General features: G+C 33.8%; 12 protein-coding genes, 1 long non-coding RNA gene and 1 pseudogene across 21 annotated transcripts; 8 read left to right on the forward strand and 6 right to left on the reverse strand.

Annotated features, from left to right (window-relative positions):
• Positions 1–13,022: 13,022 nt before the first annotated feature.
• Positions 13,023–18,267, forward strand: LOC129887886 (microtubule-associated protein 70-2-like). Its single transcript, XM_055963119.1, has 11 exons — positions 13,023–13,531; positions 13,657–13,742; positions 15,014–15,079; positions 15,160–15,330; positions 15,417–15,587; positions 15,710–15,865; positions 15,965–16,111; positions 16,223–16,294; positions 16,377–16,907; positions 16,991–17,178; positions 17,769–18,267. The coding sequence occupies exons 1-11, from the start codon at positions 13,285–13,287 to the stop codon at positions 17,806–17,808; spliced, it is 1,875 nt and encodes a 624-aa protein (XP_055819094.1). The 5' UTR covers positions 13,023–13,284; the 3' UTR covers positions 17,809–18,267.
• A 5,889-nt stretch (positions 18,268–24,156) lies between these two features.
• Positions 24,157–27,117, forward strand: LOC129885208 (uncharacterized protein C594.04c-like). Its single transcript, XM_055959405.1, has 3 exons — positions 24,157–24,410; positions 25,353–25,616; positions 26,505–27,117. Exons 1-3 carry the CDS (start codon positions 24,189–24,191, stop codon positions 26,982–26,984), a joined length of 966 nt encoding a protein of 321 aa, XP_055815380.1. The 5' UTR covers positions 24,157–24,188; the 3' UTR covers positions 26,985–27,117.
• Positions 27,118–28,120: 1,003 nt separating this feature from the next.
• Positions 28,121–38,142, forward strand: LOC129887889 (phragmoplastin DRP1C). Its single transcript, XM_055963122.1, has 16 exons — positions 28,121–28,252; positions 29,242–29,305; positions 30,046–30,150; positions 30,752–30,853; positions 31,285–31,335; positions 31,457–31,518; positions 31,805–31,895; positions 31,984–32,048; positions 32,477–32,671; positions 33,576–33,695; positions 33,847–33,917; positions 34,275–34,500; positions 35,182–35,232; positions 36,206–36,461; positions 37,001–37,140; positions 37,768–38,142. The coding sequence occupies exons 1-16, from the start codon at positions 28,121–28,123 to the stop codon at positions 37,891–37,893; spliced, it is 1,857 nt and encodes a 618-aa protein (XP_055819097.1). The 3' UTR covers positions 37,894–38,142.
• Positions 38,143–38,774: 632 nt separating this feature from the next.
• Positions 38,775–42,652, reverse strand: LOC129887888 (adagio protein 3). The gene is made up of 2 exons (XM_055963121.1): positions 42,330–42,652; positions 38,775–40,613 (listed from the first exon to the last, which is right to left on the reverse strand). The coding sequence occupies exons 1-2, from the start codon at positions 42,584–42,586 to the stop codon at positions 39,008–39,010; spliced, it is 1,863 nt and encodes a 620-aa protein (XP_055819096.1). The 5' UTR covers positions 42,587–42,652; the 3' UTR covers positions 38,775–39,007.
• A 4,593-nt stretch (positions 42,653–47,245) lies between these two features.
• LOC129885209 (uncharacterized) lies at positions 47,246–50,066 on the forward strand. 2 transcript variants are annotated; one of them, XR_008766071.1, is made up of 3 exons: positions 47,246–47,356; positions 49,794–49,826; positions 49,914–50,066. It is a non-coding gene; the product is annotated as an uncharacterized LOC129885209 (long non-coding RNA). The 2 variants fall into 2 exon arrangements; XR_008766070.1 differs by lacking the exon at positions 47,246–47,356 and adding an exon at positions 47,396–49,069.
• A 7,025-nt stretch (positions 50,067–57,091) lies between these two features.
• LOC129887890 (sec14 cytosolic factor-like) lies at positions 57,092–64,083 on the forward strand. 3 transcript variants are annotated; one of them, XM_055963124.1, is made up of 6 exons: positions 57,092–57,177; positions 58,037–58,292; positions 60,239–60,275; positions 62,571–62,688; positions 63,390–63,500; positions 63,587–64,083. In XM_055963124.1, exons 2-6 carry the CDS (start codon positions 58,058–58,060, stop codon positions 63,731–63,733), a joined length of 648 nt encoding a protein of 215 aa, XP_055819099.1. In that variant the 5' UTR covers positions 57,092–57,177; positions 58,037–58,057; the 3' UTR covers positions 63,734–64,083. The 3 variants fall into 3 exon arrangements, with proteins under 3 accessions (XP_055819099.1, XP_055819098.1, XP_055819100.1); XM_055963123.1 differs by lacking the exon at positions 57,092–57,177 and adding an exon at positions 57,193–57,390 and having other exon boundaries at positions 63,587–64,081; XM_055963125.1 differs by lacking the exon at positions 57,092–57,177 and adding an exon at positions 57,780–57,914.
• A 236-nt stretch (positions 64,084–64,319) lies between these two features.
• LOC129887892 (SEC14 cytosolic factor) lies at positions 64,320–68,275 on the forward strand. 2 transcript variants are annotated; one of them, XM_055963126.1, is made up of 6 exons: positions 64,320–64,496; positions 64,936–65,191; positions 66,605–66,641; positions 67,216–67,333; positions 67,684–67,794; positions 67,947–68,275. In XM_055963126.1, the coding sequence occupies exons 1-6, from the start codon at positions 64,335–64,337 to the stop codon at positions 68,073–68,075; spliced, it is 813 nt and encodes a 270-aa protein (XP_055819101.1). In that variant the 5' UTR covers positions 64,320–64,334; the 3' UTR covers positions 68,076–68,275. The 2 variants fall into 2 exon arrangements, with proteins under 2 accessions (XP_055819101.1, XP_055819102.1); XM_055963127.1 differs by having other exon boundaries at positions 64,361–64,693.
• A 2,936-nt stretch (positions 68,276–71,211) lies between these two features.
• Positions 71,212–75,729, reverse strand: LOC129887893 (sec14 cytosolic factor-like). 3 transcript variants are annotated; one of them, XM_055963128.1, is made up of 6 exons: positions 75,573–75,729; positions 74,935–75,190; positions 73,555–73,591; positions 72,294–72,411; positions 71,483–71,593; positions 71,212–71,382 (listed from the first exon to the last, which is right to left on the reverse strand). In XM_055963128.1, exons 1-6 carry the CDS (start codon positions 75,642–75,644, stop codon positions 71,254–71,256), a joined length of 723 nt encoding a protein of 240 aa, XP_055819103.1. In that variant the 5' UTR covers positions 75,645–75,729; the 3' UTR covers positions 71,212–71,253. The 3 variants fall into 3 exon arrangements, 1 of the variants encoding a protein (XP_055819103.1); XR_008766508.1 differs by lacking the exon at positions 71,212–71,382 and adding an exon at positions 73,745–73,880 and having other exon boundaries at positions 71,501–71,606; positions 72,101–72,302; positions 73,555–73,622; XR_008766509.1 differs by lacking the exon at positions 71,212–71,382 and having other exon boundaries at positions 71,501–71,606; positions 72,101–72,302; positions 73,555–73,622.
• Positions 75,730–78,276: 2,547 nt separating this feature from the next.
• Positions 78,277–83,151, forward strand: LOC129887894 (uncharacterized). Its single transcript, XM_055963129.1, has 7 exons — positions 78,277–78,988; positions 81,002–81,088; positions 81,193–81,237; positions 81,336–81,431; positions 81,558–81,659; positions 82,608–82,762; positions 82,848–83,151. Exons 1-7 carry the CDS (start codon positions 78,395–78,397, stop codon positions 82,927–82,929), a joined length of 1,161 nt encoding a protein of 386 aa, XP_055819104.1. The 5' UTR covers positions 78,277–78,394; the 3' UTR covers positions 82,930–83,151.
• Positions 83,152–83,537: 386 nt separating this feature from the next.
• Positions 83,538–89,730, reverse strand: LOC129887895 (aspartokinase 2, chloroplastic-like). 2 transcript variants are annotated; one of them, XM_055963131.1, is made up of 14 exons: positions 89,501–89,730; positions 88,302–88,845; positions 88,144–88,226; positions 88,004–88,044; positions 87,244–87,398; positions 86,596–86,745; positions 86,404–86,499; positions 85,920–86,036; positions 85,505–85,624; positions 85,327–85,419; positions 84,900–85,016; positions 84,574–84,690; positions 84,114–84,176; positions 83,538–84,002 (listed from the first exon to the last, which is right to left on the reverse strand). In XM_055963131.1, exons 2-14 carry the CDS (start codon positions 88,686–88,688, stop codon positions 83,847–83,849), a joined length of 1,695 nt encoding a protein of 564 aa, XP_055819106.1. In that variant the 5' UTR covers positions 88,689–88,845; positions 89,501–89,730; the 3' UTR covers positions 83,538–83,846. The 2 variants fall into 2 exon arrangements, with proteins under 2 accessions (XP_055819106.1, XP_055819105.1); XM_055963130.1 differs by having other exon boundaries at positions 84,894–85,016.
• A 13,307-nt stretch (positions 89,731–103,037) lies between these two features.
• On the reverse strand, positions 103,038–105,216 carry LOC129885210 (loganic acid O-methyltransferase-like). Its single transcript, XM_055959407.1, has 3 exons — positions 105,103–105,216; positions 103,750–104,424; positions 103,038–103,600 (listed from the first exon to the last, which is right to left on the reverse strand). Exons 1-3 carry the CDS (start codon positions 105,169–105,171, stop codon positions 103,262–103,264), a joined length of 1,083 nt encoding a protein of 360 aa, XP_055815382.1. The 5' UTR covers positions 105,172–105,216; the 3' UTR covers positions 103,038–103,261.
• A 4,818-nt stretch (positions 105,217–110,034) lies between these two features.
• LOC129885211 (loganic acid O-methyltransferase-like) lies at positions 110,035–112,366 on the forward strand. The gene is made up of 3 exons (XM_055959408.1): positions 110,035–110,141; positions 110,869–111,492; positions 111,934–112,366. The coding sequence occupies exons 1-3, from the start codon at positions 110,073–110,075 to the stop codon at positions 112,270–112,272; spliced, it is 1,032 nt and encodes a 343-aa protein (XP_055815383.1). The 5' UTR covers positions 110,035–110,072; the 3' UTR covers positions 112,273–112,366.
• Positions 112,367–121,262: 8,896 nt separating this feature from the next.
• Positions 121,263–123,182, reverse strand: LOC129884426 (loganic acid O-methyltransferase-like; annotated as a pseudogene).
• Positions 123,183–129,620: 6,438 nt separating this feature from the next.
• LOC129887896 (MACPF domain-containing protein At1g14780) lies at positions 129,621–137,822 on the reverse strand. 2 transcript variants are annotated; one of them, XM_055963132.1, is made up of 8 exons: positions 137,376–137,822; positions 136,158–136,399; positions 134,443–134,644; positions 133,936–134,010; positions 132,672–132,855; positions 131,607–131,776; positions 130,783–130,847; positions 129,621–130,677 (listed from the first exon to the last, which is right to left on the reverse strand). In XM_055963132.1, the coding sequence occupies exons 1-8, from the start codon at positions 137,646–137,648 to the stop codon at positions 130,056–130,058; spliced, it is 1,833 nt and encodes a 610-aa protein (XP_055819107.1). In that variant the 5' UTR covers positions 137,649–137,822; the 3' UTR covers positions 129,621–130,055. The 2 variants fall into 2 exon arrangements, with proteins under 2 accessions (XP_055819107.1, XP_055819108.1); XM_055963133.1 differs by having other exon boundaries at positions 136,158–136,379; positions 137,376–137,453.
• Positions 137,823–143,384: the final 5,562 nt, after the last annotated feature.

Consider the following 143,384-nt stretch of genomic DNA (forward strand, 5'->3'; position numbering starts at 1 on the left):
AGGTAATAAACTGACTTTTAGCTGCAGGTTTAGTATTTTTCGGAATCAAATTTTGTTAAATTTTGGAAAAGTGTATCTTGGTCAATATAACTCCGTTTTGAGTGATTCTTGAGGCTTAATAGTAGGGTTTTTCGCAAGGAACGTCATGGTATAATTTGTTTTGATTGGGAGAGTTTCTTCTTTGAGAAATCGACGCATAAAGAGACTGCTTTGTTTGTTTTCTTAGTTTGAAAATGTGGGAATTGATTGTTTGATCATCTTGCGTTATTTTTCCACCCCAAATTGTGTTATAAATCTGAATTTTGAACTTGGGGTGATGTTTGGAACCTGTTTTGGGAGTCAAATCCAGAATTTCGTATGCGGATCCCATAATTCTCGTTTTAGACCCCAAAATTGGTCTGTCTCCAAAAATTATGAAATTAGTGTCTAAACGATCGTATCGACGTTGTGATTCTATTTTTAACAGCATGGCAGCGTTCTAAGACCGTTCGGAAGGGAAAAGCTCTGGCACAGTGATTTGGAGCCCGCGTGTTTAGCCTACAGATAGGCTATGGTTTACCTTTCTTTAGATTGAGTTGGAATGTGTGAAAGCATGTTGAAATAGTTGGAATTTGGGTTTGATAGTTTGATTGTATACTTTAGCTGTTAGAAATTATATTTTAGGCTTGTTATTGGGTTTTTCGGGTATTTAGAATTATGTGTATCTTGTCGTTATTTATTAGTATTATAAGGAGAGTTGAATGAGAATGTTGTTGATATTATGGAGTATGTTGGCCTTAGTATAGGTTGTAAAGTTTAATTGTATATCTCAGATGTTAGAAATCATGTTTTAGGTTTGTTATCGGATTATTCGGGTATTTAGAAGCATGTGTATCTTGTCGGTATTTGTTAGTATTCTAAGAAAAGTTGAATGAACATGTTGTTGATATTGTGGAATATGTTGGCCTTAGTATAGGATGTAAACTTGCTTTAGATGCCCCGACGTCGCTCCGATAGACTTAGATCCTTGTAGAATGGTGTAGCGGGCTAGTGCCTGGTAGTTTGGCCTTAGCTAGGCGTTACTCTTGCTCTTAAACATACCATCATCCATAACTCGATATAACCGTGACTTTCGTGATGCGTCGGCAACACTAGATTTTATGATCGTTGACTTTGGCTCCGATTTCAGTTTTGGCGGCATATTAGTTGACTCATTGGGGAGGAGATACTCAGTACTATTATTATTTAGTTGGAAAGGAGAATATTCGGCACCATAGGATAAAATATCTGTGAGCATCCGGGTACCTAGTCCCGGCCTCTATTCTGAATTATCTATGAGCATCCGGGTACCCAGTCCCGGCCTCCATTCTGAATTATCGGGGAGCATACGGGTACCCAGCCCCGGCCTCCACCAACTTGCTAGTATGATGAGCATCCGGATATCCAATCCTGTCCTCGATCATATCAATGTGTTACGGCGAGCATCCTGGTACCAGTCCAGGCCTCGACCGCACCGATGTAATACGGCGAGCATTCGGGTACCCAATCCCGGCCTCAACCGCACTTATGTATTATGGCAAGCATTCGGGTACCAAGTCCCGTCCTTGGCCACTATGAACATTCGGGCGAGCATCTGGGTCCCAGTCCCGGCCTCGACCCCTATGGTACTCCTAGATCGATTAGCTCTTGGAGATTCTGGGTTTGAAAATGATATAGTACTTTGGCTCCTAACATCGCAGATTCTTGATTCCTAGCCTTGATAGTTTTAGCTATTCTGTGTACTCGGCGAGCTTATGGGGATTCGTCTGGGTTTTTATTTAAATTGCGCATGAGTGTCCTGGTTGGGCTTATGGGGGCCCAGTTGGGTATAATTAGTTGTAGCTATCATAGATAGTACACTTTTCACTTTAAATGCTTATGTTGGTCCCTATTTAGGCTTATTCCTCTTTTTCATATTGTTTTCACCTTTTTTGCTCAGTCAGCCTATGATGCCTACTGAGTACCTGTTGTCTTGGTACTTATACTATACTCTGCATCTACTTTCGTGATGCAGGACCGAGCACCAGCTACCGTCATGAATAGATCGAGCCTGTTGTAGTCAGATTCAGAGACTAGGGCGAGCACTTGGCGTTTCTAGATCACTTCTGTCTCCTTCAGGATGGATAGCCCGTCTTTTGCCTTTTGAGACTAGCCAGTTGTTGTATATATATGTCCGGTCCACTTTCGGGACTTGTACTCGTCTTTTATTTTGTAGCAGCTCTGTACTTGTGACTTCCAGGTTCTGGGAGGGATCTTTAGTTGTTAATATCATGTTTTGGTCTACTTCCGCTTATTCCTTCTGCTTATCTTTATAATTCGCCACTCTAGTTTAGTTTTCGCCCTCAAACATATTACTTGATGTTCCGGGTTTACGGGTTGGCTTACCTACTGGTGGGTTATAGTAGGTGCCATCATGTCCTGAGGAATCGGGTCGTGACAAGTCGGTATTAGAGCCCCAGGTTCGTTGGTCTCACTTGTATAGAGCTAACGTCTAGTAGAGTCTCGCAAATGGGTGCGGAGACGTCCGTAACTTATCTTCGGGAGGCTACAAGATGTCATTAGGAACATTCTCTATGTTGCTTCATTTCGTGCATTCTTGTGTCTTATTTGTTTCCTGAAATCTCATTTGTTTTGCTCTTTCATCGGGATGGTTCGTACGCGCGGTACTATTAGAGATGATGACCCGCCAGTTTCGGGTAGGCCTAGAGGCTGGCCTCATAGAGTAGGCAGAGGAGCAGCACTAGCTCCCTACCCGAAGATAGAGCCGGAGCTGGTAGAAGAGTATCAGGACGCTCCTATTCCTACTCAGCTAGAGGGACCACCACCACCAGCACAGCCCCCAGCTGCACCAGTTATGACCCTAGCACTGCAAGCAGCTATTGTGCAACTCCTCACGGCTATTGGGGTTGTACCACAGGCCCCGACCCCAGTAGCGTGCATACCAGCACCGCAGGATCCGCCCGCCCATCCAACACCTGAGGTTCAGCCGCCTCCACCAGTTATTGCACTCCCGCTAGAAGTCCTAGAGGGTGTGATGTCATTACAAGAGCAGAAGATGTTAGGGGTCTTTCAAAAGCTGTCACCCCCGACATTTTCTGGAGCCATTGGCGAGGATGCCATGGAGTTCTTGACTACCTATCAGGAGCAACTCTATTTCTTGGGTCTTGTGGAGTCTAGAGGCCCCGATTTCACTGCTCACCAGTTCAGAGGGGCAGCCAGACAGTGGTGGCGCTCTTATTCATAGTCCAAGCTAGCTGGGTCCCCACTAATCACATGGTCCCAGTTCTTAGAGGCTTTTCTGGCTCGATACATCCCTAGGAGTGTTAGGGACCGACTCTAAGATCATTTTACTTAGTTGGAACAGGGCCACATGACAATTATGGAGTACGAGGCCATATTTCATCAGTTATCCCGATATGCCACTAAGATTCTACCTATTAAGGAAGAGCGGGTATGATATTTTTTGCGTGGATTGAGACCTTACCTGAGGTTGGGGACCGAGCTCTTCATTTCTGCGGGCCACTCTTTTCTGGATGTGGTGGATCATGCCCATTGAGATTATTTATCGTCAGGCCCAAGGGGGAAGCGATAAGAGACCCAGGCATCAGGGTAGCTACAGTGTGTCCCATTCTTGAGGCCATGATAGTTATGACAGGCCCAGCGGTTCTAGCAGGATAGGTACCAGCAGGGTCAGTCCAGTCGTCTGGTTCAGGCCGCTATGCCAGCAGTTGAGGATAGTCAGCCCCGTTTGGGGAGGTTCCACCACAGGGCAGAGCTCGAGGGGATCAGGTTCGCTTCCTTCCTACCACGGATGAGTTATCATGGGTCACTCAGCTTCAGGATGCTTTGATTGTGGCTCACTGGAGCACTAATCTAGGGAGTGTACCGGTCGGGCTAGACCGTTGGTAGTAGCACCACCTCTACCAGGAGATATGGATCGGGGTCACAACTGCGGCGATGGTCAGCAGAGTGTTCGGGGAGGTTCCCGGGGAGGCAGGTCAGGTGGTAGGGAGAATGTTCGTGGGGGAGACCGACAGGGCCATTTCTATACTGCTCCGGCGAAGGCAGAGGCTGAGGCATCAAATGATGTTATCACAGGTACTATTCTTGTTTGTCAGCAGACTATTTCAGCTCTATTTGATCCAGGTTCCACATATTCCCATGTGTCTATAATATATTTTTCTCCACGTCTGGGTATTGCATATGAGTCACTTGAGGTGTCGTTGCATGTTTCGACCCCGATAGGGGATTCTTTAGTAGTGGATCCGGTTTGTATATTCTGTGTGATAACTATTCAGGGGCATGAGACTCGGGCAGATCTTATTTTACTTGATATGCTGCACTTCGATGTTATTTTGGGCATGGATTGGCTATCCCTTCATCATGCGGTTTTGGACTATTATGCCAAGACCGTTATATTAGCCATGCATAACATTCCCCCTATCTTGTGGCAGTGCGTTTATAGTCGCTCACCGATTGGATGATATTCTTTATGCGGGCCCGGTGGCTAGTTGCGTTCGGGTGCTTGACGTACTTAACATATATCCGTGATATGTCCAGCGAGACCCCTACTGTTGATTCAGTCCCTGTGGTTAGGGAGTATACTAATGTCTTCCCTACTGACTTATCTGGCCTACCCCCAAAGAGAGATATTGACTTTGCCATAGATTTGGGAGCCGGGCACAAAGCCTATTTCTATACCATCTTACCGTATGGCCCCCGCAGAGCTCAAGGAGCTCAGTGTGCAGCTTGAGGATCTTTTAGGTAAGAGATTTATTCGCTCGAGTGTGTCGCCGTGGGGTGCACCCATCCTATTTGTTAAGAAGAAGGATGGGACTATGCAGATGAGTGTTGATTACAGGCAGCTGAACAAGGTGACGGTGAAAAACCGTTACCCCATGCCTCGTATCTATGATCTATTCGACTAGTTTCAGGGTGCGACCGTGTTTTCTAATATCTACTTGAGGTCTGGCTACCACCAGTTATGGATTAGAGAAGCCGATATTCCTAAGACTACGTTTCGGACTCGCTATGGCCACTACGATTTCCTTGTAATGTCTTTTGGGCTTACTAATGCCCCCACAACTTTTATGGACCTTATGACTCGAGTATTCAGTCCTTATCTTGACTCTTTTGTGATTGTATTCATCGATGATATACTAGTATACTCATGGAGTAGAGAGGAACACGTGCAACATTTGAGGGTTGTGCTCCAGACCTTGAGAGAATAGCAGCTTTATGCTAAATTCTCAAAGTGTGAGTTTTGGTTGGAGTCTGTGTCATTTTTAGGACACGTGGTATCTAGAGAGGGTATTAGGGTGGATCCGACGAAGATTGAGGTTATTCGTGGTTGGGCTAGACCCACATCTGTTATGGAGATTTAGAGCTTTATTGGATTGGCTGGGTATTATCGACGATTCATCGAGGGTTACTCCACCATTGCAGCACCATTGATCTATTTGACTCGCCATGATGTCCCCTTTGTATGGTCCGAGGAGTGTGAGTCAAGCCTTCGGAAGCTTGAGGAGTGTTCAGTTCCAGAATATTAGTTTCATTTTGAGTTCTTGGTTTTTCAAGTTGAGATTGGGATTTGGGGCTTTGTGTGGGGTGTCCTTGTTTCGGTTGTTTTCATCCTTCAATATTCAGATAGAGTATGTAACTCCTTCGAGGTTGGTGTTGTATGGTTCGGTAGGCAATTTTCAAACTGCGTTGAAGGTTTTCAGGATAACTAAGGACTGGTAGAACGCCTTTAGTGGCTTGGAGAAAAAGGATTTGAAAACATAAGACAAGTATTTGGAATTTTGAGTGAGTTGTATCTGCCATGGTCGTGTATTACTCAATTCAGTGGTTTTGGTTTATTTTGGTCGTCCTCAGTTGAAATCCAGTGTTTTGGGTTAAGTTCGGGCTAAACGAGCGAGAGTTGGAGCCCAATAAAGGATTGGAGGAGTTTTTGGAGTTGGAAGTGAAATTGAGGATTTTCCTCTTAGCCTAAGTTCTGTGATGGCGTTGTTCGACCCGAGAGAGTGTCCGAGGTTTAGGCAAAGCATGCAGACCCAAAACCCTTATCCTTTTGTGCCTCTAGACAGTGACTATAATTTTACTTTCGCGGACGAAAGTTCTTTTAGTAGTGGATATTATAATGACCCTCAAGGTCATTTTTGGAATTTTTGTAAAATGAACATTTTACCTCTCCCTTTAGATGTCCCGAGTCATTTCTGATTAGTATCGGGTGTTGATTTTTGGAAAATTCTATGAAAAGTTAAGTTTTTGGAAATTTTGAGTTTTCATAAGCTTTAAGTATTAAAAAGTGGTATTTGGGGTCAATCGGAGTTACAGGTCTTGGAACGAAATTCTGTCGATTTCAGCAGCTCCAAAATGTTGAAATTGGCTTAGGAGACTTTACGAAATAAGTTTTGGAGTTGTAACGAAGTTTTGAGGCCTTGAGTTGAGAATTTGAGGAATTTTAAGCCAAGGTTTGACTTTGGTCAACTTTTGAAGTTTCGATACTCGGAATAGAATTCCGACGACTCCGTTGGATTTTGGAGATGGTTTTTGGTCTAGAAGAAGTGTTGGTTGAATTTTTAGAGGTCCCGAGTCTGTTTTGGTATTTTGAAGGCCTAAGTTGGTTTAGTTGCGAATTTTTGAATTTTGGGTCAACGAGATCTCGGATTCAAATTCTGATGGTTCCATCAGCTCTGGAATGATCAAATTAGGTTAGTAGCACTATCGGAATGACAATCGAGGCAATCGATACGAATTTGGGCCATTTGACGCTTTTGACTTTGAAAGTTAGCCTATGGTTGACTTTGGTCAACATTCTTGAAAATCGCGCTTGAATGAAAATTCTGACAGCGCGCTTAGTTTTGGAATATCGATTTTGGTCTAGAACGACCCTTCGTTCGCTTTTCAAGGCTTCCGGACTAGTATCGAGGACCGTTGTGGAATATGGCTTAAAATGGTTCTTGGATGTGAAACCCACTTTTTATTAAAATGATCTCGTATGGGAATTCTGAATGCGCCATTGAGTCCAGAATGTTAAATTTAGTGGGGTAGCTTATTTGGTTTATTTTTATCGGATTCCGAACGAATTTCGAGCAGCCCCATCGGAGATTTTGGATTTTCCAAAATCTGAAAATGCAGCAGCAGCCCCTTTCCTTTTTTTTGGTTTTTCTCTAACTTTAAAACCCCATAACTTGAGCATTAGGGCTCCAAATTGGGTGATTCAAAAGGCAAACTTGTGGGATTTTTTGTGGAGAACGCATTGGAGAGATTGAAAAATGATTTGGAGCATTCGATTCAGGTAAATATCATGACATTATTTGCACCGGTGTCCAATTTCAGAATGATTTTTTGAAGAACTTTGACAAGTTATTTCTTGACCTATATAAATCCGATTTGGGTGATTCCAGAGGCTATCTTGCGTGGAATTTTGAGGATAACATCGTGGAAGTTTCAGAATCTGCTTTTGGCACGTCGTTTGAGGTAATAAACTGACTTTTAGCTGCAGGTTTAGTATTTTTCGGAATCAAATTTTGTTGAATTTTGGAAAAGTGTATCTTGGTCAATATAACTCCGTTTTGAGTGATTCTTGAGGCTTAATTGTGGGGTTTTTCGCAAGGAACGTCATGGTATAATTTGTTTTGATTGGGAGAGTTTCGTCTTTGAGAAATCGACGCATAAAGAGGCTACCTTGTTTGTTTTCTTAGTTTGAAAATGTGGGAATTGATTGTTTGATCATCTTGCGTTATTTTTTCACCCCAAATTGTGTTATAAATCTGAAGTTTGAGCTTGGAGTGATGTTTGGAACCTGTTTTGGGAGTCAAATCCAGAATTTCGTATGCGGGTCCCACAATTCTCGTTGTAGACCCCAAAATTGGCCTGTCTCCAAAAATTATGAAATTAGTGTCTAAACGATCGTATCGACGTTGTGATTCTATTTTTGACAGCGTGGCAGCGTTCTGAGACCGTTCGGAAGGGAAAAGCTCTGGCACAGTGATTTGGAGCCCGCGTGTTTAGCCTATAGATAGGCTATGGTTTACCTTTCTTTAGATTGAGCTGGAATGTGTGAAAGCATGTTGAAATAGTTGGAATTTGGGTTGGGTAGTTTGATTGTATACTTTAGCTGTTAGAAATCATGTTTTAGGCTTGTTATCGGGTTTTTCGGGTATTTAGAAGCATGTGTATATTGTCGTTATTTATTAGTATTATAAGGAGAGTTGAATGAGAATGTTGTTGATATCGTGGAGTATGTTGGCCTTAGTATAGGTTGTAAAGTTTAATTGTATATCTCAGGTGTTATAAAACTCAAATTCGAAATTTTTAGGTAAAAATAAAGAAATCTTATTCATTCCACGCGCATCTATTCAAAAATCAAATAGTTAACCATCCCCATTCTTAACCCTAAACAACAATAATTAGATCCAAATCTTCATTACTAATGCTAATTCTTCTTTTAAAGTACTCAAACTCATAATTATTAATTTTCCCGTGCCTTTTGGCTTTTAACTTGAAGGAAATTGACACATCATCTGGTCCATCTTTTTAATATAATAACATACATATCAATCAAAATTATTCAGTTAATTATTTAATCTTAATCTAGCTTAAGTAACTATCATGATAGGGAAAAGATTTAAAAAGGGAATTTGATTAGGTAGTTCCTAAGATTCTACTTTAACTTCTGCTTAATTTCTACTTTCTCCGTCTCAAAATATTTATCGTATTTTTTATTTACACATTTCATAAAAATGATTAGAAAAAAGGTGTTTGACTATTTTACGTTTGTTTATGTTTTAAGATGTATTCTCTCTTTATTAAATATTTGTTTTGTTTTTATGTCTTAATTGAGATGTTTGTAGTTTTCAAAAATAATTACTACTAAAGATATAACAATAACATACTCAATATAATTTTATAAGAAAGATCCAAAGAGACATGAGGGATAGAGTCTATACAGATCTTATTCTACCTTGGGAGATGGAGAGACTGCTCTTGATAGACTCCCGATTCAAGAAAATATATTTCAAAGGATAAAATAGAGAAAATATAATTATTTTATCTTAAATTTATGAAACGATAAATATTTTGAGGTATTATTTATGATTTTTGGCATAATTAGTGGGATTAGTTGAGTTTGGGGTTTTAAGGACATTTTGCCCTTTCATTTCATGTATGGGGAAGCTAATAATTAGGAAAGTGACAACACAACAAATTGGCAAATAATTATATTTTGGTCTTGAAAAATGAGACTGAAAGCATGCTGGACAAAAATAATTATATCTTTATTGGTATATGTTTTTTGTTAATAGAATTGAGACAAATAAGAAAAAAAGATGTCCCCTTTTATTTAACACGGTCCTTATAATCTGTTAAAGAGTGTTTGCCAGGGGCTTTTATGGAAAATCAAAATTTGAATTAAATTAAACTGATATTTTTTTAATTTGGTTTGATTTTGTTTTTAATCGAAAAAATAACTTAAAAGTTCTACCATACTAAACGCGTCTATTTTTAATTAATCAAACATGAGAAAATTTGAAAACATTATTTTCTTCCGAAATGAACACACCCTATAATCTAATTTGATTTCTTAGCTAAACAGAAAATTAGATCTTAAATTGAAGTGGAATTGTCATCGTTCGATAATGGTATACTCATTTAATATTCAAAATTTATTTATCGGACTAATTTAAATAAGATAAAATTATATCGATAGTAAATTTTTGCACCTATAATTTAAGTTCTATTTATTTTTTGAAATTATTTTTAGGAGGAAATTTGGGACTTTTGATGTTGACTACATACAAAATGAGACAAACTTTATCGTTATTGCAAAATTTGGAAACTAAAAGCTAAGTTCAAATTTAATGAAGTCAAATAGAAGGGGCACTATAGTCAAATCAAATCCAAAAGCATTTAAACATATTTGCCAAATATTAATATTATTATTATGTGTGGTGGTACCAAATTAAATGGATTTGGATGAATAGTAAGTATTTTTTTTATTCTTAATAAAAAATTTAAATTTAATTTTTGAATATGAAATAATTTTTATTAAAAAATATTTTATTAATTTATATAAAATTTTGATGCAAATTTTAAATTAAATTAAATTTTAATATAAAGAGACAATCTTATTGTTGTTGCAAAATGCAAAAAGCAAAAAGGAAAGGCCAAGTTCAAAAAGTATTTCAAAAGATTTGTCAAATATTAGTGAGTATTATGTAGGGAGAGTCGATTTATTAGGTCATTTATAATTATATTTTAATTTTATCCCCTTTTAATAAAGAAAAAATATTTTTTATATGTAAGAGATCTAAAGAATCAACTTTTTCCTATTCAACTTTTAAATGGTACTAAAAGAATTGCGGTGAAATTATAAGTACTCATTTATCTTTAATTTAAATTTTTGAGTTATAGTACTCATATATCTGTCTTTATTAGAAAACGATTTAATTTAAACATAGACATTTTGGTATGGGTTTGAATTTAATCAACTCTTAATAGGTTCAGGCATCAAGGTAGTTTGGTATGGAAGAAAATATTTTAATTTATTCATGTTTAGTTGGTTGGTCGGTTAAAATAATTTTTTATATAAAAATAACTTTTCTAATGGGAATATAAAAAATAAGTTTCATGAATGACATTTTAAGTTTATTATCTCCTATCTACCCTGATGTTCCTAACCTCCATCCCTTAGCTACACCTAACACTACCTCCATCCCCACAAAATAGTTTACTGAAGATATAAGTTCTTGATTTTATTAATAATGAATGTGGTATTAATACAAAAGGGTGGATCAATAAGGATCAAAAAGAAAATTAATATAATAAACCAAAATGAATGAAGATTTTTATAGTTATAAATAAACTATGAATATGAAAACTAAATTTGTAAATAAAGAATGAAAATAATATGCAATCAATGTAAAATATATCTCTAATAATCCCCGCAAGATGGTAGGTCAATCAAAGATGCCAATCTTGAAACATAACAGCTCAAAAGATTCACTTGGAAGACACTTTTTGAGCATATCAGCTAGTTGGTCCTTTGATAAAACATGAAAAACACAAAGAACTCCATGTCTGGACTAATTTACAGACAAAATGATAATCAAGTTGAATGTGCTTCATGAGAGAGTGGAATACAGGATTAGCACAAACATATGTAGCACCAAGATTATCGCAGTAGATGACTGGTGTTTTAGCAGGAGTAATAGACAACTCCTTGAGAAGATTACGCAACCAACAAAGTTCAGAAGTGGTAGAGGCAATGACCTTGTATTCTGACTTCATTGAAGAACGAGCCACAACTTGTTATTTCTTAGAACTCCATGAGACTGGATGACAACCAAGAAAAACAACACAAGCTGTTGTAGACGAGCGCTCATCGCGATCACCAGTCCAATCAGAGTCGAAAAAGGCATGAAGCGAGAGAGGAGATTCTTTCCGAAGAAATAGAGCACGGTCTAATGTCCCAGCTATATAGCACAAGACATATTTTGCCATGGTCCAATGAGCTATCGTGGGATAATCTGTTGACTATAAAAGCAACATATGGACAAATAAACATAAAATACTGTAAGCTTCCAACTACATTCATGCATCATGTTGGATCTTCAAGAGGAGAAACATCTTTAAAACCTGGGCATGAAACAAAAACGGTAGGTGTCCTCACTGATTTTGCATCTGCCATGTTGATTTTTTCAAGTATCTCATACACATATTTCTGTTAGTTAAGAAATAGACCAACAGGTGATTTAATGGAGAACCGAGTACCAAGTTGTTTGATAAATTCTTCAACATCATAAGACTGATTGCCAGTAATTCTGAGATCGTCCACATAAACAACTGGATAGTTGATAATTCCAAATATTGCATTGATGAAAAGACAATGATCACATTGAGAAATATCATACCAGGCGCGTGGAGCCTGCTTCTAGCCATAAATAGCCTCGTGTAATTGACAAATATGATTGAGAAACTTCTCATTGACAAATTCAGGTGGCTGAGACATATAAACTTCTTGTGAAAAATGCCCATGTAGAAATATATTATTGACATTCAATTGCCTAAGCGGCCAATCTTTAGAGATCGTGAGAGAAAGAACAACTCTCACTGTAGTATGTTTAGCAACTGGTGAGTAGGTCTTAAAATAATCTATAACAGGTCGTTGAAGATGACCTTTAGCATCCAACCGGGCTTTATAACGTCCAATATTGCCATCAAAATTATATTTAACACGAAATATCCACTTAGAGCCCACCGATTTGGCGTGAGGGACTGACACAAGAGACCAAATGCCTTGACTTTGCAATGCTGAAATCTCTACATTCTTAGCAGCATACTAATTTGGATCTTTAAAAGCTTGACGAACAGTGCGCAGTTCTATTGGCTTGGGTAGGGAAGAAAATCATTTTGACTTGATAGAGGTTTTGGTTGTTGGAGATAATTGAGATGGTTTGGTTAATGGTGAGACATGGGATACATTGAGATTGGCATAATCATGAACAGTAACACTTAGACACAACTTCTGAACGAATTTATAAATGTTATTCTTTGACCAAGCGGTCATTGGATGAGAGGGTTGAATGGTCGGATTTTGATCTGATTCATTTGTGTTATCATGTAAAAAGCAGTCAGAAGAGATAGAACTAACAGAGGACGATGAAGGAGAAAGAGATACCTGAGTGGTGACTGGTTACTAAATGGGTCGTTAATGAAAAGAAGAAACAAAATCTTTTGCCTTCTTATAATTTATTTATTTTTAAAAAAAAAATAACATTTTCAACTATCTTATGTATAGAAATAAAAACCTCTTATAAAAAATGAAAGATATAATTTTTTTTAAAAAAATATACTAGAAAATCATTTTTCTATAAACAAGTCAAATAGAAGGGGTAATATAGTCAAATTAAGTTAAAAAAAATAGCATTTCAAAGTCAAGAGAGTCCAAATCTCAGATCATCAACACAGCTAAAACACAACTCACTCACTCACTCACTCACTCTCTTAATCAGAGTTTCTAGAGAGAGAAAAACAAGCACAATAAATCACTGCATTTCTAGAGAGAGAAACTCACTATCATTTTGAACTTAAACATTCCAGACACTTTCTCTCTCTAAAATTATACAATTATATATATATATATATATATATATAGATAGATAGATAGATATATACACACTTTTCTATAGATATAAATCTCTTTGGATTTTTTTTTGGTGTATTTGATGTGAGAGAAGAGAGGAAGAAAAAAGTTGAACGGAGATGTCGGAGGTTTCCGGCGAGTTATCGGAGTTCAGTGCCGGAGAAAACGGAGGCGGAAGTGGCAGTGGAGGCAATGTGCGTGAGACGACGCCGTTGACAGTGTCGGCGTCGTTTAAGGAAGGGAAAAGTTCACGGAGGAAGACGGCGGTGATGAGGCCAAGCCTTGATGCGGATGAGTTCTTTAATCTTCTTCACGGTTCGGATCCGGTGAAATTGGAGCTCAATCGACTGGAGAATGAAGTCAGAGGTTAGTCATAGTAGCTGGATCCAATGCTGATTTAGTGTTAAAACGGTGTCGTTTTTTTATGTGAATAGTTTTTTTTTCTGCTTTCTGGAGTTTTTGTGATTGATGCAGTATCGATTTTTTTGCAGATAAGGACCGGGAATTGACTGAAGCTCAAGCGGAGATCAAGGCACTGAAGTTGTCCGAGAGATTACGAGAAAAAGCTGTTGAAGAGGTTCTGCTGTTTACACTATTTACGTTTTTGCTCTTGTTACTGTTGAATGTTGTTTTTATAGCACAATGCGAGCACAGTTCGTGTAGAGATTACAGAATATGTATGAGATATATTTTAGATAATCATAGTGTCCGGGACAACTTCCTCGACTAATAGATAGGAAGAAATCACCTAGTGCTTTTTTTGTCTTTGCCGGAATTGAGATTTGAATCTGAGACTTCGTGTCTACTATGCCACACCCTTGGGTGTTATGAGGGATATTAAAAAGGAGTAGGAAATTAAATTGTTTTTACACTTTAGAGTATCTTTCGTAATGAATGTAGTTGAAATTGTCCCAAGACAAGATAAGAGTGACTTGAATAGTAGTTAAACATATGATACAATATGTATCTATCGAGCATTTAAGCGTCAACATATTGTTGTAATTGCTACATGAATTATCTATTCTTGTTGTACTATCTATTCAGTGGAACTCTTTTTTCTTGAGCATAGGGTGTCTATAGGAAAGAGCCTTTCTACCTCTTAGATAGGGGTAATGTTTGTGTACACTCTACCTTCCCCAAACTCCACTTTGTGGGATTACACTGGGTATGTTGTTGTAAAAAGTGGGAAATTGAAGTATTTTGATTGTTTTATTACTAGGAAATAGATAGTTGTTTGTTGGTGTTCTTATATCGTAAGGTAAAAAGAAATCGTAGGATTTGAATAATCACTCTTGAATCTGGACTCGGCTGTGGTTCTTATTAAGTATCTCCATTGGTGTACTACTTGTCTTATTCCAAATTGATTTGAAAAAAAATCTTTTACAATGTAATTTGCAGTTATTTGATTGACTGCATGTTAAATTCTTCTGGTTTGAGAGTTAATTTGGACTCATTATTTTGAAGATTTTCTGTTTTCCATATACGTTAATTGGAAGTACATGTGCAGTATATAGTGATCTGGATATGTTTCACAATCCATTTTTATATGGGGAGGGCAGCATATTCCCAAAAGAGAATGTTGCGACTTCCCTTTCCAAATCATAAGAGTTGAATAAGGCTTGATGTTCATAGTTGGAAACTGTGGTCTACCCTTATTAGGTGATAGGCAGGTCTAGATTATTACTGCATTTATGCTGTGCTTTGGGCAACAAAGTTCTTGTTTTAGTCTTGCCTTGTGAACCAAATCATGCATTTTGATTGATGAATGCTAATCTGATGATTGTAAAGATATTCATCAGTTTTTAAGAGGAAAAACTGATGTAGATATCTATTTTGTCCTAATTTTAGCTCACGGATGAGTTGTCAAGGGTCGACGAGAAGCTTAAGTTGACAGAATCTCTTTTAGAAAGCAAGGTACTAATGCGAACTCTTCTCGTCAATTTTTTTTCTTTTTTAAGCTTTCTATAACTGTATATAATTTTCTTGCTTGGCAGAATCTTGAAATTAAGAAAATTAATGATGAGAAGAAAGCATCCATGGCAGCTCAATTTGCAGCAGAAGCCACTCTTAGAAGGGTCCATGCTGCCCAAAAAGATGATGATATGCCGCCTATTGAAGCCATCCTTGCACCTTTGGAGGCTGAACTCAAGCTTGCACGTCAGGAGGTACACATGTATTTAAAAACTGGCTTTGGTAAGGTAAAAGCTCACCTTCATAGATTTTCTTATTCTTTCACCTTCCTTCTGCGCAGATTGCAAAGCTGCAAGATGATAATAAAGCACTGGACCGTCTTACAAAGTCGAAAGAGGCAGCTTTACTTGATGCTGAGAGAACTGTGCAGTCAGCATTAGCAAAAGCTTCTATGGTGGATGACCTTCAGAACAAGAACCAAGAGCTGATGAAACAGATAGAAATATGCCAGGTATGTTGATCACAGGACTGGCGTTTCTGTTGATCTAAACATTGCGGCACTCTCTCCTTTTAGCTTTTAAATAATCAATTCTCCTTTTTACTAATCTTGTTTCTGTTACAAACACACATCAGGAAGAAAATAAAATATTGGACAGAATGCATCGGCAAAAGGTTGCAGAGGTTGAAAAGCTTACCCAAACAGTACGTGAGCTTGAGGAAGCTGTTCTTGCTGGTGGTGCAGCTGCTAATGCTGTCCGGGATTATCAACGGAAAGTTCAAGAGATGAATGTAATCTATCCTAGCTAGACTTTTTCTGAATTTCACTCTAAAACAGTTGTACATAGACAAAATTAAGTGCATGAACGTTTATATTTATCTACTTTCCAGGAAGAAAGAAAAACTCTTGATCGAGAGCTGGCACGTGCCAAGGTAACAGCTAATAGGGTAGCAACTGTGGTTGCTAATGAGTGGAAAGATGCCAATGATAAAGTAATGCCTGTGAAACAATGGCTTGAAGAAAGGAGGTTTTTGCAGGTACAATGACATCACTTGATCACTATGAGATAGTATGCTCTGTTGTCTTGATAGAATACTGCATTCTTTTTATGTAGTTTAATGAGCGTGTTCCAAAATCTTATGCTACAGGGTGAGATGCAAACATTGCGTGACAAGCTCGCAGTCACTGAACGAGCTGCAAAATCAGAAGCCATGTTAAAAGTAATAATTCAGTCCAATAAATGTGTGTTTTAATGCGACTATCCCAATTTGGGTATAACTTGAAGTTGTTCATTTTCATCAGGAGAGATATCAACTGAGGCTTAAGGTCCTTGAAGAGACATTAAGATCATCCAGCTCAGCTACTCGCAGTACAGCAGATGGTAGAAGTTCAAGCAACGGTCCTTCACGTCGGCAATCACTGGGAGGCGCTGAAAACATCTCCAAATTAACGTACAATGGCTTTTTACCAAAGAGATCACCATCATTTCAGCTTAGATCTTCTGGGTCCAGCACAGTGCTGAAGAATGCTAAAGGGACATCAAAGTCGTTTGATGGTGGCTCAAGGTCATTGGACAGGGGAAAAAACCTTCTGAATGGTACAGGTCCAAATTTCAACAGCAGCAAGTCGTGTGATGGAACCAAAGACAATGAGACTGAGAATAGTTCCTGGAAAGCAAGTCAAGTTGAAAAAAACAATGACACACAAGTAACAGAAAGAGAAGATACTATACCTGGAATATTATATGATTTGCTGCAAAAGGAAGTAATTGCTTTGAGGAAAGCAGGTCATGAGAAGGATCAAAGTCTTAAAGACAAGGATGACGCCATTGAGGTTAGATTGATTGCTCAGCTATGCTATGACTTTGTTCACTAATGACATTTCTGCTATGATTGACTGTTGTCTTTGTAATTCAGATGTTAGCTAAGAAAGTAGAGACTTTAACGAAAGCCATGGAGGTTGAGGCTAAAAAAATGAGAAGGGAGGTTGCTGCCATGGAGAAGGAGGTGTCTGCCATGCGTGTCGAGAAAGACCAAGAGAATAGAGCCAAAAGATTTGGAAATTCAAAGGGTCCAGTGAGCAGTTCTCAGCTGCCTCCAGGAAGGTATGCCTTTAGTTTTCATTTTAACGCAATTCTATGTTACAACCCATTATCTATAAAGCTGCAAGTTATTCGTTATTCACAAATTAACTCTTGATATGCATGTGCACTTGCAACCCCTTAACTGCTACTAACATTCAGGCAAAAGTTTGGTAACCCATTTTAACTGGATAGAAAGAAGAGAGTAAACAGCCCCTTTTCTACTTGCCATCGCCCAAATGAATCGGTTAGAGAGGTTTCGATTGTGGACATAATTTTACTTTATTTCGTAATTGATCATCTTTAACAATTCAATTGTATAGCTACTACTTAGGAAAACAAACAAATGGAAATATAATTTTGGGGTTGCTTGCGTATGGCCGCTACTGAACCTATCTAGATCCATTATCTCTTTGTTTTTTGGTCCAATCAAATTGGGGTAAGTTGGTTAATAATCTGTTCATTGACTTTCTATTTAACTCGTCCATACTTGACCCAACATTCCAATTTGACACCATTACCAAAAATTTGCTTCTGTTTAATTGTGTGGTTCTTGATTCCTTTGTTCCATCAACTCCTTTTTCTTACTTCAAATATCATTGTATTATCTGCAGAAATGTAGCTCGAAGTGGGTTAACACGCAACATTCAATAACAATACAAGGAAACCCCAAGTACTACAGCTCTGAGAAGATATTCTGCATAGACTTCCTGTTTTTCTAGTCTACTTGATAACTCTACTATTTTCCACTAATGGTTTATTGTAAAATTGTAACAAGCATGCCAATGACTATGAGCGAAGTCTATCCAAACACTGGAAAAGGCCGGTAGATGAAATGTGGTGTGCTTCTGACTTTGACTATGATCCCCTTCTGCTTACATATCAGCTGGAAAGGTACTCAAGTTATCAAAGTTGAGCTAACTTTTTCGCCGAACAGCTTGAGTGGCAGTGGTGGTGTGGTTGTATAGGTAGCTCTTGGCATTTACTTTGTTCTATACTCTTTTTCTCAACTTGTTTGCAGTCTATATTTGTAATCTGCAGCTTAATTGTGATGATATGTTATTCGTTCGTGTTTGTGTATTTGTGTTTATATAAATAACTTTTTTTCCTGAACCATTTGAGTCTTTAAAAATTGATTTAGTATTTATCTACCTCCTCATTCCTTGTAGTGCCTGAGAGGTTTGAGTCTTTGATATCCTTCAAGTTATCAAATGACTCCAATTCTTGGCACTTCCACAAAGTGAGCAATACTAGAAAGCTTAAAAGTATGGTGGTGGAGGCTTTAAGGTTCATAGGCTTTAAGGCTAATGTAAGTGGATCAATTGACTGTTCTTTCTTGTTAATCGTGGTTTTCGTGTCTGTTTGTGTGCATCTTGATTATTTTGACAACGAACTATTTCAAAATATTGAAATGCCGAAAATGAAGAAGGTCGATTTGCTCTGTACTTCTCACATCCCATCTTTACGGGTGAGTAATTCTATTCACCTTTTTGCCTTATTTTGATTTGAACACGTCGTGATTCTTTGAAAGTAAAGTTGGGGGACCTAGGTTTTTGTTTGTTTTCTTAAACGTCACTCTTAAAGGATTATGGAGTTGGTTGTGTAGAGCATAATCTTTGTCAGAGGAAGCACATGGTTATGGTTTACTTGGTCAGAGACAAAGGCAAATAAACCCATGTAGTAATGATGCTGAAATCACTTTGTGTCAGTTTTCTTCACGCTATTTCATGTGCTTCCAATTCCTTGAGTCCAATTTAAGATATGCTTAAAAAATACTATTTCATAAAATTGCAGGAATTGGTCTTTTTAACTTTTACTTTTTATAAACTAAAGTATGCCTAGTGTGACATATCTTTTTTTTTTTATAAAGAAACTGAAGTCATATGGAGACGTAATTTACTGGATATTTGATACTTTTTTCCGTCTTAGTATATTTGACTTGACATAGTATTTTAAAAAAAGACTTTTGAAATTTATGGTCTAAAATAATTCTTAGATATTTGTGTGAACAAAATTATTTTATTAAGTTTATAAAGAGAATTTTAAAATTAAATTATTTCTAATTATAGTGTGGTGATATTTTTTTTAGGACAGACTAAAAGAAAAATGGTGCAACATAAAATGGAATGGAGAGAGTATAAAAATAGAAATTTATGCCTTGTAATTTTTTTTTTATAGAATAAGGGTAAAAAAGTAAAATAGAAATACCCTTATTTTATTTTACAGAATAAGGATAAAAGTGCAAACTTTATATGTGGTATTGGAATTTCCACTTTAATTTGAATAAAGTTGATTTCCCTTGGAGAATTATTTGCCATAGCCAAAACAATGATTGATCGTTTTAAACTTCTTTTGTTTCAATTTGTTTGATCTATTTTGATTGACATCGAATTTCAAAAAGTAAGTAAGATTTCTGAATTTTATAGTCTAAAATTAAAGATATGTTAAAATATATCAAAATGTCTTTTAATTTTATAATTTTAAATATATTATTAAAAAATTAAAATTTAAGAGTTGTTAAAGAAAAAATCTTTTTTAAACAAATCAAAAAAGAGAATATGGACTAGCAACTGTATATATCATAACACCCTGATAGTAAATAGTAACATGTCATTAAAAGAATGTTGTTTGCATTGTAATTTGGATTTTCTTAAACTTACAAGCCGCCTTCCTTCTCAGTAAAATATTTCCCTGGCCTAATATATACATATCTTATCACTATTTCTATGAGGCACTCTCGGATCAAGTAAAAAAGGAGATAGTAAAAAAAATATAGTAAGTAACAAGAAATAGTACAAAGTCTAATAGAAGGGAGCAAAGATAACTACAAAATAATGTGATAATCAATAAACAGCATATTATGATATATTATTGAACACAAGAATAAGCAATGCTAAATATCACAAACCTAGAACTATAATAAAACAACTAACACAATGGCAAACACCAACCACTCTATGCAAGACAATACTATACTACTTTCTAACCTGCTATCCTAATACTTGTCCTCCACGCCTTTCTATCTAAAGTTATGTCCTCAATAACCAGAAGTTGCGTCAGATCCTGCCTTATCACCTCTCTCCAATACTTTTCTGACCTCTGCTTCTCCTCGTACCCTCTATAAGCAACTTCTCACACCTCCTCACTAGTGCGTCTATGCATCGATTTCTTCTTTAGATGTCTAAATCATCTCAGTCATGTTTCTCTCATCTTATCCACCACGGAAGCCACGATCCCACCTTATCTCGAATATCCTTATTTCAATTATAAAGTCGGAAAAATCCACTGGGCCTGTTATTTTTTAATGAACGGAGGGACCAGGCTCAGCCCAAATCCCTTATAGAGTAGAATTGATACAAGTAGCCACTTTACAGCTTCCTTGTTTAAAATATAGCTCACATTTGCAAAGCATTTAACATTTAGAGCCTGTTTGGATTGATTTATTTTAAAGTATTTTTAAGCTAAAATAGCTTTTAAGCAATTTTATAGTGCTTGAATAAGTTTAAAAAAGCTTATAAACACATAGTTTTAAATTAAAATGACAAAAATAAATTAAAATTAAAAAGTCAATCCAAACAAGCTCTTAACTTATTTCGCTTGTTCTTTTCCTCTTCACTTCGTCTTGCAAATATTGGACAAATCTCAATATAAGAAGTTCAAATATTTTGAGACGATGATAATACCAAGAAGACAATTCAACAACTTTCGTATAGAGGCGGAGTTATGCTGAGTGCAAAACACAATAACAAAATAAAGCTCGTGACGCATCAAAAATAATATAAAAAGATATCGATAGTCTGGGATAATTATTAATAAGTTTATTTGATATGTTGCTTAAAGATCTAAAACAAGAAGTAATAATGATCTTAGAGTTAAAATAATAATTATATAGTTTTTAGGAAAAAAGTCTTTTTCTAACTTTGAAATTGGAATGGTTATAAATGCTATAATAAAATTTCGTAAGAAAATATTTGAAAATTGAATTAGGTCTCAAAGAAAATTAAAATTTTAAAAAATAAATTAAAAACCTTTGGATTCCCACTTGTGTACCTTTCTAGAAAGCCTATCAAATAGTAATCATCTAAGCCGTCAAAACAGCATCAATAGCCATAGCCTCATAATTTCAACCCTATGCTTTATCATAGGATTATGGAATCAATCTTTAAAGTTAAAATAAATTAACAAGAAACCATATATTATTAGGATATATTTTCGAAGATTTTTTGGTGTGTGTCGGGTCGGGTATATTCATTGGGTTCACTAATTCAGATTCGCATCACATAAAATTTATTAAAGGTAAAAAAAATTACCAATTTTTTTAATACCTAGAGTCTGAAAAGATTTTGAAGCTTGAGTCTTTGGAAAATTGTGATGGGGGTGGAGGGATTCTTACGGTGGGATGAAAACAAGAGAGGTTAACTGGAGTGGAAGTCACAATATGGGGTCGAAATTTGTGATTGATCCGAAGAATCACTCCCAGATACCATTCTGTTACCCCTGGGAGTTACTCTATCAAGTTAATTTTATGTTACAAATTCAAAAAATTTAAATTGTTATGTCATAATGTTAGTTTTGTCCTTCTAATCTCTTCTTAACTTGAATGTGCATATAACTTAAACCTTGTAATAAAATGAATAAATATTTGAAGATTCTTACTCTCTTAAGACTTTTTAAAAACCTAAGTATGAAGTACACATGCTATTTTATAATGATTCACTAATAAATATTTATTTAAAATAAAATACTTTGTGTACTTATCGATTAAATTCATAATTTCATGAAAGTTATATGTAAAGTTTTCTCTAGCTTAAAACAACCTCAGGATGACAGTACATTTACATTCTTAACTAAGTCGAATGAAATCGTTTTTGATAACAGAATCGAATATACCTTGCCTCAAGCGGTATAATGACATTCCGCTTCATTGATGTTTTTTTACTATATATGTATGTATATATAATGGGATAGTTAGCAACATGAAATTATTGAATACAACAACAATCCAGTGAAATTCCATAACATGGGGTCTGGGGAGGGTAAAGTGTACGCAGACCTTACTCCTACCAAGGTAGGACAGCTGTTTCTGAAAGACCCTCGATTCAATAAAAGCATAAAAAGAGGTTAAATAAGGCTAAGAAGTTAAGAAGTTCAAGGCGATATGGTAAAGCAGATAACGAGAGCGATACAGATAAAATAGAATAATCAAAGTACAGAAGTACATAAAGTAATAGATAATAGCAGAAATCAGAGCACATGAAATTATAGTACGCTAATCCGCCTACTAATAAGGTAGAATAATGTGACTATGTACTAGCCTTCTACCCTAATGTGGGTCCTCCACACCCTCTTATCTAAGGTCATGTCCCTCGGTAAGCTGTAGTTGTGCCATATCCTGTCTAATCACCTCTCCTCAATATTTCTTCGGCCTATCCCTACCTCTTCTGAAACCATCCATGGCCAACATCTCACACCTCCACACTGGGGCATCTGTGTCTCTCCTCTTCACATGCCCAAACCATCTCAGTCGCATTTCCCGCATCTTGTCTTCCACCGAGGCCACTCCTACCTTGTCCCGAATAGCCTCGTTTTTAATCTTGTCGCTCCTGGTATGCCCACACATCCATCTCAACATTCTCATTTCGGCAACTTTCATCTTTTGAACGTGAAATTATTGAATATAAAATAAAAATAACATTATCATTTATAGTAATTTATTCGTAATTAATTAATTGACTTTTTCAAATGTTTATACATCAAAGAAAAATTATGTGCATGCCAATGAATTCGGTAGGGGACCCTTTACGATTCAAAGTGATATTTTTCGATAAATATAATGAATTGGAATTAATTAAAACCTAAAGCAAATAGAAAACGTAAGATGAAAAATAATTAAACAACAAAAAAGGTTTTCTTTTAAAGAGGACCATGGACAGCCGTTTAGAGGGGACCTATATACATACTTTTGGCTATGAGTGCAAGGTAAGGTGTGATTCTTGCAAATGATTAACAACACTAATGTGGGCTACAATATTAATCATTAATTCCACCATTAGAATAGTAATCATAATTATTAAGTTTGATTTGCATGGGCACTTTTAATAATGACTTATGGTTTTCTATTAGTAACTATTTGTGTTTGTAGTGAAGACAGCTATGATTTATACTTTTTCTTTTACTATTAAGAGTTTTAAAAAGTTAAATAATTTTATACATTGTCAGATTAATTAAATAAGTTTTTACGTATAGTATTACTATCAGATCATCTAAAAAATATCTATAGATAATTTAAGACTCCTTAAAAATATAAAATTTGAAATCTTAAAAATAATAATATATATATTACCTGTAGATACAACAAGTAAGAACGATCTAATGGAGTAAAAATTTACAACATGAACATTCAAATGCAAAAAATCAATTGGAAGCGTTACTTTCAAAAATTGGCATTGTAATATAGTAATTCAGATTTAATCGAATTTCAATATAAATATCAAACATCGAGGAAAGAAAATCAGAAAGATAGTGCAATGGACAATGTAAAGTAGTCCCTTTTTGCTATAAAATCATCATAATAGTATAAGTTTAAAATTAAATTATTTTAAAATAATTTTTGTTTTGTTTTAATTCATGTAACACACCTTTTTATATTCAAATGAATATCATATTTTATACCTACAAAAAAATTAATTGTTTTAGACATACAACTCTCTCAGGCTTGTTTTAGCCCATAAATTAAAGAATAATTAATTATTTATTTCTCAAATTTTGTGCTCATTTAAGCAATGCCACATTAATTGAGACGAAAAAAATGTATTCTCATTTTCGTTCATTTTTATTTATTGTGATAAAATATTCATATTAATCATTATTATATGTTAAAAGACATATAAAATTCAAAGTGGATAAATAAAGATGAAGTATTAATCATTTTTAGAAGAAAAAAAGAATATAAAATGGAGGTGTGATGTGTAGAGTCCTTTATAAATTAGACCCTCACAATATAATTCACAAGCAACATAGTGAAATATAACAATATGGCTACTCATAGCAATTTCAAGAATGGCCTGATTGCATTTTTAGCCACTTTTCCTTCTATTCTTTTCTACCTTTCTTTCCTATATAATCACAATGAAGATCACTATTCATTATGGAATTGGTGCAATAACCATCCAATTTTACTGGCAAATATCCTGTTTTTCCTCAATGTCAATGTCCTCTTTTGGTTTATTGCTCTTCTTCAATCAAGCCTTCATTGGGTAACTAGTACTCTTCCATCTTTTACTTTGATGAATTAAGCTAAAAACAAAATTTCTTTTATGAAAACTTTTAAATTGAAAGTTACAAAAGGCATGCATGACAATGTAGAATTTGTTGCAAGAAGTCTCAAAATTTCTCAGAATCAATACATAATTAGCTCTTGTTTAATCATAAATTTTGAAGTTGAAACTTATTTTTTGTCTACATGGGCTGAAAAGTGGTTATCGTTTTAATTTTATCTGAAATACAATAAACTTATATATTATAGCTTGTCTGGTCAACTTCCAAAATTTCTATATTTTGCTAAGTGGTATTTTTTGTTAGAAGTGTTTTTGGAAAAAAAAAAAGTACTTTTAAAAAGTAGCCGTTTGTTTCGCTAATCAATTTTTTATGGGGATAACCTATTTTTTCAATTTCTGAAAAATAGCTTTTGCTATTACTCAAGAGTATCCCCACTCCCCCATGAAGTTCAGTCAAACACTTCAACTCTCTAAAATAAATATCATTTTCTTTAAAAAAAAACACTTTTAACTTTCTAAAAATTGGCTTAATAGGCTACTAATATACCAACTGCTTGCGGGCCAAATCGATACAGTTTTCCCTAAAAAGTCTCACACTCATTAAGTGTATAGTTTCCTATCTTTTTAATTATGTATTTGAGACTTTGTTGCCATGCCTAACAGTAGAAATGCACATAGTTTTCTTTATGTACTCTTCCAACTTAATAATCAGTAACGAAGTCGGAAAATTGGTGAAAGATGTGCAAATTTTCTTCTTCAATTGTGTTAAGGGTGTGTAAAATTAAATATACACTCATAATAGCTAACATTTTACCTCTGTACATCACATAATTTTTTTTGCGGCTATAGTAGCTCTGCTCACGCAACTTATTTGGTATTGGTATTGAGACGAAGTTGATTAACAACATTTGAATTTGGCAGATGATAGGTTTGTACTGGATGGTGATTCCAGTAATGTTGTTACATTTCTATGCCAATCATCCCATGGCACAATACAATCAATTGAGGTCATGGATTGTGACAATTTTGACATGGATTTGGAGTATTAGGATGATTCATAGCTACTTCAGAAGGGAAAATTGGCAGTTGGGAGGTAAGCAAGATTGGAGATATACAGATATGAGCAACCAGTATGGAAAGAATTGGTGGTGGATCTCCTTCTTTGTTATTTATCTCTCTCAGCAGGTAATTTATGTCTGCAGACTACGTACATCCTATCCTCTTCAGACATTACTTGTGCGATTACATTCATGTGTACATTCTTTTTTATGTGGTTTGTGAAAAACCTATAGTACTCCCTCTGTCCCAATTTATGTGTCACTTTTCGTTTTTCAAGAGTCAAACAGTTTAAGTTTGACTGAGAATTTGCGCATAGAATCTTTAATTTTTTTGAAATGAAATTTATATATTTGTAAACTACGTAAAAAGTACTATAAGTCACAATAATTGACAATTAAAAATATTTAAAAGAAATATAAAAAATTTGTGGTCAAAAGATAGACTTGTTTGAATCTCAATTAGAAAGGTGCCATATAAATTGCGAAGGGAGTAATTAAATTGAAATAGTTATAAGTTATGTCTAAGTTAAGAAGAAAAAAAGGCGGAATGGCATATGAGAACTTGTACTTGTTTCGAATTGTCATGCTGGTCGACGGTCGTTGTACTCCACGAGGTTTCATCTAACGTAGCATCAGAGTCAGACCACTTCATATTCTCGGCAATCTTATGTTGTCCATGTTCAGATGTCCAGGTCTCGATGTGCACGGGTTTTAGAGTCCCACACTAGCTGAATGTATAGATAGTAATTTCCCTATATGATTTTAGGCAATGCCTTCACCTTTTCAATCCTTTTGAACAAGGAAAAAGAAGAATATTGACTCTTCAAGTTCTTTGTCATTGCTTTATGATGTTGAGGTTTTTGCATACATTTTCCCTTGTAGGCCGGGGTGAAACTAGCTGGGGTGTGTGTGTGTAAGGAGCTCATCTGAATCCTCTTCGTCAGAAATTTACATTGAATCCACTTTATATTGTGAATCTACTTAGTGAAAATTTTGGCTTTGCCGCTGCTTGCAGGTTTTACAGATGGGGATATGCTTGCCTCTATATATTGTCCATTCAATAGATAAGCCATTGAATTTTTTGGATTTCGTTGCCATCGCCATCTGTTTCTCTGGCGTTACAATCGCCTTTTATGCGGATACAGAGCTCCACAATTTCATCAACAAAAATCAGAAACTGAAACAACTTGGCCAGCCAATGGTTCCAATTCTTGACAAAGGCCTTTGGTGTTACTCAAGACATCCAAATTATTTAGGTGAACAATTGTGGTGGTGGGGATTGGCCTTATTTGGATGGAATTTGGGCAAAAATTGGATCTTTATTGGTGCACTTATAAATAGCATTTGTTTGGGATATGTCACTATGCTTGTGGAGAAGAAAATGGTTAGAGAAAACTATAGAGCAGATGCATATAAGCTCTACCAAAGGAATACATTTGTGTGGATTCCATGGTTCAACTTTTCCTCAAATGCAAAAGATAAGAAGAAAAATTGAGTCCATGGATTGTTGTAATATGCTTGTATTTATTTCTCTTTGTATGTTTCATTTGCTTTTTTTGCAAAGATTGTGATATAGGTTCATAACTCATCAATTACATTTCAATTTGTTTGTCTGATTTTGACTTGGTACGGTAGGTAAGAACTCTTAATTCTTTGGTAGTGGACCTTTTGATAGTTTGATCATTATCCCTCGTCTAACTGAACTATTCGACTATACGACTATTGTGATTGCTAGTGGAAAATAATGGAAACTAGGAATGAAGTGGGGATCACGAACGGTCTTAAGTGAGTAGACTTCTCCCACCTTCCTTTTCTCTCGGACATCTCACTTGTAATTTGCTCTTCAAATTCAGGGGTGGCTCAATACCAGTAAAGTCAAATTCAAACGGAAGCTTTAAATTTTAATTTTCTTAATAAAGTTTATTATAGTCGGTTCATTTAATATTTTTTGAGACATATAGTATCATAGATTTGTCGGACTTTTAATAATTCTTTCTCACTTATATGAAAAATTTATATTTTTTTCATAAATAATACTCAATATTTTTTTTAAAATATATATTTTATAACCAATTATTGCTTAAAACATGAGGCCCCTCAAATTAGGGGGCCTAAGGCTAATGCCTTTTTTTTAGGCTTGTCCACAACCCATTATGCCTTAAGAAGTTCATACACTGAATTTATGTTTACATAACTTGTGCCTTGGGATTTTTTTTTATTTTTTGCTTTGTAAGTTTAATAGTATGAACTTCTTGAGACATAAAATTCTCCTTCGGAAGAAAACTTTTTTTAAAAAAAAGAACTTCAAAATAAGTAGATTTTAAAAGTTTTGACCAGACAAGTTATAAAAAAAAATAGAACACTTAAATCGAAATGGAATGAATAGATATAACAAGTACTACATTTATATAATTATTTGAATTTTTTAAATTGTATAAATTTAATTTATAAAACCGTTATTCTCGTTATCTTTCATCCCTTTGCACTTTTTTTTCCTTTCAGATCAAAATTCATTGATTCAAACTCCATTTTCAAATCTCAATTTCAATAAAAATAAAATAAAATTAATTGATTCAAACTCCATTTTCAAATCTCAATTTCAAGAAAAAATTATAATAAAGGGGTGCATCAATGGCGACCCTGGAAAGCTTGATTGGATTGGTGAATAGAATTCAACGTGCTTGTACTATTTTAGGAGATCATGGTGGTGAAGGGATGTCCCTATGGGAAGCTCTTCCTACCGTCGCTGTCGTCGGTGGCCAGGCTAGTATTCATTTCTATCTTCATTTTTCCCCCATCCTGCCCTGTTTTTTTTTGGAATACGCAACTAAATCTGGATTCGTGCTGAAAAACTCGTTAGAATTTGAAGCTATGTGGTTAAAGATGAAAAAATACTTATCGTTTAATTTCTATTTTAGTCATATCAATCTATGAACAAGCAAGAAACGTAGATTCAAGATTTGAAATTATCACAGAACACACATTAGGCTTTTGAAATCAGCATTTACTCCATCTCTCTCAATTTATGTGATGTAATTTGATCTGGCACGGAGTTTAAGGGGAAAAAAAGACTTTCATAGATGTTTGTACCGATATAAATCATTTCATTAAAGGTAAAATAAATATTTTCTAAAGTTAAATAATTATTACTAAATATATAAATGTGTCATTCTTCTTGAAATTATCTAAAAAGAAAAGTAAATCATATAAATTGAGATAGAGAAAGCAGTAATTTTTCAGGTACATTTGAGCTCTGGGTCAAAAATGATGGGTTCAGCTGGATTTGTTTGTTTATACTCTCCATCCGCTACTGTGAATAACAACATCTCAATCCCAAGTATATTATGCTCTATTCACATGATTCTTTTTCCCAATAAAGATAAATTTATCAATCGATGGTTCAGTATAACCGTGTAGCTTTAGCTTAGACCATGTATACATTTTGAAAATCCACTAAATATACATAATTTATGGTGCGGATTCAGTAGAACCATTAGTCTTAGCCTAGACCCTATATATATGTTGAAAAATAGATGTACATAAAATATAACTTGTGAATTCAGTAGCATAAATGGGTTAGTGGTTCAATGGAAAGCGAGGTGTCTACAGAACGCATAAACTTCAAATCCTAGATTGAAATATACGATATGAATCTCTACATTATAACATTATAACATTGTTACATTTTTTTTTTTGTGTGTGGGGGGGGGGGATGTTTTATTTTTCTGATTATTGGGTGTGATATCAATCAGAGCTCTGGAAAATCATCGGTGTTGGAAAGTGTCGTAGGTAGAGATTTCCTACCTCGTGGATCAGGTGATTTTACTATTTTTAATTATTTTTTTTGGAATTGCAGCTTTATATGTGTCGAAAGTTTTTGAAAGGCATAATACATAAATATGCCCTTTAACTTTGCCTCATTTTACATTTATGCCCTTCAATCTTGAATGTGCACAAGTAGGCACTTAAACTTGTATAAAATTGAACAAGTAGACACACGTGTCCTACGTGGCACAATACACGTAGGATGCTACGTAGGACACAAATTTGCCATGTAGGATGAATGTGTCTATTTGTTCAAGTTTTGGATCGTTAAAGTGTTTATTTGTGCACTAATAAAGTTAGAGGTCATAATTGCCGGCTGAAGCCAAGTTAAGAGTCATATTTATGTATTATGCCTTTCTGAAAAATGACTTAAGTATCTTGTAGTAATACTTCTAGCTAGTGATCCAAAACATCCCATAGCTCTTAATGGAATAATATATAGATAGACTCCTTAACTTGATCTCAACTGTCAATTAAATACTTCAACTTTGAGAATACACCTCTAAACACCTCAACTCGTGCCTAATATGTCTCGTGTACACCCAGCGGTGACGTGATACATAGTATAGACGAGTTGAGGTGTCTAGTTGTACATTCTCAAAGTTTGAGTGTTAAGGCCAAGTTAAGGTGTCTCTCTATGTATTATGCCGCTCTCTTTCTCAAACTAGTTGGTGTCGACTATATCCCTTTATACTTGTCCTAATTTAGTTTTTTTTTTTGAAATTTGAAAGGCATTGTCACGAGGAGACCGTTGGTTCTTCAACTCCATAAGACTGATGGAGGGGCGGAATATGCAGAGTTTCTGCACGCACCAAAAAAGAAGTTTCCGGAGTTTGGTTAGTTTGATATTATAAGAAACTTACTTTCTTTTATTGCAATTTTTAGAAATATATTTATGCTCCGTGTCAAAAGTTATGGTTTCGATTGAACCCGAAACTACAATGCAATGCTACAAACGTCTCTGGTTAGGGGTAAGTCTGCTTATAATTTACCCTTCTCAGACTCCACCAGTGAGATTACACAGAAAATGTTGTTGTATCGTGAAAGACATAACTGGCACCTTTTTATGAAAATGTGAGCCATTTGGAGTGAAATTTAGAGGGATGTTTGATTAGGCTTGCAGCCTGGCACTCCTGCAATTCATCAAGACAGGCATTGTTAGATCATTTCCTGTGATTTCCATTAAGCAAGGGTGGAGCCAGGGTACCAGAGAAACCCCTTCGTCGAAAAATTTTACTATATAGTAGATGTTGAGTTCCTTTGGTTTCTTCGTGTGTTTACCTCTTTATATTTTGAACCTCCTTAGTAAAAATCCTGGCTCCGCCACTGTTGTTAACATCGGAAGAACTTGAGGTGATATTTACGTGCCAGAATAACACAATCATTCATTAAAATGCAAACTTTTCATTCTTTGATATTTGATGTTTGTTAATGCAGCTGCGGTACGTCAAGAGATTGCGGATGAGACAGACCGTATAACAGGGAAGAGCAAGCAAATTTCAAATGTTCCAATTCACCTGAGCATTTTTTCTCCTAATGGTATGTGTTCTTCATCCTTTCCAGGCATCTGGCTTATGTCACATTTCCCAAAAAAGTATTCTAGTCGGTCTATTTTTGCCTGTGTTTTTAATTACTATTGTTTTTTGGTAATCACCGTTAGTTTTTAAGTCCATTCTGTTAATTGGATCACTTTAGCAAACTTAAGCGACTAAAGATGCTCAGAATTATATTTAACGGACAAAAATAGACCTACTCCCTGATAAGGGACAATTTTGGCTAAAAGCTCGTGAACGTTAACTGCATTAGTGGACAACCTGATAGAAGGAGCTGGTTATCTCCGTTTTTCTTGTTGAAAGATTCTTTTGAATTAGTGTTTTTGTAATTATGGCACGCGATTATGAGTCATATCATTCTATCTTTCCCTGTTCGATAATCTATAATGACTATCAAGTGCATGTTTTGTCTTACAGTGGTAGATTTAACACTCATTGATCTTCCTGGATTGACGAAGGTTGCTGTAGGTGAGCACGAAATCACTATTTTCCTATAGGTATAGAAAAAGGAGCTAGCCAATCTTCCTGTGCTGCTGTATTATTTTAACTTGTTAATGAATTTGAAAACGATAAATCTTGAACTATGCAGAGGGACAACCAGAGAGCATTGTTGAAGATATTGAAATGATGGTCCGCTCTTATGTGGAAAAAGTAAGTCTCTACGTTCAAGATGGAATAACTTACTATTTCGAAATTACAGAATTATTATTTGTTGAACTAGTATTTGGCTTTCTGTCGTTAAAAGTTGGCTGAGGTGGAGCCAGGTAGGCCGAGGGGGTTCATAAAAATTCTTTCGCGGAAAATTACATTGTTTATACATGATGAAAATTACTTTTTACGTATATATAGTTGATGTTGAACCTCTTTTAGCATCTCTTAGTGAAAATTTTGACTCTGCCACTGTCAATAACTAGTTTTAACGTATTGCTTGTGCTAGCCCAATTGCATTATATTGGCTATTTCTCCTGCCAATCAAGATATTGCAACTTCTGATGCAATAAAGCTTGCAAGAGAAGTCGATCCTTCAGGTACTATAGTAAGATATGCTAATTTTGCAAAATCGGTATCTAACATCGAATTATCTGATTGTATATATATGTCCATTTCATATTTCAGGCGAAAGAACGTTTGGAGTTATAACAAAACTTGATTTGATGGATCAGGGAACCAATGCCTTGGATGTATGATCGATTTCTTTTTCAGAAGTTGCTCAAACTATACTCCCTCATGGTCCAAAATAATTGATGTTTTAGACTTGGATACATGGATTAAGGATTCACTTACTCCTAAATTTAAACGAGCTTTTTAATCTGTACATTCAATAATAACATATTCAATGTAAACCCTCAAGTAGAGTCTGGAGAGAGTAGAATGTACACAGACCTTACCCCTACCGAGAGACTATTTCTGATAAGAATATATCAAAGGCAAAATTGGCAAAAAGAATTGAATACCTTCGTGGTTTTGTGAAACGTCAATTATGTTGGACCAACTTTGAGAGGCTAAAACATCAATTATTTTGGACGGGAGGGAGAACAAGAATTCTGATCCTTGCAAAAATTACTTATAATATATTATTTACTTATTTTTTGTTTTATTGATGTTTAAGGTACTTGAGGGTCGATCATACAAGCTCCAACATCCATGGGTCGGAGTTGTCAACCGTTCACAGGCTGATATCAACAAGAGTGTCGATATGATGGCTGCTCGTCGGAAGGAGCTGGAATACTTCGAGTCAAGTCCTGAATATGGGCATCTTGCTCATAAAATGGGAGCTGAATATCTTGCAAAACTTTTATCCAAGGTTGGTTTCCCCTTTTTGGCTTTCAAATATTTCCATTTGAGTTAAAGAATTGGAAAGGTATAATACATAATAGACACTCAAATTTGGCCTTAGCTGAAAAATACTCCAACTTTGAGTATGCACCTCTAGACACCTCAACTCGTCTCTAATGTATCAGTTAAACACTCTAACTTACAAAATGATTATCTAGACACCTCCAAAATTTATGTGTGAAGTCAGCGTTGGGTGTCCATAAGACACATCGGGGATGAGTTGGAGTATTTAGTTACCAGTTGAGACCTATTAGGAACGAAAATAATTAGGTGTCATGCGGAAGCTAGCAAAGCAAACTTCGAATGACCTTGAGTAAGAAGACAAACGAGAAATATACCAAAAGAGACACAAGCATTTAATGTGGTTCGGTCAACCGACCTACATCCACAAGAGGAGATGATCAATCCACTATAAATATGAGAGTACAAATAATCGAGAGAAATAACCTCACACAATTCACTCGGAATAAAAAGAGGTTCACACAAGTGCTAACGTAACACTTGTGTCTCATCGTTTCTCCCTCTACACAAAACTCTCAAAGCCCCTAGGACTACATTGTGAATGCTACTAAGTTAGAAGGAATAAGCCTCTATTTATAGAGTCATAAACATTTTCCTATAAGAAAAAGGACTAGCCAAATATAGAGACATTGTGTTTTCCTTTTAGGAAAAGGAAAACCTAATTATACTAGGAAAGTCAGGGCAAACACCCAACAAGACCAAGTTGAGGTATTTAGATATGCACTCTCAAAGTTGAAGTGCTTACTTGTCAGTTGAGGTCATGTTTAAGTGTTTATTTATGTATTATGCCAATTTAAAATTCCCCGAATTACGGTTATTAACTTTTTGCCTTCTCCTTTTTGTAATTTTAGCACTTGGAGACTGTGATCAGACAGAGAATACCAAGCATTATTGCTCTAATAAACAAGACAATTGATGAGCTTAATGCTGAGTTGGACCGAATTGGCCGACCTGTTGGTGTAGATGGAGGGGTAATGAACAATACTCCCTCCGTTTCAATTTGTTTATCTTATTTTCCTTTTTAGTCCATTTCAAAAAAAGAATGTCGCTTTCCTGTTTCGGAAACTCCTTTATTCTAACTTGTCTTCTTTATTAACTTGAAGTAATTGTTTCTTTCTACAGGCACAACTATACACAATCTTGGAAATGTGTCGTGCATTCGATCGAATATTTAGGGAACATCTGGAAGGAGGGTAATGCCTAACTTCATTCATTCGTTCTGTCCATTGCTCTTTGTTAGAAAATGGTCAGTTTTGAGGGTGTAACCAGATTCTAACTGGTAGTTTTCTTACACTAGATCTCAATTGGTAGTTTGTTTACCTTATCTCTTCACTTTAGAAGTTAAAAGGGTTTTTAACTCAGTTTCTAATGTTGACATAATAGCCGTAAGAAGTAAAATAAAGGCATAATACATAAACGTGCCTTTTAGCTTGGCTTCATCTGACATCTACTCCCTCCAAATATCGGGAGTGCACAAGTAGACACTTAAACTTGTATAGAGTTGAACAAGTAGACATGCCCTTTACTGGCTACTATTTCTTTTTTCTCAGGAGGCCAGGTGGCGATAGAATCTACGGTGTCTTTGATCATCAACTACCAGCTGCTCTAAAGAAGCTTCCATTTGATCGTCATCTTTCAACGAGTAACGTCAAAAAGGTTATTTCTGAGGCAGATGGATACCAGCCTCACTTAATTGCTCCTGAACAAGGTTACAGAAGGCTAATCGATGGATGTCTTGGCTTCTTCAAAGGCCCTGCTGAAGCCTCAGTTGATGCAGTAAAGTTCTTAAATTTTAATTTCTGTTTCAAATGCTTGTCTCGTTAAGTATTAATATATGCTCTCTCGACTACAACAAAATAGTAAGATAATCGATATATACAAGAAACAACAGATAGTAACAGAAATCGAAGGACAAGCATATAGATGTCTAGTTAAGTGTTAATAAATGTGCTCTTTGGGGTTGGCATTATGCAAAGCTTCATCAAGTTCCCCTACTTTGTGGAAGTGAGAAAGCTTTAGGTAGTTCAAACATAACTTAATACAACAACAACACCAGCATATCTCGTGTAGTCCCACAAAGTTAGGTCTTGGGAGGGTAGAGTACACGTAAATAAATTGTTTTCGATAAACCCTCGACTCAAAGAAAAACAGCCCAAAAAGGAGTAATGGAAGTGAAAGCACATAACACGCATTTTGAGCTATAGCAAAATAATCTGATAATCAAGTACAAGAAACAACGTATAGTAACAGAAATTGAAGAACAAGCATATGGATGTAACAGAATCAAACATTATGATGTAATATGGATTAAAATGGAGTAAAAAATAGAGGGTGATATGAAATGTCCCATATAATTTTCATTTTACAGAAGATGATAGATACTTGGTTCAACATGCTTAATTTATGTTTCTATTGCAGCCTGTATATACCTATGAATGGTAAATTATTTTTTTACAGGTGCATGCCATTCTGAAAGAACTTGTGAGGAAGTCACTTGCAGAAACACAGGTAAAGGAGAGGGTCTTCTTGTAAACCGTGCTCCGATGAGTGGAATTATGTTGTTCTTCCCACAAGATTGCCTGTTTGTCAATACGAAACGGAAGTATGATCATTTTGACAACTTCTTCAAATTTTAACCCAAAAATATACTCCCTCCGTTACTTTTCTTTTTACTACTGTTTAAAAAAGAATGCAGAATACTTAAAAGGCATAATACATAAATATGACCCTTAACTTGGCTTTAACTGGCAACTATGACCTCTAACTTTACTAGTGCACAAGTAGACACTTCAACCATCCAAAACTAGAACAAATAGACACATTTGTCCTACATGACATCCTAAATGGCAATTTTGTGACTTGCGTGGCATCCTATGTGTATTGTGTCACTTAGGACATGTGTGTCTACCTGTTCAATTTTATACAAGTTTAAGTGTCTACTTGTACACACCCAAAGTTAGAGGGCTTAAATGTGAAATGAGTCCAAGTTAAAGGGCATATTTATGTATTATGCATACTTAAAAACCATGACAATTTCCTACGTTTCAATTCGTATGTCTTATTTTACTTTTTAGTTTGTTTAAAAAAGAATGTCTCTTTGACAACTCTTTAAGACCACAAGATTAAAAGATATTATAGTACATTCTACATATCTTTAGTTTAAGACCAGAAAGTTTAAAAGTTTTCTTTACTTTCTTAAACTTCGTGTCAAGTCAAAACCAGACAAACAAACCGAAACAGAGGGAGTACTTATTAATTATTCGAATTTTGTTTATGTTAAATAAGAATCCAAAGGGTAGTTACTACAATTGCGTCTTTTCTTGGTAAATGTGCCTCAAACTAAAGATTATGATTCATGAACAGAGAAAAAAAAAAGCAACTCTTTTGCCAATCCATCCTTTATGAACATTATGTCAATTGAAGCACGAAGGTAACATTAAAGATAGAACGATAATAATTCTAACGTAGAATCCATATGCAGGAATTGAAACGTTTTCCGTCACTTCAATCTGATATTGCAGCAGCAGCAAATGACGCTCTTGACAGATTTCGTGATGAAAGTAGAAAGACAGTTTCACGGCTGGTAGAGATGGAGTCTTCTTACCTGACAGTTGAATTCTTTAGGAAGCTTCATACTGAACCAGAAAAACTGCCAGCAAACCAAGCACAGGGACAAGCGCAGGCACAGGCAGCTTCAAATGTAGACCGGTATTCAGATAATCATCTAAGAAGAATTGGCAAGTATCAGATTGCTTGCATTATTCATTCAACCGTTAACTTTTTTTTGTGCAATGAATGATCAAAACACACACTTCTCATGTGACGTCCACATGAGAAGTTAGCATATTGCATTGCACATTCTATTCCAAGATAAAAAAAAAATCCTGATCTGGAAAAAGAGATCTTACACTACGTCCACCCCGCAGAATACGTTTAGCGAAACATTTTTTATTGGCATAATACATAAACAACCACTCAAACTTGGCCTCAACTGACAAATAAGTACTCCAACTTTGAGTTTGCACATCTAGACGCCTCAACTCATCTCCACTGTGTCAGTTGAACATTCCAACTTACAAAATGATCATCTAGACACCACCAAAAATTATTTGTCACGCCAGCGTTGGATGTCCACGAGATATGAATTGAGTGTTGAGACCAAGTAGAGTGTCTAGATGTGTAGCGGAGGTCAAGTTTGAGTGTCTATGTATTATGAAATAGATAAAAGTGACTTAAGAGAAATTGTATCTAAATTTTGTTGCTTCATATGCAACAGGATCAAATGTTTCTGCTTATATAAATATGGTCTGTGAAACCTTGAGGAATACTATTCCTAAGGCAGTTGTCTTTTGTCAAGTCAGAGAAGCAAGGAGGTCATTGTTAAATCAGTTCTATTCGCAAATCGGAAGGAGAGAGGTAAAGTATTCCAGACTATTCGCTTGTTTCCTCTTTCTCCTCGTGGAGTAAGAGTCTGTTTGAATTGACTTATTTTAGGTGCTTTTAAGTTTTAATAGTTTTTAAATACTTTTGTACTGTTTGGGTAAAACACACAAAAAAATATTTTTAAGCACTTATTTTTAAGCCATAAGTTATACACAGGCTCTAAATAAAGTGTTACACAATGTAAATTATTCTATCTGATCATCATGACAAACACTCTTTTATTCAATGTTTTCGCTTTCTCCTCCTGGATTTCTGTCTAATCCTATTCCCATTACGAACACCATTTGATGCTTCGCTTACCAACAAATGCGATAGAATGTTTGGATATAGAGATGCTAATCTAAATATCTAGCAGGCAGAGCTAGGGGGCACGAGGGGGTTCATCTGAGTCTCTTTTGCCAGAAAATTACACTGTATATATAAGATCGAAATTATTTTAATGTATATATATATAGTAGATGTTGAATTCCATTTGGCTTCTTTGTGTGTTTTAACTTTTAAAAATTTTGAACCCCTTAGTAAAAATCCTGACTCCGCACTGTTTGATACATAATTGACAATTTTACGTAACGAAGTGTCATATTCTCTATGAATGTTTAGAAGGAGGAGCTGGGGAAAATGCTGGATGAGGATCCTGCTCTCATGGGAAAGAGAGAGACCATAGCCAAAAGGCTTGAGCTATATAAATCTGCCAGAGATGAGATTGATGCAGTTGCATGGAAATGATTGAATCCCATTTTTTACGCGGAAAAAATATGAAAAAAAAATTCTCATATTCTGGATAGAGTATAAAATAAATAGAAGGAAATGAAAGCATTGTTATCAAGTGGAGGGATTGGTGGCTTATTTTTGCAAGCATGTTCTTTTCTCGATGCCTACACCTTCTTGCAAGGATTTCAGTTCCAAATGAAGTTCCAGACGAAATGTCTTACTAGGTAAATAAAATTATTCTGTTGGTGAACAAAATTATCAGGAGAATTGAACTCTGCTGCCAGGATTTATTTCTTTAGTTGTTATATTCTTTTCATTCTTTGTAATTTTAAGTCATTAATTAGTCCAATTTTGCACTGTTGATGAGCAGTATCACATGCCAGGAAATAAAAATGCACTATTATGTTATATGTGCAGTATATGTTACTTGCTTACAAAAAGCTTTTAGTTGTTGTCGTTTTGAAACACTCTCTATCTCCACGAGGTACGGGTGAGGTCAGCGTACAGTTTAACCTCTCCAGATTCCACATGTGGATTACACTGAGTATGTTGTTGTTCTACTATTAACCAACATAACAGTCTAACTTCAATGAGTTACGATGGAATTGTTTCTGTTTAAGGTGTGCTTTTTGGAATAGGTTCAAAGTAGTCATTTAAATGTTTTTCATGGATCGATCAGGGAGTTAATAACCCACCCAGACCTAAACAGGTTGAACGAGTCATTATTTTATGGGCTAATTTTGACACCCCTAGATGGAAAAAATTTCAAGAAAATCCTTTTCTCCGACTAGGTTTACAGCCTAAACTAATTATTTGTGAAAGACAAAGTTATACAGTTTATGAGCATGAACTCTCTTGGCAAAAGTATAATGTACAAAGAATTTAAGACTCAGAAATCAGTGAATAGAATATATAGATACAAAGCAAAAGGCATAAACATATTTCAAGGCTACTACAAACAAGGGACTACAAACAGCAAGATCAAAAGCTTATTTACACAAGCTGCATAAGGTTTACTCAAATCTATGGCAAGGTGTATTCCAGTGTCTACAAAGTGGAATCGTTCTTGAATAAAATGCAAAGTCACTCCAAAATATATATCAATTCTGTGCGAATTCAACTAACCAGATCATGCATCAGAATCTTGCTTGCTTGCTAAACACAATTCATATAATTCATTGAGAACCCATTCTTCCCCAGTATGGCCTCCTAGGACCAAGACCCTTGTTCCTCCAACCAGGCATGTGCTATGACCCCAAGCAAACTTTGGAGGTTGCCCGGGTACATTGAGAGTCCTCCATAACGGTTTTTCCTCTGAAGGATCTAGTAGAAATAGTTGTGAAGGAGAGTGCAGTCCGGCAATTGAACCTCCAAAAATGATAATACGGCCACAAGGCATGGTTACAGCAACGTGATCAAGTCTAGGAGGAGGAACCAAAGCATTTTGACTTCCTACTCCTGTGAACGCCCCACACTCAAGTTGTCTCCATTGTGGCCTTTCGTCCTCCAAATCAATAGTGTATGATTCACCTGATCTTAAGCGCAAGTGACCACTTTTGGCAAGGCCACCAAACATTAGAATTTTTGTCTTCCCATAAGCTGAGAGTGAGTGTCCCAATCTAGATGGAGGAGCCCACGTAGTTGGAATTTCTCTCCAGGTAGGTTTGTCGTTGGTGAGATCCAACAAATATGTGTCACTGAGAAGTACACCCGCATCTGTGCATCCACCTGAAACAACTAACTTTGAACCTTCCATCGTGCAAGAGCTGTGCCAAGACCTAGGAAGGGGAGGAGTTCCACCAGATACTTCTTTCCATGTAGGCTGTTTAGCATCTAAATCTAGAACAAATACGTCATTAAGCAATCCCTGCCTCCCACATCCACCAAACACCACCAACCAGGAACCATTAAGACATGAGAGAGTATGTCCCCAGCGTCCTGGTGGAGATGATTTGACACTCACTCGTCGCCACTCTGGATTAGCAGCATCAAGATTGAGAACAAACGTGTCATCCATTGGTTGCATATTAACACCTTCCCCTCCAAATAACACTAGCCTGTTCCCTGCAGCACAGGCACTGAAGTTGCAACGTGAAGGCTCTACAGCCCCTCTAACTGTCAGTTTCTTCCAACAAACTGCTTCAAGAGTGGTTAGCTCCCTAGCCAGACGCCCCCAAGCTAACTTCTTTGTCATGTGTTCCAGTACACCTGTGACATCAGCTCCCCATGCATTTTGACAGACCATTTTTCTAACATGCTCATTTTTCGTCAATTGGCGTATCCTTCTACAAACAGAACCAATGGATGCAACATCCCTTGGGGTCAATCGAGATAAAATGTTGTGAGCTAGAACTTCATCAGAGAGCTGAAGAATACCGCATATTTCATGGTGCTGACAATGCAATAAATTACCGCTTTTAATGGAGTATTCGCTGGACTCGTCACAGTGAGGCTGGCAAGTTGCTTTGAAAACGGGATATGACACAGTATTCAGGTCAATTTTTGTTTCAGAAAACATTTGAATCCCTATAATATGGGTCACTGTGCCATCATCACTATGTATTGGTGCTAGCCTTAGTCTGTTTACCACAGGTGTACCGTCTTTTCTAAAGTTGAGAAGCTCCCCTTGGAAATCAACACCTTCTTCAAGACATCTTCTGATCTCAGAAACAACAACAGGATCCACCAAAGGATGCCTCCTTTGAGCGCGTGGATCTCTAAATTGTAAAAACCGACTGAAAATAATTCAGTGAACATGTCAAGATTCCTCAAATAGTAAATAATGTCAACATATAGTAGATCATTATATGGATGCTTCAATATTAGTAATGTTGAAGTTAATGGCAAATGCAAGAGAAAGCTCGTCTCTGGATATTGAACAATTTTAATAAAGAATTGATAATGTAAAGGGACAGAAAAAGATACAATTAATTTTCTAATATACTAACATTGGGTTGCCATTTAATGAGTAATCAAAACATATATTTTGACTATACTTTAATCCTTGTGAAAAAAAAACTATACCAACAATGAAAACGATGATAGTCTACAGGAGTTGTACTTTGCTTGCATATCTGAACACGTTTTGATGGAGTGGTAACTATATTTTGAAATCAGATCCTCACCATTATTTTTTATTTGAATAAATAAATCTTAATTAAATCAAAAGGATATACAAATCACCAGAAAATCCATTGAAACAGCTTCAACTCAAGTTCCATTCTGACACACGACATTTTTTATGTCACGTAGTTTTGAAGACGCTTTAGTCCCTCAGTTTCTCATCCTTCTAAATACATAAAAAGGCGTAGACTTGTAATCTTTCTTTACCCTAAATCACAGTTTTTAAGCCATTATGAGCTTTACTTACAACTTTAGCTTATCCCTTGTGAAGCATGATCTTAAAAGCACAAGAGATTTAAATAAAGCACCTGATCCAACCCACTAACTCTTCTATCATTGTTGTAGTCTGAACTCTCATTCAATAGCAAAATTCAATTTTAGGATTTGTCTAAGATATAAATGGCAATAACATGAACAGATGGTTGACTATACAAATACAGACAGGGTAATAGACGTTCTCATTGGATCTTGTGTTTTTGGTTGAACGTGATTTTGTACTGTTAAAGAGCAAGAAACAAAATATGGTTGCTACATCTAATGTAGAAGCAAAATTTTCACCATTTGCATTTCCAACCCCTATATTTTTTTTAAAGTACAATCTAAATCACCAAAATTAGATCCAATATATAGTTAAAGTAAGCTCGGATCAAGCTAATTTTTTTGATAATTGGGTTGTCTGGACCAGCTTATGCATCTCAACTAACTCTACCGGATACCTATCAACTCCCGCCAACAAAAAATATCTTGTAACTTTGTCCACCAAAACAACTAGGACAAATGAAAAAAAAGAAGCAAAATTTCACCATTTGCATTTCCAACCCCTACATTTTGTTCAAGTACAATCTAAATCGCCAAAATTAGTTCCAATATACAGATCAACTAATTTTTTTGATAGACAAGGTGCCTTGACCAGCTTGCGCACATCCCAACTAATTCTACAAGATATCTATCAGCTCCCACTAGCAAAAAATATCAGGTAAACTATGTCCACGAACGCTAGGTCAAATGGAAAAAAGAAGCACAAATCAGCTAAATTTTTTTTGATAACTGTGGTATCCGGTCCAGTTCACTTTGTGTGCATCTGACTAATTCTACCAGCAAAAACAACTAATGATACCACCATGTAACTCGCAGCCGAAAAGAAATCTCCTAGTATTTTTTATTTATATTGAGACTTGAATTTGAGAAATCGTTGACTACTATACCACACCCGTAGTGCAACTCAAATCAGTTAATTTCACTGCACAAAATCCCTAACAATTGAAAACTAAACTCACACAACACATAAAAATTTGCAAAAAAATTACAAAAACATTTTAAAAGATTACCAGTTACGACCGAGGACTTCGTCAGCACGATAACCAGTAGAGATTTCAAACACAGAATTCACATATATAACCGGAAGATCAGGATCTAATGCATCGGAGACAACTATTGAAGACGGCGTCGTTAAAGGATAGAAAAATCCAACTGGTTGTGAAGGAACTTCAATATTTCCGCTTTCTTCTTCATCCATATTTGTGTATTTCAATCTCTTTCCTCTTCCTCTGTTATCTTCTTCTTCTTCCATTTTCTTCACACCCATTTTTATTTTTTTTTGGCTCTTTTTTAATTTTTTGGACAAACAAAAATATCTGGTGCAAATATATGTTCTAGATATGTTTACAGAGCCGTATTGGAAAAATGGACATGATGTTGAACTTATTTAAAGAAATGCCATTAGAGAATAAAATGGTATTATTATTATTTACGAGATTAAATATCTTATAGAATTGTAATATTTTGAAATATAATTCATACTTCATCTGTTTATTTTTACTTGTCCAGTTTGAGCTTGATTTTATGTGTGTCTTAATCATGGCCACTAATTGACCGGTTCACACTAGTTAGCGATGTTCATTCGAGTTGTCATTTTCAGATGGATGAGATAGTTCTCACTTGAAACTCGATTATTATTTACAAGATTAAATATCTTATAGAATTGTAATATTTTGAAATTTAATTCATACTTCATCTATTCACTTTTACTTATCCAGTTTGAGCTTGATTTTATGTACGTCTTAATCATGGCCATTAATTGACCGGTTCACACTAGTTAGCGATGTTCATTCGAGTTGTCATGTCCATATGGATAAGACAGTTCTCAGTTAAAGCATGCTTCAGGTCTAACTATTTTGCATGTTACTTAAAAAACAACGACTAAAATGAGTATTTTATTATAGTATTTATATTAGTTAGTATTTAATATTCTTAAAAATGATTTAGAAAATGAGTAGTTAATCCTAATGACAAAAATGCAAAAATAATAATAGTCTTTTCTTGATTTATTTCATGTAAAAATTTATTTTTAAAATAATAGATAAATAAAAATAAACAGAGAAAGTAATTCACTCAAAAAGTTAGATATTTTCGACCGGAGATGGAAAATGTATGTACTAGATAAATATGAACCTAGCATTTTTGATAGTGTGCATAGAAATATAGCTGCCCTAATATTAGAATATTTTGAACTCATAATATTAAAAGTGTAATGAATAATGGAAACATAAAAATTACCATCGGTCATTATAGTATGCATCGATATAGTTGATACCCGCCTGATATGGTTGATACTAGTTGTTTGAATACAATTCATTTATCGGTACATTGATATCCGCATGATACAACTCCTTTATCCAATACAACAAATATAATTATGTTTCATAAATACGCAAATTGTAACTACGTTTCGTAACTACATTCTAAACTATAGATATAAAAATTTATACAAACCTTTTTGAGAGAATATTCTTGTATTGAGAACTCATAGGCCATAGTTATGCTTCGATTTTAATTTATTGTTTTCGGGTAAACGTTATTATTAAACTGGAGTGTGATAACCGATAATTATGGATGTCATTATCACACTTGCCCTACTGATTATATTTACAGTTGAATTATATACTAGAATTAAGGAATATAGGATTAAATTAGTGGTTAATTAGCTGTTCTATCTACTTAAAAATATATTTAAGTGGCCCTACAAATAAGTATTCTAGTTCTAGTTCTATGTATAATAATTGATTCCTCATTTTTGGTATATACTTTGAATTTTATGTCATGTATTGCACTAGTACTTATAAAAAAAACTAAGGGAAAGAGTGCACAAAAATGCTTATTGAAGGCCATTCAGTTGACAGCGATATGATGCGTGATGCTCAAATAGACATATTGTCGATTTAATAGTTTTAAATATAGCATATATGTATTTAAAGACTCGATGATTCATAGAATTCTACAATTCACATCAAATATTGTATTTAGTCTGTGTGATGTCCAGGCAGACATGTCGTCGACCTAATAGCTTCGGACACAATATGTATTTAAAGACTCGATGATACACAAAATTCTACAATTCACATCAAATATTATATTTAGTCTGTGTGATGCTCAGACAGATATGTCGTCGACCTAATAGCGTCAAACGCAATATGTATTTAAAGACTCGATAATTCACAAAATTCTACAATTTACATCAGATATTGCATTTAGTTGATAGTTGTGATATTATTTTGTTGGGATTTTTCTGTGACATGGGGTTAAATCTAGAATCATTTCTCTTGTTTATATAATGTGTGGTCTACTGATTAATAAAGCTTGTTAATTGTCCCGGAAAAAAAAAAGAGCAAGGGTAAATCTCATCTTTCTTAAAAAAAATTGTAAATAAATGAATGACAAACATACTAAAAAGGAAAAGAAAAAAAAGTCTTTGAATGCAAAACCGAGCAATTACTTACTACTTCTTGTGAATAATACTTCATCTTGTCGCACGCTTTTTTTTAGTCCGTCTTTAAAAATATATCATTTTATTATAATTAGAAATAATTTAATTTTTAATTTTTTTTTGTCCTTAGTAAAATGATTTACAACCACATAAATATCTAAAAATTCTTTTAAACCACAAGTTATAAAAAAAAAAAAATCGTAAACATCCTGCTAAGTCAAACAATGCCATATAAAATGAAACGAAGGGAGTACTTTCTTTATTTCGATTTATAATTAAAATGACACTTTTCATTTTTTAGTTAATTCTTTTAAAAAAATAACTCATTTATTATTTAATAATATTATCAATATTAAAAAAATATATGGGGGTCTTAAATGTTTAACAAAAAAATACAACTAGTATTAATAGCTAGTGGCATTTTCGGTAGTTTATAGGGGTTTGTAGGGGTATAAATGAAAGTTTGGGAGACACGTGTTTGAAGGATATTTTGAGATGAAAATATCTAGAGGCCTAAACCTGCCACTACAGAAAGTCCACGTCATCAACCAGCTAACGAAGATATTTTTATGGCTGACCCGATAGTCTTATGTGGAGGGAATAAACCACCCTTTGACATCAATGAAAACTCATATATATCTTTAACAGTTTTTTTTTTTTTGGCATTCGTTGTCTGATGTTTGATATTCGTATTGAAATCTAAATTTGACTCTAAATTTGATTATTAGTGTAGATACATAATTTTTGAAGCACTCCAGACTTTGCATAGATTTCCTCTCCTCGTCTTCTCTTTTGTTAGTAGTTAATAGTATTTCATTCTTCAATTTTCACTACTGAATATTGCTGCATTTGCTTTATATATCTTGATGTTTTGTTATTGTTAAATTTTTTTCCTTCAACTCTACTTTAATTACTCTTCTTTTGAGTTAAGTGTTTATCTTTCAAATTAGGTTCATTAAATAAGTCACTATTTTCTAAGTAATATTTTGATTTTCTTAATCTAGAATTGATTAGTATGTTTATTTTGATATTTCTTTTTTTGGCATTTAACTTTCTATTTTGGTATTTTTGTTTTACTCTTTAGAAAAGAAAAGACCAAAATATAGACAAGAACCAGTAGTAATTGGGCAAATAAAGGATTCCCACTTATCTTTCTAACTCACACTTTTCACTCAATATCCATGAGGGACCATTCTATATTCCATTTGGCCCAAGGCATTTCATACACATTGATTTCACTCTCCTTTTCTTGAGCACATGCACATGGGATGTTCCAACTTACATCCATATCACTTTACACACACAACAGACATATCACCATTCCTAAAATTAATTTTTTTTTAAAATTATAGTAAGCTGATATTTGTTTGGGGACGAATTAAAAAGAAAAGAGTATTACATAAAATGAAATGGAAGAGTACAATATATTCAATGTAATTACATATATCAGGTCTGAAAAGATAAAGTAAATGCAAATCTTATGTTGTTTTCGGAAGATTTTTAACTCAGGTAACGCATATCAAAGAAATAACAAATACTAGAGAAAACATTACATAAGATTCATAAAAAAAAAAAAGAGTAACTATTACGAAATAATGCAAAAACTAAAGCGCACACAAAAAAAATCGATAATAACAGAAATGGAGGAACAAGAAATTATGCAAATACTACTAATATTATTGGTATTAAAGTAAAAACACATATACGTAGCATCAAACTATCACCAAGCTTATTTGTAGTAAGATGAAACAAACATTCAACTATCTATTAGATAACAACTTCTATATTATTCTATCTAACGTTCATGTCCTTGATGAATTGATGATGCGAATCACAATAAAAGGGGAATATTATAATTGAAGTCCAAGATACAATAAATAGTAATTAAAAAAATGAAGATTAAGAAACAACTGCAACTACGAGTGTAAAAAGATAAGGCAATACTTGACTACTTACTAGTCCTCTATCCTAATGCATATCTTTCATAGCCTCCAATCTAAGATCATATTCTCGATAAATTAAAATTATTCTATGTCATGTGTCTCTTACCAATACTTTTTTAACCTACTTTTACTTCTTCCGCCTGAATACACCTCTTCCGTCTAATATTATAAATATAGCTACGTTTCATAAATACGCAAACTATAGTTGTGTTTCATAATTACGCTCTGAACTATAGTTATTTATGATTTTTTTTTTCAAAAAAACATCCTTGTTAGTTCATTTTGTCTATTGTCTCGCTAGGAACATGCAAGACCAGAGAATAATCATATTCATAGGCAAATTTAAGGCTTCAATAAATTTACCTATTCTTCGTAGAAGTACTATGTATTCATTGCCAAGGAAATAATGAGTATCATGTAATAGGTCGTCACAAATGGATCCACAAAGATACGGAGTTTATGTGTTACGAAACAGGTATTCAGGTTATAGAATGGATATGTCTTAGATGAGGCATCTTCACAATTTCCCATGGTATGAACAGGGTTGATCTCTTTGATACATAAATGGATTGTAGTAATCGTGAAGAAACAAGACATGTATATTCCTATGTTTGTATATTGATTCGACATGGTGGTGCGAGCAACTAAGGTACCTTAAATGAACAAGTTTAGAAAAGACCTCAGCAGCACACTAAGGGTGTGTTTGGTATGGACGAAAATGTTCAACTTTTTAATGAATGTTTACTCACGTATATAGTTATAACACGAATAATAAGGTCATCATTTCCCAAGTTTTGTTGCTCCTCTTGTATTTGCTCTGCTGAAACAAGAACAGAAAGCATACATTTGTATAGTTCAATCAGCTGTGGTGTCTGAATTCTCCGCGAAGTCCAAAGGAATTTGCTCCAACGAATTGCAATCTGTTAGGACTAATAAGTGCTCAAGGCTCGGGAAATGATAAGCAAATACTTTAGTCGCGAGAATCCATCTTCCTCTTCATCGCTTAGTTTCCAAATTTGTCCGTGAAAGGCGTGATGTTTGAGTACCTCAAGATTAGGTAATTTACTGAGAATGTTCATGTCTTCCCATTGTAGGTGTGTTCTGCACAATTTTAACATTTTAAGGTTTGGTGGGAAATTGTCACAATGTGGAATGTGTAGCCGAGGAGAGATAGGGTACTCCCTATATTTTGAGCTTCTCAAGCTGAGTTAAATGTACGAGGTTATCTGGGAAAGCCTTGTGGTCAACACGATGGCTCCATGCCATGGACCTGCAGTTGACGATTTTCACACATTATTTAGTCTATAAATAAACTCGTTTGTGTAGATGATCATAATGGAAGTCGAATCGTGTTGACCATAAGGCTTGTAGATGTTGCCTCTTGTGCTTGCTCTGGCAATTCCCTTCACCAGATGCTCTTTCTGAGCCTGGAGGAAAGCTGGACTCTTTTACGCGATAAGGTCTTTGGGAGTGGTGATTATCCTGCGGAATTGGAGCTTACAGTTGTTGCAATGGGTGGACTACTTTCCAAGATGAGCAAGGAAACAAGTTCTTGGGAGAATGTTGCAGAAAAGATAGGATCACTTATGACCAGTGACACTATGGATTGCTTGAACATACTTTCTTTGAGCTACAACCACTTGCCTCAGTACTTGTAAGATGCATGATCTCGTTCGAGATATGTGTTTAAGAGAAGCCCAAAATGAGAACTTTATACACTTCAAAACGAGGTATGATCACGATGGTGTTCTAGAAAACGTTAGTTGTCTACGTCGTGTAGTTGTATTCAATAAATCACAAACACTGAAAGTATAGATATCCCAGTGGACTTTCTATACTCATGCCATTCACACGTTCTGTTTTCTTCAAATATCCATCCTATTGTAATTTACCCTCACAATCAGGCTTTAGATTACTTAGGATATTAGATGTTTGATTTGCTCTTGATATCAGAACTTGTTCATTTGAGGTATCACAACACACCTACAATGGGAAGACATGAACATTCTCAGTAAATTACCTAATCTTGAGGTACTCAAACATCATGCCTTTCACGGACAAATTTAGAAACTACACAATGAAGAGGAAGATGGATTCTCGCGACTAAAGTTTTTACTTCTTGAGGACATGAATCTGAAGCAATGGGAAGCAGCAAGTTATCATTTCCCGAGCCTTGAACACTGAATACTAACAGCTTGCATTTACTTGGAACAAATTCCTTTCGACTTTGCGGATAATCAGACACTACAGCTGATTGAACCACACAAATGTAAGCTTTCTGTTATTGCTTCAGCAGAGCAAATACAAGAAGAGCAACAAAGCTTGGGAAATGATGACCTTATTGTTCATGTGCACTATATAGGTGAGTAAACATTCATCAAAAAGTTAAATATTTTCATCTAGAAAAAGAGTTAATTTTCAAAAACATACCCAAACTATCAGTTGTTCCCATTTACTATCTGAACAATCACATTCTATGTAGTAAAACACACCACAAAGCTGACTAGGCCAACCATCACCATCTCTCAACTAGGTGTATTTATTAACATAAATAGTGATAGTTCAGGTAAGAAAATAGAACATTTGATAGGTAAGATGGGAAACTCGCGACAAAGTCATAGTTGCTATCTTAGGTGGAGCTGAATTAGATTTTTTCGATGTTTGAAACACGCGGGTATACTCCTTGCTTCTGGGACATTGATCCAAAGCTCGAGTGCGGTCCGTGCGCCGTTTTTCTTCCTACTATGACAAATCAATTGATATAATGTAGGCATCGCTCTTTCCTTTGTCCTTTCTCTCTATTTTTGCCCTATTACCAGTGGTTACTCACTCCCAATCCAAAGTACCCCTTTTCCATTCAAAAGTGTTTTTTTACCCTTGGAAATTGTATAGAGTCAAATAACTTTTCTTTTGAATGTATTTTTCATACATCTTACTCTTTCCTATGATAACTTTTTATTTCTTTGGTTAGTGTGTAATACAAACAAATATTTATAACATTAGATGATTCATCCATATTCTTTTGGTCATTTTTGCATATATTTATATAGCAAAGATGCTAATTACAATTGATTTATGCATTGCAGACAAAATGCTGAGTTGAAGGAAATCACAATAAGGTAAACTCAATGTCAAATTCTGTGAAAATTCCATATTATTTCAACAACACTATCAATAATTACCGTAAAATCCTTTATTTGTTGTAGGAAGATCACCGTGATGCTGTTGTTTTCTTCTTTCACCAGCTGTGGTGTATATAGATTCTAATAAAACATGTTCTATTTCTTTGTAAATCGCCCGGCCTTCTTTTTTTGAAATATTTTGTTCTCTTTCTGAATTTAGACCTCTCGTAAATCGCTGTAATATTTTATTTCCTTTTGGATATGTAGATTTTTCAACTTTTTAAAGATAATATTTATATATTTGAAAACTGTACGAAAAGTATAAGTCGATCTCTTTCTGAATTTGGACCTCTCGTAAATCTCTCTAATGTTTTGTTTTCTTTTGGATATATATATTTTTTAACTTTTTAAAGATAATATTTGCATATTTGAAAACTATACGAAAAGTATAAGTCAAACATAATTTATAGCTGAAAAAAGAGAATTTTAGTGAAAATAAGAATAGGTCTCGTAGGTAAATGAAAAAATAAATGTTTTAAAAGTCAGGTCCTATAAGAGGGACTGGGAGACAAACAAAAAAGGAGAAAGAAATTCAGAATTTGTATTTGGAAATGCATTAATTGATAAATTTGATACGTCATTTGGTAAGTGGGGTAAAAATAGTAATTTTGAGATTAATCTTATGCAATATTTGATTTGAGGTATTAACTAATCTCGAGATTATTTTATCTTATCAATAAAATTACCATTTCATATAAAAATTAAAATAAAATAATTTTATGAGACATCATTGCATATCCCATTTCGTGTATCAAAGGATTTAAGGAAAAATTAGGCTAATGCATTCAAACTCCTAGTAATAGCGCCAATGGAGACGTAATTGAATTCACACTTAAAGAGGACCAAAAACTCGTGGCTGGAGAATAAATAAAAATTGTCGTGTTAAATATTTTAAATAAATAAATTGACTTTTTAGGTAAGTAATTAATGAGGTTTGATTTATTTAAAGTTAAAGGTCCCACAAGTTATATTATTGATGTAATGATCACCTTATCAAAATCAAATCAATTATATTTGATTGGCCGATTCGATCTTATCGGTTATTTATTGTTGTTTTCAGTTTTAAAAATTACCAATAATACTAATTAATAATAATAGTAATTAGTTATTTTTTAAAAAAAATAGAAATCTAAAATCACATTTTTTACATAATTTAAAATTTCAAATCATAATCCAACAATTAATTTGAAATCATCAGATGTCCCAAGCACCTACCAAGTATAATATTGTTGACTCTTAAAAATTGGACAAAATATTCGATAATTTCTTTGCTGCATATAAAAGAAGGAGACTTCTCATATTTTCATTAACTAAAGGGAAATCATACCATATCAATAATAAAAACTACATCTTAATCTCAAATAAATTAGATTATTTTCATATCTCCATTAGCCGAGATCGATATTGATTTTCAATTTAAATGTTAACTCCAGATTTGAGGTGGCCCGTCTGATTAATTCAGCTATCATTACTGAAAATCTTAGTGATTGGTCGATTGCATACTCCCCATCTGCTTATCTCATACTCCCAAAACAAATTTGAATTTCTTCTTTCATTTAAGCTTATTTCAAAAAATTATCATACTAAATAAAATAAAAATGAAAAATAAAATTTATAATAATAACAATAAAAAATAATAAAGGGAAATTCATAAAACAAACAAATCAAAATGTCATATCCACATTCCACACCACACCACTTCTTCTCTTCTATTCCATAAAACTTGGTCCCCTGATTCAGCGAACAAGATTATTTATTTTTTAATTAGAAGTCTCGTGTTTAAGTTTTGGATATGAAGTTTTTTTTATAGGAAGTGCTTCCCTCCAAATAAGACTATATAAGGTGTAAATCTAAATATAGTCGAGCTTCAATGCGAATAAGAATATCGAACGAAAAAATAAAAAAGTAAAAAAAATTAACTTGGTCCCTCTTCTATATGTTTTGATCATTAATTGTCATTTATTTGATTTTGTTATAAAATAAACTAAACTTAGCAAAATAAGGAGGAGAGAGTGAGATAAAGAGAGAATTGAGAGATATTGCAGTATCTATGTTATATTTTCAATTGTCAAACTTTGGCAATTTATAGCCAAAAGGAAAAGAAAATTAGTGGGCAACTTGTCCATTTTCAGTGGCCCCCACATAAAGAAAAGGGAACAACAAGTGGACAACCACTTCCTCTTCCCACTTACTTTCTAACACTCTCCCTTGGATGTCCACGTGTAATGTGTCTCAATAAAAACTTTACAAGAAATAATATACATAGTTATTCTGAACATCCATAGATGTTGTGCCTCGTTAAAACCTTACTAAGAAAAAATCCAGTGGAAAAAAGCCTAATGAAGAAAAAAGAGTACACACATCTGGTAATACGCCTTAAGTGCTACCTCATTAAAAACCTTACCAGGAAAATCCAGTGGAATAAAACCTTGGCTAAGGGAAAAAGAATACAGCGCGTATTTTACTCCCCCTGATGAAAACATCACTTAATATCTTGAAGATGATGCATTCCAATTTTGTATCTCATTTTCTCAAAGGTTGAAGTCGACAATGCTTTGGTAAACATATCTGCTAAATTGTCACTTGAACGAACTTGTTGGACATCTATTTCACCCTTCTTTTGAAGATCATGAGTAAAAAAAAAATTGGTGAAATATGTTTTGTTCTGTCTCCTTTAATGTATCTCCCTTCAGTTGAGCTATACATGCATCATTGTCTTCTTACAATATTGTTGGAACGTCTCTTTTCAAAAAAAAGTTATATGTTTTTTGAATGTGTTGAGTTATTGATCTTGACCAAATGCATTCTCGACTTGCTTCATGGATGGCTATTATATTTGCACGATTTGAGGAAGTGGCAACCATAGTTTGCTTTATTGAACGTCATGATATGGTTGTACCACCACATATAAATAAATAGCCTGTTTGCGATTGATCTTTATGGGGATCAAACAAATATCCCGCATCTGCGTAACAATCAATTGTGATGTGGATTCATTTGAGTAAAATAATTCCATATTAATGGTCCCTTGGAGGTATCTGAATATATGTTTAATTCCATTTTAGTGTCTTCGTGTTGGAGAAGAACTAAATCTTGATAATAAACTTACAGAGAAAGCTATATCTGATCTAGAATTATTGGCAAGATACATTAATGCACCATTTGCACTAAGATATAGTATTTCAACATCAATAAGCTCTTCATCATTTTCATGAGGTCGAAACGGATCTATATTAATATCAAGAGATCTCACAACCATTAGGGTATTCAATAGATGTGCTTTATCCATATAAAACCTCTTTAAAATATTTTCAGTATATGTTGACTGATGGACAAATATCCCATTTGTAAAATGTTTAATTTGTAGACCAAGATAAAATTTTATCTTTTCAAGGTCTTTCATTTCAAACTCCTTTTTCAGACATTTTACTGTCTTTGAAAGTTCTTTTGGAGTTCCAATAATATTCAAATCATCAACACATACTGCTATTATGATAAATTCAGATCCAGACCTTTTCATACAGACATAAGAGCAAATTTGATCATTTTTATATTCTTCTTTTAGCAAATATTTGTTAAGATAATTGTACCACATACGCCCTAATTGTTTTAACCCGTATAAGGATTTCTGAAGCTTTATTGAGCAAGTTTCTCGAGAATCCTAATATGCTTCAAGCACTTTGAACCCTTTGGGAATTTTCATAAAAATGTCGTGGTCCAATGAGTCATATAAATAGGCAGTGACCACGTCCATTAGGTGCATTTTCAAGCTTTTCATGAACTTCCAAATTCATTAGATACCTGAAGGTAATTGCATTTGGAATATGTTTCCATATAGTCAATGCGGGCCTTTGCGAAAAACCTTGAGCTACAAGTCATGTTTTATATTTTACGACTTCTCCTTTTTCATTTTGTTTACGCATAAAAACCAATTTATACCTTACTGGCTTGAGACCTTCAGGTGTTCGGATTATTGATCCAAAAACTTCACATTTTTCAAGTGAAGTTAACTCTGCTTGAATTGCATCTTTTCATTTTGGCCAATCATTTCTCTGTCTACAATCATCTACAGATTTTGGTTCAAGATCCTTATCTTATTGCATTATTTCAATGGCAAGATTATAAGAAAAAATATTGTCGACCACAATATCATTTCGGTTTCACTGTTTTCCTATCGAGATATAACTTATTGAGATTTCTTCATTCTCATTATTTTCAGGTATTTGGACCTCTTCGATGGTATCACCATTTGTTGTGTCTCTAGGCTCTTCTTGAGCAATTGCCTCCAAATTATGATTATCTTGATCATTTATTTCTTTTCTTTTTTGAGGATTTTTATCTTTGGAACCAGTTGGTCTTTCCTAGACTCATTTGCCTGAACAAGTTGTCCTACTGAGACATCAACTCGAACTTGAGCATTAGCAGCTGGAATATGCGATTTAGTAACCCGTGGAAGGTTAGTAAATGCATCCGGCAGTTGATTTGCAATATTCTGCAAAATAAATCATCTTTTGAACTTCTTGCTCACATTGATTTGTTTGAAGATCTAAATGAGATAGTGATAATGAATTCCAATCTATCTCATTTTCCAATTGCTTATGTTCTCCCCCTAATGTTGGGTATACTGATTCATCAAAATGACAATCAGCGAATCTTGTCGTAAATAAATCTCCAGTCATAAGTTTTAAATATTTTATAATAGAAGGAGATTTATACTCAACATATATTTCCAACCTTCTTTGGGGACCCATCTTTGTGCGGTGCAGTGGAGCAATTGAGACATATACCGCACACCCAAATATTCTAAGATGGGATATATTTGGCTCCCTTCCAAAAGCCAACTGTAATGGAGAAAATTCATGAAAATTTGTTGGCCTTATGCGCACAAGTGTTGCTGCATGCAAAATAGCATGCCCCCATACCAAAAAAGGAAGTATTGTCCTCATTAGTAATGGTCTAGCTATCAATTGTCTGCTAGACCATTTTGAGTATGAACATGAGCGATCAGATACTCAATTTTTATTTCAATCGACATACAATAATCATTAAAAGATTGAGATGTAAATTCACCAGTATTATCAAGACGAATTATCTTTATTGCATAATCTGTAAATTATGCTCTTAACCTTATAATTTGAGCTAACAATCTCGCAAAAGCCATGTTGCGAGTTGATAATAAGCATACATGTGACCATCTTGTAGATCCATCTATCAAGACTATATGATATTTAAATGGTCCACATGAAGGGTGAATTGACCTACATATATCACCCTGTATATGTTCCAGAAATGCAGGGGATTCAATCCCAACCTTAGTTGCTGATGGTTTAATAATTAATTTTCCTTAGAAACAAGCAACACAGAGAATTCCTTAGATTGAAGAATTTTCTGATTCTTCAAAGTATGTCTATGTGAATTCTCAATAATTTTGCGAATCATATTATAACCGGGATGACCCAATCGATCATGCCAAATGATAAAATCATTAGTGTGGCATGTGATTCAATAGTACCAATATTTGTATGGTATAATCCAGGAAAAAGTGCAGGTAATTTTTCGTGCACAATTTTCTTCTCCGCATTTATTGTAGTAATATAAAGGTATTCAACCTTTCCTTCATTCGTAGTCTCAATATGATAGCCATTTTGACGAATAACCTTGAAACTTAACAAGTTTCTTTGAGACTTACTACAGTACAATGTATTATTAATTACCAATATTGTTCCTCCAGGTAGTAATAAATCCGCTCTTTCAAAGCCTTCAATTAATTTTGTACTACCGAATATTGTATTGACATAGGCCTTTTTCATAATCAAATGACAAAAATATTTCTTTTCTTTTAATATCGTATAAGTTGTGGCATTATTCAAAAGGCACATATCTCCATTACTCATCTTGGATTCAATTGAAGGCTGAAAAATTTATTTATCTTCATAAAATAAAAATACATTATAAGAGATAAAATAAGCAACAATATTGCTAGAAAAACATAAGTCCTTTTTTCTTCTTTTCTTTTAAATAGATAAACGTAAAAACATGATAATCAAAAGTACATAAAAACAACAACATATTGTAAATCATATAATGAAATTAAACATCAATTATAATCCTTAAAGAAGTCTTCAACCTCCAAATGAGTAATATCATTGAGGTTATTAAAATCGTCATCCTTCAAAACCAGATTTGCTTCAATATTATCATTAAGCGAAGGTTTTGCCTCAACATTATTTTCAAACGCCAAGTGTGACTCTATCCGAACATTAGAAGAAGAGGCACCACCTCAATTTGCCTTTCTTTTGAAGAAATTTTGATAAAGCCTTACAAAATGTTCAGGCGTCCGACATTCATTTTTTCAGTGGTCTTTCATGTCACAATGATGACAGTTACTTCTTGAAGGGTCACTTTGAGAACTCATATTGTTCTCCCTTTTATGTTGACCACCACCACGACGATTATTATATATCGTCTTCTGCCATTGCCACGTCCACGCACATTATTGTGGCCTTGATTTTTTATTTTGTCTTCTTTCAGACTGGCCATGTGCTTCTACTATATTTGCTTCCGGTAACGAAGCAGTTCCAATGGGACGGGCTTCATGATTTTTCATTAAAAGAGAAGTATGTTGCTCAGCTACCAGAAGACATGAAATTAATTCAGAGTATTTTTGAAAAAAAAATTCCCACTGTTGCCCTGAGGTGGTCATACCTCCCTTTTAAATCTTTCCACAATTCAAGTGGATCTTTCACTGTCAAGTATTCAGCCTTCAGGCTTTCATCTAGATAATGACGAAGGAAAATCATAGCCTTCGTTTTATCCTGGCTTGATGATTTATTTTCTTCAATTATAACATCACCAAGACCCTTAGCGGTAAGGTGGATTTCAGCATCAAGTACCCATGACAAATAATTTTTGTCAGAAATATCAAGTGCCACAAACTCCAAGTTTGACATGATGAAAATTAATTTAAAAATAACAAAGACAACCAAAATTAAATTTCTTCAGTAGATATACCTGATATAGAAGTTAATTTTCTGAAAAGAAAATAAAACTTTATGCTAATAACGTATTATAAAATAAATTAAATTTAGCATAATAAAAACAAGAGAGTGAGATAAAGAGAAAATTAAAAAATATTGCGGTATCTATATTATATTTTAAATTACCAAACTTTGACAATTTATAGCGAAAAGAAAGGAAAAACTAATGGACAACCCCGTAAAGAAAAGGCAGCAACAAGTGAACAGCGACGTGTTCTTCCCACTTACTTTCTAACAGATTTGACACTCTTGTAAGTTCGTAACTTTTTTTTTCTGTGTATTTCTTTCCCCAAAAACTTTGAACTTACAGGAAAAAAAACACTGTTAAATTTGTCTTCTCCTTCCTCCAAAACCATTCTTTTCAAGTTTGGGAATAAAAAAGAAAACTGAAAATGGAAAGAAATCAAGAAATTGCATTGACCCAAATGAGGAAATCAGTTGAAAAGCTTGGATCTTCCACTGATGTAAGGAAAAAATGACCCCCCCCCCCCCTTTCCGTCTTTTACTGTAAAGTTCAAATCTTTGTACTGATAATCATTTCTTTTTTACAAAAAAATGCCCCCCTTTTTCCTCTTGTAGTGTAAAGTTCAAATCTTTGTACTGATAATCAGTTCATTTTTAGAAAAGAAAAGGCATAATACATATACATAAACTTAACTTCTCAAACTATAGCTACGCCATATAAACATATTTGTTATGCATGACATGCAATTTTGTGTTCCGTGTGATGTACTACATATATTATGCCACACTAGACATCGTGCGTCTACTTCTTAAATGTTAACTGTGCTTCCCCAAAGTTGAAAGACACATATGAAGTAGGAACACCAAGTTGAAAGGCATATATGTAGCCAAATAAAGAACATATTTATATATTATGCCAAAAACAAATGCCCTCTTTTTCCTATTTTAGTGTTAAGTTCAAATCTTTGTAGTAATAATCAGTTCTTTTTCTGGGAAAAAAAATGACCCCCCTTTTCCTATTAGTGTAAAGTTCAAATCTTTGTAGTGATAATCTGTTCTTTTAGACACCCTTTTCCTCTTTTAGTGTAAAGTTCAAATCTTTGTACTGATAATCAGTTTTTTTGTGTGTGTTTTTTGTTGTTGTAGAGTTATGGAGAGAAGACATTGATGAGGTTCTTGATTGCAAGATCAATGAACCCAGAGAAAGCTGCAAAGATGTTTTGTCAGTGGAAAAAATGGAGGGCTGAAATGGTTCCACTTGGGTACATCACTGATTCTGAAGTTGCAGATGAATCAGCAGCTGAAAAAGTTTATTTGCAGGGATTGTCCAAGAATGGGTATCCTGTTTTGATAATCAAAGTTAACAAGCATTTTCCTTCCAAGGATCAAGTTCAATTCAAGAGTAATTTCTTTTCCCTTGATTCTTTTGTGTTTATTCACTATATTGCATTCTGATGTTCTTCTTCTTGGTTAGTCCGTGACTGTTTATCTTGTTTGTGTTTTTTCTTTTATAAGTAATATTCTGGTTGGTTGCCTCAATGATGCCCTATTATCTTTTATTGTCCTGCTAATGGACCATTGGACAAGTCCTTAATTTAGACAATGTTGTAGTCCGTCTGCATCAGTTTGTTTGTCTGGTTTTGATTTGACACAAAGTTTAAGAAAGTAAAGAAGTCGTGCTGTCGATGTATCAAAATACCCTTTAATCTTGTGGTTTTAAAAGATGTCACATGAAAAGTTAAAATTTAAAAGTTGTCAAAAGAAAGGAAAGAGGCATTATTTTTGAAAGAACTAAAATGGACAGTAAACAAACAAATTGAAATATAGGGAGTAGTTAGTTACTTTCTTTGACTTGTTGTCGTTGGGCGATCACTTGATACAGGAATTTTTCATAAATAGCCACTTTTTAACTCTCCGTATTTGGGAAATAGCTACTGTCATGGAGTTCTTGTGAAGTTTGAAACTCGATGAAAATAGTTAATTTTCAAAGTTATGACCCAAAAGTGGCCAGTAGCCGCTATTTCTAACTTGATACCTGATACCTTTCAAGGGAATTTCCAGCAGGAAAATAATTTTCTTTCAAGCAATAAAAATCACTAATCCTTGCGACCAATAATATATTATTAAAAGGGATATGTGTAAGGGCGATTGATTATGTTTATTTAATTATAAGGTGCTTTTGTGGAGCAACTGTGAGGACACACTGCTAAGTGCTAACCAATACCTAACCAGCTGTAATTTAAAAAGAAAAAAAACTGATCCATAATATGGATATCTTCAAGTAGAGGTGTCAAATGGTCGGAATGAGTCAAACTTGAGTAGATGAATGTGAGTCAAATTAATAAACGGGTCATGATCCAATCAGGATAAGTTTGCTTGGATCAAATGGATTGGGTCAAGATGGCCAAATAACAGGTCATAACCTAACTCATCCAACATGATCCGACCTCCCTTCATTTCTTAGTTTTTTTTGAATAAAGAAAATGTGAAGTTATTGTATTTTTCTTAAACTATTAGCTTAAGTTTTTCAATCTGCATAATTCCTGATGTCTGCATTTCTTGTATTTTTGAGTTTCTGTTGCATTTTGACCTGTTGGATTCAATCCATTTGGTCAAGTCAATAAACGAGTCATAACCCAACTCGTTTAACATTACACAAGTTGGACAGATTGGCGGGCCTAATCATATGTTCACTCATAAAAAACAGCTCAAGGTCCAAAACTTAACATGTGCTGCTTGTCCCCTTCTCTACTTTCTTGCATTGATCTTTTGGGTTACTTATTGTCCCAGCATTTTCCTTAATTTGTGTCCTAATTTTTCCAATTCAATAGGTTAGTTAAACACTACCTTGTCAAGACTGATAATGAAGTTTGAATGGTCCGAATGCTCGATATAGTTGTCTAGGTGTGTGGTTCTGTTGGCTTATTCCGGCATGCAATAAAATAATATTCTTGCTATATACATAAAATTTTCTATTGCTGATTCTTATTTTATGTCAGTCCTTTAAACACCATACTCTAGGTAAATTTCCTACTTGATGAAATGACAGTAAAAAAGGGATATGTGAACCTCTTGAATTCCGAGAAATACTGTTTTGAATTATTTAGGAACATTGGTTAAGGCATTTAAACGAAAAAACAGCAATGATCTATATTGTTTATCAAGTTGCAGTCTAGTAAATGCACCCTATCTCTGGTAATATAGATGAATGAACTTTTTTTGTGTGTGGTGACTAGTAAGGGGATTTATTGGCTAAATCCTTCTCAATTCTTCCTTTTTCTTTCTGTAGGATGCTAGTGATTACTCTTAACGATTAAGTTAGTATTGACACATTCACCTCTTATGCAGAATTCGTGGTTCATGCACTAGACAAAACAATTGCAAGGTATCATTTTCATTCAACCATGTTGCTCTTTGACCATCTGGAAAGTTGCTCTTGAGTGATAACTTGTAATTTTTTTTAACATTTACTTTGTTTTATGTAAATCGAAGTGTCTGTTTTGAGTAAGGGGTCGTATGGTAGGATGCATTAGAAAAAATAATGCATGCATTAGCTTTGTGTATTACTAATACCTCGTCACTCTATTTGGTATTATGCTATGTATAACTAAGACATGGAAAACCATGGTATCGGCAATGCAAGAGTCTAATGCATAAGCATAATTAAAGACACAATTGTCCCTCAAAACCTTTTTCACATTCTTTCCACCATATATGTGGAGGGTGTTTTGTAAACAAATGATATCTTTTAGAAATTATATCATACTTGTTATTTTTAATATACCAAACCAAATAGTACATGAGAAACAATCTTTTTTTGAGGATAGTAACAGTAATCTCTATATTCACAGGTATACCACATCCAAAATACGTAGTTCCCCTTCAAAAAGTATTACAAACTAATCATTTAGCTCCTTATCACCTCTATTTCTTACTAATAATCTAAAGCATCCAAGATATCTTCTGCTTGGACTAAAATATTCTGTTTACACCAAAAATAAAACAATGCTAGACAATTCATCTTTGAAGCTCTGAAATCCATTCTGCTTGTCTTCAAAGCACCTCTGGTTTCTCTCTTTCCATACTGTCCACCATATGCATGCTGGGACAATCTTCCATCTCTCCTCCTTTGTTGCTGCATTACCATCCCTATTCCAGCTGTTTAGGACTCCTCTGATGTTCCCTGGCTTTACCCAATTTATCTTCCTCAAGCTGATGAACATCCTCCAAAGCTGTTCTGTCCATTTGCAGTGCAAGAGGAGATGGCTAATTGTCTCCACTTGTTCCCCACATAAGAAGCATCTTGAACAAAGTTGTAAATTCCTATTACTGATTCCTTACCAAGTAGCCATATGAAACAGTTCACTTTGGATAGAATCTTGGTCTTCCATATCATCTTCCATGGACAATTTTCCTCCATATGATTTGATCTATTCAGTTCTCGGTAAGCTGAGTTGATAATGAAAGTACCTTTCCTTTCTTTATTACATACCATGGTATCCCTTTCTTCAGATAGATTGTTGAAGCTGGCCATTATGGTGAAAAAAGTTGCTACTCTACCCACTTCCCAATCATTCAGATTTCTCCTGAAGTTTAGGTTCCATCCTTGTCCAATCCACATCCCTGCAACTGTGGCCTGTTGAGAGATACACAGATTGGGGAGATCTGAAAATTGATGCTGCAATGGTGCATCCCCTATCCAGTTATCATTCCAAAAGGAAATCTGCCATTGCCTACTTTGTAGCTGATACTTTTCTTCAATAGAGGCCATAAATTTCTGATAGCTCTCCAAACTGTGCAACTGTATGGTATGGAGACCATGTTTGTTGTCCAGTTATCCTCCATCCCATATTTTTCTTAGCATAACTAATACACCCTATTCAACATTGTTCTTGCACATCCTACCCAACGACCCCTAAGTGATTGAGAGAAAGAAGGAAATGAGAGGTTTGTGCTGATATTTCTACAGAGGCGGGGGGAGACATTCTGGATGGGAGGGGTTGAAGGGAACTTGCACTAGAAAGTTTAAGTACCATGTGTTCAGGGGGTTCATCCTATCCCCCTTCGGCGGAAAATTATACATGTTTAAAATTATTTGTTATGTATATATAGTAGATGTCGACCCCCCTTCGGCTAGTTCGTGTGTTCACTTCTTTAGACTTTGAACCCCCTTAGTGAAGATCCTGACTCTGCCACTATTTACAACTGCTTGTGACTTGTGATTTGAGAGAAATGAATGCATATGTTTTGATTAGAATATTCTATGAACAGTCTTGTTATGAGTGTTTTTTTTGGGATTGTAGATCCTTTTGCGTGCTACTTTTCTATTTTGTTGTTTTAGTCGCTCTGATATGTCTTTTCAATGAGGTGCGAAGTAATGAAGGAAACTTTCGTCTCGTTTTTGTCCGAGAGATGATGATAACAATAAACTGCTTAGTGAGGTAAATGCTATCTAAAGAAGAAGATTGCTTTAACAAGAAAGTGCAGAGGAACTATGTCTCTCCTGTTATCTGATGCAATAGATTTGACACTATAGTATAATGTAACCAGGAAAATTTAGCTTTTGGAGGTTTTGTGACTTTACTCTCGGGTTCCTCAGCTATTCCTCTCCGAAATATGTTTTTTGTACTGAGAATCATGGTTCTATTTCTAACTTGGACCTCTTTTGTGCTTGTTTCAGTTTGTTCAAAGGTAGAGAAATAGGAAATGAGAAATTTATTGGAATTCTTGATCTCCAGAATATAACCTATAGCAATGTTGATGTTCGTGGAATGATCACTGGTTTTCAGTTTTTACAGGTAACCCTTTGTCTTTCTATAGTGCCCAAACCTTTATTATAGAGACACACATAACTAGTGTTATGAAAAGATACATAATTCTTGTACCATGGACAATGCTAGACATCTCTTGTCAGCTATAAGACAGTTCAAAGAGTCAAGATTAACGGCTTAGTAGAAGAACTCACTAGACTATGTATGTATAGCTGCAGCTGGTATTGAACTCTCACGACTGAGCTATAGTTAAGCTTTGGTTTGCTTACACTCTGACACAATATTGCTCGGACTCTTCAAATATATTGTTAGGTGTGTATCTGATTCTTCTAGAGCTATGCTTTTTTTGAGGATTCGACATGGTTGCCGCAACATTTTTGGAGGGTCTGAGCAACATAGCTACAAGGTGCCATTGATGTAACAAATAGTTTGGATATGCTCCACAAACTTAAATTTTAGTCAAAATTGTTGCCCTTGTTATGTTCTTGAATCTTGATTTAGACAAATGAGGAGCAATCTATATCACTCGGACTTTCTAAAATGATGTGGCACCCGTGGAAGACCCTCCAAAAATGCACTACTTTTAGAGGATCTGACACTGAACCACATAGGGAACTGAACAAATTGATGAAGGCCACATTGGAATGCTGATTTAATGTTCAGTTCTTTATATTCCGTGGGTAATATTGATGCTGCTAAGCTACATTTCACACAGTTTCTTTCTACAGGCATACTACCCTGAGCGCTTAGCTACTTGTTACCTTTTACACATGCCACAATTCTTTGTCACCATATGGCGATTTATTTGTCGCTTCCTTGATAAAGCAACTCAACAGAAGGTAATTTCCCATCCGATGATGTTACGTTTAAGAAAATGCATGTGTAAATGTATAGTCTTCGTCTCTAATATCAAATCACTACACAGATGAGGATTGTCATAAGTGAAGAACAAAAGGAAGAGTTCATCAGAGAGGTCGGTGAAGACATCTTACCAGAGGAATATGGAGGGCGTGCTAAACTTGTACTTCTGCAGGATGTTGCTGTGAACCACTATCACAAAGTAGAGGAATAATAGAAATGTGAAATAAGATGAAAAAGAATAGCTTCATAGACATACTACTATAGAGTACTATTTATGTTTCTAAAAGTTTTACATCTTGTTTACTTCTAGTCATACTAGATGGAGGTTGACCAGAGACGGCCACAAGGTTTGCCTAGAAGCAGTCACTCTTGAAAGAATGCGTAATAGTGGCCCGTGACGGACCCATTCTAGTCATACTATGTCTCCGAGCACGGGCCCGACATGTGTAATTCTTATGAAAATTTTTTCTTAGTTCTTTTGAGGTAATACTGATAATAAAAAAAGATAGTTGTACCTCTACAAAGTGTCATTGTATTTTCTTTTCAATAATACTGGAAAAATGACCAACTAAGAAGATGGAATTCACTGACTGTTGCCATCTAGTGGTGTATTTGGGAGGAAAGAAATTCGATAATTTTTTAAAGCAAAAAGAAATCCATACTACAACAATAATAAACAAAAAAAATTGTCTTAGTGTCAAATAAGTTGAATTATTTTTGCATCTATAGTTAAGTTAATTTCACAAAATCAACATACTAAATAAAATGAAATAAATAAATTTAATAACAATAATATAAAAAGAAATAGTAAAATGGAAATTCATAAAAGAAACAAATCCAACTGTCAGAGTCCACACCACTTCTTCTCTTCTTCTCCGTTACTTCATTTGGTCATCTCCCTCATGTTTCAGCCATTAATTGCTACTTCTTTGATTTCACACAATCTTTTGAGTTTTCCAGCTTTTTTTCTTTGTGTACGTACTTCTTTCCCCCTAAACTTTGAACTTTATGCTTTACAGAAAAAAAAAATCAGTGTTAAATTTTTCTTCCTCCTTCCACAAAAACCATTCTTTTTAAGTTGGAAAAAAGAAAACTGAAAATGGACAGAAATCAAGAAATTGCATTGGCCCAAATGAGGAAATCAGTTGAAAAGCTTGGATCTTCCACTGATGTAAGGAAAAAATGACCCCCTTTTCCCTCTTTTACTGTAAAGTTCAAATCTTTGTACTGATAATCACTTTTTTTTATAAAAAAAAATGAACCTATTTATCCTCTTTTAGTGTAAAGTTCAAATCTTTGTACTGATAATATGTTCTTTTTTTGGAAAAAAATCCCGCCCCCCCCCCCCCTTTTCCCATTTAGTGTGAAGTTCAAATCTTTGTACTGATATTCATTTTTTTTTTGTTGTTGTAGAGTTATGGAGAGAAGACATTAATGAGGTTCTTGATTGCAAGATCAATGGACCCAGAGAAAGCTGCAAAGATGTTTTGTCAGTGGAAAAAATGGAGGGCTGAAATGGTTCCACTTGGGTACATCTCTGATTCTGAAGTTGCAGATGAATTAGCAGCTGAAAAAATTTATTTACAGGGATTGTCCAAGAATGGGCACCCTGTTATGATAGTCAAAGTTAACAAGCATTTTCCTTCCAAGGATCAAGTTCAATTCAAGAGTAATTTCTTTTCTCTTAAGAGTAAAGGTTCTTTATGTTTATATAGCTTGTTTGGCCAAGCTTTTGATAGGCCAAAAATGCTTATTTTTTTTGAAATTGAGGTGTTTGGCCAAGTTTCTTGGAGAAAATAAGTGCTCGTGGTGAGTAGCAGAATCTGTTTTTCAAAACTTCTCCCAAAAGTACTTGTTAGAAGCACTTTTAAAAAGCTCGACCAAATAGTAATTGTTGTTCAAAAGTTTTCACCAAAAGTACTTTTACAAAAGCATATTTTCAGAATAAGTTATTTTATAAGCTTGATCAAACAGGTTGTACTCACTATATTGCATTATGATGTTCTTGTTCTTGGTTAGTCCATGACTGTTTATCTTGTTTTTGTTTTTTTGATAAGAAATATTCTGGTTGGTTGCCTCAATGATGCCTTTTTATCTTTTATTGTCTTGCTAATGCGCCATTGGACAACAAGTCTTTTATTTAAACAATCTTGTAGTTAGTTGTTACTTTCTTGGACTTGACTTCTTGCCGTTGGGCGATCACTTGATACATGGATTTTTTTAAAAAAAATAGCTACTGTCATGGAGTTGCCACGAAATTTGAAACTCCATTACAATAGTTGTTTTTCAAATATATGACCAAAAAGTGGCCAATGGACGTTATTTCTAACCTGATACCTTCCAAAGGGAATCTCCAGCAGGAAAATAGTTTTCTTTCAGCACTTAAAAATCACTAATCCTTTTGACCAATAATATATTATTGAAAGGGATATTATGTGTAATGTGTAAAGGGGATTGATTATGTTTATTTAATTATAAGTTGCTTTTGTAGAACAGGCGTGAGGATACACACTGCTAACTAATATCTATCCAGACGTAATATTTAAAATAAAATAAAAAACTGATCCATAATATTGGATATCTGCAAGTAGAGGTGGCAATGGCTGGAATGAGTCAAACTTGAGTAGATGAATGCAAGTCAAATCATGATCCAATCAGGATAAGTTTGCTTGGATCATTTAGGTTGGGTCAAGACGGTCAAATAATGGGTCATAGACTAATCATGCTCTAGGTGAACTTCCTACTTGATGAAATGAAAGTAAAAAAGGGATATGTGAACCTCTTAAATTCTGAGAAATACTGTTTGGAATTATTAAGGAACGTTGGTTAATGCATTTAAATGAAAAAACAGCAACGATCTGTAGTGTTAATCAAGTTGCAGTCTGGTAAATTATTCATTTACCGTATCTTGTTCTATCATATGCACCCTCTCTTTGGTAATATAAATGATTTGTTTTGGGTGGTGACTAGTAAGGGGATTTCTTGGATAAATTCTTCTCAATTCTTCCTTCTTCTTTCTGTAGGATGTTAATGATTACTCTTAGTGATAAAGTTAGTATTGACACATTCACCTCTGATGCAGAATTCGTGGTTCATCTACTAGACAAAACAATTGCAAGGTATCATTTTCATTCAACCATGTTGTTCTTTGACCATTTGGAAAGTTGCACATGAGAGATAACTCCTAACCTTTTTAACATTTACTTTACTTTACGTGAATCGAAGTGTCTGTTTTGAGTAAGTGATTGATAGAAAGTAGGAAATGAGAGGTTTATGTTGATATTTCTGCACAGCCAGAGAGAGGGGTGTGTGTGTGTTTGGAGGGGAGGGGGGGGGGGGGCAACACTCTGGATGGGAGGGGGTGAAGGGAACTTGCACTAGGAAGTGTATGAACTTAACATCATTTACAATTGTTTCCTCTCTGTGTAGTCTTCTTTTCCTTCTTCCTCTTTGAAGGAACTTCTTTAAGGTACAGACCTTCTCTTTTATATGGGGAGTGCAGAGGAATTATATCATTAAGATTTGATGCAATATGATTTGACACTATTGTATAACCTGGAAAATATATCTTTTGGAGGTTTTGTGACTTCGACTCGTGGGTTCCTTGGCTATTCCTCTGCCGAAATATGTTTTTTTTTTTACTGAGAATCATGGTTCTGTTTCTAACTTAGACCTCTTTTGTGCTCTTTTCAGTTCGTTCAAAGGTAGAGAAATAGGAAATGAGAAACTTGTTGGAATTCTTGATCTCAAGAATATTACTTATAGCAATGTTGATACTCGTGGATTGATCACTGGTTTTCAGTTTTTACAGGTAACCCCTTTTCCTTTCTATAGTGTGCAAACCGTTAGTATTGAGACACACGTGACCAGTGTTATGAAAAGATACATAATTCTTGTATCATGGACAACGTTATACGTCTCTTGTCAGCTATAAGACAGTTCAAAGAGTCTAGATTTAATGGCTTAGTAGAACAACTCACTTGACTATGTATGTAGCTGGTATTGAACTCTCACATTTGAGCTATAGTTAAGGCTTTGGTTTGCTTGCACTATGAGACATTGTTGTTCAAACTCTTCAAACATATTGTCGTGTCGTGTGTGTCTGATCCTCGACCTCCAAGAGCTATGCTGCTAGCTTCATCTCACAGTTTTTTTCCACAGGCATACTACCCCGAGCGCTTAGCTACTTGTTACCTTTTACACATGCCACAATTCTTTGTCACCATATGGCGATTTATTTGTCGCTTCCTTGAAAAAGCAACTCAAGAGAAGGTACGTCCGTTTGCATAATGGATCATCTAATGATGTTACATTCTACAAAATGCACGTTTAAATGAACAGTCGTCATCACTAGATCAGCTTATGCAAACTTGATCATTTCTCTAAAACTCTCCAACTGTTTTTAATATCTAATCACTGTACAGATCAGGATTGTTACAAGTGAAGAACAAAAGGAAGAGTTCATCCGAGAGGTCGGTGAAGATGCCTTACCGGAGGAGTATGGAGGGCGTGCTAGACTTGTACTTATGCAGGATGTTGTTGTGAACTACTAACACAGAGTAGAGGAATAATAGAAATGTGAGATAAGATCAAAAAAGAATAGCTTCATAGACATGAATCATAATATTAATGTTGCTAAAAGTTTTACATCTTTACTTCAAGACATATACTGGATGGGCTATAGCCCGTACTGAGCACGGCCCAACATGTTTAATTTTCATGTGAAAGAAAGGAGAAACTATTTTATGAGACATACATTCATATCATATATATTAATTTTACCTATATTTTCAAATAATTATATATTGTATTACTAATTAAGAGTTTACTACCACATATGAAGAAAAATACATCTGGATATATGTATTTTTGTTATCAGATGCACTAAAAATGGAGAGGGAGATGAGCGAAATAGTCATGTATCTTAGATACATGTGAATCACACCAGATGTATCTGGTGTGATTCGCATGTATTTAGGATGCCAGATACATACGAAAGTGGTGAACAAGATTTGTATATACATTTCAGATATATGTGAATCTACTTGTATACAATGTATCTAGAATAAATTGCATTTAATTTTGATCACATATTTCTGAACATATCTCGAAGTATCTGGAAGCATCAAAATCTAATAAGATTTGTAATATTGCAAATTAGAGTGTATCTAAGTAATTACTTCTTAAACTATTGAATTTTTGTAAGTTTCCCCCAAAAAAATCTATTTTTTTAAAGATAATACTGATTATAATACATCTAAAAGAGTTGAATCTCTACAAAGTGTCTTTATATTTCGCATTATGATTTCAAATTTTCTAAAAAGTATGTTTGAGATTCTAAATTATGATTTCAATTTTTTTTTTAATGTAAAATTTGATTCATAAGTTTAAATTTGGTGAAAAAAGTATTCATCATTTTAAATTTTATTAAAAAAATTCATGTTCGGCGTGACAAGATTATATGTTCCGTTTGAAAGAGATTATATTAAAGAATAAATAATTATTGTTGTTGTTGACCACTGAATTTTTATTAAATTATGTGTACTTGAAAATTTATAATTGCAAATATTTTTTATAAAAGAAATATGGGGATATTTGATTTATCAATGTGACGCTTTAAGATATTCTGATATCTCGTTTATAAATTATAATTTATTTATTTAATAAAATTATATAACAATTGAATTTTTTTTAATAATTTTCATAACTCATGGGTTTCATGTTCATCAGAAAAAATACAACTTTAAGATGAAATTGGCATAGGATAAAGCAATATAAATGTTGTTTTAAAACATTTCAGTCAAACATGGGGAAATGGATAATTAATTTGCATTGAATTATAACTCTAAAATTACTTTTGTACTATTTTAGAGCTAAATTTATGGAGAAGACAACTGTGGATGCCTAGGGAAGAGGACCAAATTATTTGGAGAAAAAATAATTAAAAATTAAAAATAAGAAATATAAATATTTTTTAAAATGTTGGATATGTACCAAAATAATGACAGTCACTCATTTTCTTTTACATGTAAAATACGCGCTTCATCCGACAAAGTAGTATTCTTATTTTAATTTATATGTCCTATTTTTTTAATTATTTAAAATTTTTATTTTTTTAAATAATTTTTTAATTTTAATTTTTCATAAAACATGATTAAGGCCATATAATTTAAATCTTTTTATTTTTAAATTATGTGTCAAGTCAAAACCATGTAAATCAATCGAAACAAATGAAATATGTATTTTGATTGTACATGTAAAAGATTGCCCATGATGCACATATATTTTGATCTCAAGTTTCGAAACTAAACTATGTATTTTGCCTATTATTTTTAGTATAATAATTTATATATTAGTATTATTATTGAGTCCCACATTTTAAGAATTGGTCAAAATTGGTGATGATTCTTTTCTTCATACAAAACTAAGGGGGAGGCTTTTAATATTATTATGATCACTTCATAATAATTAACAAGTTATCTATTATTATTACACTTAAGTATAAGATTGTTGAAAAATGATTTTCTTGAGTGGATAATCGGTCATAAACATCTTGTTTACTTAATTTGAATAGAGAGCGTTTACTTTATTCTTTTCAAATCTCACTTTTGAAATTATATTGAGTGTATTATTGTTGTTGTAAGTATAATTGACATTCCAAAAAAGTATCTTTAAATTTGAACTACTAGCTCGGAGTTAGAAAAAAGCAAAGAAAACAAATAAGCACAAGTTTGCCGCTTGAGTTGTGGGTCTTATTGTCCAACAATTCAAAAATTATGGCTACTTATTTACGTGTTTGATTAACACAAAAGTTGATCACCCCTAACTTATTATTTTATAGCTTATAAGCATTTTTGATTTGATCAAAAAAACATTATGATTTTTTCCTTAACATCTTCTGTAATCTCCAAAATGCTCTTCCTAAAACATAAATTTTGTTCCCTATTTTTTTTGTTTTTCGAATTTACACCACTAGACATGTGTCTAGCAGTCTATTATTAATAATAAATTAAAAATTCTCCATTGTTCTCTGTATTTTATTTTCGTTATTTGTCATTTTTTTTATGTAAAAATACTTTTAAACTTTACATTTTTCGTAAATAACTTCAAGGACATTTTAGTCATTTAACAAAACAAAAGTGCCTATCAACACATTCTAAATTACTAAACATACTAACTACTTATTATCAAATTCAACATGTAACTGCTCATTCATAAATTTAGTTTCAAACAACTAAGTGTCTTTCAATATTTGACGTTTATCAACTATTTTTAGTCAGCATAATCTAACAAGTTTATCAACTACTTTTAATCAGCTTAATCTAAACAGGTCCTACATTGACCATGTTTCTCTATATTTTCTGCTCGAATAAAAATGTCTAATAGGACTAAAAAAAAACTCATGCAAATTCAGTGAAATTTGTTGGCATTAGAGTGCACATCTAGACGTCTCAACTCGTCTCTACTGTGTCAGCTGAACGCTCCAACTTACAAAATGATCATCTAGACACCAAAATTTATGTCACGTCAACATCAAGTGGACTAGTTGGAGTGTTTAGTTGTTAGTTAAGACCAAGTTGAGGTGTCTAGAAGTGTACTCTCGAAGTTGTGCATGTTCACCGGCTGAGATCAAGTTTGAGTGTTTTTATTTATGTATTATGCCTAATTAGTATGTCTATGAAGCTACTCTTTTAATCAAATTTCCCATTTCTATAATTCCTTTACTTTGTATTAGTAGTTCACAGCAACATCCTGCAAAAGTACAAGTTTAGGGCGCCCTCCATACTCCTCCGGTAAGACGTCTTCACCAACCTCTCGGATGAACTCTTCCTTTTGTTCTTCACTTGTAACAATCCTCACCTGTGTAGTGATTTGATATTAGAAACGAAGGCTATACATTTACACATGCATTTTGTTAAATGTAACATCATCCAATGGGCAATTATGCACACTGACGTACCTTCTGTTGAGTTGCTTTATCAAGGAAGCGACAAATAAATCGCCATATGGTGACAAAGAATTGTGGCATGTGTAAAAGGTAACAAGTAGCTAAGCGCTCAGGGTAGTATGCCTGTAGAAAGAAACTGTGTGAAATGTAGCTTAGCAGCATCAATATTACCCACGGAATATAAAGAACTGAACATTAAATCAGCATTCCAATGCGGCCTTCATCAATTTGTTCAGTTCCCTATGTGGTTCAGCGTCAGATCCTCCAAAAGTAGTGCATTTTTGGAGGGTCTTCCACGGATGCCACATCATTTTAGAAAGTCCGAATGATATAGATTGCTCCTCATTTTTCTAAATCAAGATTCAAGAACATAACAAGAGCAACAATTTTGACTAAAATTTAAGTTTGTGGAGCATATCCAAACTATTTGTTACATCAATGGCACCTCATAGCTATGTTGCCGTGACCCTTCAAAAATGTTGCCGTGACCATGTCAGATCCTCCAAAAAAGCATAGCTCTAGGAGGATCAGACACAATCCGACAATATGTTTGAAGAGTCCGAGCAATATTGTGTCATAGTGAAAGCAAACCAAAGCCTTAACTACAGCTCAGATGTGAGAGTTCAATACCAGCTGCAGCTACATACATAGTCTAGTGAGTTCCTCTACTAAGCCGGTAATTTTGACTCTTTGGACTGTGTCATAGCTGATAAGAGATGTATAATGTCGTCCATGCTACAAGAATTATATATCTTTTCATAACACTGGTTATGTGCGTCTCTGTAGTAATGGTTTCCGCACTATACGAAGGCAAATGGGTTACCTGTAAAAACTGAAAACCAGTGATCATTCCACGAAGATCAGCATTGCTATATGTAATTTTCTGGAGATCAACAATTCCAATAAGTTTCTCATTTCCTATTTCTCTACCATTGAACGAACTCAAACAAGCACAAAGAGGTCCAAGTTAGAAACTAAACCATGATTCTCAGAACAAAAAACATATTTGGAGAGAAAAAATATGACAATAGTGACCGACCACAAACATACGAGGCCTCTATTGATTCACCAGATGAAAACTACAAGCTAAATTTCCTATCCTTAGATCCAAGGTGATAATCTAATGTTCTTAACCAAATGAAATTCTTCTCCGATGAAGATATGGTCCTTAGGCCTAATTCAACCCAAAAGTTAGCTAATGAGAGAGGATTGTTCAAACTCATATAAGGAGACTACTAGACCATTTCTCAACTAATGTGGGACTCTAAATCCCCACCCCGCACACATGCACAGACCGCTTGGAGCGTGAACAAGATTAGCATGGGGGCCAAACAAGGACGAACCTGGATCTGATATCGTGTGGAAAATATGGCCATTGACCCTAAGTCATAGCCAAAGCTAGCTCATGACGGGAAAATTGGTCAAGTTCATATGACGACACCACCAGCCCATTCTCCAACTAATGTAGGAGTCTTAACACCAAAAGATAAATTTGACAGGTTGCATTATACAATAGTGCCTATAATATTAGGACGTAACTAGTGTCTGTTTTCTTCTATGCTTGTACCGGTTCATCCTAAATTTTCTTGTTTAGATATCAGTACGTCATAATCAGTTTATCATTTCTTGGACAAGAGAAGAAAGTTTGTATCGTTACTTTGTACCCCATTGAATAAGACAGATATCAGAGTGACTAAAACAACAAAATATAAAAGTAGCATGTGCCCCCAGGGCCTAGCTCGAGTGGCAAAGGGTGGAGGATTTGTGGCTTAGGTCACAGGTTCAAGCCACACACCATGCAAAGCGAAGCCTGGTATTTAAGTGGAGAAGGGTAGAGGGGCGGGCCCATTATCCACCGAGTTCAGAAGGCTATGGTTGGTCCAAAGGTCGGGCCACAGACGGATTTCTCGGTTATCAAAAAATATATATAAAAGTAGCATGTAAAAGGATCTATAATCCCAAATAAGCACACACAGAGTCTCCTGAGCAGTATATCTAGTTTTGAGAAATGAGAATAGTAGGAAAATAATGCCCAACAATTTTCCAAATGGTGAAAGAGCAACATAGTTGAATGGAAATGGTACCTTGCAATTGTTTTGTCTAATATATGAACCACGAATTCTGCACATCGTTAAGAATAATCATTAGCATCCTACAGAAAGGCAAAGGAAGAACTGAGAAGGATTAGTTCAAGAAACACCCTTACCAGTCACCACAAAAATAAAAATCATTTACATTAGCAGAGATAAGGGTGCATATGAGAGAAAAGGATACCGTGAAATGAATCATTTAACAAGACTGCAACTTGGGTAAAACACTATAGATTGTTGCTCTTTTTGATGCTTTAGCAATATTCCTTCATAACTCATAACAGTATTTTTTGGAATTTAAGCGTTCCATATCCTTTTTACTGTCATTTCACCAAGAACATTAAGTTACTGAATGTAAGAATAAGCCATTGAGGCAACCAACCAGAACTTTAAATATTTAACTACTCGAAAAGGCATCATTGAGGCAGCCAAACAGAACATTTCTTATCCAAAAACAAAAATTCAAACTAGATAAACAGTCATTGACTCGATATGTAAAATATACCAAAATTTCCTTTAATCTCGTGGTCTTAAACATGCCACGTGAAAAGTTAGGATTAAGGAGTTGCCAAAAAAGGAAAGAGACATTCTTTTTTTAAAGGAAAGTAACCCAAACAAATTGAAACAGAGGGAGTATTTGTTTATAAACTTATGATATGAATCTCAGAATATGATCTACCGACTTTGCGTTATTGTATATTTTCAATGTCTTTCTCTTATTCCTACCAAATTGTCACGCTAGCATACACATGGCACTCATAAGAAATCTCTATCACAACACTTTAATCATTTAACTACACAAAAAGAAAGAACAATGTTAATTAAGGTACCAAAAAGAGAAACAAGCTATAGTGTTTTATAGCTAGATACTCAGAAGGCATCATTGAGGCAACCAACCAGAATATTTCTTATCAAGAAAACTGTTATGAACCAAACTAACTACATAAGAAGGGATGAATGGGACTGATCCATTTAAGATTATTGGGCTGATTAAAATATTGGAGAGTTTTATTTGGGATCCCAGCCTAATTATCAATTGGTTAAAAAGGTCTTGGAGTTAACACAAAGGAGGTTATGCTTATTGAAGAAAATGTATGTCCTCTCTTCTTCTTCTAGAGTCTAACCTTCTCATCTCCATTCGTATCTCTATCCTTAGTTACTTGTTATTTCAATATTTCCATTGTAATTCAGTTTTTTGAGTATTGCAATTACGATTCTAAAGTTGTAATTGGATCCCAGTTCTCTTATTAATATAGTGAGGAATTCGGGTTTGTTACAAAAACACAAACGAGACTAACCAAGAACAGTAACAACAAAAATGCAATGTAGTCAATAAAAAATGAACCTTTACTCTAAAAGGGAAAAGAAATTTACTCTTGAATTGAACTGGATCCTTGGATTGAAAATGTTTGTTACTTTTAACCATCACAACAGGGTGCCCATTCTTGGATAATCCCTGCAAATAAATTTTTTCAGCTGCTAATTCATCTGCAACTTCAGAATCAGTGATGTACCCTAGTGGAACCATTTCAGCCCTCCATTTTTTCCACTGACAAAACATCCTTGCAGCTTTTTCTGGGTTCATTGATCTTGCAATCAAGAACCTCATTAGTGTCTTCTTTCCATAACTCTGAAACCAAAAAAAAAATGATCATCAGTACAAAGATTTGAACTTTACACTAAAAGAGGAAAAGGGGGGCATTTTTAAAAAAAAACTGATTATCAGTACAAAGATTTGAACTTTACACTAAAAGAGGAAAAGGGGGCCATTTTTTTTATAAAAAAAAAACTGATTATCAGTACAAAGATTTGAACTTTACACTAAAATAGGAAAAAGGGGGTCATTTTTTTGAAGAAAAACAACTGATGATCAATACAGAGATTTGAACTTTACTCTAAAAGGGGGAAAGAGGTTCATTTTTTATTTTTTATTTTTAAAAAAGAAGTGATTATCAGTACAAAAATTTGAACTTTACAGTAAAAGAGGGAAAAGGCGGTCATATTTTTCTTACTTCAATGGAAGATCCAAGCTTTTCAACTGATTTCCTCATTTGGGTCAATGGATTTTCTAGATTTCTCTCCATTTTTAGCTACTTCTTCTTCTTCCCAAACTTAAAAAGAATGGTTTTGGGGGAAGGAGATGACAAAAGGGATCAAAAGCTGATGATAAAGGAGTTGACCAAAGGAATAGTAACAATGTTAAACTTTTGATCAACTTAAACCATCAAAATTGTCAACTACTCCATCCGTCCATATTTACTTCTCAAATAGTTTCTAATTTTATTTTCTTTTTTATTTATCAATTTTAACAAATCAAAAAATAATAATTTTTTTTTGTTATTATACTCTTAATTAAAAATATGATAAGTAAATATATTTAAAATTTTATTAATTTATAAAAATAAAATAATAAACTTATTATATCAATTATTATTTTCTTAATAGATCAAACCAAAATTTTACAAATCAAAAGAAACAGAGGGAGGGAGTACATGTTAAGGAGACTATCTTGTTAGAAGACTCCAAAGGTTGTGTAAAATCAATTATAATCATATAAATAATCATAAATTTTAATTTTTTATATTTTTTTTTATATTATTAATTGAGATAGAAAGAATAACAATTAATGGCTGAAACATGGGAAAGAGTACCAAAGAAGTAATGGGAGTATCTGAGAAGAAGTGGTGTGACTATGACAGTTGGATTTTGTTTGTTTATGAATATCCCTTTACTATTTCTTTTATTAATATTAAAATTTATTTTTTACTATTATATTATTTAATATGATAATTTTGTGAAATGAGCTTAAGAGACTATTTAAATTACTTTTGATTTTTTTTTATAAACCAAAAGTTATAAAATAGAAATTCTAATTTATAGTTTTTATCTTACTCTATCAATTTAACTTAAAATCAAGTTTTATAAGCATTTTTAAAAAAAATTATTCAAACACTTAGAAATTGCTTAAAAACTATTTCAATTTTAAAATATTTAAAATAAGTCAATCCAAATAGTAGAGTAGGGTTGTGAAAAAAAATTAACTAATAAATTGAACCCAAAAAAATACTATTGATTTATCGGTATTGGGTTATTGAGTTAATGATTTTTAAATGGTTTTGTTAATTGTTTTATTGGTTTATCAATTCGATTTTTTGGTTTTATGGTTTTGATTAAGGTTAAATTGATAATCCAATAAGATTATATTATTCACTCTTATTAGTAGGCGTATTAGCGCATTATAATTTCCTATGGTCTGATATCTATTATCATTTACTACTTTCATTGTTTTCTGTACTTTGATTGTCCTATCTTGCTTTTTTATATCGCTTTGAATTCCTTATTCTTATTTGACTTCTTTCTTATTTGATTTTACTGAGCCGAGGGTCTCTCGGAAACAGCCATCCTACCTTGGTAGAAGTCAGGTCTGCGTACACTCTATCCTCCCCAGACCCCACGTTGTGGGATTTCACTGGGTCGTTGTTGTTGTTGTTGTACTCGTAATTATATAACATTGACTTTAACATTTTATCAACCCTATTTCCTAAATTTTAGTATTACTTTCGGTCATAGGCAACACAAAGTAACCTCTCTGCCTCCATATTGTGACACCTTATTTCTTCTCGACACAAACTAATATTACCTTGTTTCTTCTAAATTTTAGATTTGATGTGAGAAAAATATACAATTAATGTTGTTTTCTCAATTTATTGCACGAGTCCTTAGAAGGAATTCAAATATTTTTTTTCTGAAATAAAAGTGATCAATGTAGAAATTTGTGTTGCAATTCTATTCTTGTTATTATTTTTATTTTATGAATATCATGTATATATGATCATATAAATATTTTCTTATTGGTTAAACCAAAAATCAAACCATTTAGGATCGAAAATTGATTCATCGAAAATCGATAATAAGTATCTTATCGATTTAGTTATCAAACTAGCGTGTTAACTAATCAAAAATCGATAAATCGAACCATACCAACCAATGCGCATCCCTACTACTAAGTAATGTTAAAATAATTTAAAAATTTTCAAAATTCGGAGGTAGGCTTGGTTTTCAATAAGCTATTTGTCTTAATGAGCAAAAATAAGAGCAAAAGTCCAAATTACCCTTTGCTTACCTGACTTATTTAATTGGCCCAATTTTAAGGAAAACTTACCCAAAATGAATTTAATTGTGAAATTATTTATCAAATATGAATCCAATCCAATTTATTTAGGCTTAATGGACTAACGGTCCAAACAATTTATCCGCTTACTTTAGTTTCTCTTTTTTAATTTTGCGCATGACATCAACATCACTACTATGAATTAATTCTATGTGAATACTTCGTCGATATATTGATCCATAGCGATATCATATTTAGGATTGAGACTAATCTTTTGTGATACTCCATTGGTATATTAATACTCTATAGATATTATATAGGATTGAACTCTTTATAAAGAAATAATTAAAAGAAAATTAATAAATTCAAGATTTTTTTTATTAAATTCTAAATTAGTAGAATTTTTTTTTCTCTTTTTGTAAATTTTTAAAAAATTATATTTAAATTATGACTTTTTTAAAAAAATTAAAATATTGAAGAATTGAAATAAATGATACTGTAATATAATGTGATGGGATTTGAGAAAAAAACACGTAGCCGCTGACGAATAAAAATAGATGTATGCTATAAATATTTCACTTTTTTTTTTAGTTACAAGTGTTGTTTCCCCAACTCTAAACCATTCTTTTATCTCTAATAAAACCCTACCTAACTAATTACATTACTTGCTTCTTCTTTAACTGACCTTTCTTCAATTCTTCTCCGCCGTCTCTCACCGGGAAAATGCACTCTCCGGCGCTTTCTCTCCGTCACAACCATTTCCTCAATGGCGTCTCCGCCGCGGCATCCGGCATTCGTCTACCACGCTCAATCTCATCTTCCACCTCCTCCTCCTCCTTCCGCGTCCGTATGTCTCTCAAGGAAAACGGCCCATCCGTCGCCGTTGTCGGCGTTACGGGCGCCGTAGGTCAAGAGTTTCTCTCCGTTCTCTCCGACCGTAACTTCCCTTACCGTTCACTTAAACTCCTCGCAAGCAAAAGATCAGCTGGTAAATCGATGAAATTTGAGGACCGAGATTATACTGTTGAAGAACTCACGGAGGACAGTTTTGATGGGATAGATATTGCATTGTTTAGTGCTGGTGGTTCGATTAGTAAGAAATTTGGACCGTTGGCTGCTCAAAAGGGAACTATTGTGGTGGATAATAGCTCAGCTTTTCGAATGGATGAGAATGTGCCTCTTGTGATTCCGGAAGTGAATCCTGAAGCAATGGCGCATGTCAAGATTGGTTCTGGGAAGGGAGCGCTTATTGCGAATCCGAATTGCTCTACTATTATTTGCTTGATGGCTGTTACTCCTCTCCATCGGCATGCTAAGGTGAGAGGTAGATTTTTCGTGTTTTTTAAATACATATAAGAGATTAAAAGTTTATCTATATGATTCAATTTATGTGATGTAGTTTGAATAACAATGAATTTTTTTCAGAACAGCTTTGAACTGTTTGTTTTTTCTTGAGCTGAGGGTCTATCGGAATTGGGATCACATTGGGCTTGTCGTTGTTGTTGTTGTAGTTTGAATAACAATGAGCTTGTCGGTCTAAAATATTATACAACATTTGTGTGTTTAAAGATTTGATTTTTATTATAAAATTTGAAGAAGTTTTGGTTGAGAGAACAATTAATTTGAGAATTAGATCATTTATGTGCTTTTAGTTTGTTTAGAGATTTGTTTGGCGTAATGTGCGCGTAAAGAATGTCTATTTGGAGTACAGTTTTTGAATTAGATCTTTTGATATCCTTTTAGTTTGCTTAGAGATTTGTTTGGCGGAGTGGCGTAGAGAGTGTCTATTTGGAGTACAGTTTGAAAATTTGATCTTTGATATCCTTTTAGTTTGCTTAGAGATTTGTTTGGCGGAGTGGCGTAGAGAGTGTCTATTTGGAGTACAGTTTGAAAATTTGATCTTTGATATCCTTTTAGTTTGCTTAGAGATTTGTGTGTCAGTAGATAATATAAGGATCTTTAGGGTAATTTGAGAATTAGATCTTTCATGTCCTTTGGAGTATGATACAACATGCAATGTGAGTGATCAATAAAGTGGGAAGAGAATGTTAACATGTTAGGTTCAAATCCCAACGGAGGTGAAAAGCAAAACAAAAAAACACTAAGTGATTTCTTCCATCTACGTGAACCTTGGTGGGTATAATTACGTGGTGCATGTATTGGTGGGAGGTAGTAGGTACTTGGGAGAATAGTCGAGATGCGCACAAGCTGGTCCATCATAAAAGAAAATGTGAACAATGTACAACTTGTGGTAATTGTTACCCCAAATTAATTGGAGTTGGTAAATGAAGTTCTATATATTCATCCTGCTCTATCTACAACTATATTTACAGGATTCATCATAATTATATTATAATCTGGGATTTGTGGCTATATTTTGCAAACTGAGATATACAATTTTCTTTCCTTTAGTATCAAAAAAGTAAAAACCTTTAGAAAGAAATCGAATAGTAGCACCAGTGTGCATACAGATGATCACAAGGTTTAGGCTCTGGCTATTTTTGAAAATAGAATATTGAATTTGTTTCCTCTATGGAGTGCATATTGGAAGTGGATGATTGTTAGGAACTTAGGATTGCAATAATAACTTATTTTACCTATATCTTGATTCTGTTATGTTTTTGTATTGATTTTCCTGAACGAAAACTTGGCCTCACCTTTGCAAAGCCCCAAAGGATCTCTGTTTTGTTAAAAGGTTACAGTGCAACCTCTATATGGATGTCTGATGTCATTAATTTTATCCAAACTTGTCAACTCATGTTTCATTTGTTGAAAAGAGTCAAGTATGGAAATCTGAAAAGAAAAAGTTTAACACGTGACAAACAGTGCAAATGAGTGATTTGGATAAGAAAGAAATCACAAAATAAAGCATTAGAATTCTTACATGAAAAAACAGTTAACTGTGAAGATAATCAAAATAATAACTAAGTTGATTAGTCATTATAATGCCTGAAATGCAGACTTAATATGGTTATATTCTGCTCGCCCATGAAAGAATTATCTAGCGAGTAATAGTTTTCAAAATAACTAAACTGTTAGATAGAACTGGATGAGAATACTTTGAAGGAGTTTTACCACACAACAATACACTTTTCTTTTTGTTCTTTTCTGCTGTAACATGAGACTTGAGAGAGAAAATCTTTTGCTAAGTGTGCACTTATTCAACATTGAAATTTTTCCCCTTTTATTTGACATATATTTCTCTTACACAGCCGGCTCCGTGATAGTTGTGACTTGTGAAGACCTTCAGAGTTTAGATCAACCAATTATTAGTTTAAGAACCAAGTCAGTTCACTTTTACTCATCCTGTGTAGATATGCATATTTCCAGGTCAAACGCATGGTTGTTAGTACATATCAGGCAGCTAGTGGTGCTGGTGCTGCTGCAATGGAAGAGCTAGTGCAGCAGACTCGTGAGGTCTTTACTATGTTTCCTCTATTTTCCATGGTTTAATATATGTAGTGATATCAGGTCTACTAATTAATTCTCTCGATGTTTGTTTCTTGTATGTTGTCTACTAGGTCCTGGAGGGAAAAGAACCAACCTGCAATATCTTTAACCAGCAGGTCCCGTCTTGTGATTTACCTTCTTAATACTCAGTTTGTTTCTTCAATAACAAATGGATGCAGTGTCATCTGATTGCTTCTTTTACAAAATTATGCAGTATGCTTTTAATCTTTTCTCACATAATGCACCTATTCAACCCAACGGATATAATGAAGAGGAAATGAAACTGGTCAAAGAAACAAGAAAAATATGGGTAAGTATACTTGTTAAAACCTTGGTACTCAATGCTCGTGAGTAGTGCCTGATCCTACAGACAACAATAAAATAATTGGCCATCCATTGTGCTAACTACTAACTCACCCATCCTGCTTGTTATCAGAGTGACAAGGATGTCAAGGTTACTGCAACATGTATACGTGTTCCTGTTATGCGTGCACATGCTGAGAGCGTGAATCTTCAATTTGAGAATCCCCTCGATGAGGTAGCCTATGCTAAACTTACAGCAAATCCTTTGTTATTTATCTTCCTGTCCTGACAAATGATTCCTTTGTTTTTTTATACAAACTGTCTTTCTAACGTCAGTATCTGTTAGATATTGAACTTGTGTTCATTTTGTTCTGGAATGCGTTAAAGTTGTTTTAACATAGGTCCAATTAGCCAAAAGGTCCAAGTTCGTGAAGTGCAGTGCAAAGAAAAAGATGTACTATCAATTAGTAATGGCATAAAGAGTAAAATTGTTGCTTTCATAATCATATCGAACAGTTCTTCCTTGAAAAAAGAAACAAAAGATTCTTTCTCAAAAATAATCATATCCAACAGTTCCATTCAGCACATCTTATTTTTGTTTGTGCATTGCCACAGTGATATATGAAGTCCTTGTATTGTAGTTACCACAAATAGCAAAGTTTGGCACGTGGTGATATTGTGAAATGTATTGAAAGTTAGCTTATTTGCTAGAAGTATCCATTTGATGAGCTCAATCCTCATGATTGAATGATGCAATGGGATCGCTAAAGCTGCTTTACATAACCATAAATTTTAGCTTTACTATATTCTTGTGTTAACATTTCATAATCACGAGAAATCGTTCAGTCATTTAATTCTGCCAATTTTCTAGTTAGTAGTCAGCCATGAGAAAGAAGGATGAAATTAAGAGAGATTATTCCTCCTTTTTGATTAGTTTTGGTGGATCAATTGGAGATGTTTGTGTGCTACAGTATTACATAGTTTAACCCCGACATTGTTAAGTTTCCACAATCCATTAACACATTTAGCTTCTAGCAAAAGCTTCTTAAAGTTTCAATTAAATATGCTGTCTTTCTCAAAAAAATAAAAAAAAATATCAAGAGATGTGCTGTATGTAAGCATTCTCTTACTTTCCCTTAATCTCCAATGTAAACTGTTTTAAGCTTTTTTTCTAACTGTGCAGAATACTGCAAGAGATATTCTTAAAAAAGCACCAGGTATAGTTGTAGTCGATGACCGTGCAAGTAATAGATTCCCAACCCCACTTGAAGTTTCCAATAAAGACGATGTTGCAGTTGGGAGAGTACGACGTGATGTTTCCCAAGATGGAGATTATGGGTAAGAATTTGATTTATAGGCAAATATTATCTCTAAATGCTTTACTTCCTTTCTGCGACCCCAGAGCTAATGACTTCTTATATAGGCTGGACATCTTTGTCTGTGGTGATCAAATACGCAAGGGAGCCGCTCTTAATGCTGTCCAGATTGCAGAAATGCTGTTGTAGATTTGCGATATAGCATCCCTAAGGTTCTAATTTTGGCTCAAATATGAGAGACATAGAACCTGAAAGGTAGTCGCATATTCCTCCAGCATTTTCATTTTGCTCGGGTGGGACTTGGGAATACTCATTTACGTTAGTTGAGTTCCTTCTAGTTTGAAGAGAGATTTTGCTTAAAACTCTTGTTTCTGTGAAACTTTTGTTATTTATAATAATTTTGTTGGTTAAGCTGGTGAGTCTTTACATATTAATTTTACCGTTCTCTTCTTGGTTTTCCAGTATTCTCCCATTTCACAATGCTTTCATGTCTTTTCAATAACAGTATATCCAGTGTAATTTCACATGTGGGTTTGAACTTTGAAAAGGATAGTGTGTACACCATCTTACCCCTACCTTCATACTCATTTGTGGGAGTACACTGAATGCAGATATTGTAACAAATAATAAATGAAAAGATGTCAAAGCCTAAAATAGTTTATCAAAAGAAGAAACAAAAATATGTAAAATACCGAGTTAGTAAGAAATGATTGACCTTAAATATGAATTAGTCACTATTATAACTTATAGGAGATCAAAATACTTTACATATATGACTGTACAAATTCTTAAAAGTATAATAGCAATGGGGTTAATTATTGGATTACCTTATAAAGATAATAACATTATTAAAGTTGGATCAACAAAATGAGTAGCACATTTTGCAGAACTAGTGTACATTCTCCTTGCATAGTAAAGTAAATTTGTTCCATTAAATATATAATAAAGCTAACTTAGATCATAAAATGTAACTACTTGCTACAAGCGATAAATGTTACAACGACGAAACTGCACCCACACCCCAAAAATACTACTAAAATTTCGTTAATTTCCTCGAAAAAAATTGTTGGAAAGAACAATCATACGGAGGAGAAACTGGAGGAAAATCAATTGGACAATGTGGACAAGGGAGTGGTAGCATAGCCATTTCCGGATCGACCTTCCCAGACTAGTTCAGAAAGATTGCTCTCAAAGAAGGATTTGTGGAGAGCCCTTACACATTGTTCCGCTTCACTGTCATTCACTATCAATGAGATATTGACCTGTGGATCGGACAGAAAAGTTACGAGTGTCATTGGTAAAGCACTAATAAACTTCCTCCGGTGGGCATGATTGACGTATAGTAGCTATGAATGGAATAAACGGTAGATTACCTTGGATGCACCTTGAGAGATCATTTGGACGTTGACCCCATTGGTATGCATAACGTGGAAAGCCTGTTGTATGGACAAAACAAAAATTAGAGTCAGTAAAGCGGACACAGTAAGAAGATGATACTGATGTCAATGCAAAATAAACTTGCATGCTAGTGTCATGTAACAGCATTCCGAACACTGAACACGTAGAAGAATGTACAACTGATAGAATGAGACACTGAGCATGTGGGGCGTAGGGTGGCTAGGAACTCCGGTTAATAAATCACACAGAGACACAACTCAGGAGTCGGAATGAACTACAGTATAACTAGGTCGAGTGAGCTTGAGATAGCATATTAGGTCATGCAGTAAATTGAACTGAAGTTTCTAGAATAATAAACAAATGGAAATTCTGTTGGTCACTAAATGAATGTCTGCGAGGATAGTAAAAGGTCAGTAATAAGCACTCTCAAAGCACCTTTTCCAAAATCAACGAGGACCTCTGGACGTTCCCAATCAGAGAGATGATTGATCTGTTTTGAAGTAGCTTCACAACTGCAATTTTCTCAAGTTCTTCTACAACATTATCAAGCTCCTGCACGATTCAGTGATTAAAAATGTTACAATACACCACTGAAAAGCACCTTAAAATGGACAAATGAAATTAGGAGTACGGAACATATAAGCATATATGAGAGTTGAGCCGATTCAAGAACTGGTAGGGAACAGTTGTAAATAGATTGAATGGGAAAGTTGAAATTTATTGAAGTCGTGAAGAAATTAAGAAGATAATCGTACGCTTGCCTGTTGAATTAGTTCTCTGCTCCAAAGTTTTGATGGGTCCAATGTCAAGGAAATACTAACTTCACTTGTCGCAACGACATCAACAGATATCCCTAAATCTTCAAAGATGGAGAAGACCTGAAAAGGAACTACATCAGATCTTCACTTCAGGGCAAAGTACTACTCCGTCCATTTCAACTTGTTTGCCCGGTTTTGACTTGGCCCGGAGTTTAAGAAAGTAAAAGAACTCTTGTGATCTTAAACTAAAGATATGTAGAATGTACTAAAATGTCCTTTAATCTTGTGATCTTAAACATGTCACGTGTAAAGTTGAAATTAAAGAGAACTCAAAAAAGGAAAGAGGCATTCTTTTTTAATTAGACAAAAAAGGAAAGTAAGACAAACAAATTGAAACGGAGGAAGTAAAAGGTTATTTGGCAACTACTACCTTTGCAAGAAAGCCAAATTGACCAAGCATACGGGTACTCGCGATATCCAACATGGTTACGTTTCGTTTAAGAACAATACTTGTAAGTACCGCCTGCAAAGCACGGAAGGACAATATCGAGTTATTTTTTCATTATTTCTGCAGATAAATGATTTAGTGAAAAAGAAGAAGCTCTAACCTTACTCATATCTCTTGTTTTAACGATGAGAGTACCAGGAGCTTTAGGATTATATGAGTTCTTAACCCTAACAGGAATATCACCCTCTCTAGCAGGCCTCATGGACTGTGGATGAAGGACCTGTAGAAACATTTCAGAAGGCAAAAGTATAAGGGTAGCAGCATAACATTCCTAAATAAACACTTAACACTGCCAATTCCGTGTCATCAAATCTCCATTTTCGGTTGTCCAAAATGTATCGACTTTCCATAGATTCACCTCCAAAAAAGAGTCTCTAAAAAACTTCTTGACTAACTTATCCGAAGTAGTAAATAGTACTATTCTGTTGGTCTGGGCAATTAAGAAACTAAATCACTAACATAAGCTACAAGTGGCATATCCAGGATCAACTAATTTCTGAAAAAGCTAACGATACCTGTGCGCCAAAGTATGCAAGTTCAGCTGCCTCGTCAAAAGTTAGATATGGCACAGTCTCAGCACGTGGATATATGTTGGGATCACATGTCAAAACACCATCAACATCCTTCCAGACCTATCAGTAATATGACACAGATTCAGATTCTAGGCAGCAATATCACACTTGCTTGATTGCACGTTGCACCTCTTGTGCTTATACAAGGATGAGTGCAAATTAAAGACGAATACTATCACACAGACAGCAGCCCGGTGCACTAAGCTCCCGCTATGTGCGGGGTCAGGGAGAAGGCCAGACCACAAGGGTCTATTGTATGCCGCCTTAACTTGCATTTCTGCAAGAGACTGATTCCAAAGCTCGAACCCGTGACCTCCTGGCCACATGGAGACAACTTTACCAGTTACGCCAAGGCTCCTCTTATTCTATCACATTGACAGCAATTAATAAAAATAGTATATGAAAGATTCAATGACCAAGTAGTAACCTGAATTTCACGTAATCCCAATGCTTTACCAATTGTTGTAGCAGTCAAGTCACTACCACCCCTACCTAGTGTAGTCACAGCACAAGTCCTCCAACCCTTCAATTGGATACACACAACATTGTCATTCAGGAACTGCAAACTCTAGGGAAAAGCAGACAAAAAAATGCATGAAGAAGTTTTTTAAAAAAACACCTTCCCCAGAAACCCAGTGACAATAGGGATTGCAGGATTACTCATCCAATCACCAGTTAATCTCTTTGCAACAGCAGGATAAGTTGCTTCCAATATATCCGCATTAGTGAAATCATCAGTAGTTATAATACCCATCTCAAATGCATCATACTGCAGAGGAAACCCAAAAGAAAATAATCGGTATTTTAATACAAGAGATGCCAACAAGAAAATAAGATCTAAACAAGGAACAACGCAGCCAGCACCCAGCAGTACTGTAAAGGCAGGACCAGCATGATAGTGTTTTCAAAACCTTGACCAGTTATCGCATGGACACGCATGTGATAAGTGGTCAACGTTCTTAAAAGACCAAATAAGATGCATGAAGTTAAATGTATGTAGTTACCAGATTAAGAGAGCAAAATAATAATCACTACATAAGGCTGGAATCGCCTGGAGAATTTCTCCAGCTCTCTAATGTTTCAAGTAACCACTTCAAGCTTTCCTTGCTTTGTTTTCAAATGAATTACTTTGGCAAAATAATCCATGGATATTATGAGCCAGAGAACACAGTATTTTAATGAACTCCAAGAAAATAGTTATACTGAGTCTATTGCATATTAGAAGTTTGGGAAATCTAAAAATGGCGTAGTTGAAAAATATACATACTTGGCGGGCGTTGACACCAAGTTTATTCAGATATGCCGTAAATATTCTTGTGGACATACACTCTCCAAAGGACACCAAGTAGTCCCTTGCTCGTGGAGTCAACTCTTTCATCAAAGCAATTCCATTCAAAAGTTGTTCCAGTTCGAGTAGATGCTCTGCAATTTTTTCCAATAAGATATGGCACAATCAAAAAGATATATTTGAGAATTACATCTAAGTTAATTTGGTATCACAGAACCAATGGATGCAAACAATAAAGTACTCATAAAACATTAAAAGGTCATTAACTATGCTGCTAAAAGTATTCATTCATCAATAGTAGTATTTATTTCTCTAGAAAGGTTACACCATTACAATTCTGAACTGCAGGGCATACAACAGTTGGATTTTAATTTATTCCACAAAAGATTAGAAACACTATACAGACCTTACACAATTTCTATGATGCACGACACTCATACATTTAGATACACTTTTACTCAATATAGCATTGTAGCATCAGGAGGGTAATTTTAGAGTTCTTTCAATGATGAAGGCAATGGAGGCTTAAACAATAACGTTCAGGAGAATTTAGCATTCTAACATTTACAAACAACTACACCTCAATCCCAAGTAAGTTGGGATCAGCATATGAATGCTCACACTCCACGTCACCTAACATTTACAAGGGCAACATAATGCAAGAACTTTGGGAAATCAAGTTTACTTTTTTCTGAAGAAGAAAACAAACATGACAATGGAGCTCCAACTAATCACTCACTTGAAATGGTAGAACTCTCTACTCCAAGTTCGTCTATTGTCCTGTGAGGGACATAAAATGGAGGAATTAGAATAGATCAAATTGATGAATAATGTTCTTGGAAACAAAATAACATTCGTAATAGAGATTCTCATCTTCACCTAAGATGGAGCTCCTTTACAAAAGCCAACTCTTGCAGATCAGAAACATTGGAAACACCGCAACTCTGAGCCTTTTCACCAGCCTGAAATGTATATGCATATAAATAAGACGCATTGTAAAGGTTGAAAGATCCTTTAAAGAGGTTTTGAAACAGTACCAGCAAAAGGTTGTTTGTTGTCTTTCCCATTGCAGAGAGAACAACAACAGGTCTCTCTTCTGGAAAGCTAAGAATAAGATCAGCTACTTCTCTCATTCTTTCGGCTGAGGCTACTGATGAACCACCAAACTTCATAACGCAGGTTAATTCACCGGGAACCTCATCAAAAGATTCATTCTTGGTCTCTCTAGGATTAACTACATCAGCTGCTTGTGCTCTACATATCAGTCTCTGGACTCTTTCACAACAAGAAGCCTTCACAGATTTACTTGGTGCAGAAGCAAAGGGAACAGTAGCCACAAAATCAAGCTGTGGGAAATGCACGCTTCTTTTGATTAGAGAAGGGTAAGGAGTTTTAACCCCACAAAAATGTGACAAGGTTCCCATAATAAATCAGCTCAGGAACCTCCAAAAAAGAGGATATAAATGAATAAGGTTCTTTCGACGAATGAAGTGACTCGGGTTTTGCAAAAAGCGGAGAGAGCCAATTAACTTAGCTAATCAGCTCCCTCTGCTGAAAAGATACTCCAAAGATCATGCAATCCTGCAAAATCCAGCAAAAAAATGAGCCTACTTCAAACACAAGCATAAGAAAAACAATACACTAGACCTCCCATATATAGAAACAATACTCCGACCTCCCACTTAACATTAAACAACCGTATTTGACAGTACACGGTGAATAAGATGTTAATTTGACTTATACATTAGACGATCTTAACCTGTCGTAACATGTCATTCATTATATTTTACAGAATTTGATATCGAATCCACACTAGGAAAAATAAGAATTTTATCTGTCAAAGTTTAAAATTTTATAAAAAAGATCAATAATTTAATGAATACCGGAATCTCGAAATCTTTGAAATTGATATAGAACTGAAAGATGTGAGACAAAACATATAAATGTTCTCCCTAAACCAAAGCAACATCAACAGCACTGTTCCCAAAAGATCATAAAACCTTCATTCACACATTGTTCTATAACATTATTCAAAGAACCCCAAATTCTATTAGATGAATATAACACATATTAGGATCCCAAAAGCTTTCAAAGAACCCCAAATCCCATTATAGCTGAAAATGAGCATGCAAAATCAAATAAAATCACATAAAATACAGAATAAGTTCTACATTGCTTATAAATATCATTAATTTTTCATGGTTCAAAACCCAAATCAAAAACCCATTTGGCTTACCTAATAAAAATCGGATTTTTCAGGTTCAAAATTGCCGTCTGAAACCAAATCTTTTCTGGGTAATTTGTAGTATTTCTTGAAATTCTGTGGATGGTTTCTAATACCCAATTGGGAAAAGAGAAAAGGGTAGTTAAATGACAGATTCTTGAAGCTCTGAGAGCCAACAGAGAGGAGGAGAAGGGAGGGAAGAGACGTGGTTTCAGCTTTGGCGGCTTAGGTTTTTGTTGTTTTCTTTTATAACTTTTTAAAAAAATTTATTTTTGGTAGTATAATAAATAGGGGTGTGAAAAACCGAATCGACCTACAAATCGAATCAAAAAAATATTATTGATTTATTGATATTGAATTAATAGTTATTTAATAATTTTATAAAAAAATTATTGAATTATCAGTTTGATATTGATTTTTTAATATTGATTATTAGATAAATCGATAACACATTAAGATTATAATAATTTATTATTTTAATATTTAATCATACACAAATATTAAATAAAAAATATTAATATAAATATATAATCACTATATCATACTATCGGTCTACACAATTCTCACTTCACATTATTCCACAGTTCACATTGTATTTATACCCTTTACTCTTTGTCTCTTTAGGTTCACAATGTCAAAACTCAAAACCTAAAGAACTAAGAACGGTGATGGCTACGGTTTGCAACTTGCAACGACGACGGCAAGGATTAGGCGACGGCTAGGAATGTGAATTGTGAGTTTGATTTCTCTCTTTTTTACTTTTCTTCTTCTCGCTTTTCTGATTTCTCCTCTTCACCGTACTCACTTTCTCAAAAAAAAAACTCAAAAAAATTGACTTCACTGATAAATAATTAGGAGATTATTTCATTCTAATTGGGGTTAAATTTGATGAACATTTGAATATTTTTCTTATGAAACTCTTTTTCCTTTTTTTTAGTAATGTTCAAAATTTTCGAAAATTGTTGGAGAAGTCGTATATTTGTTTTAAAAGCATTTTCTTCTTGGTTAAACAAAAAATTGAATCGTTAAATATCAAAAATTGATAAACCGAAAATCGATAACAGATATCTTACTGGTTTGGTTATCAGTTTAGCGTATTTAAAAATTAAAAATTGACAAACTGAATCGAACCGACCTATACACACCCCTGATAATAAATATGTTACTATTTTTTAAAAAAAGAATTATGATTATATTTATTTATATACGAAAAATGGTTATATTTGTCTTTATACTCTTATAAAAAAGTTATATTTATTTTTGGGCAAAGGTATAAATATGTCTCTCTCTTTTGTGATTTAGAGAAGATATATCCTCGACAAAAAAGTGGTGCATATATACTGTTATTGTCTAACAAATGGTGCATATATATCTTCGTTGTCTAACGAATGGTGTAGATTTACCCTTTTTCATTTACTTAAATTGATTTTTAAATTTCATAAATGTCACATGGTTTCAAAGAAATTATCTATTCCATTTTTTACGCATCCAAACCCGATAATTCTTCATCCATTTAGATCCGATCTAAATCCATTATATAATTGAGTAGAAGAAGAATTGATTATTTTTTTTCATTTGAATGGGATCTAGAGGCGCAAAAAAGGGGGTGATATAATATTTGAAAGCCAACATTTTCTAAAATTAAAAAACTAGTATTATAATGTGTCCGTGTTTTTTTTGCCCAAGATGCAATCTCTCAACTTATGTGCATGGTTCATTTGGTTTGTCACCTTGTTTCTAAGTGATTTTCAATGATTTTTGTGTCAAATCTTAATTGTTAAAGCGATAACAATCAATAATCGATAACCGATAAGTCAATATCTTAATGGTTCTATAACAGTTTAGCATGTTTACAAATCAATAAACTTCAAAACCGAACCGAATCGAACTGAATCGATTGATACACAACTTTAATCTATATGACATTTAAGGAAATCAAGATAGTTGAAACTCTCTCTCTCTCTCGTTCCTGACGGCGCAGGTTAGCTAAACCTACGTCGGTAGTGTCACCATGACAAGAGGGCGAGGAAGAGGAAAAGGACGACCAAGAAAAGAGAATATTATCTCATTCGGAAGTGCTATTGAGGCAAGATTGAATCCAGAAGCAAAGGCAGCGGAGGATATAAGCAGAATATCATTTACTTTGGGTCATATTCGATTAATGGCAAACTATTAATTTTAAAGAACTGGACTAAAGATTTTGATTTCAATCTGGATTTTCCCACAAAAATTCCTATATGTTGAAGTTTCCTAATCTCTCTATGAATTGTTGGGGTTGTGATTCACTAAGCAAAATAGCTAGTGACATTGGCATTCCGATGTTTGCAGATGAGTGCACAACAAAGCAAATGAGAGTATCATTTGCTAGAATGTTAATTGAAGTGGATGTAACAAAGTAATTACCTGATGAGATTACTATTACTGAAAGTGTCCCTCTTGGCAATAATTTAACACTTTCGATAATAATTACTGTTGTGGATCCAAATGGTAAGATATCAACACAATAGGTACATTATGATTGGAAACTTGTATTTTGTCAGAAGTGTCAAGTAGTTGGACATGAATGTTGTTATGCCCCGTACTTTGGTACTTCAGAACGCTTTCTTAAGATTTTTAAAAGTTGCCACGTGACATAGATTGTCTACCACGCTATCAAATAACTCTAAGGGAAGGAGAATGAGATACCCCATAATAGGAAAGATTGGAAATAGGGTTATAAGAATTCAGAAGGAGTTGGAGGCCAAGTAATGAGTCGTAGGACTCGATCTACTTGCGTAATATACCAACTTGGATGTCCTACGTAATTAAGCTACTTGAGTATACGTCGAGCTTAAGTAGCAAGGAATGCATAGGCTCTTGAAGTAAGACGAGATTATGGACCTACGGAAGGGAAATAAGGAAACGACGCGCCTACTCGAAGAAAGTAGGTGATGCACCTACTTGGACAAGCAGGTGATGCACCTACTTAGGCTTGAGTAGGTGATGCAGCAGCTTGGAGTGGACCCCACTGCCACATGGCAGCATGTGATTGGCCGTATGGGTTGAGGTGGCACCCTAGGAGGCTGCCACGTGTCACACCTAGGAGGATGCCACGTGGCACCCTCTAAAGAGGTACATATATATGTCTTATGATGACTATTAACTCATTCTTCATTCAAAATTTCAGCAAACATAGAGAGAAAAGAGAGCAGCCATGGTTTAAGAGAAACTAAGGTAAGTTTCTAATTTTTTCTCCGTGAATTAATTATTTACGGCGTTCCTCAACAACATGGAGGTGTATATATGTATGTTATATGGCTCATAATATGATTCTCATCCAAATTTTATCCAAGAACAAGAGAGAAAACGTGAGAGAAAGAAAGAGAGAAAATGCTAGGGAACAGACCCGTTTTTGAATTAAACTACCGTTAGTAATACGATTATTACTCCTTGTATAAGGCTTCATTTCATGTGATTCAAGATATTTTGGAAATCTATTTGATAGGTCTATAACTTTCATTTAGCCTATAAAATCCATTTTGGCTTTTATCTGCTCGAAAAAGGGTGATGAAGTATGGGGGAGGTTCTGCCCAGATTTTGGTTTGGGAAATCCTACACGGACTGTTGTTGGTATTTTGGGCATATCGTTTTGTACAAAATTGTTCTAGGGGTGATTCAAAATTGTATGCTACCCTGAGACACATGTCTATAACTTTCATTGAGGCCACAAATCCTTTTTACCTCAATTACCCCTTCGAAACTAAGCAATACAAGACCGTAGGCTGTCCAGAATTCACGTTTTGATAGTGTTGGCAAGTTTTGGCCAATTTCGGGTAAGGTAAGGTCTTTAATTTAAATTTGGAGGTTATTTTGTTGCTATTAAGTGTATTATATGTTGTTTAAGTAGCTGGAAATGTGAAAACATCATAGAGATGCTTGACATTCAAAATAAACTAAATTGGAATCGCTATAATTGAATTATCGTCGAAGTAAAGTGTTGTGCTTGTGGTGTACTGCTGCAGGTGTGTGGGGGTTTGTTGCAGGGACTAAATGGGTTCTAAAAGGGGTGTGGGTGTTGTTGGTAACAGCCACACGACCCCTCGTTTCGTATAAATAAAGGCTTTGCGAAATAAAGACTAGAAACCCTATTTTGGTGTCGTAATTTTCAGCAAGTTGTTTGGAGCATGTGTTGCGGGATGTCGCCATGTTTTATATTTATATGCTGCAGGGTGTTGTTGTTGGTTGGCTGTAGTGATTAGGGATGTAATTAGAAATTTGGATAGGGCACTTTATAGGGGAGGTGCTGCCCAATTTTCGTTAACGCCTTAACTAATTAAAGAAATAGTCGAGGAGACAAATAAGGAAATAGGTTCCATGAATGCTAAGGTGCAACCGAGGGCACTGAAAAGTTAAGGTTGTTGATACTCGCATTTTTTTCATGTTAAATAGGTTCGTAGGGCGACGACGTGAACGTGATGAAGAGAAGTTCATACGAGGTATGTGAAGCTTTCTTTTGGCATGTTTTTGGCATAAGTATGTAAAGCTTATCTTCTTTTATTTTGGCATGTCTTAGCCATAAGTGGTTGGTATATATAATGTGGAGATAGTCCCATTCTTAGAATCCCGAGCATGATTCATTAGTCTTATTCACTTCTTGATGTTAGAACTCCCGCGATGGTTAAGTTATGATCTTGTAAGCCTTTTACGTGATAAAAAGTAATACACGTGAATCCTATCTCTTGCTTTACTTGAAATGGCTTAATGTAAGTGAAACGATGTATGATATGAGTTAGAGATAGTTCCATATACAGGATCTGGATGTTACTCATGACTTGTACTCACTCTTGAATGATAAGGGTCTTAAAGTAGTTGAACTACGACCCTTGAGCCTTCTATAGGCTGAATAGTAATTGGATGTGTAAGCTCCTAAACCTGGGGTTCTTGGGCATACTTTACGATAATGGTTGAGGGATAGTTGATATGCTACTGAGTCCTACATGTACGTATATGCATATTACATTATATACGGATCGGGCCGTCGTACCTCGGCATTGTTATGCATTATACGGATCGGGCCATCGTACCTCGGCATTATTATGCATTATACGGATTGGACCATCGTACCTCGGCATTATTATGCATTATACGAATCGGACCGTCGTACCTCAGTATCATCATGTAATATATGGATTGGGACATCATACCTCGACATTATCATGTGACATATGAATTGGGCCGTCGTTCCTCGGCATTATTATCATTATTACACGATATGTGGATTGGGCCGTCGTTCCTCGGTATGTGCTTGATATATATATGGATCGGGCTGTACGTTCCATAGTGCTAATAATGTGCATATGCCTATAGTGATAGATGATGTATTTGTAATACTGAGTCCCCGAGCGGGCCAGATACAGTACGGGATACTGGTATACAGGAAATGATTTTATGAGGTGCAGGTACAGTACCCTATTAAATGCTATACTTGATTTCCTGCATCTCTGTTTCAGTTGTTATCCCTGTTATGTATGCTTATATACTCAGTACATGTATCGTACTGACCCCCCTTTCTTCGGAGGGGGGGGGCTGCATTTCATGCCCGCAGGTACATACGTTCATTTCAGAGATCCTCTAGCTCAGGATATCCGCTCACCTATGATTGGAGGTGCTCTGCTATTCCGGAGCCTAGTTTTTGTATTGGTCCTCCGATGTATATATGTATTTGTTCATTCAGGGGTACGGCGGGGGCCCTGTCCCGCCATAGTTACCGTACTATTCTTAGAGGTCTGTAGACATATATGTGTGGGTTGTTCATGAGTTTATTTCGGCTGGGCCTATACGACACATTGTAAATGTTTTTACGTTATGAAAGCCTTGTCGACTTGCATTCTCTTTCATGATACGATATGAATGAAAGAGGCTACACGTACATGAAAAAGTTTTAACTCATTGGGATTTTTATGAGTAATATCACTTTGCTCATAGTTCAATTTGACTACAGTTCACAGGTATGTATACGGGGGTCCAGGTCGGATCCCAATCACGGCCAACAGGGTTGGATCGTGACAAATACTTAGCTGGACAAGCATAGAACAGACCTAAATATGAACAAGCTAAAAGAAGGAAAAAAGGTAGTGCAGAAATGGATATCAAAAGTGATAGAAAAACCAACTGAGGAGATTATAATAGACAAGAATGAACCAAGACAAACTTCACATGAGGCTGGTCCTTCAAGAATAATCACACCTTGGCAGCCTAGCCCTAACATAACTCTAGCAGATTTTCTAATATTTTAACCAACATTTGTTAAGAATGAGTTTAGTCCATTGAGTATGTCATGTTATGAAGAGAACACCTGCCCTCCTGATAAATGAGGTCAATCTACAAATCATTGATGACTTGGTTATTTTGGAATGTCAGAAGTGCAAGTAAGATATATAAGGAGAAAGAGATTCAACAGCTACTAAAGAATAAGCACATTTCTCTAGCTGGTTTAGTAGAGACTAGAGTTAAAAGTCACAATGCAATAGGGATTAGCAACAACATTGCTTTAAAGTGGGGACTTATACACAACTATCAGCATGCTAGTAATGGGAGAATATGGATCATATGGGACACCAATAAGTAACAAGCTACAAAGATTAGAGAAGAAGATCAACTGATACATTGTCTCATTGAGGATATTGGAACTGACTTCAAATATTACCTCACTGTGGTATATGGTTACAATACTGTAGAACAGAGGAAAAAACTATGGAGCAATCTTAGAGACTTAGTTGGTGGAATGGTAGATCCATGGCTAATTAGTGGTGACTTCAATACAATACTATAGCCATAAGACAGGTTATATGGTAATTCAGTCCAACCCACTGAACTTGTTGATTTTTCAGAATGTTTACATGACCTGAATCTTAGTGAACTGCACTAGAAAGGTGAATATTATACTTGGTCAAACAAGTAAAAAGGCTCAGAAAGAATTTGCAGTAGAATTGACAGGGCACTAGGAAACTTTGAATGGATGATGAAATGGGATCACATAGCAATAAATTATGATGTGCCCAACTTATTTGATCATGCTCCTATGTTACTTAAGATGACTACTACACAATCTTGTATCAAATATTCTTTTAGATTTTTCAATGTGTGGACTGATCATCCCTCTTTTCTTTCAATGGTAGAGCAGGAATGGCAACAAAGAAAAGCAAAAGGGCACATGAAGAATATATGGATACATTTGAAGAATCTTAAACCACTATTTAAGATGCTCAACCAAACTGAATTTAAAGCAGTAACTCAAAGAGATAGCCAAGCAAGAGATAAGTTAGTTAATATTCAGAAACAATTACTGATGCAATATACTGATAACCTACAAGATTCAAGAGAGGAGCATGCTAGAATATCTTAAAAAGTGGTCAGGTATTGAGGAGAGTACAATCAAACAAAAGTCCAGGGCTAAATGGATCAAACTTGGTAATGCTAATTCAAGTTATTTTTCATCTGTCTTAAAGGAGAGGGCCCATAGAAAATAAATGAATGAGCTGACATCACTAATTGGATCCAAACTATTTGATCAGGAAGATATTAAGCAGGAAGTGATATAATTCTATTAGGGTATAATGGGATAAGCCACAAGAAATCTCAGAGCAGTGAATAAGCTAGTAATGAATGCAAGGACAATACTTTCTCAGTAACAACAACTGGTGTTGTGTGCCACAGTGACAGAATCAGAAATCATCAGCAACTTGAAGGCTATTGGAGATGATAAAGCTCCTAGTATAGATGGTTATAATGTATATTTTTTTAAGAAGGCATGGCATATTATAAAGGAGGATATCATAGCAATTATTTAATACTTCTTTACAACTGGTAAGATATATCAAAGTATCAATTGCACTGCAGTCAATCTTGTACTTAAGGTGACCAATCCAATGAATATAAAAGAGTATAGGCCAATAGGTTGCCGCACAGTATTGTATAAGATTATTGGAAAAATTTTGGCTAATAGATTGCAAAAGATTATCCCCATAATAATCAATCTCACACAGGTTGATTTTGTACCTGAAAGAAGAATATGAGATAATATTATCATGGCTCATGAGTTAGTAAAATCATATTACAGAAAAAATGTTTGACCAAGGTGCATGATCAAAATAGATTTACAAAAGGCTCATGATACTATAGAGTGGATCTACTTGGAGCAAGTGATGAAAGAACTAAATTTTCCTGGCAAGTTCATTACTTGAGTTATGGAATGTGTAAAAACTGTAAACTATTCCATTCTAGTAAATGGAGAACCAACAAAACCATTTCCTGGAGCAAAAGGACTAAGTCAAGAGGACCCAATGTCTTCCTTTTTATTTGCAATTGCCATGGAGTACCTGAGTAGATGTCTTACCACACTTGATAAAGAGCAGCAGTTCAAGTACCATCCCAGATATGTTAAACTGCAAATTACTCATCTTTGTTTTGCAGATGATTTACTATTATTCTCACAGTGAGATTATCCTTCTGTACAGGTTATGATGGAATGCTTCCAAACCTTTTCAAGTGCTTTTGAATTATAAGCTAATATGGAAAAAGTTATATCTATTTTGGAGGTGTATCACCACAGGAGCAGACTAGGATTCTACAAATTACCAACTTCACATGTGGTGAACTCCCTTTCAAATATCTTGGAGTCCCTTTGTCCACAAAGAAATCTCTTTATTGCAATGGAAGCCACTGATCAAAAAGATGATAACTAAGATTTTTTGCTGGACCTCTAAGAAACTATCATATGCTGGCAGAGCACAATTAGTTCAATCAGTATTATTTGGTATTCAGGCCTATTGGGCTCAGCTATTTGTTCTCCCTGATAAGGTTATCAAACTAATTAATAGCTACTGCAGATACTATCTATGGTCTGCAAACAATACCATCACTAAGAAGGCTTTGGTTGCATGGTCTAGAGTGTGTTCACCTCTTTGCTTTGGAGGACTTAACTTGAGAAATATAAGCATATGAAACAAAGCAACTATAACTAAAACTTATTGGGCACTGACAAAGAAGAAAGACGGATTGTGGATTAGATGGGTTCATAGTTACTACATAAAAGGACAACAACTTGAGACAATGAGGATTCCTATGCAAGCATGCTGGATGATAATGAAGATAATTGAAGCCAAGAAATCTCTTATTCAATTCTAGCCTGATGAATCTTGTGGACATAGCCTGACTAGACAACTATACATGCACATGCTAAGCCTAGAACCTAGAATTATATGGAAGAACTTGAGGTACAAAATTGCAGCCAGACCAAGAGCTAGAATTACACTATGATTACAACTGCAGAACAAGTTATTAACTACAGATAGGCTTATATAGTGGGGAAAAGCAGTATCTCCTACATGCTCATTATGAAATGACCTTACTGAGTCTAGAGACCATATATTTGTATCATGTGTGTATGGAAGAAAACTATGAAGAATACTACAACAATCGATTCAAGCCAAGCCAATATACTCCATAACATGGGACTAACATCTTACAGAGGTACTAATGAATGCAAAAGGAAAGATGAGAGCTGCTCAAATATTCAAGATGGTATACACTGAGTTTGTGCACTGCTTGTGGATAGAACGCAACATGAGAATTTTTGAAAACAAGAGACGAGAGCCTGAAGTCATAGCTAGGGATATTGCATTTGTTTGTTGTGTTAGATCTCCTAACAGAATTAGATCTCTCATTTGTAGTTTCAAGCTAGATTAGACATTGATATTGTTATGATACATTTGGATAGCTGGCTGTGTTAGTCTGCTATGGTGCTTGTAATCGTTTTCTATTGGTGATTAATAAAAATGTTTGTTACCAATATATATATATATATATTATTTTTATTATTTCTTCTTTTTTCTTTTTATTTTTTTCCTTCAAAATTTAATATTTTAAAAAGAAAATTATCCATTCGAATTCAAATATAGACACTCTATCATTAATAGTGACCAATTGATCAATAAATGTGGTGGAAATACATTTACAAGCCATTTTCTTCCTCGTTTTTTTAATGGGTATCCCCAAAGGGACCGTTTTCTCCCTCTATATCTCTTTAAAAAATTGATTGATTGATTTTTGAAAAATTGTATCCTATCATTTTTTTCCCGTCCTTTTGTACAAATATTTTTTTCAATTTAAAATAAAATATAATTTGGTTATACATTTGACTGATTTTTGATTTTTCTTAAAAGATGAATTTCAAGTTAGAAAAAATGATTTCCATTAGTTTTTTTCAAAATAATTTTTTTTCAATCATAATTTTTTTTCAAGTTAAATATATATTTATAATAACAATTTGATTTTCAAAAATTATTTTTTATTTTTTTAAATATCACATTATTATGTTTATGAGTCTATTATTTTATCTTTCTCTTTGATTTTGTCATATTATTATATAAGTGATTATAGACCAGGATTTACAAACTCGAAAATTTAAGACATATGCTTCATAGAAGTAAAGCCTATATATCAAAATTTAAATAGATGTTTTGATCATAAATTTCAAAAAAAAATCAGTTTATTTGGTATATAAAATTGAAATTGAGGATAGAAAAATATGCACAGTAAACAGTTGAATTTTAAAAAATGAGGTATTTGATGAAGCTTTTGGCAGAAAATAAATATTTCTCTAGAGTAGCAGAAGTTGCTTTTCATAAGCTAATAAAATAATTTTTCACTAAAAAAGAACTTTTAAAAAGCTCCGTCAAACACTAATTATTTAAAATATACTACCGTCAATATCAGCAAAGTTTTGTTTATTTTTTTTTATTAATTTAATATTGTGCATAATTATTATTATTAAAAGTAACTATTGCAATGCCAAAATATCTTCTCACTGATTTATTTTTTGAGTGGCTACATATATTCTAGGAGCAAACTTATACCATTATTTGAAACGACTTATTTCTATTAATTAAAAATAAAAGGCGAAACCCATTGGTGGCTCCTTATAGTTGGCATCAACTTTCACTTAGACACCTAAATCAGGAGATGTTCATTTTAGACACCTTATGTAAGGGTCGAATGTGTTATTTTGACACTTTTTTGACAATCACCAAAATATATTAAGTGTGTGTAATGCACTCGTATGACGTGTCAAAAGCAGCGAATTAAATAAAGACACGTGGCATATATATATATATATATATATATATATATATAAATATAAATATATATATATCAAAAATAATTATCAAATAATGACTTTTGAATAGGAAAAAATGACCAATAATTTGATGACACGTGGCATTTTAAAATCCAAATAATAATTTTTTAAAAAATAAAAATTAACAACTATTAACCCTCACCCACCCCGCCGTCATCTTCTCCAACCCCACCCATCCCAACCTCAACCCCTCCCCACCCCACCAGATCTTTTTCTCCTCCAACACCTATCCAACGCTATTCATATCATCTAAAGAGGAAATAATGGAGCTATAATGACAAACAAAAATATAAATCAAATTGGGTCAAAAAATCCGACGAACCTCTATTTTTACCGGCAAAATTAATACAAATCTATGAGAGGAAACCGAAAAGCAGAAAAAAGAAACAACATTAGAGCAGGTGTCCTTCTCAGAGCTCTCATAGTTTCTAGATGCTTTCGTGTTCGTCATCTTTGTTTTTCTTTTTTTCTTTTTTCCTGTTTTCTCCTTCCTTCCATGGAAACACTGTTTGTTTGCTTACAAGTGAAAACACATACACACCCTTTCTAAGATTTCGCCTTTCCCTTTTGCATTAACACGTTTTCCTTTTTCACTTTTTCTTAATTAATTAATTCCCTCTAAAACTTCACTGCCAATAGCTAGCTACTCCATTTTAGTCTCTCTAGATTGTCTAGAAATTGAAGCTATAAAGAAGAAGAAGAACAAAAAAAAAATTAAGAAAAAACAGCTTCTACGCGCCTCAGATAGGTGGAAATCATGCGAGGTGCCAATTGTCAAAAAGTGTCAAAATGACACATTCGATCCTTACATAAGGTGTCTAAAATGAACATCTCCTAATTTAGGTGTCTAAGTGAAAGTTGGTGCCAACTTTAGGGGATCACCGATGAGTTTCGCCAAAATAAAATTATAATGAATGGTACGAAATTTCACATGATTATGATTGCGACTTGTGACGTACGTTGAGACCATTGATTTACAAAAGCGTAAGTTATGGTGAAGTGATGAAATTATTTTATATGAATCTCTCGACATAAATTGTCAAGTTGATATTAATAAGAAATACTAGAAAGCATCGGACACTGCTTTAAACAGTAGCATATGTAGATAATATTTATAGAGGAAGATTATACTAAATTTAAACTTGTATAATTTGTTTAGTCAATATTTTAGTTAGAAGAGGCGTAGGTTCTATTCTACTTATCCACGGTTTGAATTTGCGTCCTTAAGATGCTAAACTTGAGTTTTAAATCCTGACACTATTAAACTCTTTTTTTTTGGTGCCATAATTAATATTTATATATATTTAATGCCTTTGTCCCCAATGACAGAGGGGTATTCAGAATTTCAAGATGATGGGTGCACTATTATAAAAAGGTGGATCTAATATATAAATTTGATCGGTTTGACATTTAAATTCTTATCACTGAAAATCATTAAATTTTTAAAATTATAGGTCCAAAATTAATTCCTTATATATATATACACCAAAAGAGCTACTATTAACCACTTAGAGAGGTGTTATCTAATTTTAGAAAGAAAAATAAAACAGGATAGATATAAGATTTCAAATTTCTAACCTCACTTAGAGAGGTGCACCCAATTTTTATCGCATTATATGATACTCCGAGTGTGATTCATATATCTATATTTCTATATTTTTAAAATAATATAAAACTATTATATATAATCTCCGAAGGAAAACATGAATTCACGTGAACCTAGTCACCCCCTTATATACTCCCCTACCAGTGATGGAGTGGGACCCTATGAGGTGGCTCCTCCAATAGGCATCGTTATGCATAGTCCACGTGTACTATTCAAGAGAAATATTCTGATTTCTAATCTTACCATCGCAAGAGCAGACATGTCGACGATGACTTGTCTACCACCACAATGATCGATAGACATGTTAATTTCATTAATAAATAAATAAACATCTTTACTTGATATAGATATATTTCATGAATCCCTCATGCTGACATGACAAAATATTAGTCTTTCACCTCAATTTCAGTTTGTGAGACCTTCAAATTTTATTTTTAATTCTCTTTTAGAAAAAAATTAAAATTTAAATGTCCATTTGCCATATCATTCATAATTACAGCTCACGCATAAGATCTGCTGAATTTGGATGTCCACCAGACACAATAATATCAATCAAAGGTGTTTATCTAGTCATTGATACAACTAAAATGTCTATCCGATCATTGTGGACAACTCCAAGGGCCATCCACGTGATATTGTAAGTAGTAACTAGACTTATAGGCGTTATTTTTCTGGTATATTATTTTATTATTGATGTTATTTTCCAAAATATATGTGATTAGATGATGATTAAAACAATCTACTCATAACCAATATGCAAATCCCATGTTAACATAATACAATTACTCAATCAATATTTAAATGTCACAATAGCATAATACAACTACATCCAATAATTTTTTAAAACTCACAATAACACAATATAATTATCCAATGACATATATGTCCCGATCCAAACAAGGAAGCGCCATTCAACACGATCAGTAGCCCTGTTGTCTGCATATCAAACCCTTAATTACTCATAATAGATATTCTGGATGAGTAGGCTAATTTATTTACGTTTCAAAACAACAAACAATTGGCTTGCTTTCTTGTACTCAACTTTCATCCATGATGAAATTTCTTCACATTTGTCCATAGTCCTTGCAAACATTTCATCACTAATTTTAGCTCCAAAGTGTTTGGTGAATATTCCTTCTAAAGTAGCCCTTAAGTGAATTATTAAACTCTTTGCATCAGCCTCAGCCAGAATTTTTAATTGGGATTCTATTATCTCTATTTTCTCTATGCTAAAATAGCCACTTTTGTTTACTACTTTAGTCATGTCATTAGGAGAGGCTACATATAATGGCACATTGAATGAGTCCACTAGAGCTTCTTCAAGAATTCCCTACATTGCAAATGAAGAAAATTCAATTCCACTTTATGTGACAAAACTAACTTTGGAGGAAAAAAAGTTATTCCATCTGTACTAATTCATGTGGCACTATTTTACTGTTATAACGAATAAAATTATAAATAGAGCATCGACTTAATTACCTCATTGATCATATCAATTAGACTAGATTCAAAGAACTTGAGGACATTAAAACCAGCAACAACTTGTGAATGATCCAATTCACTATGAATTCCTGGTAAAATCATCACAATCATTCCATCTTCCACAATCTCCTTAGCTCTTGCATTCAAGAACACTTCCATGTCCTTCTCAAATTGCGCGACATAGGCACATGTTACATCCTCTGAGGCACCTATATAATGAATTTTCCCCTTATTCCACGATCGTGATTTCACATCTATTAGCTCCTCTGGCGTCTTAGATAGCCATTGGAGCGAATAAGATGAGTATGCAAAGTGAATTGAACGTGAAGGGAACAAATGTCCATAGAAAGAACCGGGAACAGCAGAAGCAAAGTATCGCCTTTCGATAGGCAGGGCTTTAAAAAGAGTATTGAAGTCATTTGTAACATGATCATTGAAAAATACTTGAAATTCAGGACTAATGTGTATGTCTTTGTGTTGAGTTTGGTATTTATGTGTTATTGCTTCTATAATATGTTGCATTGCTAAGAAAGTGTTTGGTCCAATTGAACATCCAAAGTCTACAATATGAAATGATGCAATATTTGAATTATTAGATAATAGGCTTTTGATATCCATATTTTCAATAATTGCCTCTTTTATCATTCCCATCATAACATCCGAGCCTTCTTTCTGCAAAGTAGAAATGAAAAAGTAAATGCTACCATTTCATTATTACAAAAAGAAATAGGAAGTCTCTTAATCAAATGATTTTCCTAAATCCATGTTAATAATATGTTAAGTTTTTTTATTTGTTTGCATGCTAGAATATCATGTTTAAGTGCAATCAATCGTTTAGTATGCTGGATAAGTATAGATAGTTTTGAGAGAAAAAATTGTATTGTTGATCCCTTGTTTGATTACTAATCATGGATAAGCTATACCAAGATAAGTAATTAGTATCAGAGTAAGTTATTCCCTCCCAGAGGTTGGAAAAAATAGTACCGGGATTAGTTATCCTGAAATAAAATAATGAAAATGAATAAAACACTCATGAAGAAGGGTATTTTTGTAAATAAATGACTCTTTTTTAGAAATTATGTATTACATGCTATTTTTAATACAACAAACCAAATAGTCAATAAGAAATAATAGTAAAATTACTAATCTTGGCACAATTAATTCAAACCTAACTTATTTTCAAAACAAAAAACCCTAACTTAGAGAGAACACACTTTCATTTATTTGATTGCACAGATGAAGCATGAATTCACAAGGTTCAATTGAACTTAGCATTTTTAACACGTCATAATATATATATGTATATGTTATAAATCGCTAAAATTTCAACAAATATTAAATTTTAAGTACCTGCAATTGAGAGTTTTTGCTGTAGCTGTAGATACCATTGCCACCATTCATAGGTAAAGATTCTGGCATTTTTATCTTTTTTAATCTAATCTTCCTCTCTCTCTCTCTCTTAAATATTTTGAATGTTAACAGATTTGAAGTTCTAATTAATAAAACTATTTATAGTTGTAAATAAGAAACAATAAGACAAATGATTTTTCTAATAGTTTATTCCATTATAATATGTCATATAACATTAAAAGACAAATTTTTCTAGCTGAGACAAATTGGACATATGTGAATGGTATATTCAGGAATGAAAGAAAGGCATAATGTTGGCTTAAAAATTGATAAAAATAAAGAAGCTACTTATAAAATGTATAAGTTCTTTTAATAGCAAGAGATCTTTTGAGGAAAATCGCGAAAATTTAAATTTAAAAGCGAATAATATTAATATGAAGAGTGTCGTTAGACTGACTTAAGTGAACAATAACAAAGTGAGAGCCAACTAAATGGGGTCTCAAACGGTAGATCATAATTTCATCTCTAAGAAACAAGTAAATTTTATAAATAACCACTTTTCAATTTTTGGAATTGAAAAATATCCATTGTTATGGAATTTTGTCAGGAATGAATATTATACATGCATTATTTCAGAAGGACAATATTTACTTAGAGCATGTTTGGAAAACCATCATGTAATTGGGATTTGGTGTAACTGAATCTAATTACATTCTTTGACATGTTTAGTAAACCAAGTAATTAATTGGTAAGAGAGGAATTTGGTGTAATTGAAGGGGAGTAATTACACTATTCAATTCTTAAGGGAGGGTAAGGAATTGGTGTAATTACATCATGTAATTACATGAAACTTTTTAAAATTCTTCTTTTATTTATATTTTTTATTTTTTATTTTAATTTATTTTTTATTTCTATTATTTTTTTAAAAAATATTTTTATTATTTTAATAGTTTCTATATATATATATATATTTTAAAATTTTTTAATTTATATTTCATTTCCTTCTCATTCTCGGCCTTTACTTTTTCATGTGATTCCATGCAATTTTTTATATTATTTATTTATTTATTATTCTATTTTTTTATTTGCATAATTTTGTTAGTATTCTAATTTTTAAAATTATATTTATATACGTTGTGTTAAAATTTGATATAAGAGTATTATATTAAATTTTTTATTTTGAATTTAGAATTTATGTCATATTAATTTATTTTAATAGTATTGACTTAATATTTCACATTGCAAACCATTTATTTTTTAGTTAAACTTGATAATTTTTTTTGTCAAATATTTTAATAATTTTATGACAATATTATGATATTAACATTTTTGTCAAACATACATTTCATGATGTTCATAAAAATTTTATACTTTTAGTTTTTTTGATTAAATTAATTAAAATATACTAATTTAAAAAATAAAAATAAACTATTTTTTTAGAATATTAGTTAAGAGAATATGTTTATTAATTAATATTTAATTTAATATCATTTATAAAGACCCTTATTTGTCTAATATAAATTTTAAGTTTAGATAATTAACTTTTATTTTTAAAATTTAATATAACCTTATAATTACACTTGTGCAACCAAACAGTACAATTATAATTACACTATGGTAAACAAACAACAACAACAGCAACAACCCAGTGAAATCCCACAACGTGGGGTCTGGGGAGGATAAACTGTACGCAGACCTTACTCCTACCAAGGTAAGACGACAGTTTCCGAAAGACCCTCGGTTCAATAAAAGCATAAAAAGAGGTCAGCTAAGGCTAAGAAATCCAAAGCGGTATGTGAAAATAAATAACGAAAGCGACACAGATAAAATAGAGTAATCAAAGTACAGAAAGTAGTAGATAGTAATATATAAGAACAGAAATCAGAGCACAAGAAATTATAGTGCGCTAATGCGCCTACTAATAAGGAATAATAACGAGACTATGTACTAGCCTTCTACCCTAATGTGGGTCCTCCACACCTTCCTATTTAAGGTCATTTCCTCGGTAAGTTGTAACTACGTCATGTCCTATCTAATCACCTCTCCCCAATACTAGATTGTATAATTACTAGGATGATAATTACTACCGTAATAATTACACCAATTTCAATTATCAAATGGCTTTCCAAACAGACCCTTAATCCTTTTTAATATGATTGCGATGCATGGTTTGAAAAGGCTAACTGAAAGACAAAAAATATATCAACATTCAAATTCCATAGGGGAAACTCCATAACAATGCCCTGAAATTTTATGATAGTGACTATTTTTCAAAGGAGAGTCATGAAATTTCCTTCCAAATTAGGATTTTAAAATCATTATACTAAATTCCAAATTGCAGGATCTTACAAAAGAGCAAAAAAACGTATGTAGAAATTAATTATTATGGTGTTGTTTTTTATTTATTGTTTGATTGTTGTACTAAAAATAATATGCATTACATAATTTCTAAGAAGAACTTGTTTATTTATAAATATACGCTCGACATTATTCAGTAGAAAAACAGATTTGAGGGATCTCAGGGATATTTTTGTCATTTTTATTATTTTATCACATGATAACTTATTTTGGTACTAATATACCACCCTCTGCTGAAATAACTTATCTCAATACTAATTATTAATCATGGTATAACTTAGGGCTGCTTATCGGGCGGATTGAGCGGATAATTTCACTTAACGGTTTGGCCTATTGGATATCGATTTTTAAATTTACTAATCTGCTAGCCAACCTATAAGATATCGGTTGGTTCGGTAATAGATTACCAATTATTGAACGGTTATTGAGCGGTGTATCGGCTGACCTATAAGAAGTTTGTAGACTAGTTGACAAGGAGAGAGAACTTAAGTTGACATTGAAAGGGTGAAGCTGATTGAAGAGAAGATATACCATACAAGCAAAAGTCAAGAATACATTGGCTTCAACTTAGTGACTGATATTTTTACAGAATTGCACACAACTAGAGTAAAAGACTTCATGTCAATTGGCTAAAGACTAAAAAAGAAGTTTAAGTATATGGTAATTTTTAACGAGTTAACGGTTTATTCAATAAAAAAATTTAATAATTCGAGCCCACACCAACAAACCGTTAATTGTAAAATTTTAATCCATTCCCCAACCATTTATTCGATAATCCAATACCAATAAGCCAATAAGTCAATTTTGCGGTTGGCTTATCGGTTACGGTTCGGTTTTGAACACCCCTAGTATAACTTATCTCAAAATTAGTAACCAAATAAAGAATAGGACAGTACTAAAGTTTTATCTTAGAACTATTTATGCTTGTTCAGTGTATCAAACAACCTCTAACCAAACATAGAATAAAATAATCTTGCATTTTATCTTAAAATTATTGTCCCTTATCTCTTATACCAAACGACCCCCTCAGTATTATGAACTTCATTATATTGTAATGGGGCTTATATTTATGTTCAAAATATAACATTATTGTAGCTCGTAGGTACTCAGGGGCGGAATCAAGCAGGATTGAGGGGTTTATCCGAACTTTCTTCAACGAAAAATTATACTATTTATCTATAGTTGACATTATTTTTTGTGAATCTATAATAGATGTTACTCTTTAATCGTTTTGTATGTTTACTTTTTCAAATTTTAAACTCATTAATGAATATTCTGATTCTGATATTCATCATAGTATGCTGGTACTAGTGAGTAAGTGACATGAAATAATAATTGAACTAATCGTATATAGCAGTAGGCTTATACTCTTTGTCATAAATGCCCTTAAACTATTTGAAATGAAATAAAACGTCATTTGATTATAATTTGGTCCAAAAATGCCCTTGCTGTCAATACTTTGGTCCAGAAATGCCCTTGCCGTCAATTTAATGGATCAAAAATACCCTTTTTCAAATAAATATAATCCTTACGTAAGGGCCATCCTATCCAACTTTCAGGCAAAAGCTTTATTTTTTTTCCTAATAATATTTCTTTTATTAGCAAATCTTTATTCTACTTCAATTAAAAAAAAAATTAAAAAATTAAAAATATTTCTTATTTTATTATAATTATTTTTATCGTTATTTGAATAAAAATTAATAATAAATTTATTATGATCTTATATATATGACATATATTATCCGTTAAAACTTAGAGTACATGGAATTATTTCTTTTTAATTCATAAAATGAGATTACGAAGAATAAAATAATTTTCTACATGTTTATTACTTAAAGTTGTTTAAAAATAAAGAAAACAAGAATAGAGTTCCTTAAAAGTAATATTTTTATAAGTAACAAGATTTATTTTTTTTATAAAAAAAGTATATATTTATTCGGAAAAAAGTATTTTTGACCTATTTTGTAACAGTAAGGGAATTTTGACCCATTAAATTGACGGAAAAAACATTTTTGAACTAAACTATAAACGGAGACATTTTTATGCATTTCAAATAGTTTAAAGACATTTTTGACTTTTTTCCCTATTTTTTATTAGGGCAATAAGTCACAATGTCATTTGGATAGTTGTATTATGTCATTGTGACATTTAAAAATTAATTGGGTGGTTGTATGAAAGAGATCTAATGTCATTATCAAAATTATTGTCTTTAATTACAAATTATGACATTGTGACATTTAAAAATTAGTTGGGCGGTTGTATGAAAGAGATCTAATGTCATTATCAAAATTACTGTCTTTAATTACAAATTATGACATTGTGACATTTAAAAATTAATTGGGTAGTTGTATTATGTTATTGTGAAATTTAAATATTGATTATGGGTAGATTGTTTTAATCATCATGCAATCACATATATTTTTTAAGTTAACTATCACTATAATTAAGCAATATGTTAATTAAACATATCAAGAAAGAGATCTTATGTCATTATCAAAATTATTGTCTTTAATTACAAATAAATAAGGCTTTGCTTGCAACATTGCTATATATACTTGCATTTTTTTTTTGGCAAATTAAGTCTATAAGCAAAAAATTAAGAGATCTTCTCAATGACACATTTTTTCCCCATGAAGGGCGGTGAAGGTGTATACAGCTACACCAAAAACTCCTTATTACAGGTAATATATAATTGAGTGCTATAATTTTTCATTAAAAGTAAATTGAAAATTTAAAGTTAAATTATTCTTTAATATATAACTGTATCACTCTTTTTGAAGGTAAAAGGGTAAAAAAAATAAGATTGAGATATTTATGAATTTCATTCATTTTTTTTACTTGATCGAACAATCCAAAATTTCAGTTATTTCAGCTACATTAAATGATGTGCAAATTGGTCAGGATTCTCTAGTTTATGGTCGCTTTTTTATAGTAATAAATATTGCTTTATTGAATTTGCTTCATTATTAACCTCACGCTTCGACTTTGAACATAATAGACTAGTATCAAGATCAATTTTCAAATTAAATCGTAAAGTGTACCACATAAATTGAGAGGTTTATAATTGGAGTCTAAACTCGCCTATGTTAGATAAATTTGTGCTGAACTTAGAGGTAGAGTAATGTGTCTAAATTCTTGTAATGCAAGAACTAGAAGAGGTAAATATAGAGCATATTACTCAGCTATAGAGTTGAGTTAATTGAATACCGTTTATCGAAAAATTATATTATGTATAAAAGTCATCAAATATTACTTCTTGTGTGCGTGCTCACACACACGCACACACACCCTTAATGAAATTTCTTGATTTCCCTGATATGATTATGACCTTAATTTCAATTTCATATTCAGAGCTAGGAGAAGGTTATTTCAATGGTACACAATTTATTTATTTATTTATTTTGGTAGAGAAATGCTGCAGTAATTGCAAAAGGGATGATCAGAGAGGCAATTATTGAAAATCTTGATGTACAAACCAAAACCTTTGTTATTGTAGACATGGGATGTTCAGTTGGACCAAATACATTCTTTGCAATGCAAAATATTGTAGAAGCCATAAAAGATAAGTACCATTCTACAAGTCCTGAAATCGAATTTCATGTTTTCTTCAACGATCATGTCACGAACGATTTCAATACGCTACTCAAATTACTATTTTCCGATCAGAAGCCATATTTTGCAGCTGCAATTCCCGGTTCTTTCCATGGACGATTGTTCCCCTTGTGCTCTCTTCATATCACATATTCTTGTTACGCGTTACAATGGTTGTCTGAGGTGCCACAAGAGTTAATATACAAGAAGAATAAAGGAAAAATTCATTATGATGGTGCTTCTATTGAAGTATGGAATGCATATGTTTCTCAATTTCACAAAGACATGGGAGTATTCTTGAGTGCAAGGACAGAAGAAATTGTTCCTGGAGGCTTAATTGTTCTTATTTTGCCAGCTATTCCAAGTGAAATACAATACTCCAAAACTGGATATAAGATGTTCACATTTCTTGAGTCTAGTCTTATTGATATGGTCAATGAGGTGAGTCACTCATAACCTTATACTCTCTCCCTGTTTCAATTTGTTCTTTTGTCTAAAAAAAGTCATTGTCTAAATCTAGTAACTCTTCAATTATAACATTTAACAAGGCGTTGTTAAGACTATAAGATAAAGTTTTGGTTAAAAATTGCGAGATTCAAAAGTCGTCGTTACTTTCATAAACTCTTCTGCCTAGTCAAGCTAAGACACTTAAAATTAAATAAAAGGATTAGGAAGTATGTGCTAAATATCTTGATCTTGACTTCAAATCTCATATCCTGAATTTCTTGCATCCTCTATCCAATTGCGGAGTAAAGAATCCTAATAAGTGAATTCAAAAAATTGCAAATTCAATAAGGGGATTCTATTGAACTCCCTTCATCACATTTAGCTCTGTTACTATTTCTATTCCATTTTATGTGACACGTTTCACTTTTCATACAGGGAATTGTAGAAGAATCTCTGGTTGACTCATTCAATTTACCAATGTTTTTTCCCTCTGTCGAAGACATGACTAAAGTGGTGGAGAAAAATAGATATTTTAGCATAGAGAGAATGGAGCTAACAAATCCCCAGTCCAACATTGATGCAAAGAGTTTCATCAGTCACCTAAGAGCTGGTTTGGAAGAAAGATTCACCAAACATTTTGGTAGTAAAATTGCAGATGAAATGTTTGAGAGGACTTTGGGAAAAAATGAAGAGATTTCTGTATGGTTGGAAGATGAATATTCTAAGACTACGAGACAGCTGTTGATGGTTTTAAAATATAAAATTAATTTGTAAAGTGTTCCATTTTTATTCCTCTAAGGCATCAATGACCTATATATTTTGTATCTATCGACTATCAATTCCATCTTAAAACTTAAATTATTATGGATTGTTTGGTATGCTAGAGAAGAATAGATAGTTCTGAGAGAAAAAAATAGTATTGTTGAGTCCCTTGTTTGATTACTGACCATGGGATAAGCTACACGTACTGATCCTCCTGATCGTTACGGAGGGTCCCATAAAGGTTTCAGAAAAAAATTGACCGAAAGTCAGTTCACCAAAATATTGATTGGTTAACACACACGAAAAATGAGAAAATCGCCTAATTCCGCTTGTGCGGCACCTAAGTGTTATGAAAGAGTCGTGGATCATGCCGAGCCTACACGTACTGATATCCCGGGTACATACGGAGGATCCCATAAAGGTTTTGAAAAATATTTAACCAAAATCCACTTCACCAAAATATTCATGGGCTAACACACACGAAAACTGAGAAAATCGACTAATTTCGCTCGTGCGATCCCTATATGCTATGAATACCGCATGGATCGTAACGAGCCAACACATACTGAGTCCCCCGGGTAATTAGGGAGAGTCCCATAAAGGTTTCAGAATTTTTTTGACCAGAAGTCATTTTACCAAAATATTTATGGGCTAACACACACAAAAAATGAGAAAATCGCCTAATTCCGCTTGTGCGGCCCCTAAATACTACGAATGCACCGTGGATCATGCCGAACCCACACTTACTGATCCCTCGGATACATACAGAGGGACCCATAATGGTTTCGGAGAAAAATTGATCGAAAGCCAGTTTCTCAAAATATTAATGGGCTAACACACACACAAAAAAGAGAAAATCGCCTAATTCGCTCGATCATTCCTAAAATGCTATGAATGCACCTGGATCATGCCGAGGCCACACGTACTATTCCCCCAAATACCTACGAAGGATTTCATAATGATTTCGAAGGAAAATCGATCCAAAGCCAGTTCACCAAAATAATCATGGGCTAACACATACGAAAAAAATAAAAAAATTGCCTAATTCCGCTTGTGCGGCCCCTAAATGCTATGAATGATTTGGATCCTACCGAGGCCACAAGTACTAATACCCCGGGTACCTATAGAGGGTTCCATAACGATTTCAAAGAAAAATCGACCAAAAGCCAATTCACCATACTATTCATGGACTAACACACATAAAAATGCTCCTAAAGGCTATAAAAATAAACTATTCATGGACCCCTAAAATGCTTCTAAACGTTGTAAAAGCAAGGCCAGGGTAACTAGAGCCTCTCCCCGGGTCCTTACAGACATCCCCATGCATTTTAATTGGAAAAAAAGGTTCGGGTCCCCAGCACCCCCTGTATCCGTGAGCTAATACCCTTGAAAAACAGAGAAAATTGCTTGATTTCTGTCACGCGGCCCCTAAAATGCTTCTAAACGTGTAAAAGCCCAGCCGGGGCCATCGAAGCTGCTTATCGCGTCCTTACAAATGTACCCGTGCACTTTAATCAGAAAAAATAGCCAGGGTCCCCCGCACCCCTAGAATCCGTGAGCATACACCCACGAAAAACTGAGAAAATTACCTGATTTAGGTCGTGTGGCCCCCAAAATGCTCTTAAATGCTGTAAAAGTAAGGTCGGGGCCACCAGAGCCGCTCTTCGGGTCCATACAGACGTCCTCTTCACTTTAATATAAAAAAATGGGCTGGGTCCCGGGCACTTCCTAGCATCCGTGGGCTAACAACTACGAAAAATTGAGAAAATTGCCTGATTCCAGTCGCGTGGCCCCTAAAATGCTCCTAAATATTGTAAAGGCTTGGTCGGGGTGATTGAAGCCACTCCTCGAGTCCTTACCGATGTCCCAGTGCACTTTATTCAGAAAACACAGCACCGACACCCCTCCAACATCCATGGGCTAACACCCAAGAAAAATTAAGAAAATTGCCTGATTCTTGTCGCGCGGCCCCTAAAATGCTCTTAAATGCTATAGAAGCCTAGTGGGGGCCATCAGACTTGCTTAGCGGGTACTCACAGACGTCTCTATACACTTTAATTAGAAAAAATTGACAGGGCCACAACACCCCCAGCATTTGTGGGCTAACACCCAAGAAAAAACTGAGAAAATTGCCTGATACCTGTCGCGCGGCCCCTAAAATCCTACTAAAAGTGGTAAAATCTCAGAAGGTTCCACTAGAGCCCCTCCCTAGGTCCTTACGGATGCCCCATGAACTTTAATCGGAAAACACAACCCTGACTCCCGGTATCCCCAGCTTTCGTAGGCTAACAAACACAAAATAATGATAAAATCATCTGATTCCTGTCGTGCTTCCCCTAAAATGCTCCTAAACACTGTAAAAGCCCGATTGGGGTGACCATAGCCGCTCATCGGGTCCTTAAGGACGTCCCCATGCACTTTAATTTAAAATAATGGCCCAGGACACCAGTACCCCCTAGTATCTGTGTGCTAACACCCACGACAAATAGAGAAAATCATCCAATTTCTGTCGCACGACCCCTAAAATGCTCCTAAATATTATAAAAGCCCAACCGAGGCCATCGAAATTTCTCCCTGAGTCCTTATAGAAGTCCCCATGCACTTTAATCAGAAAAAATGGCCCAGGCCCTCGGCACCCCCAGCATCTATGGGTTAACACCCATGAAAAATTGAGAAAATAGCCTGATTTCTGTCGCATGTCCCCTAAAATGCTCTTAAACGCTGTAAAAATTTAGACGGGCCACTAGAGCCGCTCCTTGGGTCCTTAGGAACATCCCCATGCACATTAATTGGAAAAAATAGCCCAGACCCCCGGCAACACCTAACATCTCTGGGCTAACATCCATGAAAAATTGAGAAAATTGCTTAATTCCTGTTGCGCGACCCCTAAATTTTTGCTAAACGCTTTAAAGGCCCTGTCGGGGACACCTGAGCCACTCCTCAGGTCCTTAGGAAAGTCTCCATGCACTTTAATTAGAAAAAACAGCCTGGGACCCCAGCGCCCCTAGCATCCATGGGCTAAAACCTATAAAAAATTGAAAACTCGCCTGATTCCTATCGTATGGCCCCTTAAATGCTCCTAAAATCTGTAAAATCCCAGCCGAGGCAACCAGATCTACTCTCCGGTACGGAAGTCTCCATGTACTTTAATTGGAAAATAGCCCATACCCCTGGCACACCCTAGCATCTGTGAGCTAACACCCACGAAAAACTAAGAAAATCGCCTAATTTCTATCGTGCGGCCCCTAAAATGCTCTTAAACGCTTTAAAAGCCTGGTTAGGGCCACCGTATCTTCCTGGGTCCTTAGGTTCGTCCCTATGCACTTTAATCGGAAAAAATAACCCGGGCCCTGTTATCATCCAAACGCACACGCAAGTATACGTGGTCTCAAAAGTAATATGGTAGCTCTTTTTGAGAGCCGGATGTCGAACCCATAGGGAATTTGTACCTTGGCTTAGTCAGCTTTGTTTTGAATCAAAACATTTGGTGTGTGTTGCATAAGGTTGTATTTGTCTATATCGACTAAAGAAATTATTAAAACTAGATGCAAACGACTTAAGAGATATCAAATAGAATTTCTCAATTTAAAGAAAAGTCCTTGGGTTGTAGCAACTTAAGATCTCCCATTTAACCTTTCATTACCTTGATATCTAATAGATCACCAAATTACTGATTTACAGGGTTGATTTTATAATTATGATTTTTCAATCTCTAATTGCCTATTCTTGTTGACAGCCTAACTACATCGTTGAGCGGGGATAAGCGTGGACCAACAAAAAATGCTTTAATCTTTTCTTCCTGTTTAGAAACCAAACATGGTGGATAGATATGTGTCACAATCATTCTATTCACTAATTGTTCTAGACAATAGTAAAACAAACATGTTCCGTATATTTTAGTGTTCTATCTTCCTTTCGTCTTCCGATTTGAGGATAGACAACAAATATGTTTCAATGGTGATCAAGCATTAAAACAATTACAATAAAAATATAAGAGTAACTTCATAAGAACCCATTTTCAACCAAGGAAATTAAGAGTTAAACTTTCATCTAATGACTACAATCCAAGAACAAGGGAATTTAGCCTTTCATAATTTTTAATACAATTACAACGAACATCTTTTGCATAAAAATGAATCTAAGATGAAAAAGAAAGGAGAAATTATCACCAAATTAGGTCTTGAGTCTTCTCTCTTCAGCTGCCTCCCGACAAGAACAAGTGTGTGTCCATAAAAAAATGTAAAAGTGCTTTTATATGGCCCGAAAATGTGTTGTTAAAGTAATTGCACTGAAGTCCGCGATGCGGACTTGCTTTGTTTCAATATAATCATTCATTTACCCGCTTTTGGGATAATTTCAGCTCGTCTATGTCTGAGGTCTGCGACGCAGAGGTGTCGCGGACTACACTGCCTGGCAAAATAATTTCCAATTTCAATTTCTGACCGCAGACTCCCTAGGTCCGCGATGCGGAGCTGTTGCGGACAACACTGTTTTGCCAAACAAATTCAAGTGTTGAATTTGATAATAAACTCCCCAGGTCTGCAATGTGGAGCTGTCGCGGACCACACTGTCTCGAAAAGTATTTTCTTTTCCTAATTTTTTTATTCTTCAAGTCTAAAGTCTGCGACGCGGAGCTGTCGTGGACCACACTTTTTTGACATACATGCCAACTTTCTTGTGAATTTATTTCTCCCTTAGAGTTTCGATATCCATCAAATTATGCTTCTTAATTCCCATCGTGCTCACTTAGACCTGAAAGTTTCTAAACACATTATTTAGTTGCCATAATATGAAATATGAATAATATGGACTCGACTTTAGGAGCTTTATAGGGGTTTTAGTTGCTATTGGGCACGTAAATGTGCCCAAGATCAGGCCCCCAACACCCCTAGCATCCGTGGGCTAACACCCGCGAAAGACTAATAAAATAACTTGATTCTTTTTGCGCGGGCCATAAAATGCTTTTAAACATTGTAAAGGCCAGTTGAGGCAACCAGAGCCTCTCCTCGGGTTCTTACGGACATCCTCATGCACTTTAATTATGAAAAACAACCCGAGCCCCCGACGCCCCCAGCATCCATGGGCTAATACTCGTGAAAAACTTAGAAAATTGTTTTATTCCTGTCGCGCGGCCTCTAAAATTCTTCTAAACACTGTAAAAGTCTGACCGAGCCACTAGAGCCTCTTCCCGGGTCCTTGCGTACATTTCCATTCACTTTAATCTGAAAACACAGCCTGGACCCTCGGCACCCCCAGCATCCGTGGGCTAAAATCCACAAAAAACTGAGAAAATCACCTGATCCCTATCACGCAGCACCTAAAAATGCTCCTAAATATTGTAAAAGTCCGGTCGGAGATATCAGATCCACTTAACGAGTCCTTACAGACGTCCTCCTTCCCTTTAATTAGAAAAAATGGCTCGGGCCACCGGCACCCCCAAGAATCCGTAGCCTAACACTCACTAAAAACTGAGAAAATCGTCTAATTCCTACCGCGCGGCCCCTAAAATGCTCCAAAATGTGGTAAAAGCCCTGGTGATTCCACCAGAGTCTCTTTTCGAGTCCTTATGAATGTTCCCATGAACTTTAATCGGAAAAAACGACCCAGGCTCCCAGCAGCCTAGGATCCGTGGGCTAACACCCATAAAAAATTGATAAAATTGCTTGGTTCCTATCGTGCAACCCCTAAAAATGCTCCTAAACATTGTAAAATCTCAATCAAGGCCATAGATCCGCTCCCAAGGTCTTTACGGATGTCCTCATACACTTTAATTGGAAAATATGGCCCGGGCCCCCGACACCCCCCAGTACCCGTGGGCAAACACCCACGAAAAATAGAGAATATTGCCCGATTCCTATTATGCGGACCCTAAATTGCTCCTAAACACTTTAAAAGCCCGGTCGAGGCCAAAGGAACTGCTCGCCGTGTCCTTACAGACGTCTCCATGAACTTTAATTAGAAAAAAGGCCCGGGACGCCAGCACCCCCTAGCATCAGTGGGCTAACACCTATGAAAAACTGAGAAAATCGCCTGATTCCTGTTGTGTGGCTCCTAAATTGCTCCTAAACACATTAAAAGCCTGAAAGGGGCATCGAAACCGCTCTTCGAGTCCTTATGGACGTCCCCATGTACTTTAATCAGAAAAAATGGCTTGAGCCCAAGCAGTCTTCTTTCCAATGCCACCAAGATTATAATTTTTGGAGTTCGAAGTCAAAAGTTATGACTATTTTACTACAGACTAGTACTGCAGGAATTTCAGGCCTGGGCGACCACTGCAGGAAATTTAGGCTTGGCGCAACGCGCCACTATAGCGCCAGAAAACAGCCTCAGTAGTTTGGTCCTTGGCGCGACGCGCCACTATTAGATGTGCAGGGTTTTAAGCCTATTTTGGCTTGGCGCTGCAGTGGCGCGACGCGCCACTATAGCGCCAGTAAGATTTTTACCAGTTTTCCAGATTTTTGAAGAGGGGCAACTTGGACTTTTCCCCTAATTATATATACCCAACTTGGGACATTTTGGGATGATATTTTCAGCCTCCTCACCTCCCAAAAATCCTAATCTTCATCCCCTCTTCTCTTCCAAACATCTCCAACAAGATTTGCCCTCAAAAATTCAAGGATTCAAGCGTCCCATTGAAGACCCAACAACAAGGTTTCCTCAAAAGCTACTCTAAGGTATGTAAGGCTAACCTAAAATATGGATTGAGTTCTTCCATATGCCCATAGATGTGTTAGGTAGAAGTTGTGAAAGATTTGAACCTTTTATGAAGATTTTTCTTGAAATTTTTTTAAACTCTAGAATATTTTTATGTACTAGAAATTGATTGGCGATTTTCATGACTTGAATGACTAAATAGTTATATTTCATATTGTTGACTACAAATGAATTTTGTATATAAATTCATATGTATTGATGGTGTTCTTGAGTTGAGTTTTGTTGAGAGTATGAATTCATGTATTCATTCACATGAATCCAAGATGAGATTTCTTTTGGTCATAATTTGTCTTGACTTTGAGATGGATGGTTTGTGTATGTGTATTGATTGGAATGAAAAGAATTAAATGGAATAGTTACGATGTGATAATGATATTTGATGATGATGCGATGATGATGTTTGACGATGATGTGAATGAAGAGGTTATGTTGATGAGGATGTTGTGTGATGAAGTAGATTGGAGTCTAATGTGATTATGTGATATGTGATTTGCATAAATTGATTTGATTGGAGACTTATGAGCATTTTGAAAATAAATGATCTTTTGAGAAGGTGTTTTAAATAAATGATTGTGAGCATTTTCGCATAAACTACTTATACACTATTTTGAATTTTAAAGAATGATTATTTTTATCTTTGATTTAAAAAGGAGTTTAAGTATGAGTTGAGTTTGAGGAGCCTCTAAATTATCGTTTTTGAAAATAAATATTTTGAGTATAAATGAGTTGAGTATTTTTACATTAAAATATCTATTTTGAGTTTGAGTTGAGGAGTTGGAATTATATTTTAAATGCATAATATTTTCTACATCCATTGAGTTGAGATGGTATCAAATTTGAAGAGAAGAGTTTGATGATTGAGATGAGTTGATTTGAAAGAAGGTCCAATGAGACCAAATTGATTGAGTTTTGAAAAGAGTCCAATGAGACTAAATGAGTTGATTTGAAATTAAGTCCTAAGAGACTAAATGAGTATTTTGAATATTTTACTTACTTAATAGCTATGTGTGTATTGAGTCTTGGGAGGAGTATTGAGCACCGAATTGGGTAAGATATAGTCCATACTCAAATCCCATAAACTACGCCACCAACGTAGGAAGGGATTGTACCGTGTCGGATGTTTTCCTATTTCATTATCCTGAAATGATAGGACTTGATTGATTAATGGATTCATGATTAGTTTGAGTCGTTCATACCCTGGCAAGTATGAACGGATGGAGCAACAACATGACTCATTGTGCATCACCTATATATAGGTGGTGAGATTGTTGTCGGTTAGAGAAACTCCCAAATTGAGTGGATTGTGCATGATATGATTGGTTTGATTGTGATTGTAGCTGATTGAGTTGAATCGTAAAATATTGCATAATTTAATTTGCATATTTATTGAGTTGAGTCCTTTGAGTTGATTGTCGAGTTGATTGTATATGACCGGATTAGATTAGATGATAGGTGATTGGATTGTGTACGATTGGATCGGATTAGATGATGTGTGATGGATTGGATTAGGTGATATGTGATTGGATTGAATAGAATCGTATATGATTGGATTTGAACTGTATTGTACATGATTGGATTGGATTGGATTGTATGGTGTGTGATTGGTCGTTGTCTAAAATGTATTCTTACTTTGGACTTATGGTACTTTGATTGAGTCTCTCTTATTTTTCTGAAGTGAGATATTCGAACCAACATTATTCTTCCTTGAGGTATGTTTCATTCTGCCATATTACATACTCGTACATTCCATGTACTGACGTCCATTTGGACCTACATCGTTTCATGATGCAGCGACAGGTTTAAGAGATCGTCACTAGGAGCACCATTGAGGATCTATTCACACTCAGTGTATTGGTGAGTCCTCCCCTACATTCGGAGGACACCGTTTATGTTATTCTTGCGTCGAGTTAGCCTTTTTCATTTTGATTTGAGGTAGCCATGAACATGTCATTGGAATCAATTAGATAGTAGTGATAGAGGCTTCATAGACTAGATAGTGATGGGTCAATTGAGTATTTTAATTCCTTGAATTATTTTTGTCAAACTATTTTTATGACAAAGATTAGAGTTTGATTTGTTGGTCCATGACCTTTCTTTATTGAGTTAGATCGTTGATTTGGATTGCCCACCAAATTATTTCTTTATTTTAAACTTTCCGCTGACTGAACGAATGAACGAATATGTGATCAGGCTATGTGGTTCGCTTGGGAGCTAGAAATGGTTCCTGAGTGCTGGTCACGTCTAGGGTACCCTCTCGGGGCATGACACATTTCATCTGCAATTTTGCTTCAAAAATATTTGGTGAATATTCCTTCTAAACCAGCTCTTAGGTGACTGATGACACTCTTTGCATCAATGTTGGACTGGGGATTTGTAAGCTCCATTCTCTCTATGCTAAAATAACCATTTTTCTCTACTACTTTAGTCATGTCATCAGCAGAGGGAAAATATATTGGCAAATTGAATGAGTCAACCAGAGATTCTTCTATAATTCCCTATATGGAAAAGGAAATTAAACGTGTCGCATAAAATGGGATAGAAGCAAGTGACATAGCTAAATGTAACAAAGGGGTTCAATTAAATTTACAATTTTTTGAACTCCCTTATTAGGATTCTTGACTCCGCAATTGTTTAGAAGATCCAAGATATTTAGCAAATACTCCCATCGTTTCATTTCAAGAGTTAAAGAAAGTCTGAGAGACTTTTGAATTTTGCGATCTTAAATTAATAATGTGTGTATCAAAATTTCATACTATGATCTTAAACATGTCATGTTAGATGTTATAACTACAGAGTTACTAAATTTAGAGAAAGTAAAGCAACGTTTTTCCAATGAAAAAAAGTACAGCGCCAAATATAAATTGAAACAGAAAGAGTGTTAGGTTATAAGTGACTCACCTCATTGACCATATCAATAAGACTAGACTCAAGAAATGTGAACATCTTAAATCCAATTTTGGAGTATTGGTATTTCACTTGGAATAGCTGGCAAAATAAGAACAATTAAGCCTCCAGGAACAATTTCCTCTGCCCTTGCACTCAAGAATTCTCCCATGTCTTTGTGAAATTGATCAACATATGCATTCCATACTTCAATAGAAGCACCATCATAATGAATTCTTCCTGTATATTAACTCCTTTGGCACTTGGGAAAACCAATTTATCGCGCAACAAGAATACGATATATGAAGAGAGCACGAAGGGAACAATCGTTCATAGAAAGAACCGGGAATTGCAGCTGCAAAATATGGTTTTTGATCCAAAAATAGTGATTTGAATAGGGTATTGAAATTGTTCATGACATGATCATTGAAGAAAACATGAAATTCGATTTCAGAACTTGTAGAATGGTACTTATCTTTTATGGTTTCTACAATATTTTGCATTGCAAAAAATGTGTTTGGTCCACCTGGACATCCCATGTCTACAATAAGAAATGTTTTGGTTTGTACCTCAAGATTTTCAATAATTGCCTCTCTTATCATCCCTTTAGCATTATCTGCAAGCTTTTTCTACAAAAATAAAAAAAAAATTGTGTGAAAAGTTGAAGCTAAGGTCATAATCATATAGTAGCGGCAAACTCAGAAATTTTGTTAAGAATGTTTAAGTATGCAAAAAAATATATTTATATAATTTTCAATTCACTAAAGTCAATAGGTGAGTTATGCTCCATATTTTCCTCAGCTAATTCTTGCTTTACAAGAATTTAGACAATTTCTACATAAGTTCAGCACAAATTTATCTAACATAGGCAAGTTCGGACACCAAATGTAATTACTTCATGTGTCTTAATTTATGTCGCACACTTTTCTATTTAATTTGAAACGAACTTGATGCTAGTCTATTATGTTCAAAGTCGAAGCATAAGACTATTAATGAAGTAAACTCAATAAAGCAATAACTGGTACTAAGAGAAGCCTTCATAAACTAGAGAACTTGACCAATTTGCAGATCATTTAATGTAGATAAAATAACTGGGATTTCGGATTATTCAATTAAGTAAAAGAAACTTAATGAAATTCATTAAAAAGTTGTATTAAAAAGAAGAAGAAAAAAAGATCAATTCCAATGGTATAAATTAAGTGGTCATATATATAAATATATAGATATACTATACCTGTATTAAGGAGTTTTTGGTGTAGCTATATACACCTTTACCACCCTTCATGGGGAAAACCTCTGTCATTATGGAATTATATTTAAGATCTCTTAATTTGCCCAAAAAAAAAAAGAACTGCAAATATAGATAACAATTTAGCAAGCAAAAGTCCTATTTATGTGCAATTCTAGGCAATAATTTTGATGTTGACATAAGATCTCTTTCTTGATATGTTATTTTCTAGAATATATGAGATTACATGATGACATAATACACTCATCTAGTGCCCATGAGGAGTAATCTTTTCCAGAAATATCAAGAGCAGTAAATTCAATTTTGGAAATATTTGCCATTTTATAAAAATAAAATTAAATAAAACTCTTACCACTTTTGTTACCTTGAAAAATTAGCCGGAGCCTCGTGCTGATAACGTGTTATAAAAATAACTAGCTTGGCAAAATTAAGTAAAATTATTGAAAGAGAGATATTGAGGGAAACAGAACACAAGAGAGAAAGAGGGGAATTGCGTATATGTATTTCTGTTCTTCACTTTCTTTCATTGCCAATTCATGGCAATATATATAGAGAAATTAGTGTTAGAAGATGATTAGTGGGCTGCCCACTTTTAGTGGGCCCCACTTTAATATATTATGTAGTGGACATTCCACTTAATATGTGGACATTCCACTTAACACTCCCCCTTGGATGTCCACGTGTAATGTGTTTACATAAAAACACTTTACAAGAAATAATATACTAAGTTATTCTGATGTTGTGCCTCGTTAAAACCTTACTAGGAAAAAACCCAGTGGGAAAAACCTAATGAAGGAAAAAGAGAACACAGATCTAGTAATACGCCTTGATTGCTGCCTCATTAAAAACCTTGCCAGGAAAACCCAGTGGGACAAAACCGTGGTTAAGGGAAAAAGAGTGCAGCGCGTATTTTACTCCCCCTGATGAAAATTTCATTTGATATTTTGGAGACGGCGCATTCCAACCTTATGCCTTAACTTCTCAAAAGTTAATGTTGGTAATGCCTTTGTGAATAAATCTGCAAGATTATCACTTGAACGAACTTGTTGTACATCAATTTCACTATTCTTCTGAAGATCATGTGTGAAGAATAATTTTGGTGAAATGTGTTTCGTTCTGTCTCCTTTTATGAAGCCACCTTTCAATTGAGCTATGCACACGGCATTGTCTTCGAATATAATTGTGGGTATTTTAACATTATTTTCCAGACCACATCTTTCTTTGATGAACTATATCATCGATCTCAACCATACACATTCTCTACTTGCTTCATGAATTGCTATTATTTCAGCATGATTTGAAGAAGTAGCAACAATGAACTGTTTTGTAGATCGCCATGATATAACAGTCCCTCTGTGTGTAAACAGATAACCTGTCTGAGATCGAGCTTTATGTGGGTCTGATAAATAACCTGCATCTGCATAACCAATAAGGTCTGCGCAACCTTTGTTAGTATAAAACAAACCCATATCAATAGTACCCTTCAGGTATCGCAAAATATGTTTGATACCGTTCCAATGCCTTCGTGTTGAGGATGAACTATACCTTGCTAGCAAATTAACAGAAAATATTATATCAGGTCTAGTTGCGTTAGCAAGATACATAAGTGCGCCAATAGCACTGAGATATGGTACTTCAGGACCAAGAATTTCTTCATCCTTTTCTGGAGGTCGAAATTGATCTTTTTCCACTTCAAGTGATCGAACAACCATTGGAGTACTTAATGGATGTGCTTTTTCCATGTAAAATCTTTTTAAGATTTTCTCCGTGTAGGCAGATTGATGAACAAAAACTCTGTCTGCTAAATGTTCAATTTGCAGACCTAGACAAAGTTTTGTCTTTCCAAGGTCTTTCATTTCAAATTCTTTCTTTAGATATTCAATTGCCTTTTGTACCTCTTCAGGGGTTCCAATGAAATTTATGTCATCAACATAAACGGTGAGTATAACAAACTCTGATTCCGTTTTCTTAATAAAAACACATGGACAAATAACATCATTAATATAGCCTTCACTTATTAAGTACTCACTTAGGCGATTATACCACATGCGCCCTAATTGTTTCAGACCATATAATGATCTTTGTAATTTTATTGAGTATACTTCCCGAGACTTTTTACATGCTTCAGGCAATTTTAATCCTTCTGGGATTTTCATGTAAATTTCATTATCAAGTGAACCATAAAGGTAAGCTGTAACCACATCCATTAGGTGTATTTCAAGATTTTTATGTACAGCTAAACTGATGAGATATCAAAATGTTATTCCATCCATAACCGGTGAATATATTTCTTCATAGTTGACTCCGGGTTTTTGAGAGAATCCTTGTGCAACAAGGCGTGCCTTATATCTTACAATTTCATTTCTCTCATTTCGTTTTCTAACAAAAATCCATTTATAGCCAACTGGTTTTACACCTTCAGGGGTTTGGACTACAGGTCCAAAAACCTCACGTTTAGCAAATGAGTCTAATTCTGATTGAATTGCCTTTTGCCATTCTGGTCAATCACATCTTCATCGACATTCTTCGATGGATTTAGGCTCAAGACTTTCACTATCTTGCATGAGGTTAAGTGCAACATTATATGCAAAAACATTATCAACCGTAATTTTAGATCGATCTAATTTTATCTCATCACCGAAAGAACTTATTGAAAGTTCTTCATTCACTTGAGTCTCGGGTTCACTGATTTCTTTAGGAATATCAGGTTTACTCAAATCTTGACCTTCTTTAGGAGGTTCTATTGTAGTATCATCTTTATTATTTCTCACGCTTCTCTTTCTAGGATTTTTATCCTTTGAACCCAACGGTCTACCACGCTTTTGGCGTGTTTGGGATTCAGAAGCTATGATACTTGTAGATGGTCCTTTTGGGATATTAATCCGGATAGGTACATTCACTGTAGGGATATGTAACTTAGTTATCCGTTTCAAATCAGTAAATGCATCTGGCATTTGATTTGCTATTTTCTGCAAGTGGATGATCTTTTGGACTTCTTGTTCACATATGCGGATACGTGGATCAAAATGTGATAGTGATGAAATTTTCCACGCAATTTCTTTTTCTTTTTCTTTTTCGGGTTCCTTTTTCTCTCTCCCTAATGACGGGAAAATTATTTCATCAAACCGACAATCTGCAAATCGAGCAGTGAATAAATCTCCAGTCAACGGTTCAAGGTATCGAATAATAGAGGGTGAGTCAAACCCAACATATATGCCCAACCTTCGTTGAGGGCCCATTTTTGTACGTTGTGGTGGTGCTACAGACACGTATACCGCACAACCAAAATTTCTTAAATGGGCTATATTTAGTTCATGACCAAATACTAATTGTGACGGAGAATATTTATTATAATGTGTCGGTCTGAGACGTACAAGTGCTGCTGCATGTAAGATAACATGACCCCAAACAGTTATTGACAATTTTGTTTTCATTAGTAAAGGTCTTGCTATCAATTGTAGGCGCTTTATAAATGACTCTGCAAGGCCATTTTGAGTATAAACATGAGCAACAGGATGTTTAATTTTTATTCCAATTGATAAGCAATAATCAGTAAAAGCTTGAGATGTAAATTCTCCAGCATTATCAAGGCGAATGGCCTTAATTGGATAATCTGAGAATTGCGCCCTTAATTTTATTATTTGTGCTAACAACTTTGCAAACGCCAGGTTGCGAGATGATAATAAGCACACATGAGACCATCTAGATGATGCATCTATTAGGACCATAAAATATCTAAACAATCCACTAGGTGAATGAATAGGTCCACATATATCTCCATGTATACGCTCTAAAAAGCCAGGAGATTCGATGCCAACCTTCAGGGTCGATGGTCTGGCAATTAATTTGCCTTGATAACAAGCAGCACATGAAAATTCATCATTTGTAAGAATCTTCTGGTTCTTTAACGGATGTCCAGTTGAATTTTCAAGAATTCGTCTCATCATTATTGATCCAGGATGACCTATTCGATCATGTCATAGCACAAATATATTTGGATCAGTAAACTTCTGGTTTACGATAATATGTGCTTCAATTGTACTATTTTTTGCATAATATAGGCCAGATGACAGAGTTGGTAATTTTTTCAAAATATATTTCTGGCCTGAGACACTCTTGGTTATACCAAGATATTCAATATTTATTTCATTTAGTGTCTCAACATGATATCCATTTCTGCGGATATCTTTAAAACTTAACAAGTTTCTTGGGGATTTAGAAGAAAATAGTGCATCTTCTATAACAATTTTTGTTCCCTTAGGCAGAATTATAGTAGCTCTTCCGGAGTCTTCTATCATTTTTGAATTACCAGAAATTGTAGTAACATTAGCTTTTCTTCTAAGTAAATTGGAAAAATATTTCTCATCTTTAAATATAGCATGGGTTGTTCCACTATCAATTACACAAATATCCTCGTGATTTATCATTGATCCAAATAAGATTTGAGGCATTTCCATACTTTCTTCACAAAGAAAGAAAGTCAATATTATAATTAATACATAATTTATTATACAAAATTTTATTTTATTACATGGATCTAGAAAAAATACAAACATAATATTTAATACATACAACAACAAAGAGAATTGTTTAAATATTATCGGGCTTATCAACATTCATATTTACTTCTGGAAATTAAAGAAATCAGCTACATCCAAATGCATGGGCTCAATATTATCTTCAGAGATAAAATTTGTCTCTGGATTATTTTCTGCCATTTTCAAAGATGCCTGATATAGCTGAACAAGGCGCTTTGATGACCGACAAATTCGCGACCAGTGCCCCACACCTCCACATCTATGACATATTGTTTCTGAATTATTCTTCGGTAAAGCTTCTGGCTTTTTACCCTGTCTTTTATATTGTTGATTATTTCTCGGTGTCAGCCGAGCATCATGATTAAAATTTCTTCTTTGACTACGACCACGACCACGACCACGACTGGGGCCATGGCCTCTTTCTCGTTGGTTAGAATTTGCCTGATTCACTTCAGGGAGTGGCAAAGAACCAACGGGCCGACTATCATGATTTTTCATTAATAATTCATTATGGCGTTCAGCAATAAGTAAGTGAGATAATAATTCAGAATATTTTGTAAAGCCTTTTTCGCGATATTGCTGCTGCAGGAGCATATTCGCGGGTGGAAATGTAGAGTATGTTTTTTCAAGTTTATCTTGTTCCGTGATTTCATCTCCGCATAAAGTTAACTGAGCTATAATTCGAAATAAAGCAGAATTATATTCAGTTATATTTTTAAAGTCCATTAGTCTCAGATTCAACCAGTCATGACGTGCTTGTGGAAGCATGACCAACTTCAGGTGGCTATACCTTTCTTTTAAATTTTTTCACAATTTCAAGGGATCTTTTTAATGTAAGATATTGTAATTTAAGACCCTCGTCAAGATGGTGGCGGAGGAAAATCATAGCTTTTGCACGGTCTTGACTAGATGCCTGGTTATCATCTTTGATAGTGTCTGCCAGACCCATCGATTCAAGATGAATTTCGGCATCTAGTGCCCATGAGGAGTAATCTTTTCCAGAAATATCAAGAGCAGTAAATTCAATTTTGGAAATATTTGCCATTTTATAAAAATAAAATTAAATAAAACTCTTACCACTTTTGTTACCTTGAAAAATTAGCCGGAGCCTCGTGCTGATAACGTGTTATAAAAATAACTAGCTTGGCAAAATTAAGTAAAATTATTGAAAGAGAGATATTGAGTGAAACAGAACACAAGAGAGAAAGAGGGGAATTGCGTATATGTATTTCTGTTCTTCACTTTCTTTCATTGCCAATTCATGGCAATATATATAGAGAAATTAGTGTTAGAAGATGATTAGTGGGCTGCCCACTTTTAGTGGGCGTCACTTTAATATATTATGTAGTGGACATTCCACTTAACAAATGTCACAATGACAGTATGACATAGGACACTGCCCAATAAATATTTTAAATGTCACAATGACATAATACAACAATCCAAACAATTTTTAAATGTCACAATGACATATTATTGTACAAATATCCAATGATATATATGTCACGATCCAAATTAGGATGCCATAAGCATTGAGCGTTATTCGACATCCAATGACTCTGACGTCTATGTATTGATCCCTTAACTCTAACGTATCGACTACTTGTAATATGTATTTGGAGTTTTATGTAGAATGTAGACAATAAAAGTAATTAGAGAGTGAATATACAAATATTTAGTAAGTCTCATATACCTTCTACTAAGTAATTTGTATTATGATCTTCGAATCCTTTTTTTTTCCTTCGAATTGAGCCATTATATATAGATTAACTTATGGTTAACTATTTTCTATGGTTATTTTTTTTAAAGATTCTAAGACATCATTTTAAAATTTCACTTGTAGAAGTTTGAACTTAAAATTTTAGTCAATTATTATTAGTTGTATATCTTAATAACATTAGGTGCCTAAACTTTAAATAATTGTTAAGATAATTGCACAACGAGAACACGGAAAAAGGACTTTATATATATATATATATATATCAAAACTTCATTATCTTTATTTCAAAAAGAGAAAATTTCCTCAAGTTTACATTTCTCGGCCAGCGTAAAAAATAAAAATGAAAAAATCACTTTACTATGCCCCTATTCCCTTCTCATTTTATATGCCAATAACATAATAAAATAAAAAAAATAATTCTCCCATCAAACTGTATATTTTACCCAATATAACTTATATACATAGCATAAGTCAATTTCTCAAAATAATTAATTACAACCCACAATTTTTGGGACTTCTCAAGAAGAAAACAACATTGCCATCAATACCATCCTTGATCAGAAATCTGGACTTTCTGTTCTGTGAATGAAGGCATCTTTGATATAAAAAAAAACGCTTAATCTTCCAAAATAACTTTTCTACACGAATTCCATATTAATTGGAGTCTCATCGCGGACACTGGATGAAAAGATTAAGAAGATATATTTAGCAAGGAGAATTTAACACGTAAGCATATTTTCCCTCTTTCCAAGTCCAATTTTGCCCCGGTAACCAACCAATGACCCGGACTATCCGATGGGCCTCTACACAATTGTGTTGTATCCACAAATTTAAGTAGCTTTTGGATTTTTACCGGCACCGGTGGACCCGTCGGGTACACGCCCGAATCCACCACCACCGGCTTTTCAGATAAAAAACCGGGCATCGAGGATGCACCGCTAATAGCCGATAAAAAACCCGATGACGATTTGGTACAACTCTCGAAGGCACATTGCATCCATTGAGACTGCACGATGCATGAATTTGATACTTTAGAATATAATAACCTGAGATGTAAGACGCTCTTCGTATTGTGTTTTTTAACATGGAGTTGAGCACCCGTAACGATGAAACTAAAGCCATTCTCGTAAGGTGCCCAATTCGGGTCGTACTTTACGGGAGCCGTGCATACATGGGAGAATTTTTTCCATTGGATGGCTTCCAAATATCGATCATCGAGTGTGTCTTCGGACCCACGCCATGTCAGCGGGTCATCTATTTTGTCCTGAAGGAGTACTGGAGTGTTTACCAAGTGTTGTAGATGTATGGCCAGCCTGAAACATTAAAGCTTTTATTTTTTTTAAATTTTTTCGAATAGTAATTACATCCAATAAAATGAAAGGAAGAAAATAATATATTTGGTTAGGAATTTGAATTACCTGTCACACTTCACTCCTTCAAGATAAAGTCGTATTCCAGTTACTGGTGTCTTCCCAACAATTACCTGATAATATAGTAAGATATAACATAATTAATTTGAATTTTTGGAATTAAAACAAATATATATAATACATAAATGTGTCATTTAATTTGACCTCAGCTAATATTTTTGTCTTTCAACTTTTGATGTACACAAGTAGGCAATTAAACTTAAATAAAATTGAATAAGTAGACACACATGTCCTACGTGAAATAATACAATTTAGGAGGTGTTTGGTATGAAGAAAAATGTTTTTTCATGGATATTGTATACTCTGAGAATAAGTGAGATTCTTATTTATTTTCTTGTTGTATTTGATACGTAAACAAAAAAAGTTATTCTAAAAATATTTGTATATAATCTAAAAAAATATTATGAAAGGTGGAGGTGAAAGTCGTGTGAGGTGGTGGGATGGAGGCTACTAGGATGGAGATGAAGATGAGTTGTGTTGGAGGGTGGGGATTGGGAAACAAAAAATATTGACGTTTTTTTTCTAGAAAAAATATTTTTAAAAAATGAGGAAAAAGTCTTTTCATTTATGTCTCTCAGACTCTTCAAGAACATATGTGTGTGCATGTTAAATCCTTCAAAACTAAAGTACTTTTGATGTATCTAACACACACCTAATAACATATTTGAAGTGTCGGAGCAAACATAACTTTACATATATTTGACTTATACATCACAATAAGTCCTTCTTTAATTCTTTAAATTTCGTATCCAATTAGATACCATCACATAAAATGGAACGAAATGGACTTTTGTTAAAAAGTGGAATTTTACCTGAGTTGGGTTTACATATAGCTTTGGGCCCATTAAATTGAATTGAAGGGCTGGAGGTCTAATGGACCTATTTGTAGTTGGGCCTAAAGGAAGATCATTGTGAATAGGGGCCCAAATTTTGTGGGCTTGAAAGTCCAGAAAATACTGCAAATCTGCTATGGGTGGCTTATCTGCAAATCAAAACATTAATTTAATATGATACTATAATAATATACATTAAATTATTCCAAAAAATAAAAATATACAATTTATATGAAAAATACAGTTCAACTAACATTTTTCTCCACTATTTAATGTTTGAATTATCATAAATGTCAGGTGGCTGAAGTCAAATTTGCATCGTTAATAGAGATAAAGACCTTTTAGTCAATTTGACATTTATTCAACATTTTTTTAAAGAAAAAATATGGAAAAGGGTACTACTTAAAATAAAAATAAAAAAATTGAAACAATCCTCTCTAATATTAAAACATTTTTGATGGAATCTACATAAAAATTAATTTTGGTTTATTAAATCTAGATAAAAATTTCTTAGATTTTAGACTACATAAATAAAAGATATCTCAGTGGACGACGCATACGATATTTCATAGAAGAATGATCGAGACAATAAAATCCTTTCACATTCATACATGTGACTGAATATATAAGGAAGTTCATGCACCCTGATTCCCACATTCAATACAGGATCTGAAAAAACGTCGTACCCTAAGGATGTGATGTAGGCGATCTACTCTGATGTAAATATTAATGGCTAATTCACAACTCAAACTCATACGTAACCTATAGGTTACATAGATATGCTATATTGTTAGCGTAGTTTTGAGACCACATTTAAATAAAAAAAAGAGGCAATTTAATGCACAAGCGTCATGCACTTGTGCAAGGTCCAAAGAAGGACATCATCCTAGAAGAGTGTGATGTAGGCAGTTTATATACCCTGACGCAAGCTTTAATAACTAAATTCTACGATTCAAATTTACGAACTATAAGTTGTGAAAATAACTATATTGTTATTATAAATTTGAGACTAAGTTAAAAGAGAAAAGTATATTTTTCACTTACATCTAAGATAAAGGTTGATAGCATGTGATAAAAAACCTTTGCCAGGAACACCTTTGAGAAGTGAAGTAATAGGAATGAAGCTAAAAGCAATTGCATCTGGCATTGAAGGCACTGTTAGAAGCCATTCACTATGTGTATTTGCTGTTAAATCTCCACCTCTTTTTGAACATATCACAGTTACACCCTGCAATAGAAAAAAAAAAGCATTATAATATTTTATGTTATTAAAAATAATTACAATATCTTTATTTTGTTGTAACTAAAATTGTGTTTTAAGTGCTGGTCGAGAACTTTGGATTATCGGTAAAGACTAAAATTTTCTCTATCTGATTCTTAGGTCACCAATTCGAATCGTGGAAACGATAATTAATGTTTTTAGGCACCAGGATAGACTCAGTGGTGGAACCAAAATTTTATGTAAGGGGATTAAACAGCTCACATATAATTAAAAAAATAATCATTTTTACTCTATTTTTATAGTGTAATTTTTTGAGGAAGTGTGTTCGATTGAACACCTTAACACTAGTTACTTCCGTTACTATGTAGATTATCTACCTCACATCTTTTTTAAATACGACTTGTTTTGGAATTAGACCAAAGCTTTTATTGTGTATTGATTGTCAATCCAAAGCTCAAATTCACTTTCTTGATTCTTCCAGCTAGAATGTACATAAAATTATTTTCAGTATTTTTAGAGATCTAGCTAGTTGTTTAATATTGACTTGAAAATTCTTTTAGACTTTTAATTTTTTGCTATTTTCTGGTTAAGTTAAATTCAAAGAATCTCCCATGTGTGATGGATAACTATGTTAATTAGAAATTTGCTAATGTCAAAAATTTACACTATAATTAGCTGGATAATTGGACCTATGACTGCGTATAACACAAATCAAAGCAAGAAAATTGACCTAACAATTCATGAAATCTCTAAATGATTTTTTTTTTTAAAAGTTCCGTTCAAATCTTTTTTTAATTTTAAGGTCAAATTATTTGGCTATTTTTTTATTTTCTCATTCGATGTTTGATATTTGTATTGGATCTGATTAAATTTGACTTTGCACATTATTGAATCCATTTATGAGGACAGCACTTCAAACAAGATAAACAATTTAAATATTTGACAAACACATACACAAAGCTAAAAAGTATTTATAAGTAGGTATTTTTGGATAATGAAGCCATTTGACTTTTGAGGGACAATGAAAATTAAGGTGCATTTATCAATATAAAAATTGAAAATTAATATATACAATTATCAACTTACATTTTTGGTTGTTGCTGATGGAAAGCTGCTGAGGATGTTGGGTTGTGGATCAAAAATATTGAATGCCTCAATAGCCTGCAATTCAGAAAAATAAAATGTAAAAGAAAAAAAACCAGTTCAATTGAAGTCATAAATAATTAATAATATTACTAAAAAAAATTGTTTAACTAGTAAGGAGCCTTGGATGTCGGATTCAAGTTTTGAATATGAAAAAAAAATCCTACTAAAAAGTGTTTCCATATTTAATTGAATAGATCAAAAAGAATTACAAAAAAAATCACCAAGAATTGTAGGGGGATTCAGCTTCGAAGTCTGACCAAAGTTATAATAGTAACATTAAAACCTCGAATATGTTCGAAGATCTCGAGAATTGAATTGACCTATCTTTAATGAAAATCCTAATAAAGATTGTTTCCTCTTTTAATGGACGAAAATTCAAATTAGTCATGATCCAACTATAAATATCGAAAATCGAGTGTGAAACAAAAAAAGGATTATGAAAAAAACCTTATGTTTTTGCTCTCTTGATTTGCATTGTTGTGGACAAAAGTTACAAATGCCAGTGAATAATTGATCACCAAGTTCATCCAAGTGATTCTTGAGTTGTGATGGTTCCATGTTTGAAAATTTGTCTTGCCTCACTAGGACCACATCTTGTCCTCCTATACTTAACCCCACTATTATGTGTGTACCATATTTTTCAATAAACCTGTCATAATTCACAAATAATTAATTTCATTGTATTAAATGAAAAAAAATAATCAATTACACATCATTAAATATTGATTGATATTTACTCAGAAATTGATACACTCAACTCCATTAACAATCAGAAGAAAAATCTTTGGCATAACTAATAAAATTGTTGTTACATAAATAAAGATCACACGTTTAAGCTATGAAAATAATCTCTAACAAAAATATAGGATAAGATCGTATATTATACTCTTGTGTTTCCATCCTTATTCTGACTTCGCACATAAAGAAGGCTAAGTATATCGGACGATCCCTTTTTAACTAACTCCATTACTAACTACTTATAAATCCTTTTTCAGTTAATGCCTATGCATTTTTCAAGTTCTGGATCAAACTAATTCATTGAGACGAATAGTTCATGAAAGAAAATTAAGTCATTTGGATCTTGTTGGACTGACTAGACGCACAGTTAATTTTTGAATACGAGATATCCATCCTTCATAATTATATAACAAAAGTATTCATTTTGTTTGTATTGATATGGTAAGTATCCCTTCATTATTAATCAAAGATATCGAATACGAGTCTCGAAATGGATTAGTTTTTTGTCTAAAGCGCTTTAACTATAAAATGATTTTTTTTTATGTGAATTCAAATTAATCGAGCCTCAAAATAGAATTACTAGTGTGAAACCAAAAAAAAAATGCATTGTCATCTTTCTACACTAAAAGTATGGCTTATCTTCTTAAAACTTAATGGTTTTAAAATGAATTCAATTTGACTTCATGAATTCTTTAGTCAAGACTTATTCTCCCAATTGCCAAGTTTTCTTTCTTCAAGTTTTTATATTTATAATATGATAATTATAACATAAAAAATATTCCTTTTTTGTTGTTGCAGAAGAAGTGTAGATCAAGAAACAGAGTTATTTTTAGTAGACTTGGTCAAAACAGAGGAATAAAATAATTATGAACTATATAATTTTCAAAAAGAAAAAGCAGTAATTAATTTTAAAGTCAATGACCTATAATATACCTATCCCAAAATAATATTCGTTTTAAGTTTATTTATTTATTCCTTTTCTTTTAATGAAAAATTAACACTTTTAGTCCCTACAATGTGAACAAATTCTAAGTTTGGTTTGTATGATATCTGGCTAATTATTTCACCTTTAATTAATTGAAATTATGTACTTTTTGATCCTTATGTTTGTGATTTTTCACATATTTAACGAATTATAAACTTATAAAACCATGCAATATTTAGTCATGTGTTATGTTAAATTTGTGTTGTTGCAATATATTATCGAACTAACCATCCTTCGATAACCATCTCCCCTTTTACTTACCATGAAGGTCGAATGATAAAGTTCATTCAGCATTAACCAGAGTTCTCGAGTTTGAAAAGAAAATCTAAAATAGAGCATTTTCCTTTTAAATAAATTTAACGCGATATAAAATTAATCAATCGAGTCTCAAAGCAGATATAGATATTGAATACTAGATAAAAGAGATAATGTTAGTTACCTTGCAAGTGCTGCAGGATCCCAAGAGGAAGGAACATCATTAATAACTTGATCATCCAAAACAAGTGAATATCTATCAATATGAACATCAAATAATATGATGAAATAACCATCAAGCCCTAAATACTTTGTATTTGCTGCATCAATTGCCCATGAACCACTGTCAAATCCAAACATTGAATTAAACATCCCAGATGGTATTTTTCCAGGCACTGAACTTCTCCTGTTTATATATTCAGACATCTGTTATCAAAAAATTATAAATAATTAGAGTGTGTTCGATACGAAGAAAAATATTTTTAATTTTTTTTCATACTTAGTTAGTTCATAGGAAAACAAATGCCTTAAAAGTCCGGAAAAAACTATGACAAGTGGCATTTCATACAAATTGTTTCTTTCTTACCCCCTAATATCATGTCTATGTGTTAAAACGTAATTTTTGATTTATATATGCAGTATAATTTTTTATTTGTGTAAGATATTTAACTGATCATCCTTAAATATACGCGGATTTGCTGCTGCATTTTACTCCCCCCCCCCCCCCCAAACCCCCACTAAATCATGCGCTTCCATAGCTTATGAGTAGATTATATATAAATATTTTTGAAACAATATTTTTTATTGTCAAACACAAGGAAATAAGTACGAAAATTACTTTTTTGGAAAAGAATTAATCATTCCTATAAATCACACCTTCAAGAATTCAAGAATTCGTTGAGAAAGAAGAAGAAAAAGATGATGAGATTTGATCCAAACTTTATATTTATCTTTAAAAAAATTCTCAAAAATTTCAATTTAAACCCAACAAATCAAAAATGACTAAAATTAAAAATTCATAAAGTTTAAATTCTGAATTCGTTCCACCCAATCTTATGCCCCAACTTCCATAGTGTTTGACTACAATAAGTTATACACAAATACTCTTTGGAAATATTTTGTTACTTATCACATACCAGAAAATAAGTTAAAACGCCACTTATTTTTTTAGAAAAATAAAAAATAGTTTTGCTCCAACTAAACCACCTATCAAAAACAACCTATCTACGTCACAAACACATGAGGTGTAAAATCTGTGTAAATCTCACCTCCTTAGAACCCCAGTTATGAAATTATATTGAATATAATATTGTTATTGTATTCCAACCAAACACACCCTTAAAGAAATTGTTGAAACCAAAAATAAAAATTAAAAAAAATGGAGATTGATAGAATAAATTACCTGATTAAAATCAAGAATATCAGATTGAAATCTAACTCTATCACCTTTATCACACTTAATATCAATTGGTGCATTTTCATAAGCTCCAAAACCAGGCACCATCAACTCTTTTCTCATTTTTTCATTTAGCAACACAAGCCTTTCATCTCCTTTACAATACTTTAGTCTAAAATCACTTGTTAAATCAAACCCTTTTCCTAAGCTCTTGATTGCCTTCTCCACAATATTATTATTGCTCATATCATTTTTTCGAGAAGAGTGCTCGGCCTTCATTGAAATAATTATAGGTATTGATAGACCAATTTTATTAGCAAAGCACTTTCTTCGATGTGCGCGAATAGAGCTGGCACTTCTAATGATGGACACTTGTGTTTGAAGAATATGAAGAGCTTTAAAAGAGGGAGTTAAAATAGAGAGAAGAAGAACGTGTGAATGTTAATTGAGACTTAGTTTTATTTTATATATATATATATATATATAAGTTTGAAGAGAAGAAATTAAAATGAGAAAATGACTTGATAGGAAGGTCTATGGGAAACCTCATTTTCTTACTTTCTTGTTTGTTAGCTGGAATACCCCTGGTTTTAACTAGTCTATCTATTTTTAAGTTAATGAGTGAGAATATGACTTGTTGACGTATGTACGAATTCAAGATTTAAAGTTTTGTGATTTTTTAAAATAATAATAATTTTAATTTAATAGATGATAATAATTGAGTTCACAATCAAATATTTATAAATATTTAGTAGATATAAGAAAATATGAGATTTGAGAAAAATTACTAGGCAAAGACAGAGTGAGATGAGAGTGGAGTGTGGTGGTGGGGGAGCGGGGTTTCGTCCCACGAAAAATTATATTGTATATTTAAGGTAAAAATTATTTTTTATATATTTTATATATAATAGCGGAAGTTTTAGTATATCAGACTGTCTTTTTTTGATATTTTATATATAATAGATGTTGAATCTCTTGACTTCTTTATATTATTTTTTTCATATTTTAAATTTTTTTGTGAAAATTTTCGCCCCGTCATTATTACTGAATTCCTGTGAATCTGCACCCGCCTTTACTTCTTGGGAAGCCTTTAAAAATGTATTTATTTTAGTATAAATATATTTCTTGAACTATATACAGAGTTCACAATTTAACACAATGAGCCTGTACTCCTCACTGCCCATGTATTAGGGGCAAAGGAAGAGTGTTCGTTACAGATTTAATTGAATTCAGTAATTTTTATTTTAAAATTATTGAGTATATACGTATTATTGATTTAAAGTTCAGTAATTTAAAAGGATTAAAATTTAATATTCATAAATTTCAAACTGTGACAAATTGAGTTTAAATAGACAAGCTGAGCTATATTTAAGCAGATTGCAACACGGGCATAAAAGCTTAATCTCAATTAATTGGGTTTAACTTCTAAATAATGACAGTAATTTTCTTATACTATTAGGTATTTAAAAAATAAATGCACGTAACTATTTATAATAATGGTGGAAACGATCTTTTACTAACCACTTGCAAATTGAATAGAAAAATATACACAACTTTTTTAGATTTTTTATGTATAAAAATAAAAATCTCTTGTAAAAGAAAAATCTTGAAACTAAAACAAGAGATATCCCACAAATCATTTACTCCACCTGTTTCATATTATTTGACTCATGTTGACAAAGAAAATTTAAATTAAAAAGGTATTTGAGTACTAAACTAACCTTCTTTATGATATTTTGAAACTTTGAGTTTGACTACAATTAGTTTATATTATTATTTAATACTAAGAGTGAAAATGAAAAAAAAAATCATAATTAAATTATGTTAATTATATAATGTTGATTTCTACCAAAAGAAAAGTATCAATAAAGACTAGAATGTGAAAGATTACCCATTCTTGAATTGATCAAAAGTATCTTTCTAATAATTGAATTTAATTGGGAGTGTTCACATTTGGACATTATACCCTATCATATTAAGAATTTCGACTTTACCCACATTAAATTAATTTATTACTAATAAGTTCTTGGCAATGGTAATTTAGTATGTCGGTATAAGATAATTTAGTCCTTCATTTTTATTTGTTATAGTTATATTACAAGGATAAAATATATATAAAAAAAATAATTATTTTTTTTGGATATATTAAAAATAATAAGTAAAAGTGAAAATTTATTTTAGAATTAATGAAAAAATAAAAATAAACAAAAGAAGTAGCTTACTATTTTTTTGTCTCAATTTATATGACGTAGTTTTGACTGAATATAGAGTATAAGAAATATATAAATATTTTACAATGTTATGAAACTATTTTTAAAATAAATAAATTTTAATAGAAGAATACATTTTTATGATTTTTTTTTATCAACATATATGGAACCCAATTTTAATAAAATATTGATAGTATTATTAAGTATTTACCAAATAAAAAATATGTCATTTTTTAAAAACTCACTAAATTAATTTTAAATAATGAGTTATGTTATATATACTGAAAGTAAAGAATTTTAAAGAATGAAATTACTTTTACCTGCTATAATAACAAGCAATTTTTCTTATTTTTAAGATTACATATATTATATTTGAGACACGAAAAGACTAATAATATATAATATAACTTAATAAAGTCTTAAAAAAATTATCAAACAAAGAGAAGGTCTTCCACTGTTTGTGGTTAGTTATTATATTTAGGAAAATTACGCGGATAAGCAAATATATATTAGTTAATTAGCTAACATAGCTATAGTTTGAATTAATTGTGGCTCGCGGCAAACATCTAGTTGTAATTACAATTTGAGTTTTGTATAATTCACGCGATTATACAATTGAGTTATGTATAATTCGTGCGATTTATACGAGCGTTGTGCGTAAATCGAATTGTATAGTAAAATATACAAACATTACAAATTGTATAGAGAATTATACAAACGTTGTGCATGAATTATTTAGTGAAATATACAAATGTTATACAAAAACTGTGAATTGTATAGTGAAATTATACAAACATATACAAATATTGCGCGAATTATACAAATGTTGCTATAACTATAGCTACGAATTGTAATTAGCAAACTATAGCTATGAAACATAATTAAGATATTTTTGAGTGGGTATATGCAAAAATTCCCCTTATATTTATGGTGTATATATATTTTTTTATTATTATTATTACTTTTTTTTTAATTTTATTTTTCCCCATGTTGTGGGATTTCACTGGGTTGTTGTTGTTGTTGTATATATTTTTATTTTAAAGAAATAGTAGCTTCTCACATGTGCAAGGTGGGGATTTTTCTTGATTTTAAAGTATTATTTAATTTCAAAATTAAACAAAAAAAATATATATTCATGACTATAATGGAAAATGTATGTATTTTAGTTTGATACGCAGCTCACATGCTATGACCTAATAACCTTGTATCTTTATAATAAATATAACAAGGAAATTGGGAGTAAAATATTTTAATCAAGGAAAAACTACATCCTATAGCCGTTCATAAAAATAATAATAATAAAAATATATTTTTCGATATATATATATTATTTTATTTTATTTTATTGAAGATGACAAAAAAGGTGTAGGAATTTGAACTTTTACATTTTGTGCCATTGATAGTCAAACAAATTTTTTTTTTTAAAAAAAAAGTTAGTCAAAGATTTTTTACTATAAAAAAATAAATAAATAAAATACTCAAAGATTTTCCCTGTAGAAACCTCTTTTACAACTTATAACCTGCAAAATTTGTTAGACTTTTAAAGGAAATCTTAATTTAAAACATTCTTATTTTAAATAAAACCATGAAAAGAAATATATAGTTTTTTCCATTGACTTCAATAGTCATAGAAAAAATATGTGTCCTTACTTCATAATTTTCGAATAAAGAACAAAAAAAATATGTGTCCTCTATTTTTAATCAGAGATTTTGAGTTCGTCTCAAAAATGGACCATGTAACACATGAATTCGAATTTAGTCAAATTTCGATACAAATATTAAAGGAAAAATTACTATGAAAAACACTTTTTAATAAATAATTATTGATTTTAGCGATACTTTTTATTTATTACCATTTATAGCAATATTATGATATATTTACTATGTATTAAAATTGAATTATGCATGCAATATAAATATATTATAAGTGTTTTAAAATATATTATACTTGTTTCGTAAGAAATTGACACAATGTATTATAAGTGTATTAAAGTATGTGATAAATATATTATCCATGAATAAAACTTGTATTATATGAGTTTTATAAATTATTCTCGCTAATATGTATTAAAATTATATTATAATTGTATTATAAGTGTTCAGTGAAAAAAAATATTATTGCTATAAATGATAAATATTTTCTTAATGTAGTACATTTATGTAAATTTCCCAATATTAAACTCCAAATAAAAAAACTCACCCCAAAAAAATGAAAATATATAGAATACTATTTTTATTTAAGTCAAGGGGAATGACTTTGACCCCTAGCAAGTTCACTAAGACAAGCAAACAAAAGGAAAAAATAAAAAGTTGAAATTTAGCAGAATGATCAATTCTCCTTTGCTTATTATTGGGAGTAAATTAGTAATCTCTTACCATCGAGGACTAGTGTAGCGTATAAGGTTATTTTTTTCTTAATTGAAGGGGTTTTCTTTGAATTAATCAGACTTCAATAAAGTAAATTTGAATTGACGCTTTTCATGACCCATTTTTTGCGACAACACTTCCAACAAGATCTTTTTCATTATTAGAGATTAAAACTCGAGACTTCTAATTAAGAATAGAAGAATCTCAATCATACCATCAAAACTCAGGTTGATAAGTAAATTAATATCTTTTGAGGTAACTTACCTTATTACTAGTATGTACTAATTATCAATCTGATGATCTTATTTATTACTTGCTACCTCATATTCTACCTACTAGTTTCCACCTAATCAGTGTACAGTTTAAATTAACCACTTTCATAATTTCATGTTTTGATAAATTTTAGGGATTTTTTTACAAATCGGTCTTTTTTCAAGACTTTGTACGTAATATTAATTTTTCTTGTGATTAACATCGCCCCTCATGAATGATATCTATTCTAATTCTAATAAATCTTGCATCAAAGTCTTGCCACCCTGCCCGCTTAGGGTCTGAATAAGTTCTCTTCCTTGTAATAGCGTGTGGTCTTGAGCGGGAATAATTAAGCTAATGTTCTTATATTATTAGAAATGATCAATTTCGACGTCATTATGGATATGAATTAATTAAAGTTCCAAACTTTAAACTAATTAATAACTCGTATAAAACGATAATTCAACAAGTTAAAGTCCAAAAGGATTCATGAACAACAACAACAATATGATAACAAGAACAAATAATTACTACCACTGCTGATGATAATTATTACTACTCCCGTATTAATTTTTTTCCCCTTATTTTTAAATTATTTTTTTTAAAAAGAATGTTATATTTAATATTTAATTAATCTCAAAACCAATATTCTAAGTGACATATATATTTAATATTACAAGATTAAAAGTACATTTCGATACATTACACACATATTTAATTAGTTTTTGTCATAGATTTAAACTTTTTAAAAAAATTAGTTTTTGAAGTTGTGTTGAGAAGTAGTCTTTGAAATTTGAAGTTGTGTTTGAACATGTATTTTACTTGGAAAAAAATTAAAATTTTACGAATGGAAGTGAAATTTCACAAAAAAAAATGATTTGGAACTGACTAAATTTCATCAACAAATAATTCTTTTTTGAAAATCTACTCTCAACAATTTATGATTAAACGGGGGCTTAGTTTGAGCTCAACAGATTTAAAAGTCACTTTTTATTTTCTTAAATTTTGTATCTAATCAATTTAAGACAAATAAATTAAAACGAAGCGAGTAAAACATTACAAGTGGGAACGTAGGGATTTCGTCTTTTACACTTCCATTGGAAGTACAGACCAGAGAGTCTTTTACACATTATGGAAAGAGATATTTAGACGTGTTAGTTTTAAGAAAGAGACATTTAGTAAGTGT

The sequence above is a fragment of the Solanum dulcamara genome, chromosome 4 (genome assembly GCF_947179165.1).
Source record: "Solanum dulcamara chromosome 4, daSolDulc1.2, whole genome shotgun sequence".
Lineage (NCBI taxonomy): Eukaryota > Viridiplantae > Streptophyta > Magnoliopsida > Solanales > Solanaceae > Solanum > Solanum dulcamara.

Coding starts and splice junctions, on each gene's coding strand:
- LOC129887886 (XM_055963119.1), top strand. CDS start 13,285: ATGTCGGAGGTTTCCGGCGAGTTATCGGAGTTCAGTGCCGGAGAAAAC. Junction 13,743..15,013: donor GAGAAAAAGCTGTTGAAGAG/GTTCTGCTGTTT, acceptor TCCTAATTTTAG/CTCACGGATGAGTTGTCAAG. Junction 15,080..15,159: donor AATCTCTTTTAGAAAGCAAG/GTACTAATGCGA, acceptor CTTGCTTGGCAG/AATCTTGAAATTAAGAAAAT.
- LOC129887890 (XM_055963123.1), top strand. CDS start 57,319: ATGGAAAGAAATCAAGAAATTGCATTGACCCAAATGAGGAAATCAGTT. Junction 58,293..60,238: donor GGATCAAGTTCAATTCAAGA/GTAATTTCTTTT, acceptor CCTCTTATGCAG/AATTCGTGGTTCATGCACTA. Junction 63,501..63,586: donor ATAAAGCAACTCAACAGAAG/GTAATTTCCCAT, acceptor ATCACTACACAG/ATGAGGATTGTCATAAGTGA.
- LOC129885210 (XM_055959407.1), bottom strand. CDS start 105,171: ATGCCAGAATCTTTACCTATGAATGGTGGCAATGGTATCTACAGCTAC. Junction 104,425..105,102: donor GCAAAAACTCTCAATTGCAG/GTACTTAAAATT, acceptor TCTACTTTGCAG/AAAGAAGGCTCGGATGTTAT. Junction 103,601..103,749: donor TAATTGATATGATCAATGAG/GTAATTAAGTCG, acceptor TTTGCAATGTAG/GGAATTCTTGAAGAAGCTCT.
- LOC129887888 (XM_055963121.1), bottom strand. CDS start 42,586: ATGGGTGTGAAGAAAATGGAAGAAGAAGAAGATAACAGAGGAAGAGGA. Junction 40,614..42,329: donor GAAGTCCTCGGTCGTAACTG/GTAATCTTTTAA, acceptor AATTATTTTCAG/TCGGTTTTTACAATTTAGAG.
- LOC129885208 (XM_055959405.1), top strand. CDS start 24,189: ATGGCTACTCATAGCAATTTCAAGAATGGCCTGATTGCATTTTTAGCC. Junction 24,411..25,352: donor TTCAATCAAGCCTTCATTGG/GTAACTAGTACT, acceptor TGAATTTGGCAG/ATGATAGGTTTGTACTGGAT. Junction 25,617..26,504: donor TTATTTATCTCTCTCAGCAG/GTAATTTATGTC, acceptor CGCTGCTTGCAG/GTTTTACAGATGGGGATATG.
- LOC129887896 (XM_055963132.1), bottom strand. CDS start 137,648: ATGAAGGCCGAGCACTCTTCTCGAAAAAATGATATGAGCAATAATAAT. Junction 136,400..137,375: donor ATATTCTTGATTTTAATCAG/GTAATTTATTCT, acceptor TTTTGATAACAG/ATGTCTGAATATATAAACAG. Junction 130,678..130,782: donor GAAGGAGTGAAGTGTGACAG/GTAATTCAAATT, acceptor TTAATGTTTCAG/GCTGGCCATACATCTACAAC.
- LOC129887889 (XM_055963122.1), top strand. CDS start 28,121: ATGGCGACCCTGGAAAGCTTGATTGGATTGGTGAATAGAATTCAACGT. Junction 30,151..30,751: donor AAAGAAGTTTCCGGAGTTTG/GTTAGTTTGATA, acceptor TTGTTAATGCAG/CTGCGGTACGTCAAGAGATT. Junction 33,918..34,274: donor AGGGAACATCTGGAAGGAGG/GTAATGCCTAAC, acceptor CTTTTTTCTCAG/GAGGCCAGGTGGCGATAGAA.
- LOC129887894 (XM_055963129.1), top strand. CDS start 78,395: ATGCACTCTCCGGCGCTTTCTCTCCGTCACAACCATTTCCTCAATGGC. Junction 81,089..81,192: donor TAGTGCAGCAGACTCGTGAG/GTCTTTACTATG, acceptor GTTGTCTACTAG/GTCCTGGAGGGAAAAGAACC. Junction 81,660..82,607: donor TTGAGAATCCCCTCGATGAG/GTAGCCTATGCT, acceptor CTAACTGTGCAG/AATACTGCAAGAGATATTCT.
- LOC129887895 (XM_055963130.1), bottom strand. CDS start 88,688: ATGGGAACCTTGTCACATTTTTGTGGGGTTAAAACTCCTTACCCTTCT. Junction 86,500..86,595: donor TCACTGGGTTTCTGGGGAAG/GTGTTTTTTTAA, acceptor ATCCAATTGAAG/GGTTGGAGGACTTGTGCTGT. Junction 84,003..84,113: donor TCTCTCAAGGTGCATCCAAG/GTAATCTACCGT, acceptor TCCGATCCACAG/GTCAATATCTCATTGATAGT.
- LOC129887892 (XM_055963126.1), top strand. CDS start 64,335: ATGGAAATTCATAAAAGAAACAAATCCAACTGTCAGAGTCCACACCAC. Junction 64,497..64,935: donor TTCCAGCTTTTTTTCTTTGT/GTACGTACTTCT, acceptor TTGTTGTTGTAG/AGTTATGGAGAGAAGACATT. Junction 67,795..67,946: donor AAAAAGCAACTCAAGAGAAG/GTACGTCCGTTT, acceptor ATCACTGTACAG/ATCAGGATTGTTACAAGTGA.
- LOC129887893 (XM_055963128.1), bottom strand. CDS start 75,644: ATGGAGAGAAATCTAGAAAATCCATTGACCCAAATGAGGAAATCAGTT. Junction 71,594..72,293: donor CTGGTTTTCAGTTTTTACAG/GTAACCCATTTG, acceptor TTCTTTCTACAG/GCATACTACCCTGAGCGCTT. Junction 71,383..71,482: donor ATAAAGCAACTCAACAGAAG/GTACGTCAGTGT, acceptor ATCACTACACAG/GTGAGGATTGTTACAAGTGA.
- LOC129885211 (XM_055959408.1), top strand. CDS start 110,073: ATGACACATTTTTTCCCCATGAAGGGCGGTGAAGGTGTATACAGCTAC. Junction 110,142..110,868: donor CCAAAAACTCCTTATTACAG/GTAATATATAAT, acceptor TTATTTTGGTAG/AGAAATGCTGCAGTAATTGC. Junction 111,493..111,933: donor TTATTGATATGGTCAATGAG/GTGAGTCACTCA, acceptor CTTTTCATACAG/GGAATTGTAGAAGAATCTCT.